Here is a 144179-nt window from a genome sequence, read left to right as displayed (position 1 = left end):
CACATCAGCACACAAGCGACGCAGCTCACATTTTACCCCCAAATCAAAAAAGAAGAAATCAGAGGTTATATTCTGTACAAAATACTTCCAGTCAAACCAAAATTTATTCAGACACCTTGAACATTTCATTCATGTTTGAATAATTTTTGGTTCCAAATCTTTATGAATTTTACTGGTAGTCCACTGTATGAAGAATTTTTGGGTATAATATGTCAGTTTACTTTATTTTGCTATCCTCATTTGCATAGATGAACTATAGTGTCTTGAACCAACTAGTAAAAATCAAATTATATTGCATAGATATGACAGAAACACTGTCGGTATGAAAGACTGCATGTGCCTGCGGTTACAAAAATGCTGCACTACTTTTTATTAGAAAAAAAAAAAAAAAAATAATAATAATTTTATACAAAAACAAAATAAAATAATAAAATGAAATTTAATACAAAAATTTAAAATTAAATAAAAAAATATACACAAATTAAAATGAAAAACTACACGTTTTATAATATATATATATATATATATATATATTATAAAAACGTGTAGTTTTTCATATATATATATATATACACACAGTATATAATTTTTTGTTTGTTTTTTTGGTATAAATTATTTTGTGCTTTTTATTTTATATATATATATATATATATAAAAATAAAAAGCACAAAATAATTTATACCAAAAAAACAAACAAAAAATTATATACTGTGTGTATATATATATATATATGAAAAACTACACGTATAAATTATTTTGTGCTTTTTATTTTTATATATATATATATATATATATATAAAAATAAAAAGCACAAAATAATTTATACCAAAAAAACAAACAAAAAATTTAAAATTACACAAAATAAAATAAAAATTAAATTAAAAAAATATGCAAAACAAAACATAAAAAATATAATAAAAAAAAATTATATATATATATAAAAAAAAAATATTAAAATTTAAAAATATATACAATAATAAAAAATAATTTTATGCAAAACAAAGTAAAATAAGATTATGTAACAAAATATTTTATACAAAATGAAAAAAAAGAATAAAAATAAAAAAACAAAAAAAAAATGTTATACGAAATTTTATACAAAATTAAAATAATAAATTACATTTTTATACAAAAACAATGTTTCATACAAAACAAAAATACAATAAAAAAAAAAAAAAAAAAAAAAAAAAACACCTAAATAATTTTATACAAAAAAAAATATAACACAAACACACTGACCTGGTCTGAGGGTCTGAGTGTAGCCGATCCCGACCAGACTGGAATTATTCACTTTAGCCTGAGAGGAAAACACAGAAAACACGGACGCTGTGAAATTATGCATCTAGGTTTGGGTTTTACATGTTTCACTGTCCTTCTATGGAGAATCCAGGGAATCAAAGGAAAGGGAAACTCACACTAATGGAGGAGCTGGAGTCCAGCATGTACTTGGCGGCGATGCCGAAGCGTGTGCTGCTGTTTCCGGCGGTCCAGGACAGATTCACTGCCGTCTCCAGGTCATCGCTCACTTTCTGATAAATAGAGCCGCCAAACTCCGTCCCATCATTCCTACACCACAGACAGAAGAGTTGAACACACAGTGAAGCATCAGATAAATGAGGACGACACCGGCGGATCTACAGGGAATATCCTGCTCTAGAAACAGAACAGCCATCAATCGACTGCTGCATCATGGGATTGAGTGTTGATACATGTTTCATGTTTTCAATTATATTGATACATAATTAATAAACATTATTATTATTATTATTATTATTATTAATGTTTACTAATTATGAATAATTTATAATTATAATAAGAGGAATAACTAAATAATCATTAAATAATAAATGAAAATGTTTTTTATTACTTAAAATTATATTTAATAAATGCATCAAATAAAAAAAAAATATTAATCATAATTATACATATATAAAATCAACATGATTCTATATAATTATTAATAAGAAATGAGTTATTGTTATCGTTATTTTTACAATTAGAATGATATAGTTTTAAAATAACAATAATAATGTTATTATTTATAAATAATAAAAAATAATTATTAATATAATCACGTTATCAATTATGAATAATTAGAAGTATAATAAGAGGAATAGTTATAATAATCATTAAAATAATAATAAATGATAGTATTTATTACTTAATTATATTTATAAAATACATAAAAAATCTTAATTTTTAATCATAATTATATAAATATATAAAATTAAAATGATTCTATAAGTAATTACCGTAATAATAATTATTATTATTGTTGTTATCAATTTTTACAACTAGAATATTATAATTGTTTACAAATAATAATAATATTGTTATTTATTACTTATAAATAACAACAAATATTTTATTTAATAAATTTAATATCAAATAAAATCATTGTTTTTCTTATTATTGTGTGTATATATTTTTGTTAATCATAATATTATTTGCTATTATTTATTATTAGTTATTCCTAAAATGATTATAAATAATAATAATTATTATTAATTATATAATAATAATAATAGTAGATATGTAATATAAATATTATTAAATAATATTAAATTGCTAAAGCAGAACGTACACATTAGTATGCAGCTGGAAGTCTCCGGTCTTGTATCCGATCGCAAAGTTGCTACGAGTCATTTTGGACTTGGCGCTGTCAAAGGTCATCTGGTAGCCGGCGAGCCAGCCCTCGTATCCCAGCACGGCCGTTCCGTGGACGGCAGGACCGGCAAAGTCGAAATCCACATCACAGCCCACGTTCACGAACTCACGCTTATAGGCCGACTTCACCTTGCCACTCTTCTTGCTATCAAAATAACACAAATAAACGTTAAAATCCCCTCGTCTAAAGCTCACGATGCATGTCTGGATCAACATGCACATTGCCCAATTTCTATATATCCTAATTATTGTTAATATGTAATTCATTTTTCCAGGAGCTCATTGCTTCTACCTTCAGTTAAACTGCTAACAGTGATTGTAAATTAATTGCCTAAATTATTACATTATTTGCTAACTGCATTCTTTAAATTGTAATGTTGACATGCATTCTCTGTAAAGCTGCTTTGAAATGATATGTATCGTGAAATAAACAATATACAAATAAAAAATATACAAATAAATGTGAATTGAATTGAATTGAATTATGACGTCATCATACCCAGTGTTAGGCGAGAAGGTCGTGTCAAAGGTCAGCTTCAGTCCTTTGGTGATCTGTGAAATACAAAATATGGTTTTTAGAGGGGCACAGTATATTATGCACTAATTTTGCCTTTTGTTGCAAAAGTGAACGCCCCCTAACCTCACTGCTGTGACTTCAGTCATTCTGTGTGTGTGTGTGTGTGTGTGTGTGTGTGTGTGTGTGTGTGTGTGTGTACCTGGTCCTCGACGGTGATCTCTGTGCCCAGCGTATTGTCCGTGTTCCACTTCTCCGTGAAGGTCAATCCGTACTCGGCCCATTTATACTTGGTCTCCAGGTTCCCGCTGACCTTGTTTGAGTCCATGTTAGACGTGCCACATGTTTTAAACTCCTAATAAGGGGAAAAAGAGACAATATTGTATTATAAAGCAGCCTGCACAGCCTAGACGACATCTAAGGAAGGTCATTACATGTTTTACTATAGAATATTGTGCACAGGAAGACCAGAAAATACGTACCACTCCGTTCGCAGACTTGGTTTTAACATCGAGCTTCACCATTCCAAAACCTTTTCCGTTTGAAAACACACATGAGAAAATATGATAAAACATATTATGATAAACACAATATGATAAATACGCTTTATGTACAGATGAGGAACATTACCGTAGCCCTTATTGAAGACGTCCTTCGCAGCCTTTCCGAGGTCTGCGTATGCTGGAGGAACAGCCATTATATCTGAAAACACAATGAAAAACTATGATTTTAATCGTGTGTGTTTGAGAGCGGTACTGCAGGTTTAAGATGAGTGACAGTTTTAAAGTGCCACTAATGATAAGGCTGCAAGCACATTATGCAACCACCCAGGTTACCATAGCAACCGCCTAGCAACCGCCCAGAACACCCTAGCAACCGCCTAGCGACACCTTAGCAACCACCCCAAGTACCTTAGCAACTGCCTAGCAACCACCCAGGTTACCATAGCAACCGCCTAGCAATCGCCCAGAACACCCTAGCAACCGCCTAGCAACACCTTAGCAACCACCCCAAGTACCTTAGCAACCACACAGGTTACCCTAGCAACCGAGTGGCGAATTTTGCCACTGCAAGCACCATTCACATTTTCTTCTTCTAGTTCTATTTTCAATGTTGTTTTGGTGTCTCCTACAGCAGGTTTACACTCATCCAAGGTCAAAAACTAGGGGTGGGAATTATGCAAATTAGTAGCAAACCTACAGCAGGAGTGAGACTGAATTACTGACGACTCATTTCAGTTCAGAATCGATTCTTTCTTTTAGGAGACAAAAACTCCATTTATCTTTGATCTTTAAAGCTTTGTAGACCTTTTACATTCACAAACAGCTTTATTATGAAAGGAAATATTCAAATATCCTAATATAAGCACATTAAAGTTCAACATGTACGTTATGTGTGCTCCAGACATGAATGATTCCTCAAATCATGTGTTGTTGAGGAAGTGAAACCGCTAAAAAATCCTGCAGACATTTGTGTGCGTTTTGGATCATGTGATGAGTGTTATTATGAATCCTCCTGCACACACACACACACACACACACACACACACACACACACACACACACACACACACATCAGGTGTGGTCAGAGTAAACAGACACACCTCTCATTTATCCAGGATCAGAACAAACCTCAAACACACTGGATTCACAGAACACCTGCACCTTTACAACGGTATCCCACAATGCAACGAGTCAAATTTTTGGTTTGACTGTGGTTATTTTGCTTCATTTAATGAGATTCACCCAGATATTAATTTCAACGCTCACGTTGCATAGATATGACAGAAACAGTCTGCGGTTACTAAAATGCTGCACAACTTTTTATTAGAAAAAAATAAAATACAAAATTTTATACAAAACAAACAAAATAAATAAAATAATAAAATGAAATTTTTTACAAAAATCTTAAATTAAATTTTATACACACAAAAAATAAAATAAAACAAATTAAAATGAAAAACAAACATATATATATATATATATATAGCACAAAATAATTTATACAAAAAACAATAAAAAATTAAAAATTAAATTAAATTACACAAAATAAAAAAAATAATAAATAACATGCAAAACTACCAAAACAAAAAAAATAATTTTATGTAAGCAAATAAAAGCACAAAATAATTTATACAAAAAACAAAACATAAAAAAAATTTAATTACACAATAAAATAATAAAATAAAAACAAAAACAAAAAATAATTTTATGCAAACAAATAAAAAAAAACAATATAATTTATACCAAAAAAAATTAAAAAATTAAAAATGACACAAAATAAAATTAATAAAATAACAAAAATATGCACAACATAAAAAAAATTATGCAAACAAAAAATAAAGCACAAAATAATTTGATAATAAAATATAAAATTAAAAAATACATACAAAATAAAATGTAAAAAAGATAATTTTATGTAAAAAAAAAAAAAAAAAAAAAAAAAAAAAAAAAAAAGAGTAAAATAAAACAGTCCCTTCCTTTTAAACTTTAATGAATTAATACATTTTATTGACTTATTTTATCAATCATCAGAACATCACATAGAACATTCATAAAACTTCTGCTGTCAATAATTTCCTGGCAATTATATTATATTTTAAATAATAAAAATTATAATAATTCCTTTTAAATTTTGTTCTGACTGTATTATTGTCCATACATATATATATATATATATATATATATATATATATATATATATATGTTTATTTGTTACATGCACAACAATAAAGCAGGTAAAGGTAATTTCTGGTGGTAAAATTTTATTTATATAAACTGAAAGACAAAAAAAAAAAAAATATTAAGAGATTAACTTAATAGCAAAAATGTATTTTATAGAGATAAACATTCGAACCACCCTATACATTCTAAACAAAAGCCTCCAGCTGTTGACCCGCAGCCGCCTGCCTGCCTGTCTGTCTGTCACCGAACCGAACCGAGCCTGGCCCGGAGCAGCGCGCGAGCCTCCTGATCAGCTTCAGTGTTCATTTTAAAGCCCAGAATCACACCAGCAGACACACACACGGAGGAGTTTTAAAGGTTTAAACTGCACTAACCTGAGAATGCAGGTCGAACCTGAGCAGCAGAACCGAGCCGAGCTTCAGATGAAGGAGACTCGCGTCGCGCTACACGCTAATGCTAACACAGCAGCATCAGGACCTCTGAGAGCCGCCTCGCATAACGCCTGACCTAAATTATATATTCAGCAGATCTTCTGCTTTATATAATAATAACTGGACAGAAAATGCACTTTTATGAATTTTACATTTTATTATAATGGCAGACAAACACATCTAGAGCATCTCAAATCTCACAATAATATTCCACTCAGATCTTCAAAAATACATTTCAGCCTTAAAAAAAGTCCTTAAGAGGCTGAATGGCATTTTCAAGCACTTCACAATGAAATTATCTACAGATGATGAGCACAAGCTCTGGTTAGATCGTGTTATGCAGCATATTTTAAAAGGAAGTACATTAATTATTTGGCAGCAAACTAATGTTCCTCATCCCCGAGCTACCTTTCACAATGTTTCTTATTTTAATTACTAATTTTTTTAATGTTTTTGATTCAGTATTATATACTGCAAAAAGGGAAATGTCAGAAGTTTTAAACAAATAACATTATAATACCGGCGTTATAATTCTGTACATCTCATGAGGTCTCTATAAATACACCAAATTAAAATCTAATGACCTACACAGAGAATCTCATCAAAACTATAAAACACCTTCACTCCATTAAACATCCCTTAAGACATGAGATTCCTCTGTTTTACCATCACATACTTCTTTGTAAACATTCAAAAACTAATACCCTCATAATCAGTAAATCTGAAAATAAATCAGAACATCAATGCAAAAACGTCTGTATAAAGTCTAAGACACGAACCATTGGCAACTGGAATGATGCTGTTAAAAAACTCACTAAGTTTGGCGAGATTTGCTTTTCAAAACACTCATTAAATGGGGAAAAGTTACAGTAAAAATGACAAAACTGAGAGTGAATCTCACAAAACCTGTCCGGTTAATAAATAATAATGTAAAATACTTAAACATCACTGCAATCTTTGATGTTTTGGTTTAATTATGCTGTTTAAAATACAAAAAAATAATTGTATTACAGTACTTTTTAAAAGCCTCATTAGAATACCCAGTGAAAATGACAAAATAAAAATAATAAATAAATAATAGTAAAACAATGTTATAATGTAACAACAACAAAAAATGCTAATGATATATTTTATGAAAAAAAATATATAAAATATATAATTTGCATATTATATATGTGTGTGTATACATAAAAATATGTATATATATTTTAGGAAATATATATATTATTCTTGATAAATACACATTTTATATATGTACTCATATATACACACATATATATAAAATATGCAAATTAAATATTTTATGAAAAGTGTATGTAAATTATATATATTTCATAAAACATTTGATATATATATGCATTATATATTTTATGAAAAATAATTTATATATATATATATATATATATATATATATATATATATATATATATATATATATATATATATATATACACACATTATTATTCATTAAATATAATTTGCATATTTTTATATGTGTGTATATATATATGAAATGTGTATATATTATGAACAAATATACACAAAATATAAAATATACACATTTTATATATGTATACACATATAAAAATTATGCAAATGATATATTTAATGAAAAATAATGTATATATATATATATATATATATATATATATATATATATATACACACACACACATTATTTTTCATTATATATATATATATATATATATATATATATATATATATATATATATATATATATATATATATATATATATTGCTATGCAAATATATATTTACGTATTTTTAAATATTTTGTGAGATTCACTGAAATACAGGGGACAATCTGACATCTTAAACACAGAATTTTCATTTTGTCATTCCATATAGATACTAATACTGCCAAAATAAAATCTGCACTATGAAAATAGCAACAATAAATGGCAATAAGACCTACTCAGCGATCATAATTGAATTAAAACCATACGGTTTCACACAAAGATCTTAAAAGAACATTAAGATGTTCTATATTGCTTCAACGGTTGATCATGTGTACGGTGTTGAAATGTCTTTGGGAGAAATGAGGAATTACAACATCAAGTATCTAGTATTATGAAACTAGGCGAAATGAATGTCATGCAAACCATTTCTAGAGGCCTAAAAGTTTCCTGTCAGCAGGAAAAGCAAGACTTCTGTAGTTCCAGTTTAGTAGTTTTAGTGTCTGGCATAAAATAAAGAATAAAATGATTTCTTATTTCCATAAATAAGCTGAAATCCACAGTGATGGGAAGAGAAATCCCTTTAAAGAAACGACAGCTACAGGAGGAAGCGGAGTGCTGTTGATCGAGGGGTCAGATGCGGCGTTTGGCCTCCTCTACATCATGGCAACGCAAGAATCACAGTACAGACGCGTGCGCCGGTCAGCGGATGAGTCGCTTGAGTAGGGTGGGTCGAGCGAAGGGCCAGCAGTACTCGTTCGGCACCGGTCCGTTGACGTTGCACTCGAAGAAGGAGAACATGGGGAACCAGATGCGCGCGCGGCGGCTCTGCTGGTAGGCGCGCGTGTTGGCCAGCGTGTGGTAGTACAGGAAGAGTCTGGTGGTGATGTAGAAGGCGATGAAGACGTCGATGGAGTAATGCTCGTGAGCCGCCAGGATGAAGAAGATCCCGAACAGGTTCAGGACCCACGACAGCGTGTGGATGAAGTTCCAGCTGCGCGGCGTGTCTGTGGACAGAGAGAGATCAAAACTAGGGCTGTCAGGTGATTTTTAATCTAATTACCCCAGAAACCACGTAAACAAAGCAGCGTCCCAATGGACTATGTGTACGGAGCGTTCTTTAGAATAATATAATCCAGCTGGAAAACTCCCGGTGAGAGTCATGTGCTGGTGTGTTGAGCGTCAGTAGTGTAATACTTAGTTTATAATCAGAATATAGTCACTTAAATAGTCAGGCAGAGCATTAATTTAGTAATTCAAACATAAGACAGCATAACAAATAAATAAATAAAGACGTTCCTCAGTGTTCCTCCTCGACTAAATTCAATTCCACCATCAGTTTTCACACTTTTATGTGAAAAAAAGCTTCAGAAATTAAATATTTATTGTGCACTTTAGATTAATTGAATAAAATGTGTGCTGAAATCATTGATCTTGTGCTGCTCTGACTGACAGCTGCTGTGATTATAAAGAGAGAGCGGCGCTCGCTTTCTGTGTCATTCATTCACAAGAAAAGTTATTGTTTTTCATCAGATTTTCTGAGTATTTCATACTTCACATTGACAAAATGTGTTTTTAAACCTAGTTATTTTATAATGTTTAATATTTAGTCAAAAACGAAGTGAAAAACGGCTGATATATGCACAAATAAATGCTACTTTGCCGCCACCTGCTGGTTAAAGTGGTAATTATTGTCTTTTTTATTTTTAAATAAGTGTTTTCTATCAAATGTTGAATTTCCTACATTTTTAAACATTTGGTTTTACAATGGGGACAATCTCAGAAGGATGAACAAATAATGTTTGTGATCATCACATTAAAAATAACATTTGAAGTGCTGGAAAATAATGTGTGTGTGTCTAATTACAGATAACAGCGTTTTTAATAGCTTCGTCTTTATTGCAATCAATAAAACTGCATTATTGGCAAATTAGGTAAATGTGATAACTGCATTAAAATATGAATACAACATTAAAAAGTCAACCATTGATGGTTTTGTGTCGATGTACAGCGACTACAGAATGAACAGCTAACAGTTCACCGGAAATGCCAGAACCGGCTTAACCACAACCAGGAAGTAACCGTGAATATAGTCCATTCATGGAAACTGCCATTTCGAAGGCTCCTCCAAATGTGTCCTTTGAAGGATGCAGCCTCTGAATTGGGACGCAGCTTCTGTTTCTGATCAGTATTTAAATGTTTCGGATTTTTGAACATGCTATGGTGTTCATCACACTCAAATACTGAAATACTTACATTCTGTGACGAAGAAATTGAGCATGGTGAGAACGACGGTGTGTCCGCTGAACATGTAATCTCCACACGTCTGGACGCCGGTGAGGGTCATTCCAAACCCGCTCCATATGGCCACAGCGCGCTGAAGCTTCGCCCACATGTCACCGTATATCTAACACACACACAGAAAAAAACATACTAATAAAGTTTTGGGAAAATGACTTCACTTTCAATAGAGTTTGCATGTTAATAGATAATATTAATTGAATTTTGTTTAATCAATATTTCTCACATCTTGGATGGATTTTTTATCCATTGAGCTTGTCACAATTTACATTAATGCATTTGGTGCTTCTATCCAAAGTGATTTGCATTCAAGGTTCACATGCACTACCAGTCAAAAGTTTGTTCAAAAACATTAAAAATTGTAATGTTTCCAAAGTCTCTTCTGCTCATTAAAGCTGCATTTATTTCATCATAAATACAGAAAAAAGAATAATATTGTGAAATATTATTACAATTTAAAATTATGGTTTTCTATTTTAATATACTTTAAAATATAATTTATTCCTGTGATCAAAAGCTGAATTTTCAGCATCATTACTCCAGTCTTCAGTGTCACATGATCCTTCAGAAATTATTCTAATATTATGATTTATTATCAATGTTGGAAACGGTTGTGCTGCTTAACATTATTTTATAACCTGTGATATTTTTTTAGAATTCTTTGATGAATAAAAAGTTTTAAAAAATATATATCAGCATTTATTTAAAATAGAAATCTTTTGTTAAAAAAAAAAAAAAAAAGTTTGGGGTCAGTAATTTTTTTTTTTATTTTTTTTTTTTTTAAAAGAAATTAATACTTTTATTCAGCACGGATGTGTTAAATTGATAAAAAGTGAGAGTAAAGATTTATATTGTTAGAAAATATTATATTTTGAATAAATGCTGTTCTTTTAAACCGTTTATTCATCAATGAATCCTGATAAAGTATCACAGTTTCCAAAAAATGTTAAGCAGCACAACTGTTTCCAACACTGATAATAAATCATCATATCAGAATGATTTCTGAAGGATCATGTGACACTGAAGACTGGAGTAATGATGCTGAAAATTCAGCTTTGATCACAGACATAAATTATATTTTAAAGTATATCAAAATAGAAAACCATAATTTTAAATTGTAATAATATTTCACAATATTACTGTTTTTTCTGTATTTATGATGAAATAAATGCAGCCTTAATGAGCAGATGTTCAAAAACATTAAAAATAGTAATGTTTCCAAACATTACATGCATGTAATCATGAACGCATGACCTCAGCATTGATGAAAAGCTAATAATGAATTAAATCATAAAACGTCCATACCTTCCCAGTGCACTGCAGGTGTTGACCCGGTACAGAGAGAGACGTCACAAACATAGTGACGCAGCGCAGCATGAAGACCGTCCCCATGAGACTGCACAACCGTCTCAACAGGATCGACCTGGAAGACACACACACGTGTGAAAGTGGGTCAGGGATAAAAGCGTCTTTGATGGACTGACCTTCGGATGTGGAGACGCTGTCATGATTACAGAGAAACGAGCTCATGTCTCTAACGATCTCAACACACATTCCAACGTTTACCGTGTACAAATAATTTTTCACTGAAATATATCATGTGTGTTACCTGTGTTTATGAAGCAGCAGAACCAGCAGCCAAATAGAGCAGAGGATCACGCCACAGGCCTCGGCCATCGCAAAGGCCCAGGGGATTCTGGGTACACTGTAGGGAGAAGAGAACCAGGCGAAAGGTCAAAAAGAGCGTGCAAAACACAATCCTCCTCAAACAGATGGTGATTTATGCTGCTGTTTTGTGTTTTCCTGCTCATCTTCAGCTGTGTCATGTGGTGTTTCAGCATAATGGAGAAAATTATCATCAAACCTCACAGATGTTCTGAGTCTAACGGGTTCAACTGTTTATATTTATTTACGCTGCCATAAACCTCAATCATCATCAGCGAGCGGAAATTAACCATCCAATGAGTTTCGGTCTGTTTCACAGTTCAACATCTGAGATCTGTCACCTATACTGATATTCATCTCAATATCTATGAATTTGCTCTGAATTAGCTTAAAAAAGGGTGATTTGAAGCGGTGGTTGATTATGATTTCACTTCTTTAACTTTAGTTAGTGTGTAATGTTGCTGTTTGATCATAAACAACATCTGCAAAGTTACGACGCTCAAAGTTCAATGCAAAGGAGATATTTTCTTTTACAGAAATCGCTTTTTAAGGACTACAACGAGCTTCTTCCCGGGTTTGTGACATCACAAACCCTAACATTTGCATAAACCCCGCCCCCGAGAACACGCAACAAAGGGGGCGGGGCCATGTTGGGCTGCTTTCGAGAAGAGGAAGAGTAGTTTTTGTAAATGCCGTCATTTTACGCCGGACTGCTTCACAAACGAGGGTCAATTCAACACAAAAGATGAACATGACGGCACATGCTAGTGGATGAGTTGAATCAACTCCACAGCAACTACATAAATTTATCCACTAACCATTCAGAAACGTCTAAAAGTTGTAACTTCTTCCTGAGTCTCTCCATCAGTGTCGACTCCGGTTTGAACAATGTAAGGCTGAACACCGTTACTGACAATCCCCATTTTGTAGCGTCCTATGAAATCAATTTTATTTTTTCCCAAATTCCGTTTTTTCCTTTTTAATTTTTCTGGATTCCGTTTTTTTCTCGATTTTAATGGTTAAATTAAATTTTGATAATAAAAAAGAATGTCTAATTAATTACATTCTTAAAAACAACAAATTTATTCAGTAAAAAATGTAATTTTTATACATTTTGTTTTTTCAGAAATTCTGCGTATTTACATTTTTCTGGCAAATTAATTGAATTTCTTTTAATCATGAAATTAAACTTTTTTCATTAAAAAAAATTGCTGCACAACAGAGCTTTACTGTTAAAATTAAAACATGGAGATTTTTCCTTAAAAATATAGTTTTAATAATTTATTATTATTATTTTTAAGTCTATTAGTGTTAGTATTATTATTACATTGAAACATATCTATATTTTTCTGTACAGAAGTAATATCAAACTTTTATTTTGACGGGTTGCCAAGAGCTTTGAGTTTCTGTGTGTTTATTGTATGACGATATTTATTTTCTCAAATAAAGTGATAAAATGCTGATGAAGTGATTTTTGAAGATGAATTTTGTGCGTTCATGAGATGACAGAGGATGAAAAAAACGCATCTTTTCACGGTTTAATATTCACAGACACTAGTCAATATCACGATTTAATTTAAGTGTACTGACCTGCTTTTTATTCATTCATCAAAAATTTGACAATTTCTGTGAAATTCTGCATTATATAGTAAATTCCATTTTTATGACTGGATTCCGCAATTCCGTCCGCGTTTTCTGCATTGTGGAAATCATAGAGCCCTCATTTTGGCTGCGTGAGATTCTCCAGCTTTGTTGTTGTTGAGCTGTTAAAGCTCCGCCCTCTTCTGGAAAGCTCATTTGCATTTAAAGGGACACACACAAACAACACAGACTCACCTGTCCAGGAAGATGTCAGGTAGCGGTGGGTACGTCCTCATGTCTGGCACGCGCTCGTGGACGATCACCATGACAAACGACGTGAAGCCGAAGACAAAGACTACGTAGACGGAGCTCATGATGGTCTTCCAGTACTCCGGGTCCAGTCTCCGCGGCTGCTGCTTGTATTTGCCGTTGTTGTACTGGTGATACTGGTCGCCGCTCAACGCGTCCAGAACGGCATCGCAATCCCGCACAGATTCACCGTTACACAACCAGTCCACTCCACCTGAACAACACGAGAACTACATGAAACACACAAACTACTACAAAACTTGAGGGGATCGTCATCACCGGAAGCAGCACCTGCACTGTTCTGAGGCGAGTGTCCGTCGTAGGACAGTCCGAGCTCCTCCAACACGTCAGCGTTCTGCTTCTGCAGCTTCCTGAGAGAAACCATCAGCCGTTTGATGTCTCCCAGGACCTTGAGCTCCAGCGGAGGAGAGCGCAGGTCGTACTCGCTCAGGGTCAGCAGGCTGGTTCCGTCCAGACGGTGTTTGTTGCACAGCAGGTCCACGTAATCGCAGAAGCCCTCTTCACGCAGCCAGCGGCCCACGTGCTTCGGGGTCCAGTGACGCACGCCGAGCTGCCCGCCGTTACCGGCCATCTCTCGCTCGCGCATCCTCTCACAGGAACTGGACAGAAGACAGAAACCACAGAGATTGTTGAATAAAGTCGTTATTTTTGTTTTGATTTTTGCTCACATAAAAATTAAGGTTGAACCACTGCAGTCACATGACCGTTTTAATGATGTCTTTAGTACCTTTCTGGACCTTGAAAGTGTTGATTATGTTGCTTTCTATTGGGGGATAAAAAAAAACCTCTCAGATTTCATCAAAAATATCTTAATTTGTGTTCTGAAGATGAACGAAGGTCTTACGGGTGTGGAACGACATGAGGGTGAGTAATTAATGACAGAAATTTCATTTTTGGATGAATTAACCCTTTAACAGTCATTGAGTTTGACGATAAAGACATGATGGTGGTTCTTCTCCTTTCAATATTTGGGTCAATGACATGACGGGTCATTTTTTTGTCCAAAAGCATTAATAATAATAACAAAAAACATAGATATGACATCCAAAGTAGTACAATTAGATCTCTTTTATTGAATCCAAAAGGTTTTAATTATATTTTTCTACATATAAAGGCATTTTAAAGATTTTGAAGTGTCAAAAGGTCATTCGGTTTAACCGTCCAAAGGCCAATACAGACATTTCATTAGTGATTAAAATATCTTAAAATGTAATAAATGTATTATTCTGGCTTGATTTTATAACATCATATATCAACATAGTGCAAAATGGTGTTAAAATTATGTGTAGAAGTCGTTGCTTTGTTATGAGAAACAATGAATTTCATTGATGTCTTTCGGAGTAACCGATATAAAGGGACCATTTTGGATTAAGTCATGTGGTCAATATCATGTGACAGGATGTGACATCACCTGCACAGGATCACATGGTCATGAAGCAAAGTAACTAACTCTCTCTTAACTATTTGATAAATTCATGTTTTCTCTTGATCATACGCATGTCCCGAAACATCAGGTCATTCGGTGCAACCGCTATAAAACATGGAAAATTTGGTTAAATCGAATTACTTTTTTGGTGACAAATTTTGTCCATCTTGTAAAAAATGACAAAATCAGTGTTAATTGATTATAAAAACCACATAATCTCATTGTTACACTTAATAAAACTTCAAAATCAATTATATCTCCATTATGTTTTTTTACACTTTTAAAAACCATATTCATCAGTGACACAAATAAAAGCTTATGTGAATCTTGAATGATCTAAATGGCATCTAGTAAAAACAACTTGATCATACCTAGATGTGAAATGACTAAAGAACCTTAAATTAGGATTTATTTCAGATCACCGTATATTTCCATAACATCCCATTCCCAGAAACATCATCTACATGAAGACAATGACATCTGAAGGCAGTAGGAACAGATTTTGGAAGGAAATATTCTTCATCACATCCAGATGTGGACGTAAACCAGCACATATGTTGATACTGTGGTAAAACTCTGGTAAAACAGGCCACATTCACAGCACAGAGATCTCATGACTGCAATCACCGAATCCCAGCTGCGCTTCTTGGCTTGAGCCTCGAGTATCTGGCTGGTCACCAACTCCTTCATTACGGTCAGTCTGAGTAAGCAGTATCTGGTTGTCCAGAGACGACTGGACGTGAAAAACTGCCTCTTAAATGCATAAGGAGAAAATCTTCAATGCACAAGATGAAAATCAAATCACAAAATGCAGCCACAAGTGCGTGTGGTAAAATCGATGAAAGGCGCCAAATTTAAAAGAGTAGATTGTACTGATGCTGTGCATAAAGTTGATAAATTGCAAATACACAACTATTAGCATTAAAAACGTATTACATTTTGCAAGATTTCTTCATGTTCCTGCTGTTTATTAGTGATGCAGGGCTCCAGACTGCGACCAAACGGTGGCGTTTTGTGACCTTTTTCCCGCCTGTTAGAGGTCGCACTGGTACGACCACCATGTTGCTCAGCTGATGAGCGCTCCCATTTCTGTTGCACGTAATGCATATGAGAGACATCAAACGGCAAACCAAAGCGGAACGAAACCGCGCTACTCATTTGAGCTGAAGCGGTGACCGCTTTTCAGCTCAGAAAATAATAAACAGCGCAACGTTTTTGTTATTCTGTGTTTTTATTATTCATTTCAGGGTTCATGCAAACTTTTGCACAAGCACTTTTTCCAGCACTTCAAATCTCTAAATATGATCCAATTTCAATGTTATTTTTAATGTGATGATTTGTAAAACTAAAAGTTTAAAGATGAAGAAACACTTCATTCGTCAAAGACATGAAATTAGCCATTTATTAGCCACTCCCTAATATAGGGGAAAAGTAGTCTCATGAAAAACAAAAACTTTTCTTCAGATTGTGAATGAATTAAACAAAGCAAGTAAAGAGTGCTCATTTTATAATCTACATTTTTCCCTATAAAAATTAGGTTTTTGCATGTTAATGTTGTCAATAAAAGTTGATCTTTATTTGAATCATTTCATTCATTTTGTGGGAGTTAAATTAAAATCAAATGCGTCCACATACGCAATTCGATCATATTTCTAATTAAGAAAAGCGTTATAATGCAGTTATAATGTCAGATAAATTATGAGAAACATAAATGATCAGACTTTGCATTCACAAATTATATGTAAATTTCTCAGTATGGAAAAAAAATAAAAACAAAAAATGTATTTGCTCATAACTACAAATCACTTCTTAGTTATTAATGATTTAACAGCAATTTAGCACTTTGAAAGCAGTGATTCTTGACCACAGAAATCTCAAGACAGAAAATTATTTAAAGCATTAAATTAAGCTAAAATAAGTTCATTCTTTTTTCTTTTTTTCCAATTCACCAATTCAATATGTTTTTTTTTTTTTCACAGTGAAGTGCAGGATTCCCACGGTCTTAGAAAAATTCACAAAAGTGTGATTTCTACACCTGGAAAAGTCATGCAAATTAATAAAAGATCCTGCGACGCTATGGGCATTTTTCTAGTTATGCCAAGCTCTAAAATATTTATCAGGTAGAAAATTGTGAGTAAAAAACAAATGACTGGAAAAGTTATGCAAATTCATTTGTTTAAAAGAACACAAACTTCTGAAACTCCATGTACAGAAACCAGAAGCATTACTGTTGAGTTCCCGAATCTCGGCTCATTAGCTCTCAGAAAACACTGTCTTTTCCCTGTGGACGACTGCTAATCCTCTTCAGAAGCAACAGATCCTCAATGCTTAGACATTTACAGAACATGACAGCTACATTTTTAACACACAACAGGAAGAGAAACATATGAGTTTGTTTGTTTTTTCTGCTGATGTCTCAGACGTCTCACAAATGAAACAGCACAGAGACGATTGAGCTGGTGAGGAAACATCCTCTTTTCCTGATTAAAACAGCCACAGATCTATGGACACAGCAGTACAGCAGGACACGTGTCGACCGACCGCACCAAAGCGGTCTAGTCCATTTCCAGGGTTGGGGAGTAACGAAATACATGTAACTTAGTTACGTATTTAAAATACAAAATTTACAGTTGCATTTAGGGTTAGGGTTAGGTAATCAAATTACTGTTACATTTGAAAAGTATTCATCTGATACTTTGAATTTCATTTCAAACATTAATGTAAACTGTGACGGTAATTAATGTAGAAATCAATTGGTGATTCTCCGACTCTGACAGAAGCATCAGCTCCATTTCTGCTCATGAGTTTCATTCCTCTTGCAGAATATGCAACATTTGAATCATTTTAACCAAATAAGTTATTTTTATTTAGTACTGTCCTGAATAAGCTATTTCACATCAAATACATATGCTTACATATATTCCATATTCCAGATAAAATTTCTAAAAATTGCCCCATTCAAAAATGTCCATCCCCTTGAATCTGAACTGTCCTGTCATTACCTGATGATCCACGACTGTTTTCATGTTTTGCGATCGTTGTTTGTGAGTCTCTTGTAAATGTAAAAAATGGTAATATTGCAACTTTTTATCTCATAATTTTTTTTCCTTGCAATTGCGCGTTTGCATCTTACAGTTCTGAACTTTCTTCTCAAAATTGCGAGATTAAACTCGTAAATGCAAGTTATAAAGTCAGAATTGCGTGATTAAAAACGTTCTCGCAATTACGAGAAATCTCACAATTCTGACTTCTTTTCTTGCAATTCTGACTTTTTTTTCTGGGAAATTGCGAGTTTATATCTCAGAATTATGACTTTATAACTTGCAATTGCAACTTCATATCATGCAATTCTGAGAAAAACTTTTTTTGTGTGTTACAACTTATTAGTATTCCAAAGTATTCTAAATTATTTAGATTGTTACAAAACTTAATAAAATATGTTAAAAATGACTTTTTAAAGCATGTATTTTGTAATCTGTAGTGAAATACATTTTAAAAGTAACCTACCCAGCACAAGTCCTTTTCTCCAGAAAAAGAAAGCAGTAAACAAACATCACACTTTACTTTGCATATTCTAAACAAATAAGCAAGTCAATAAACAAGATATTTAAATGACCTTCACTGAATAAAGCTGCACTATTGCAACTGCCATTCTGGTATTTTATCAATCAAATTAATTTTGTTTTACATGCTGGACCAGCTAAAGTTACTAATAATGAACAACGGCATCAGAAGAGAAAAAAAAATGATATACTATTAAAATGGGTCGATATTTACAGGAACACTCTACTTTTTTTGAAAATAGGCTCATTTTCTAACTCCCCTAGAGTTAAACAGTTGAGTTTTACCGTTTTCGAAACCATTCAGCCAATTTCCGGGTCTGGCGGTACCACTTTTAGCATAGCTTAGCATAGTTGATTGAATCCGATTAGACCGTTAGCATTTCGCTCAAAAATGACCAGAGTTTCGATATTTTCCTATCGCAACTTTTCATTTTCCGTCAGTCTCAGTACACGATGTAACTACAGAAGATTTAAATAGGAAAAGTCGAAACTCTGGTCATTTTTGAACGAGATGCTAACGGTCTAATCGGATTCAATCAACTATGCTAAGCTATGCCGGTACCGCCAGACCCGGAAATTGGCTGAATGGATTCGAAAACGGTAAAACTCAACTGTTTAACTCTTGAGGAGTTGGAAAATGAGCCTATTTTAAAAAAAAGTGGCGTCTTCCTTTGAAATAAGTGTATTTTCTTCAAAAACATCACAGTGGCGGCCACGCCCAACAGAGTCTAGCCACACCCACGCGTCGCCACGCCCCTCAGCAGCAGAATAAGGCCGTTATCAGAAAACATCAGTGAAGTAATATGAGCCAGTCAGTGAAGTACCTCAGGTATAATTATGTCTCTCAGCTCGTCACACTGAGGACTTTAATCAATACCTGACACGGAGAAGCTAGTTGATAAGGAAAAGGACTGACTTGTGCAGAATAACGTTGATATATCATCATAAACGAGGATTATAATCAGAAAATATGACATAAATATGACACCAGCATGTCTCATTCCCACCACAGCAATAATACTTCACAGATAAAATCAGGAATAAAGCTGAACATGGGTTCACACGCCTATAACAACATCACAGCAGTATTATTATGATATTTCAGTGTGTTAGCATGCTAGCGGCTAGCCTGCTCGCTTAACTTACATTAAACATCAGATTCTTCACTCGGAATCGCGATAAATCTCCTAAATGTCTCTCTATCTGGACATCTGTGGTAAATCATTGCGCCCTGACCCAGCTGGAGTGCACAGTCGATCTGACAGCAGTGTGAGTGTGTGTGTGTAAATACTGCAGATGAGGTCACTTCCGCTGCCACTCACACAGCGGCGCCTGCTGGCCATCATGTGGAATTACAGCGTGCTGCAGCTTTCTAATGCGTTCTTCACAACCTGTTTAGTGAACTGAACTCCTTGATCAGTTTAATTTGACTAAATGTATATATTTATTTCTTCAGAAATAAACACTGTTGTTGGGGATAGCTCACTCTGAAGTGGTTGCTAGGTAGAGAGTGGTTTAATTTTAGATTCCCAGCTGCACCTGCTCCTGTCACTTCAGATTAAATCAGATTTGACAGCAGCAGTATGACATGCTCATATTGTAGTCAAATTCTGAGTCAGTCTAATGGATGATGATGATGAGTGTGAAACTCCCTCCGTTAAAGAACTGGAGAAGATCCTGTTTGGAGGGAAGAGGAGCGGGAATCATGTGGATGAAGTTTGGCCCAACCTTTTCCTGGGAGACATGTGAGTCGCAGGGATGTTATAGATAACTCAAACTAAAACTAAAAACATTCTTGTCACTTGAAATAAAATAAACAAAGTCAAAGCTACTTATTTTCATTTAGTGTAACTTGATGCACTAAAATAACTACAACTGAAATAAAAATGTATATAAACTATATAGTGCATACGTGGTCTATTATGGTCATAAAATCTCAGTGTATATATATATATATATGTGTGTGTGTGTGTGTGTGTGTATACATGTATATGTTTGTTTATGCATGCATCAATGTATATATATACATGATTCATTCCACGAAACCGCTACGATTTGAGTCCCTCTGACTTTTTTCAGTGTATTTTATCTGTTGGGTCACCAAAATATATTTTTAAAAGCTTTTTGTATTAATTGAAATGTCTCCTTTAATTATATTTAAAAACATGACATACATTTTATCTTCATATTAGAAATTATTTAGTTTTTTTTCAGTCGACACCACCTATTTTGTCACGTCCCTCGAGGCCGAAGTGTAGTTGGGATATGAATAATAAAATGAGAAAAAAAGTCCATTTGCCATTCCCATAATATCCATCTGTGCTTTTTTGCTGGTAATGTTTTTTTTCTAAGTAAATTCATGATTATTCATTAAAATCACATCATTTAGTTGCGTATCTCAGTAACCCCTCAACCCCGTTACACAAACCATAATGAACTGATACTTATGTGACATCATTAATAGGAAGTGACATCACAGAAGTCTTCTGAACAACATTGTGAGCAAGTTACCACCTTCTTTAATAATTATAACTAAATTATGTTGTGAAATTGTGTTTGTCGAGCTTAACGACTCAACCCCGTTACATCAATTAAAGATAGAAAACTATTACTTGTGAAAATTATCAACATTATTCATGATTTCTTAATATTGCTCTACATTTATTCACTAGATTTAGAGCAGTGGCCAATTTGGGCAAAAAATAAAAACCCCGTCACACCTACATTTTTATTACTAATTTTATATTAAAAGTTTATGAAAAAGTAATTTAAAGTTAGTTGAACTCTGTGTGAAATGTTCAGAGCAATCATAAGAAAACTGATTTTAGTTCAAATTCTGAAGCCTTTGATCAAAAATGATGAGGTTTCTGTCACAAAAAGTGTCCATTTCAGGCTTTAGTAGCAAAAGTGTGAGATTTTATGTAACTTTTATATTTGCAATGACTGAATTAGTGTGAGGGTCATCTGATTAATAGGCAAATGTTGATTTTATCACAAATACATTTTATAATAATACTCAGAGAGCTCCCATAGTGTCCATAACTTAAAATAATGACCAACAATAACAGGGATTTGATGCCTGAGATGGGAAAATATGTTTTTCTGAAAGTTAAATATGTCATTAATGTGGTGGGGTGTTCAGAAAAGTAATACATTTTGGTAAAAAATCTAAAAATGTGTAAGTCCAGATCGAACCGGTTTCGTGGAATGACTCACATGCATGCATAAACAAATATATTTTTTACAATCTTTCATGTTAGATGCAATAAATTGCGATTAATCGGTTTGTATATCGTGACTGATCGATATATATACATTGCTGTCAAATCGATTAATTTGAATGTGCAAAATTTGCCAAAAATCTCACTTATAGTGCCCAAAAATTATGTCTACACAGCAAAATCTCCAGAGTTAAATCAGCTCTGCTCAGAGTACATATGGTCCCTCTCTAAATAGTGTTAAAATAACACTAAAACAGAGTTAAAGTTAATGAGATAATTAAGCAATTAATGAAGTAATGATTGTGCATTAGTGATGAACGCCTGCTGTTAACAAGCAGAATCACTGAAGAAAAGAGAAACACATGAACTACAACTGACTTCAGCCACAGCCTTATTAATTGCTTAATTATCTCATTAACTTTAACTCTGCTTCAGTGTTACTTTAACACTATTTAGAGAGACCATATGTACTCTGGAGATTTTGCTGTGTAGCTGTAATGCCATAAAATGTAGAAGGTGAAACAATAATGTCTCCTTATTCACAATCACACACCAAATGAACCTCTCAAAGTCAGGTCGGATACTTATTCTCTAGATGAGTTATAAATCTGCGTTCTCTCAGTTCTCTCTGCTGTGTGTTTCTGATCTCAGGTCTGTGGCCAATGATCGCTTCAGTCTGTGGAAGCTGGGCATCACTCACGTCCTGAACGCCGCTCATGGGAAGATGCACTGTCAGGGCAGTCACGAGTTCTACGGGTCAACGGTGGAGTATTACGGAGTCCCTGCGGACGATTCGCCATCGTTCAACCTGTCGGTTTATTTTCACCCCTGCGCTGATTATATCAAAGAGGTTCTCAGTTCTCCAGGAGGTGACAGACTGTGTTTATCTGCACCATGAACATGCATTAGACCCCTAAAGACTACTGAATCACACAATTCTAAATGATCAATGCTTGCTGCATGTGAAAATCTGATTTTTATCAACTAAACGTAATATTTCAAGATGAAGCAGGTTTATTTGATTATTCATACAACATTTTATAGCAAAATCATGAGTATCAGATATGATCATCAGGCTTGAATAGTGATTTACTGTAAACACACACACATCTGGGTTTGTGTTCTGCAGGACGGGTGTTGGTTCACTGTGCGGTGGGAGTGAGTCGCTCAGCGTCTCTGGTTCTGGCGTTTCTCATGATCCACCAGCGGCTTTCTCTTCTGGACGCCGTTAAAACGGTCAAACTGCACCGCTGGATCTTCCCGAACCGCGGCTTCCTCAGACAGCTGCGGGCGCTGGACCTGACGCTCCGCCGTATGAAGAGCACGACATGAACATTCCAACACGAGAGGGGATCATCACTCCTCAGCTCTCAGCTGTAGAAGGAAAATGTAATGATTTACAGTGATATCCAGTTATTTTGTTATAATTTAGATGATGGTACTTTTACTGTGAATTGTTTTTTGTACTGTAATTTATTGTGAAAAACAACAAAAGGTTTCTAAATGTGCCTAATTTTTTTTTTATTATTTAACAGGCGTTAACCAAAATCGTTAGAAGATCAGATTATGTGGTCTCCTGTACTCAATAATAAAATAAAACTAGAGTTTGATGACAAACAGTGATGTTGCATTGAGAAAGCCAGGTCTGAACACTGATTTTAACATTGCTAGCATAATTTAATGCTTTGCTAACATGATTAGCATTTTTGCTAACATGTTGCTAACATGATTTAACACATTGCTAACATTTTGTAACATGTTGCTAGCATGATTAACATGTTGCTAGCATAATTTAATACTTTGTTAGCATTATTAGCATTTTTGCTAACATGTTGCTAACATGATTTAACACATTGCTAACATTTTGTAAAATGTTGCTAACATGATTAACATGTTGCTAGTATAATTTAATACTTTGCTAACATGATTAGCATTTTTGCTAAAATGTTGCTAACATGATTTAACACATTGTTAACATTTTGTAACATGTTGCTAGCATTATTTAATACTTTGCTAACATGATTAGCATGTTTGCTAACATTTTGCTAACATGATTTAACACATTGCTAACATTTTGTAACATGTTGCTAGCATTATTAACATGTTGCTAGCATAATTTAATACTTAGCTCACATGATTAGCATTTTTGCTAACATGTTGCTAACATGATTTAACACATTGTTAAAATTTTGTAACATGTTGCTAGCATAATTTAATACTTTGCTAACATGATTAGCATGTTTGGTAACATGTTGCTAACATGATTAGCATGTTTGCTAACATATTGCTAACATGATTAACATGTTGCTAGTATAATTTAATATTTTGCTAACATGATTAGCATTTTTGCTAACATGTTGCTAACATGATTTTACACATTGCTAACATTTTGTAACTTGTTGCTAGCATGATTAACTTGTTTGCTAGCATAATTTAATACATTGCTAACATGATTAGCATTTTTGCTAACATTTTGCTAACATGATTTAACACATTGCTAACATTTTGTAACATTTTGCTAACATGATTAACATGTTGTTAGTATAATTTAATACTTTGGTAACATGATTAGCATTTTTGCTAAAATGTTGCTAACATGATTTAACACATTGTTAACATTTTGTAACATGCTGCTAGCATTATTTAATACTTTGCTAACATGATTAGCATGTTTGCTAACATTTTGCTAACATGATTTAACACATTGCTAACATTTTGTAACATGTTGCTAGCATTATTAACATGTTGCTAGCATAATTTAATACTTAGCTCACATGATTAGCATTTTAGCTAACATGTTGCTAACATGATTTAACACATTGTTAAAATTTTGTAACATGTTGCTAGCATTATTTAATACTTTGCTAACATGATTAGCATGTTTGCTAACATGTTGCTAACATGATTAGCATGTTTGCTAACATATTGCTAACATGATTAACATGTTGCTAGTATAATTTAATATTTTGCTAACATGATTAGCATTTTTGCTAACATGTTGCTAACATGATTTAACACATTGCTAACATTTTGTAACTTGTTGCTAGCATGATTAACTTGTTTGCTAGCATAATTTAATACATTGCTAACATGATTAGCATGTTTGCTAACATTTTGCTAACATGATTTAACACATTGCTAACATTTTGTAACATGTTGCTAACATGATTAACATGTTGTTAGTATAATTTAATACTTTGGTAACATGATTAGCATTTTTGCTAACATGTTGCTAACATGATTTAACACATTGCTAACATTTTGTAACATGTTGCTAGCATGATTAACATATTTTGCTAGTATGATTTAACACTTTGTTAATGTGTTGTTAGCATGTTGCTAACATTTTGCTAACATGATTTAGCCTGTTGTGGCATTTTTTACCGTTTTGTTAGCACATTTTAACACTTTGCTAGCACATTTTAACATGTTGTTAACATTATTAGCATTTTGGTAGCATATTACTAACATGTTTTAACATTGCTAACATTTTAGCATTTTGTTAATATGCTGCTAGCCTGTTTTTAGCATTTTATTAACATGATTAGCATTTTGCTATCATGTTATTAACATTGTTAGCATGATTTAACACATTGTTAGCATTGCTAACATGTCTTAACATGTTGCTAACATGATTTAGCACATTGTTAAAATTTTTTAACATGTTTGCTAGCATGATTAGCATGTTTCTAGCATAATGTAACAAATTGCTAGCATGATTAACATTTTGCTAACATAATTTAACCTGTTGCTCATGTTTTAACATTTTGCTTGCATGTTTTAACAAATTTCTAGCACATTTTGACGTTGCTAGCATTATTACCATTTTTGTTAACATATTACTTGCAAGTTTTAACATCGTTAACATGATTAGCATGTTGCTAGCAACATGTTAGCATGATTAGCATGTTGTTAACATATTGGTACCATGATTTAACACATTGTTAGAATGTTTTTGCATGTTTACTTACATGATTTAACACATTGCTAGCATGATTTAGCATGTTACTAGCATGTGTTAACATTTTGCTAACATGATTTAGCATTTCGTTAGGATTTTTTAACATGTTACTAGGGTTAGGGTTAGCATGATTTAGCATTTCATTGGGATTTTTAACATGTTGCTAGCATGATTAACGTATTTATTTTGATGTTTTGCATTGAATATCATTTTAGGTGTGGCATCAGTGTGTGAATATATTAAAGATATCTTGTACTAAGCAGAACTTTGTGATTTCCAATAAACCAGTTTTTAAATCTGAATGCAAATGTGAAAAAGATTTCTGACCTTCAGCAAAAGATCATCAGTGAACACTGACTTCTTTATGGCTCTTTAAATGAAGTTTTTAATGCCTTTCTGGAGCAGATGTGGTCAACAAAACAGAACAAAAAAAGGTACAAACATCAGATAATCATGTTCTCCTGATCACCTGTGCAGTGTGTGTACATGCGTGTGTACGTGCCTCTGTGAGTAAGACTATCTGCACACTAAGGCACTAAATTGGGCATCAGCTGTTGTGTTGGATCAGTCAGAGAGCCACGAGTCAAACGCACCGGTCATTATAAACACTCTCTCTTCATCTATTTGGCGGGTAATTCAGGAAAGCAGTGATGGCCCGTAAATACAGCAGGAAAGAGTATCTGTCAGTCAAGGACCTGGAGAAAGTTCTGGACTCGTGTAAGTTAAACTTGCACCAAATCGATGAGGTCTGGCCAAACCTGTACATCGGCAACGTGTGAGTACAAGCTGCTCGACAAATCTGTAGAAATCATATTAATACTGTTAAATGTGACTGTTTTTTCAAGCTGATTTCTTGTGAAACAGAATATTCAACAAGATAAAACAGGGCGGGACTTAAATTTGTTTATCTGAAGTTGATTGGATGGTGGAAAGTGGCCATTTTATAGAATGGAGGTGAATTCTTCCTTATATTCTTAAAAATAAAGATTCTTTATTGGCATCGATGCTTCCATGAGGAACTTTTAACCTTTACGTTCCACAAAAAGTTCTTTAAATTATTTAAATGTTCTTCACACTAAGAAAAAAAATGGTTCTTTTAACCCTTGTGCGGTCTTCATTTGGGGTGTACACTCAGAGTCTCCACAGACCCCAGGCAGCAGAATGTAATTTTGTAACAAAATAATTGGGTTTTTTTTAAACAAATGTAATTTTACTCTGTTTGTTCATGTCTTTACTTGACATTTGTGCAGTTTTTGAGGATGTATCATATTTTTAAAATTTATATAAATTAATTTAAAAAATAATTTTTTAAATAGTTTTTATACAAAAACAGCTTTTTATGTAAAATTCACTTTATAAAAGACCCACATTTCTAACTTTCATTCATGGGGATAACATGGATAATTTGACATGGTTTAGTGTGAGATTTTTGCCCATCTTTTGGAAAATGCAGTTTTAAAAGTAAAAAATGATCACTTTATCCAGTAGATGCTGCAGAGCTCCACTATTTGCTGTTTGACTGACTGAAAGACATCTTTACACAAGTATTTTCAGCTGATTCATATCTAAATATTATCAAATCACAATTATGACAATAAAAGCTACTTTTTGTCAAAGTTTAGCATTTTTTTTGCACAAAACACAATAATGCAGTAAAAAAAAATCTTATAAAAATGTTGATTTTGAGGATACATTTTGTCCATTTTCTTAGTGGGGTCTCATCATAATGTAACAAAACTAATTTTTTTTCATTACAAAAAATACTAAACTTTGACAAAAAGTAATTTTTATTGTTATAATTGTGATTTGATAATATTTAGATCTGAATCCAGCTGAAAACACTTGTGTAAAGATGTCTTTCAGTCAGTCAAACAGCAAATAGTGGAGCTCTGCAGCATCTACTGGATAAAGTGATCATTTTTTACTTTTAAAACTGCATTTTCCAAAAGATGGGCAAAAATCTCACACTAAACCATGTCAAATTATCCATGTTATCCCCATGAATGAAAGTTAGAAATGTGGGTCTTTTATAAAGTGAATTTTACATAAAAAGCTGTTTTTGTATAAAAACTATTTAAATTTTTTTTTTTTAAATTAATTTATATAAATTTAAAAGATATGATAAATCCTCCAAAAACTGCACAAATAAGAAGTAAAAACATTAATAAACAGAGTAAAATTACATTCGTTTTTTAAAAAACAATTATTTTGCGACAAAATTATATTTTGTTGCCTGGGGTCTGTGGCGACCCCAAAGACCCTGAGTGTGACTTTTTTTTTCTACACTAACATTAAAACAAGATATAACTCTAGTTTTTATTTGTAGATCTAGAAAGTGAAAGAGAACATTTTATAATTGTAGCAAACGTCGTTTGGGGTATAAAAAGACCTATAAGGGTTAAGAACTGTTCGCTGAAGGTTCTTTGGGGAACCAAAAATGATTCTTCTACAGCATCGCTGTGAAAACCCCCTTTTGGAACCTTTATTTTTAAGAGTGTAAAGAAAGTAAACCAGGTCAGTTTTGATTTTGATATGTGATCACACAGGCTAAACATCTTCTGTTGATGTACTATTGTTCCCATCAGAGGAATAGCACAGAACCGCAGCGCCCTGCAGAAACTCGGCATCACTCATATTCTGAACGCCGCTCACTCCAAGAGAGGAAGCATTGGGGACCAGAGGTACTACGGCACTAGTTTTGTGTACTGCGGGATCCCCGCTGAAGACTCCACACACTTTGATCTGGATGTTTACTTCAAACCGGCAGCAGATTTCATTCACAAGGCTCTCAACACTCCTGATGGTAAGAAATCATTTTACAACATCAAAGAATTCACTCTTAGAAGTAAAACAGTGTGTGCACTTAAAATCAACATCAAACCTAACTAGACGAGTAAAGTTTGTTGGGACAAACTTTGATGTTGTATGAAAGTTTGAAAGTTTTATAAGCTTTAAATTTAGTGAAGCGGAAGGAGAAAGAAAGATATTGCTAGCATGAATTTGTATGTGTTGCTAGCATGTTTTAGCATTTGTTAGCATAAATTAACATGATTTAGCATTTTGTTAACATGTTTTAACACATTGCTAGCATGAATTAGCATGTTTCTAGCATGAATTAACATGTTATATTCAACAGGTTGCTAGTGTTAGGTTGTATGTTTTAGCATTTGAATTAGCATGTTGTTAACATTATTTAGCATTTTGTTAGCATGATTTAGCATTTTGTTAACATTAATTAGTACTGTGCTATCCTGTTGCTAGCATGATTTAGCATTTCATTAGCATGTTTTATCATGTTGCTAGCATGAATTAACATATTGCAAACTTGATTATGCATGTTGCTAACATTATTTAACATGTTGCTAGCATGTTCTAACACACCGTTAATATGAATTAGCATTTTGCTAACATGTTTTAACATGTTGCTAGTATGAATTAGCATGTTGCTAACATGACTTAACATGTTGCTAGCATTAATTAGCATGTTGTTAACATAATTTATTATGTTGTTAACATTAATTAGCATTTTGCTAACATGATTTACCATGTTGTTATCATTAATTAGCATGTTGCTAACATGATTTAGCATTTTTAGCATTTTATAACATGTTGTTAACATGAATTAGCCTGTTGCTAGCATGATTTAACATGTTGTTAGTATGTTTTAGCATGCTGCTAGCATTACATAACATGTTGCTACCATTTTTACTACACTGCTAGTATGAATTAGCATGTTTTGCTAACATGTTTTAACATGTTGCTAGCATGAATTAGCATGTTGTTAGCATGACTGAACATTTTGCTAGCATTTTTTTTAACATGAATTAGCATTTTGCTAGCATGATTTAGCATGTCATTGGCATGTTTTATCATGCTGTTAGCATGAATTAACATATTGCAAACATGATTATGCATGTTTGTTAGCATTATTTAACATGTTGTTAACATGTTTTAACACACTGCGAACATGTTGCTAGCATTAAATTAGCCTGTTTGCTAGCATTATTTAGCATGCTGATGGCGTGATTTAACATGTTGCTAGCATTTTTTACAACACATCGTTAGCATTATTTAACATTTTGTTAGCATGTTTTAACATGTTAACATGAATTAGCTTGTTGCTAGCATGAAGTAGCCTGTTTACTAGCATGATTTAGCATGTTGCTAGCATGATTTAACATTTTGCTAGCATGTTTTACAACACTGCTAGTATAAGTTAGCATGCTTTGCTAACATGTTTTAACATATCGCTAGCATTATTTAACATTTTGTTAGCATGTTTTAACATGTTAACATGAATTAGCCTGTTGCTAGCATGATTTAGCATGTTGTTAGCATGTTTTAGCATGTTGCTAGTATGTCCTAAGCTAGTTGCTAGGCTTTGTTAGAATGATGAATTGTGGGTGTTATTTTTACCAGCTAGGAACAGGCGAGTATGAGAGGCTGCTTAATCAGATCTGATCTCGTCCTCCTAGGAAAAGTTCTGGTGCACTGCATCATGGGAATGAGCCGGTCCTCGACGCTCGTGCTGGCGTACCTGATGCTGTATCACGACATGCCTCTGCACACGGCCATACGCCGCATCGTCCAGAAACGAGCCATCTATCCCAACAGGAACTTCCTGGCTCTGCTGCTGGATCTGGACCTTCAGAGGAAGAGGAAACACCGGAGATGTGTCCTGCTGTGACTGATCACATGATCACAATAATCATGTCCTGACCAGGTCTCTCTGCACTGAACCAGAACAAATGCAATCGACCTACTTAATATGCAGTAATGAGGAGCTGGAATATGGACCAATGAGATTTGACTGTGGGTGGAGCTACATAATGCAGCACTCCATATATAGATATGTACTACCTCCATGTACAGCAGACTCTGGACCATCACACACACAACAACTACACAACAGGACCAAAACACCTCAGGATCGCAAATGTGACGCATTACTGTTCAAAAGTTCAGGGTCAGCAAGATAATGTTTTTGAAAGAGTCTCTTCTGTTCACCAAAGCTGCATATTTGATCAAAAATACAGTAAAACAGTGAAATATTATTCTATGTGAATGTATAGTAAAGTGTAATTTATTCCTGTGATCAAAGCTGAATTTTCAGCATCATTACTCCAGTCTTCAGTGTCACATGATCCTTCAGAAATCATTTGCTGCTCAAGAAACATTTATGATTATTATCAATGTTGAAAACAGTAATATTTTTGTGATACATTTTATTTTTCAGGATTCTTTGATGAATAAAAAGTTCAAAAGAACAGCATTTATCTGAAATAGAATCTTTTATAACATTATAAAGTGCAGCCTTGCTGAATAAAAGTATTAATTTTCTTTCAAAATCAAACAAATCTTACCGAACTCAATCTTTTGTGTGTATTGTAAATTAAATATGTTGCAAATGTCAAAAGAATTGATATTGCGAGTTGTCTTATCAGTGTAGAATACACTGTGAAAATTAATACACTATATCTGCTCCATAAAAATTTGGCAACAGATTACAAGCAATGTTATTAATTAAATTCAACAAATAGAATTGAGTTCGAATTAATCAAATTAATTCCTTAAATGTCAACCACTTAAAACAAGTCAAATTTAAACAAAAATATCTGAATAACAGACAGACGTCAAAGATGAATTAAGAACTCGTTATTTTTTATTGCCAAAATTGATAATAAACAGAATCTCTGAAGGAAAGAGAAACACGAGAATGAACAGGTTTAATGTTGAAATCAGTTTGACTCTTTTCATGTCAGTTTGTGCACTGTTAGCCCGGATAAGTTGAATTTACTTAAAAAATTTGAGGAAACTGGTTGCCCTAAAAAAATTAAGTAATGATTAAGTAATGTGAACTTAATAATTCGAGTTCATTTAACTTAAAATGTTTTGTAATATTAATTACTTTGTAGTTATTACAACTAGTATATTTAAGTTCAATGTACTAAGCAAGTTAACTTGCCACCAATCAAAATTAATCCATGCCTCCCATCATGCATTGCTGCATGAATAAATTATGAGCTGAATTGTCTTAGTAATTTTCTTTATTCTCACTATTAAAATTTTGCTGTTTTTCTGTGACTTTTTAGTAGCTTGTTTTCTAATGTTCAGAGTTGATCTGTTTATCAGAATATGTTGCTTGTCACCGTCGTTGAGATTCACAGGCTGATTCTTGATGTCTGTGTGTGCCTAAAATATATATATATATATTTTTTTGTGATAAGGACAACTTTAAAAAAAAAAATTGTATTGTAGAAGTTGATCCTCCGCTGTAGAATCACAGTGCTGCTGTAATCAATAATGTAAATCTAACTCAGAGATTGGGCTCTAAATGAGTTTAGTGATTCAGATGAAATAATGATTATGTGAAAACATAACCAACATCACCTGATCATCTTTTAACTTTGCTTGTCTGGTTGGTTTTAATACAGTTAAAACTGCCCAAACAAAATCTAATATTAAAAAGTCAAGGGTCAAGAGCTCAACTAAAACAAACCCTGACCCTCGATGATGGTAACTTAAAAATTGTGATTTTCTCCTTTGGTGAAAAACTATAAGGTAAATGTTAGGAAAAAATGTCTGTAGAACAGCCAAAACAAATGTTCCAACTGCTCATCAACAGCTCCTTGAATTCATACACACCACGACAAAATGGCGTCATTACCTGCCGCAAACCAGTGTGAAGGAGGCGTGGCCAGGAGGAAAACTTCATAATTTAAGTGCATTTAACTTACATTTATTAACACATTCAAATTAGTAGAATATACTTATATTTTATAAGTAATGCAACCAAACTTAAATATTTTAAGTATATTGTAATTATATTTTTTAAGTAAATATAAAATCCGGGCTAAGAGTGTGGTTTTTGTAATGTTGTTTGCTAATTTGACACATTTTTAAATAGTTGACTTTGAAGAAATTAATTTGATTAATTATAACTCAGTTCTTATGTTGAATTTAATATTGCATGTAATCTGTTGCCACAATTTTATTGAGTAGATAAAGCGTATTACATTTTACAGTGCACGTAAAGTCAACAAAAAATGTTTAACTGACTTTAAAATACTGCTTTTTGGCAAACTATTGATGAATATTTTACCATCACATACACACACATTATGAAAACAAACACTTTTGTTCTTTAGAATAACATGCACTCATTAATTGTTCACAATAAAACCAGCAACATTTATTAGGAAAGTAAATAAAGCCAATATTGTTTTCATGTTGACTTTCAGAACTCACTGTACATTTTTGATCATTTACTGTACATTTATTTCTGTAGTTCTGAACATTTTGATACTTTGAATAAATATACATATATATATATATAGAGAGAGAGAGAGAGAGAGAGAAGAGTTTAAAATAAATAAAAAGCAGGTGCGTAGGAAAGCGAATGAACTCACTTGTGTTTTCAGTGTTGACAGATGACGAGGGTGTATTTTTATCTGGCCGCTGTGGGAATGAGGTTGTCTAATTTAAGACGCCGTTACTCGACACAGATGAAGTGTGTGAAAATAAGCTGAATCATTCCTCATTTAGTCAGTGTGATATTATAGAGGATGATCTTATATGATTTCATCTGCTGGAGCTTCTGGATCAGGAACCCTGAAGAAAGAGCCTGAATCACATTCAAGAACGTCCTTACAATCTTATTTTTACTTGATAAAAGTTCTCATAACATTGAGAGAAAACAGAACATCGTTATGGTGTTATTAATATTTGATGAATGTTTTTGGAATGTTTGCATAATGTTTATTTGTCAAAGTAAATTTTTTCACACACACATTGTTTCAAAGCAGCTGAGTTGAGCAGAGTTTTTTAAATGTTTTAAGAACGTTTTGTCCTAACATTTTCATAAGTTTTAAAGAAACGTTCCCGATTGAACTCAATGCATCAGGACTGAGAGCTTCCCCTTCTTCATCTCTGTGCATTCGCTCCGTTCCCAGCGTTACACTCTCAGCCCGAAGCATCACAAACATTCTGTAAAACTCCGTATGAAACAGTTCATTTACTCAGAACGCAGTTTTGTGTTGTTTTGGTGTGCGGTCTAGTTGAGTTTGTGTTCTTTTTTTCCATTGTTTTTTTGGTTTAGAAAATGTAAGCTTCGCTCTTTTTCAGTGAGTCTGCGTGAGCTGATAACACGAGCTCTCGAAACTCCGCCCTCTTCTTGGGAGCAGCAGCTCATTTGCATTTAAAGGGACACACACAAAAACGGCGTGTTTTTGCTCACCCTCAAAAAGTGACAATTTTAACATGCCATAATAAATGATCTGGTCACCGTTAATGTTGACCTGAAAATAAACTTTCAGAGGTAAAATGAGGTAACAAACACTCAGCTGTGAAAAAAAAATGTGTATTTATTAATAAAGTTGTTCAAACGATCTGAAGATGTTCCACTGCAGGCCACACAGATTCTGTCAAAATACACAAAAGTGACAAAAATGATTGACATATGCATTGAAATGTGCATTAGTTATCTAGACGAAATGAGAACATGTAGTCGTGCGTTGATGGGAACATTCATGGAGTTAGTTGGAGGTCAGATGAGAGTTTTAAAGAAAAGAATGAGAATAAACAAGAATCAGAGTCATGATAAAACTATCAGAGTTTGGAGCTGGAGCTGAACGAGTCCTCGGGTGTGTTTAACTTTGTCTCAGATGTTTCTCCTAAAACGGACCCGATCGGTCAATAGTTGTCAGGCTGTAAAATGATTATAAGCTATAAACATTTTTAACGTTCAGAGAACATTCAGAAATAACGTGTTCATTACATTCTCTGAAGATATTTTTGTTAGCTGCTGATTACTGGGGTCTTTTTCTGAGGAGAAACCTCTGAGAAGTGCTTTGTGTTCTTTGGGTTGAAGTGGGAATAACATCCGTCGTTCCTCCGGCGGTTCAATCTCATGCACACATGCAGTCTATATGGTCACATGATTGCATGCACTGAGAGGGTAAAACATGATGTCGTACCTCCCCTAAATCCAAACCTACACTGAGGTGGGACGAAAACTCCCGAAAACATGTCCTTCAGATGATCAACAGATGACAAAACAACACACTTCAGTCGAACATACAGAATGATCCAGCCTTGTTACTGTTGCAGAAAAAACATCTTCAGTGATGATTATCAATGCGGTAAAGTATTTTTTTCTATATTACAACGTAAACATTTATGGAAGCTTGTTTCCACCACGGAATAAAAATAAAGATAATTGCAACTTTTTATATCACAGTTCTTGCGAGTTATAAAGTCACAATTGAATGATAAAATGTTGCATCTCACAATTGTGACTTTTTTCTCATAATTACGACAATTTTTTTTTTTCTCGCAATTCTGACTTTTTTCTTACAATTCTGATTTTTTCTCTCGCACTTCTGACCTTTTGTTCTCGCAATTGCAACTTTTTTCTCACAATTTCAACTTTTTTCTTGTTATTGCAAGTTTTTCCTCGCAGTTCTGACTTTTTCTTGAAATTCAGACTTTTTTCTTATAATTATGACTTTTTTCTCGCAATTCTGATTTTTTCTCATAATAGTTTTTTACTTTTTTCTCGCAATTAAAACTTTTTTCACAATTTTGACTTTTTTCTCATAATTGCAACTTTTTTCTTGCAATTCTGACTTTTTTCTCATAATAATTTTGACTTTTTCTCGTAATTACGACTTTTTTCTTGCAATTTAGACTTTTTTCTTGTAATTGCAACTTTTTTCTCACAATTGACTTTTTCCTCGCAATTCTGCCTTTTCTTACAATTTTGTCTGTTTTCTCTCAATTCTGATTTTTCCTTGAAATTCAGACTTTTATCTTGTAATTACGACTTTTTTCTTGCAATTCTGACTCTTTTCTCACAATTTTGACTTTTTTTCTCGTAATTGTGACTTTTTTCTTGCAATTGCAACTTTTTTTCTTGTAATTCTGACTTTTTTCTCACAATTTTGACTTTTTTCTTATTGCAATTTTTTCCTCGCAGTTCTGACTTTTTCTTGAAATTCAGACTTTTTTCTTATATTTGGGACTTTTTTCTCGCAATTCAGATTTTTCCTTGAAATTCAGACTTTTATCTTGTAATTACGACTTTTTTCTTGCAATTATGACTTTTTTCTCACAATTTTGACTTTTTTTCTCGTAATTGTGACTTTTTTCTTGCAATTCTGATTGTTTCCTTGCAATTTAGACCTTTTTCTTGCAATTGCAACTTTTTTCTTGTAATTCTGACTTTTTTCTCACAATAATTTTAAGTTTCTTCTCACAATTGTGAGTTTATATCCCGCAATTCTGACTTTATAACTCACATTTTTCTCTCAACTCTGTGTTTACATCTAAATTTGCAATTGTGAGGAAAAGTCAGAATTGTGAGAGAACACAGTCGCAATTACCTTTATTTTTTCTGTGGCGGAAACAAGCTTCCATAATAATAAAATTCTTTGATGTATAAATACTGCATATTTTAAATAATATACCGCTGGCGTGTGGATAATGTCACATGAGGAGCATTAAGCAGAATGTGATGATGAGTTACCAGAGTCCAGCAGCTGATGAAGAGGTGAATGATATGTGCTCAAGTAGCGCGCGGGGCTCAACAGCGCCTCCATCTGGACCAGACGACACACTGCGGCCTGAGGAGGAATCACATCTGCTGCGTCCTTCAGAACTTCATCTGGAATCACTTTAGATCCCTGTTCAAACACACAGATCTCCCATAATCCACATCCCAAATCATCACAGGCTCAACTATGTACATGATGATAACGCACACTTAAGCTAATGTTTTGTTTAGGATCAGACGTCACTTTCCCTAGACGATGCGTTCCTTCCGTGATGAAATAACAATGTCATTTGATGTTGAAGTTGACTTTTATAATGAGCCCGCAAGATTACACTTCCATTTTTTAAGGCCAAGAATGATAACTGTAATGTTAACTAAAATAATCTTACCGTCATCTGTTCAGCTGCGTTGAAGAGGTGACGCCCGAGCCGCAGGACCTGACGGAGAGTCTCTCTCACTAGTTCCTCTGAGCTCTGGTCCTCAGAGACGACGGTACGGCGGCCGTCAGACTCGCTCAGCAGCTTGTAGTTCCACTGCTGGAAGAGTCTGCTGTGAAGGTCGTGGGACACCAGCAGGATTCTGGGCTCCAGGATCAGGCCACTGCGGGTCAGAGAGGAACCGTCAACTTCTGCAGCTCCGCTAGAGCAAATTACAGGGACATAACCACATCTCTTCTCTGATGACGAGGGCGGGGCAACCTGTCACTCACATGAGATCCACCAATAGCAAACCACAACACGGACAAAATCAAGCCTCACATTTGTTCTTGTTCGAGAAGAACAGTAGATGTTTGGACACTGGCGTATGGCTGTAAAGATGATCTGCGTTCGCCTCACCTGTGCAGGTTTTCCTCCATGTGTCGCAGGTCTTGCAGAACAGACAGCAGAGCTTCAGTGGAACACTAATGGATGAAAGACATCATGGATTTACATTTTATTATCACTGCTTCTGTTACATGCGAAATGTTCCTGAACTATTCCAGATTTTGGGAATGTAATGCATTCAGCTAAAACCAAATCTCTCATGTCATTGCAAACCTGTAAGACTTTCTTTCTTCTGTGGAAAACAAACACTTGGATATTTTGCACGCTGAAAAGCTTCAGCTGAACCTCATTTTTAGATCTAGACTGAGTTTGTTCACTGTGTGGATAATATCAGCATTAAAGGTGCAGGAAGTGATTTCTGAGAAACGCTGTTGAAAGTGGATCAAATTGAGTGTCAAAACACACTTGTAGCCAATCAGCAGTAAGGGGCGTGTCCACTCATGAGGGGGAGGTGCCTGTGTCGCATAGTGTGTTGGTGAATTTGGGGGCGGAGCTATCAAGATAGGGGTGTGATTCTTTTGGGTTAGGGGTGTGTTTCAAACATCAACAGCGTTTCTCAGAAATTGCTTAATGTACCTTTAAAATAAAAATGAATTAAAGATAGAAATATTGCTAGTAAAAATGACAAAAGCACACATTAGATTTACTAAAACTTAAATTAAAATTGCAACTTTTCTTTCGATTCTGACTTTGTTCTCGTAATTGTGACTTTTTTCTCATAATTCTGACTTTTTTCTCGTAATTGTGACTTTTTTCTTTCAATTCTGACTTTGTTCTCGTAATTGCGACTTTTTTCTCATAATTCTGACTTTTTTCTCGTAATTGCGACTTTTTTCTTTCAATTCTGACTTTTTTCTCGTAATTGATTTTTTTCTTACAATTCGGATATTTTTCTCACAATTACAACTTTTTTTCTCATAATTCTGACTTATTTTCTCGCAATTACGACTTTTTTCTTTCAATTCTGACTTTTTCTCGTAATTGCAACTTTTTTCTCGCAATTATGACTTTTTTCTCGCAATAATTTTGACTTTTTACTCGCAATTCTGACTGCACCTTTAAAATAAAAATGAATTAAAGATAGAAATCAAAGCTAATAAAAATGACTAAAGCACACATTAGATTTACTAAAACTTAAATTAAAATTGCGACTTTTCTTTCGATTCTTGACTTTTTTCTCTTAATTGCAACTTTTTTCTCACAATTATAACTTTTTCTCATAATTCTGACTTTTTTCTCGTAGTTGCGACTTTTTTTGCAATTCTGACTTTTTTCTTGTAATTGCGACTTTTTTCTCACAATTCTGACTTTTTCTCGTAATTGAGACTTTTTTCTTTCAATTCTGACTTTTTTCTCGTAATTGCGACTTTTTTCTCATAATTCTGACGTTTTTCTCGTAATTGCGACTTTTTTTCTTGTAATTCTGACTTATTTTCTCACAATTGCGACTTTTTTCTTTGAATTCTGACTTTTTCTCGTAATTGCAACTTTTTTCTCGCAATTATGACTTTTTTCTTTCAATTCTTACTTTTTTCTCACAATAATTTTTTACTAATAATTTTTACTCGCAATTGTGACTGCACCTTTAAAATAAAAATGAATTAAAGATAGAAATAAAGCTAATAAAAATGACAAAAGCACACATTAGGTTTACTAAAACTTAAATTAAAATTGTGACTTTTCTTTCGATTCTGACTTTTTCTCTTAATTGCAACTTTTTTCTCATAATTCTGACTTTTTTCTCGTAATTGCGACTTCTTTCTTATAATTCTGACTTTTTTCTCGTAATTGCGACTTTTTTAATTCCGACTTCTTTCTTTCAATTCTGACTTTTTCTCGTAATTGCGACTTTTTTCTCATAATTCTGACTTTTTTCTCGTAATTGCAACTTTTTTCTCGTAATTGCGACTTTTTTCTTTCAATTCTGACTTTTTTCTCGTAATTGACTTTTTTCTTACAATTCGGATATTTTTCTCACAATTACAACTTTTTTTCTCGTAATTCTGACTTATTTTCTTGCAATTGCGACTTTTTTCTTTCAATTCTGACTTTTTCCCGTAATTGCAACTTTTTTCTTGCAATTACTTTTTTCTCACAATAATTTTGACTTTTTACTCGCAATTGTGACTGCACCTTTAAAATAAAAATGAATTAAAGATAGAAATCAAGCTAATAAAAAAGACTAAAGCACACATTAGATTTACTAAAACTTAAATTAAAATTGCGACTTTTCTTTCGATTCTGACTTTTTTCTCATAATTCTGACTTTTTTCTCGTAATTGAGACTTTTTTCTTTCAATTCTGACTTTTTTCTCGTACTTGCAACTTTTTTCTCATAATTCTGACTTTTTTCTCGTAATTGCGACTTCTTTCTTATAATTCTGACTTTTTCTCATAATTGCGACTTTTTTCTTTCAATTATGACTTTTTTTCTCACAATAATTTTGACTTTTTACTCGCAATTGTGACTGCACCTTTAAAATAAAAATGAATTAAAGATAGAAATAAAGCTAATAAAAAATGACTAAAGCACACATTAGATTTACTAAAACTTAAATTAAAATTGCGACTTTTCTTTCGATTCTGACTTTTTTCTCTTAATTGCAACTTTTTTCTCACAATTATAACTTTTTTCTCATATTTCTGACTTTTTTCTTATAATTCTGACTTTTTTCTCGTAATTGCGACTTTTTTTTGCAATTCTGATTTTTTTCTCGTAATTAAGACTTTTTTCTTTCAATTCTGACTTTTTTCTCGTAATTGCAACTTTTTCTCATAATTCTGACTTTTTTCTCGTAATTGCAACTTTTTTCTTTCAATTCTGATTTTTTTCTCGTAATTGACTTTTTACTTACAATTCGGATATTTTTCTCACAATTAGAACTTTTTTCTCGTAATTCTGACTTATTTTCTCACAATTGCGACTTTTTTCTTTCAATTCTGACTTTTTCCCGTAATTGCAACTTTTTTCTTGCAATTACTTTTTTCTCACAATAATTTTGACTTTTTACTTGCAATTGTGACTGCACCTTTAAAATAAAAATGAATTAAAGATAGAAATAATGCTAATAAAAATTACAAAAGCACACATTAGATTTACTAAAACTTAAACTAGATAATAACCTAAAATAGTTTTTTTTTTTTTTTTTTTTAAGTTTCAAATGTCATTTCCAATAGTGAACATTCTCCTCTTGTGTTCCTCAGTGTACAGACGGCCACATGAAGACGAGTGTGAGTGAATGATGAAGGTGTCGCACCTCGATGACGTTCAGCGCGTGTTCAGGGTAGAGCAGCAGGACGCCGGTGACCTCTTCTCCCGGACGGCTCCTCTGAACACTGACGTTCAGCCTCTCGAAGTGAACTGAGACACAGAGGAAAACCTCAGAGAGTTTGACACTGATTATGTGCTTGAAGTCCTTTGATAATTCAGGATGTTCACAGCTTCACACACTGACATTCTAAAGCTTTCATCAGAAACAGACTCTTTGGGAAATCTGAGATTGTTCATGTAATCAGATGCTCTCAAACCTCCCACCGTCGTCCGGTCCGCGAGTCCACCGGAGAGACGGCCGACCACGATGAGCCGGTGTAACAGGAACTTCTGCTCGAGAGACACAGACAGGAAGTGATGAAGGACAAACTGACTGACTGTTTCTGAGAGAGTTTGAGTTTATCAGTGAAAACTAACTGAAATAAAAACAAATTCTACATTTATAATAAGATTTTTTTTTAGTTACTATGGAAAGCATTTTTCCAATGTGTAGTAACACTTAGAAAAAATTAATTATATATACATAGAAACACTAAAAATGCAATGTAACAAATGTACATAAACATACAAATCCAAGTTGGGTTGAAAATGGACAAACCCAGTGATTGGGTTGTTTTGAGCCAGTATTTTTCGAGTGATCGACTCATAAACTCTTGTGAAGCTCAGTCTACTCTACTTCTGTTTAGATCTCTAAAACATTCATTAATGTCAGTGAAATCCTGTCCTTCTCGGCACTGACCAGCTCGTTGTCCGGCCGTGTCCGTCTCCGGTGTGTCAGCCGGCGGTGGAACAGACTCCTGCCGTTCTCCTCCTTACTGGAGCTCCGCATGTCTCTGTCTGTCTGGATCTGCTGTAGCCCTGCCTCTGTTTACCGGCTCCTGGAGACGCCAGTTCTGCCCCTGGGGCAATTAAACCTGAATCTTGACAATCCCGTGTGCCTCTGATGCCCATCAGCCTGATCCCGTTTACATACGCCAGGCTGAGTGACCATGACTACAGCTGGACAAACTACAGCTCTTATTTCAATATGAAAGCGTGTGTTTCTACGGCACTTTTCATCCTGAGGATTTCTAGAAAGGAAACTCCTTTAAAACATGTTTTTAAACTCTCAAAGTTTGTCCACTGCAGTATCCATACATGCAGAATTCCTTCATTTTCCCCTGAACCAACATACATGTCATTTCCATCACATAAACAAAAAAAAAAATAAATCAACATTTATTCTGTGATGGAAATGACATTTTAGCATTAAAAAACTTACTAACTAACTTACTAAGGCTCATTCCATGGCTGACATTAATGTATGTAATATTTTCATAATTTATGCATAATTTGGCAAAATTAGAGTTTGATAAGAAATGATGCACAATAAAATATTCTGATATTTTCCTATATTTTTCTTTTATTTCACTCTTTATTTAGATAATCATACATATTTTCTGATTGAAATTTTAAATCTGGTATTTTAGTATTATAGTTTTTATACATATTTTTATTAGATTTTTTTAAAAGTATTTTTAGTTTAAATTTTAGTAATTTTGTCTCTTCTGGCATTTTTATTACAGTGATTTATTAGTCATTTTTATTATGTTTTATGTATTTCTATATAGCTTTAATTTATTTTTATTTCAGTTTTTAGTCATTTTACTTAAATTCAACTTAAACTGTAATTTATTTCAGTATATATTTATATTAAAGTTTTATATATTTATATTTATAATTTCCAAAAAAGTTTTAGTTTTATTTAGTTACCAGTAATGCTGATCTGGGACAAGGATTAAAATTAAAATCTATACTTATACACTGTAAAAAATAATTTTCATGATTTGTTATCACAACATTTTTTCTTTTGTCAAATCAACTTCAATAATTAATGTGTTTCAGACAATATCTTGAGTTTCTGTTGATTAAATCAATCGCCTTCATTGTATTAACTCAAATTTTTTATTTCAATGAACTCAAAATTTTAAGTCAACCAGCTAACTTACTTTTTTAAGTTAAACCAACAATTCTTTTTACAGTGAAGACATTTGAAAAGTAGCAAGGAATAAAGTCTCCAATCCAGAAAGTTCTTTGTAAATCCCTGAGTTTTGACACAAATCGCACACAGAAGTCCTGCGTCTGAACAAGCTCAGGGTTGAAGTGTGCACTGAAGTGTGTACTAAAGTGTGCACCAGCGCTGTGAATGCAGGTGAGGGTGTTGTCGAGGTGTAACCCCGCAGAAATCTGACACGCTCCTCCAGAGAACAGAAGAACATCACAAACCTTCCTGCCAGTCCTGTGTTTCTCCATCAGCCGGCCGAACAGAGACACTCTGTCCTCCAGCGATGATCTGCCCAACTCTGCGTCCAGTTCCCGGGAAGCCATGAGTGGCGTGTGTGTTTGCACTGGTTGCTAAGCAACATCAGTGGAGGGGGCGGGACAATCCTTTAGTTTGCATTGTTCCCGGTTCTCTGGTTTCCTCTGCCATGTTAGTCCCTTTGTTGATCAGTTGTGTCTCTTCAGTCTTGTGTAGCCCCAGTTTATTGTCCTTTCTATGGATGTTGTTCAGTTCTTCTTCAGTTTTGGACTTATGTATACTTTTGCTATTTCTCTATGAAACCACTATCTGCAATCAGATCCTGCTCACCATGATGCAGATATACATTAAACTGATTAGATACACCTTATTTAAATGTTCATATAACTTTTTTTTTTTTTAATGTCAGTATAACTGGTGTCTGTTTGAGTGAACAATATTCAGAACTGCACACTGTAGAAGGACACAGATTTTCACCAAATACATAAATGCTACTTTAAATTCAAATCTCAGCAGAAGCAGGAGACAAATTGATGATAATAAAAGAGCAGAGTTTATTGAATAAAAGTTTGTTGCGTATGATTCAATGCAATTCAATGGAAAATTACTGCTTCACAACATCGATTAAAACCTTGAAATGGAGACAAACATCTCTTTAGACCACACAATCATAAGATTTCACAGCAATAGAAAGGAAATTATAAGTAATATAAAAACATAATAATGATAGTAAAATGATTAATGGATAAATGATGTAAATCAAATGACAATATGAAAAATGATAAATCAATGACAACTACATAAATGGCAAATGATTATAAATGAAATCTTTAAAATAATAAGAAAATAAAACACCAATGTATGGTTGATATCTTAACGTAAAACAGGTTGTTATGGAAAACCCTTCGATTTTTCACATAATACTTCAAGACTTTAAAAAGAAAAAAGGAAAAATTCTTCTCGGTTCTTGGAGTGAAGAAGCTAGAAAACCTGAACTTTCTGAACTGTGGAGACAAATGCAGAAAAAGATTTCAAAGTCAAATCTCTGTAATGTGACGTCATTTTGAGTGAAACAGGATATTAAATAAAAGCTGTAAAGGGTCTTTCACACCAAGAACAATATCAGTGTCCACAATAATGTTCTGTTTCTTCTAACGTTTGATTCTGATTCATCAGCTGGAAAAAGACAACGATATCCTTCCTGTGTGTCATCATCAATGCTTTCCTCATAGAATTAGAATGATTATTTCACCCAAAATTAAAATTCTGTCATTAATTACTCAGATTTCATCAAAAATATCTTAATTTGTGTTCTGAAGATGAACGGGTGTGGAACGACATGAGGGAGAGTAATAAATGACAGAAATGTCATTTTTGGATGAACTAACCCTTTAAGGCGTATCGCTCCTGGTGTGAATGGGCCTTAACAGCTCAACTGATTGTAATGATTTAATGTAAGATTTTGATTCAAACTGTGTCAGTGTGGTCACCTCACCTTCCTCAGACAAGAGTATGCGATTCTCTTCAAGTAAATCCATCATTTTGTCTTTTCTGTCAGAGATTGATTTCCTCACTTGTCCAAATAAGCCGTCACAACTCATATTAATGGGTGAATTTTCACACTTTTGAGGATTTGAGAGAGATCTAAAGCTCTGGCGAACGGCACAACAAAACACAGGATGCATTAATGTTAATAACAGACCCATTTAAAAGCATTGATCTACAGGAAGGAGGACGTTAAAGCAACCTGGAGGATCAGGAAGTCGTCTTCAGAACTCAGAAGCATCTGAATGTTTGCGTCTCTCTGTTGAAGCTCAGAAAGCTCCTGCTGCAGCTGCTCCTGAACCTTCTCAGCCTGACTCACGGCCGTCTCCTCCTGAGCTCTGATCAGATGGATCATCTCACTGCATTGAGCCTTGATGGAGTCCGTCAGATCAGAACAGGCTTTCTCCATGTCGCCCACTGCTTCCTGTGCAGAGCTCTAGCAAAACAAGAGATTCGGTGAGAGCGTCCTGCCTTAATGAATGACTATTAAAATCAACATAAAAAGTTTTTGGTGTTTTATTTGTTTCTCACTGTGCTGATCAGTGCTTTAAACTCCGCTTTTGACCCCAGGTGAAGGAACATTTCATGCAGTAATTTATGCACGTGCTATCGGAAATTTCCTACTTCCCACTTTGTGATTACGAGCTCAAGTGCTTTGTTGTCAGAAGGAACAGGAATCATGGAGGACACCAGCCTAAAATCTTATTAACCCTCAGGGGTCTGAGGATTTTTGGGACCCTGGAGAAGTTTTGACATGCCCTGACATTTGTGCTTTTTTCAGTTGTTCATAAACATATTAATGGAAAAAGTGTCATTACACTGTATTCAGCACAAACTAGGCTACAATAATATGTGAGGAACATGTATGTACATGTTTGTGTTTTTGAAGGAATAACGTTTATGCGTGGTTATTGAAAAAACAAAAAACTTAAGTCACTGAAATAAAGCCAAAAAAAAAATATTAAATCTGTGTTCACAAGACTTCTGGGTATTTGAGGTTGTAGACTAGAGTTTTTACTTCAAAATGAGGTAAAAATTATGCTGCCTGCTTGTTCATATAAAACAATAGAGAGATTTAAATTTTCTAAAACATCTTTGGTCAAGAAACACAGTATGCGTGGAGGCGTGAATCATCATGAATAATGGGTCATTTACACCTGAGAAGACAAAAGAATCACATAATAATGACCTGAAATGACTTGCATATTAATGAGGCCTTTCAGTCAGGTAGGCTGTGAAAAAACCCTCTGTGATCATGATTCAAATCTCATCATGGTGTAAATCAAACATACAGAAAAAACAGCAATACTGTGAAATATGATTACAATTTAAAATAATGGTATTCTATTATATTCTATAAGTGTCTGAACAATTATGTTACCTCTATGGCATTTCATATAGGCTTTTAGCTTAAAAGCATGCACATTTGGAGAAATATTGATGGATTCTCATATGTTTGTCAATTTTCTATACAAAAGAGTAATATTTATTCAGGATTTATTGTCATTACTATGAGCGCTGGATACTGTGTTTTCAATTCATACTTGCAGCCGGAGGGCGCTCTGTACACCTTTAGTCCATAAATGCCTGAGCACTAAAGAAGAATAGGCAATCCAGGAACTAACCGAACTAACAGAGGCCAGAGATCGCTAACTATGGCTATTCAAACACTTTTCAAGACAATAAATACACGATTGAGATGATGAATGCATGTATTGCCTCTGAATTTGCGTCTGAATAGCGCTGGCTCCGTGGGCGTGGCCGCATTAGCGGATAATGAGCTGAATCACGGATTTCTGACATGGCTCTCTTTTCATACAGATTACATAAACACAGAATGTTTGTTTTCGATTTGACTTACACGATTTAAAACCTGACATTTCAACGTTTCTTTAGACATAAGTCACATTTTTTTTGTGATTAGTATTCACTAAGTTACAGTTCATTTTCTGAGAACTATCAGATTGGACTTCGTTCAGAGGGAGACGAGAGATCACGCATCATGTTAGTTTTCTTTATTTTACAAAAAGCACAATATTTTGTTTTTACTCTGAGTGTACACAAATAAAAGAAGATATTCCACAGATTAAAATGGTGTATAACTCTTAATTGTATGTGCAACATTAACTGAGTATTTTGAGTCTCTTTCACACTGGTAAGAAAAAAAACGCAGCTGGCTATCGCCGGCAATACACCTCAGACCATCAGGAGTGTTAAAGCCAAAATGATTGACGACAATATAAACATCTATTCTGAAGATGAGTCCCAAGGTCTTACGGGTGATGGAACTCTGTAATTTTGGTGAAATACAGGCTATTTTCTAATAAATACTGGGTTAAAAACAACCCATGAAAAGGCTTTGGTGTTTTAATATGTGACTAACCCAGTACGATTGGGTTAAATGTTTGATCGACACTGCTGGACAGTTTTGTTTAACTCAACTCGTTGCTTAAAAATGACTATATGACCCTGACTTAAAATGAACATTTCACAAATATGTTGGAAATTTAAAAATCAGATTGCCTTCAAAAAAAAGTGATATTTTTAAATGTATTTGGCCCGGGATTCTGTTTGTCTGAAAGAAGATAGTCATATACGGACTTGACCCAGAGGTTAAATCTTTTAGCAATTTCAAGTGTGAAGAGCCCTTTTGATGAAAAATTACATACGTTATGAACCTTTTATTTCTTTAGAATAGCACACAGTGATGAATCTTTCATAATGACCAGGAGTATGTTTTGGATTTCATTTTGTTTTTTATTAGGAAAAAAGTCCCCCAATCAAAGTTTTCATTAACACTTCAGTATGGGGAACAACTCTCACTTTTAACTACATATTAGCTGTTTATTACTGCTTATAAAGCACATATTAATGCCTTATTCTGCATGATCATTTTCTACATCCCTAAATCCTACTCCTGAACTTAACCTTACTAACTATTAATAAACAGTAAATTAAGAGTTTATTAAGGCAAAAGTCATGGTTAATAGTGAATATGTGCTCCCCATACCAAAGTGTTACTGAATTTTCTTTTAAAATAATGTTCGATTGGTGTAAGCATTGAACAGTATTGCCCAAAACTCACCCTGATTGTCTCCACTGATGTTGTGAGCTCCGTTAACTCGCTCTCTCTTCTCTGAATTCTCTTTTTAAATATCAAAGACTATATATATAGAAAGACGGTTCACTCCTTCCATACCGACTTTCCTTGAAAGGGACTTTGCAAATTTGATAATTTTCACTCCACTACATTTCTATCAAGGTCCTCGAGTAGAAAGTCCACCAGGTGAAAATGGCGTTCGGGTAAAATCCATGTTTTTGGCGGATAAAATTCCCATTCCATGTGGCTTAAATATAATGTTATTTGATATTTGATAATTATCACATGAGTACTGGGATAAAACTTTACATTTCCCGTGTAAACACTGATGTCTGTGATCAAAATAAAACATTTGAAAGTTAAAGCGTTCGTTCACCCAAAAATTTAAATTCTGTCATTTATTACTCTCCCTCATGTCGTTCCACACCCGTAAGACCTTCGTTCATCTTCAGAACACAAATTAAGATATTTTTGATGAAATCCGATTGCATTGACAGCAAGTTAATTTACACTTTCAATGCCCAGAAAGGTAACAAAAGATCACAAGAACAAAAGATTCAAAGCAGCGTTTTAAAATCGGCCATCGCTAGATATTGTCATAAAGTAGTTATTTTTGTTTTTTTGGCACACAAAAAGTATTCTTGTCACTTTATAATATTAAGGTTGAACCATTGTAGGCTACTCACATGAACTGATTTAAATATTTTAGTACCTTTCTGGGTACTAATTTAAATTAACTTGCTGGCAATAGGCCTCACTGAGCCATTAGATTTCATCAAAAATATCTTAATTTGTGTTCTGAAGATGAATGAAGGTCTTATGAGGGAGGGTAATAAATGACATTATTTTCATTTTTGGGTGAACTAACCCTTTAACTTGACGCTTCAAATAATGATTGTACTGATTACATTGTTTCACCACCAGGTGGCGACAAGTGACTGTTAAAAATTGTATTTGTCATTGAATCATTTATTCAAGAGATTTGTTCAAAAAATGCTGATTCATTCAGTAATGAAACAAGTGAAGTATTATGAGTGAGTCATTGAATCATTTGAAAAGATTTTTTAAAACATGTTATAATGTATAATAATAATGTTATTAATATTTTGCAATTAATATTTTGGCAGGACCTTTAGGAATTAAATTTTATTGTGGGGGTGGAGGGTAGGAGTGATATAAAAAAAAATGAAGATGACGATTCAGTTGTTTCATTTCTATTAGAATTGTAACACTGACAGAGACACTCTGATGATCTCACCAACTCCAGGTCCAGTTCCCGGGAAGCCATGAGTGGTTTGTGTTTGCTCTGGTTGCTAAGCAACATCAGTGGAGGGGGCGGGACCGGGGCAACAGTGAAAACAGCCCCACTGGACAGAAGTGACATGAATCTCGTGAATAATTTTATTAATGTCTCATATAACATCTCTTTAAAGTGAAACACTCTTAATAGTCTTAGGTTGCATAGTGACTCAACATGACATTAATCTCAGCAACAGCAAAAACTCATACAAATATATTTATATTAAAGCACTTTGTGCTGTGTATGGCTCAGTTTACATTCGCTGCAAAGCTTAAATGAAAACAGCAAAACAGAACAAAAGAACACAATGTTGCATTGATCAAAATGAGCACAGAAACACTTTAAAGTGAAATTAAACGGTAAACTCACATCACAGTACTGACTTCGTTAACGTTCTCAGAACGTTCTGGCAAAGTTATGAACAAACATTAATAGAATGTTCATTCAAAGTTAGCTGATCTGTAATAATGTTCTCAAACTGTTAGAATAAAAACATTTTTTTATACATCCACGGAATGTTTTGTTTCTGAAATGTTTCAGTTGGACGTTCATGTAACATTTTTTAACTGTAACAATTGTTCAGAGAACATTCAAATATAACATTCTCATGATGTTTGAAGAATGATACAATGGAATGTTCATAAAGAACTTTTTAAAAGCTGGGTGTTTTGAATGTTCAGAAATAACGTATTTATAACTTAAGGGAGCAAAAAATAATTTATTTGGAATCTGAGGGTGGAATATTGAGAAAATCACCTTTAAAGTCGTCCAAATGAAGTCTTTAGTAATGCATATCCACTCACAAAAATACATTTTTGATATATTTATGGTAGGAAATTTACAACATATCTTCATGGAACATGATCTTTACTTAATATCCTAATGATTTTTGGCATAAAAGAAAAATCTATAATTTTGACCCAAACAATGTATTGTTGGTTATTGCTATGACTGGTTTTGTGGTCCAGGGTCACATGTGGGGATGTGCTTCAGCGCTGGTCACTCAGTGAGCTTCTCCACATTCAGAATCAGGCCTCCTTCTGCTCTCAGAACCAGCTGATAGAGACGCCGCACCGGTTTGGGTCCCGGCAGAATCCTGAACCTGGACAGAGTCGAGGCGACAACCACCTTTATCTCTGCCATGGCGAAGTTCTGCCCGATGCAGTTCCTGCAGAAACAAGAGCGAGAGCATGAAAACCATGAAGGTTTCGTTTGTGTTTCTCTGAGTTTTAATAAGGAACGCACCTGGGTCCTGCTGAGAAAGGAATGAAAGCGTGAGGAGAGCGTCCGTGTGAGTTCTCCGGGTCGAAGCGCATGGGGTCGAACACCTGCACAGAGACCGGATGATTTCATGAGATCTCAAGATGGAGTCACGGAGAGCAGAATAAATGAACAGTTCGACTCACCTCTGGATCGGTCCAGACCTCAGGGTTGCGGTGGACACCATAAATACTAATCAAACAGAGGCATCCTGCAGACACACACACATGCCTCAATGTGAAACTTATTCCCCCATGATGCAATGCTGCAGCAGTGTGTGTGTGTGTGTGTGTGTGTGTGTGTGCTGTTACCCTGCGGAATGACACAGTCTCCTGGCGTCTTCATGTCCTGTGAGTAGTATCGTGTCAGCGCCAGAACAGGCGAGTGAAGCCGAAGACTCTCCTTGATGCACATGGTGGTGAACGGCAGCTGACTCAGATCCTCCCTACAGCCAATCACAGCACAGAATCACAGTCAGCAATATATGTGTTCTATGTTACTATTTGCATCTAGTTAGTATGGTTATTTTGAATTTTCAATAATTTTTTATATATATATATATATATATATATATATATATATATATATATACTGTATATACAGTACAGTCCAAAAGTTTGGAACCACTAAGATTTTTAATGTTTTTAAAAGAAGTTTCGTCTGCTCACCAAGGCTACATTTATTTAATTAAAAATACAGTAAAAACAGTAATATTGTGAAATATTATTACAATTTAAAATAACTGTTTTCTATTTGAATATATTTCACAAAGTAATTTATTCCTGTGATCAAAGCTGAATTTTCAGCATCGTTACTGCAGTCTTCAGTGTCACATGATCCTTCAGAAATCATTCTAATATGCTGATCTGCTGCTCAAGAAACATTTAATGTGTACAATTGTACAAAATATTTGTGTACAATATTTTTTTTCAGGATTATTTGATGAATAGAAAGTTCAAAAGAACAGTGTTTATCTGAAATCTAATCTTTTGTAACATTATAAATGTCTTTACTGCCACTTTTGATTGATTTAATGCATCCTTGCTGAATAAAAGTATTCATTTCTTTAATTCCTTTTCAAAAAATAAAAATAAAAATTCTTACTGACCCCAAACTTTTGAACGGTAGTGTATAATGCTACAGAAGCTTTGTATTTCAGATAAATGCTGTTCTTTTGAACTTTCTATTCATCAAGGAATCCTGAAAAAAAAAGTAAACAACTGTTTTCAACATTGAAAATAATCATAAATGTTTATTGAGCAGCAGATCAGCATATTAGAATGATTTCTGAAGGATCATGTGACACTGAAGACTGGAGTAATGATGCTGAAAATTCAGCTTTGATCACAGGAATAAATTACTTTGTCAAATATATTTAAATAGTACACAGTTATTTTAAATTGTAATAATATTTCACAATATTACTGTTTTTTACTGTATTTTTAATTAAATAAATGTAGCCTTGGTGAGCAGACAAAACTTCTTTTAAAAACATTAAAAATCTTAGTGGTTCCAAACTTTTGGACTGTACTGTATATATATATATATTTTATTTTATTTTTATTTAAAAAAAACAAAACAAAAAAACAAAACAAATGCAAAACAACCATATTTATTTCTGAGATTATAACTGGATGCATTTAAAAATGATGTATTACTAGACTATTTTATGGTTTTAATTAACATTTAGTTTTGGGTTTAAATAAAACTGTAGAAATATTAAAAACAAAAAAAAACCTAATAAAACATTAAAATATCTAAAAATGTATATATATAAATTATATATATATAAAATAAAATAATAAATATATATAAAATGTAATATAGATGATGTGCGACATTCGACCTGACCTTCATTTGAACCAAATGAACCATGATTTTTAACATAAATATAATAGTGAAAAATAATAAATCATTTTAAATGCATCCAGTTATAATCTCAGAAATAAATATGAAAATAATATATTATTTATTCTTATTATTATTATTATTAATAAAAAAAGCAAAATAACCATATTTATTATAACTGGATGCATTTAAAAATTCTGTATTATTAGACTATCTTATGGGTTTAGTTAACATTTAGTTTTAGACTGAAATGAAAACTGAAATTTAAAAAAATGTAAAAAAAAAAATATATATATATAGACATATTTTAAAAAACAAAAACTAATAAAAATGACAAAAACTACACATTAAAAAATATGTAATTAAAAAAATTAATAAAAACTATAATAGTAAATTAATTTTAGGATATATATATATATATATATATATACATATATATATATATATTTTTTTTTAATACACACTGTTTTATTTTTTTATATAAACTGCATTTTAAAACTTAAATTTATTAAACAATTTTATGTCTATTTATTTTTCAATTTAAAAATGATTTATTAATTTGTTTTCTTTTAACTACGTTTTATTTTAACTACATTTTAAAACATTAAATAAGTAAATATACATATAAATGATCATTTAAAGAAGTCATTCATATGTCCATTTTTGTGTTTGAATTATTACATTGAAAACTAATTCCTTCATTTTGTTTTTAATTGTCGTCCATATGATGCCACTCACTAAATTAAACATGCGACAACAACACTGTATCAAACTACTATTGATGTTTATGTGTTGCAGAATGCATACTTGTAGCATAACTGTTTCACATACTATTTTTTAAAGTATTCAGCATCGGCTGTTCATCTAAATGAGCTGCACTGACCAGCAGATGTCTTGTGTCTCTCCGTCCCGCAGCAGCGACCTGACCTCAGCACGGCAGCGCTCCTGATGATCCTGATGCATGGCCAGATTGTAGAAGATCCAGGAGAGGGCGCTGGCGGTGGTGTCGTGACCTGATGCAGACGGCAGTGAAGCGTTCATCATCCAAACCGACAGCAAACAAATGAATACATGAACACTGACTCACCTGCAAACATGAACATATCTGCATGTGCCTTGATCTCCTCGTTCGTGAGTCCCTCGCCATTCTCATCCTGAGCAGAAAAACTCATTAAATATAATAACTTAATGAACCTGTCAGTAACACTTCCTTTAGTTTGGGATAAACACCGACCAAAAGATTGGAATAAATACGATTTTTAAATATTTTTGAAAAAAGTTGCATTTATTTGATCAAAAAATACCGTAAAATTGTGAAATATTATTCCAATGTATATCTATCTGAATATATAGTAAAGTGTAATTTATCCCTGTGATCAAAGCTGAATTTTCAGCATCATTACTCCAGTCTTCAGTGTCACATGATCCTTCAGAAATCATTCTGATATGCTGATTTGATGCTCAAGAAACATTTATGATTATTATCAATGTTGAAAACTGTCATATTTTTGTGGAAAATTACTACTTTTATTCATTAAAGACGCATTAAATTGATCACAAGTGACAGTAAAGACATTTATAATGTTACAAAACATTCTATTTCAAATAAATGCTGTTCTTTTAGAACTTTATATTCTATTTCTTTAATCCTGAAAAACAAAAATTAAAAAAATGAAATGTTTCTTGAGCAGCAAATCAGACCTTGATGTTGTCTCGAGAAAGCCAAACCTGAAATTAAAGTAATTTAAAAGCTTGAAATGACTTTAATGAGCTTCAGTGTGTTTAGATTAGAATTTTCGAGAATTGAAAATCAAATAAATGCAGCTTTGGTGAGCATGAGGTACTCATTTCAAAAACATTAAAAAAATCGTAATGATTCCATAGTTTAAAAACAACTCGCTTTTGACAGAAGCAGTAAATCGATGAGGTCCGTGTCCTTCTTCTTGTATCCTCCTGTGTATTCCAGGTTTTCCGTGTGGCTCTTCCCGGATTCCTGCCGTTTGAGTTGGGAACGCCGTTCTTGAACTATTTTAGCGGTGAAGCTGTGTACGATGTCGCAAGCCTTGCGAAAGCGCCGTCCCTGTTCGGAGCGCCAGTACAGCCAGTCCCAGTGATGCGGAAGGTAATGCTGTCTCTGAACGAGCAGCTTAGACAGATCCAGAATAGCTGCGATGTATTCACTGGGTTCCCTGCGAGACACGAGACATGCTGTACGTTCTGCTGTGCGTGCGCATGACGTTCGTATGAAGAACACACACTCACCCCTGACTGTGACTGTCACAGCTGAAGGTGCATTTGAGCAGACTGTCCAGAGTCATGGAGCTCATGTGCTCAAACATGTCCAGGCTCTTCTGTCCCTCAGCCAGCAGGCGGCGCCATTTAGTCTGAAATAAAACATAAAAGCGTGCAACCAAAGGAGGAACCACCAGTCATACAGTTCCTCACGTATCAGTACAATCTTCCGCTGTGAAACAACAACTGATGAGATCGTGCTTAAAACAGGAAGAATACATGCACACAAGTGTACATCTCACAAAAACATTTTCAGATCACTATTTCGCTGTCAGATCACAAGAAATGAGAAATTATATTTCACCTAAAGCTTATTTTTGGAACATTAAAGGTGCAATATGTAAGATTTCTGTCCGCTAGAGGCCTATTCAAAACAATCATGAGTATGAGGTAACGCAGCTCTGTTTATCGTATTAGATAGTGTTGAAAATGATGTTATAACGTTACTCTGTGCGTTCGCTCGGCGGCTGCTGTGAGACACTGTTACACACTGCAGTAAGATAGATCGATTTTACAATATCAGATTAAATGCTGGATGATTGTGTTGATAAATGGCATGCAATTCATTTTAAAACATTGTATGATGGAGAAAATGCTAAAAATACTAAAAATAAAGCTGCATCTGATGATGCTATGTTAGCTACTTCACAAAATAGTGTTTTTCTCTGAGGCATGGTAAAGCATGGTACTCGCAAAAAATCAAGACAATTAGATTTAAACAATAAGACTAAATGTGTTGAGCTATATAACAATAATTCGTTTTCTGTCTATAAATATATCAAAACGGTTGTTCTCTCATCTATTAAAACATGTAAATATTAAAGCGTCTTTGGTGTTTCCATTTTTTTCTACAAAATCAAACCGGAAACCGAGGGTAACGCGGGTATGACGCCATTGACAGGCGACTCCTCACACGTCCCGGAGCCTTGGGTAAAATTGCAATTTTCTCACGATTTACAAATAGTTGCAAACATTTGGGATATTGTAAGTATTCAAGTGAACAAAATATATAACACTGGCCTAGTGGTTTTTGGATATTTTACTGCAAAATTCTTACATATTGCACCTTTAAAACACATTAATGGGAATTTGGGGGAAAATTGTCATTAAAATAATGTCACAATAAGGGTTATAATTGTTAACTAAAAGTAAAACAACAAAAAATGTAATAAAATGAAATAAAATATAAAAAAATGGACTGATTTTAATTCTATTATATTCAACACATTTTATTTCTGTTTAGTTTAAGTAGTAAAAACATATTTAAAAATAACTAAAAAACTAATAAAAAACATCAAAATAACTAATTAAAAATATTAATGAAACTATAATTAATTATACTACAATTGCACAATCTTAATGGCCCTAAAAATTGATTTCTTGGTTATGCTTTCGTAAGATCCTTCTTACCAGATGAATATATTTTTAGGCCTGGTTTCACAGATTAAGATTAAGATTAAGATTAAGCCTTAGTTCAATAAGCATTTATAAACTTGTGCGCATCTCGAGACAAAAGAACGGCACTGACATATTTTTAGATACATGTTGCTAGTTAAAACATGCATTTCAGTCTGGCACAAGATTAAGCTTGTCTGTGAAACCGAGGCTTCATGTTTTATCTGGCAGATGATCTGATGAGATACACGCAGTATCTCATGTGTCTGAGGTCAAACGCTATGAGACGTGCTACAAAGCTCGCAAACATCACCAGAAACGAATCTGTCATCATCAGCAGCGTTTCTGTCAGTTTAACAGCTTCAGTTATGATGTGAATGTTTAGATCTTGTCAAATGTGCGAGTGTTTGACGTACATGCATGATGTTGGTGGACTGGTTGAATATGTGAACATATTTTTTGAGGATGTCGAAGTGGAACGCTGGGGTTAGGAGCCGGCGGTGGCGTGACCATTCCTGACCGTTCTGGAGCAGAAGACAGTGACCTGTGACAAACACGGAAGAGCTTCAGATACGCCGGCATTCATTAAAATAATGTTTTAAAAACAAAAATGAAAATGAAATGTTTCTTGAGCAGCTAATCAGACCTTGATGTTGGCTTGAGAAAGCCAAACCTGAAAGTTCAAAGTAATTTAAAAGCTTGAAATGACTCTAATGAGCTTCAGTGTGTTTAGATTAGAATTTTTGAGAATTGAAAATAGATACTTTTTTAATACAGTTAATACAGTAAAAACAGTGAAATATTATTCTAACGTAAATCAGCTGTTTTCTATGTGAATATATAGTAAAGTGTAATTTATTCCTGTGATCAAAGCTGAATTTATTTGATTAAAAATACAGTAAAAATCACAAAATATTTTTACAGTTTAAAACAGCTGTTTTCTATGTGAATATATAGTAAAGTGTAATTTATTCCTGTGATCAAAGCTGAATTTTCAGCATCGTTACTCCAGTCTTCAGTGTCACATGATCCTTCAGAAATCATTCTGATATGATGATTTGATGCTCAAGAAACATTTATGATTATTATCAAAGTTGAAAACAGCTTCATAATTTAGTGGAAACCGCGATTCTTTTATGAACAGAAAGTTCAAAAGAACAACATTTATTAGAAATAGAATCTTTTGTAACATTATAAATGTTTTTAATGTCACTTTTGATCAATTGAATGCATCCTTAATGAATAAAAGAATTAACTGAATCAATGATTCAATGAAGCATCAGTGAAAACATGAACAAATGTAATGATGTAGAGACACAAATGAAAAATTTGACCTTCTTCAAAATCGCCACATTTAGTCTGGTTTGGGAAAGAGAGAATGTGAATTGAGAAATTTCACATTTCATGGGTGTGTGTGTGTGAGGACATCACTTACCCAACCAGGGTTTCATGAACCCATAAAAGATCTTGTCTTTGAAAGTAATGTTAGCTGCCAGAACAAACATAAAGAGTTTAATGTTATTACACACTTCTGGGAATATTTTGCAAGCAAACTCACTTATTAGGCTCCATTTCAGACAACTATTTTAGAACACAGCAATGGGAATTTAAGGGGAAACTGTCAGTGTTGATGATTTATGGTGTTTAATCTGCGGTGTGTTTTGCAGACTTACCCGAGGCGCTCAGAAGTGATTTGATGTAGTCCGGGTGGAAAAGACGGACCATGTTATAGAAGGGACCCAGATACCAGGCGCAGGAGTGGACGTACCTCCTGACCAAATCATCGACGGCCTGCAGTCCCGCTTCATTATGGCCCATCTGAAACACACAGCAGCTCGTTTAGTGGAGGAAAATCTCTCGCGGGCTTCCGCTGAAAGCACAAACATTATAATTACGGCTCCTGTGGCTTTAACACTCGACATGATGTGTGTGAGGTGTGTGTTTCATGTTCTGAGGAGGAATCGCACTAAAGAGAGTCTGACTTTGAAGTTTACACTATAAAGCAAACGGGGGTCCGGGGAAGAGTTTAAACAAAAATTGTGTTAAAAAGAAATTAAAAAAGAAAGAAATTCATTTGATTAAAAACAAAGGAGAAAATAATATAAATTTAAATAAATGCATTTGATTAAAGGGGGGGTGTAATGCTATTCCATGCATTCTGACTTATTTACACTGTTAAAGAGTTGCATTCTCATGTTAAACATGGTCAAAGTTTCAAAACACAGAGTATTTCTGTGCCAAATACACTACTTCCGGTTTCGGACCAGGTTTCTGAGAGTTTTTGTCAAGTATGGACCTGTATGATGTCATAAAGGGCGGAATTCCATATATGGGCACTTCTCCCTGATAAGCGTGCACACATCACCCAGAGCGAGAGCACGCACATCAACGCGTTTCGTTCGGGATACAGAAGCCGAGAGATTTTTCAACAATGACTGTGTCCCAATTCAGGGGCTGCACCCTTTGAAAAAATGACCGTTAGATTGCAAAGTAAGAAAGAAATGACAGTATTTTACACCTCACAATGAATATCAGTCAATTTTATTACGGTTACTTTTCTTAAATAAGATGAAGTATTCAGCCTTCAAATGCGACCTCCGGAGGACGCAGCCTCTGAATTGAGATGCAGCTCCTGTCAACGAAGGAGTGTGTTTTTGGTTGTGAGGGAAAGATGACCTTTTTCAGCTTCCCAAAGAACCCAGCGTTAAGGGAACAGAGGATGAAGTTTGTTTTTCTGAGGCAGCAACGGAGTTGTGCACGCATGTTTGTTTGTTCCCGGGATTTCAGTGATGAATGCTTTGTAAACAAGTCCCAGTTCAGCGCTAGATTTGCAGATCGCGGGCGGTGAGTAAAGCTGCATCAGATGTCTGTGTTTTGTTGGCAATCGCCGCAAGTGCATATAATGTAAACAACACAAACTTTTTTGTTCCATTTTTATTTATAATGATGTCGCAGCTTGCAGACGATCTCTACACAAAAGCTGCTCGCGCTCGTGACTCTTTAGCTCCACCTATGGCACGCCTCCAGGAGCTCGGCTTTTTCGGAAAAACTCAGTACAGCGTATCTATCTTTTATAAATATGATAAAACTAAAGACTTTACGAAGGATATGAAGGATATGATACGCAACACTGTGTGAGGAAAGCCGTTCTGAAATATGAAGGATGCATTGTTACTCTATACGCACTCAAGATTACATGAGATTGGCAGAAATTGTGTGATACCCCTCCTTTAAAAATAAATATGAAAATGTATTAAAATAATATAAATGTAAATAAATCAATTTGATAAAATTAAGTATGAAAATGTATTAAAATAATATAAATGTAAATAAATAAATTTGATAAAAATAAATATGAAAATGTATTAAAATAATATAAATGTAAATAAATACATTTGATAAAAATAAATATGAAAATGTATTAAAATAATATAAATGTAAATAAATACATTTGATAAAAATAAATATGAAAATGTATTAAAATATAAATGTAAATAAATCAATTTGATAAAAATAAGTATGAAAATGTATTAAAATAATATAAATGTAAATAAATAAATTTGATAAAAATAAATATAAAAATGTATTAAAATATAAATGTAAATAAATCAAATTGATAAAAATAAATATGAAAATGTATTAAAATAATATAAATGTAAATAAATAAATTTGATAAAATAAATATAAAAATGTATTAAAATATAAATGTAAATAAATCAAATTGATAAAATAAATATGAAAATGTATTAAAATAATATAAATGTAAATAAATAAATTTGATAAAATAAATATAAAAATGTATTAAAATATAAATGTAAATAAATCAATTTGATAAAAATAAATATGAAAATGTATTAAAATAATATAAAAGTAAATAAATCAATTTGATAAAAATAAATATGAAAATGTATTAAAATAATATAAATGTAAATAAATCAATTTGATAAAAATAAATAAGAAAATGTATTAAAATAATATAAATGTAAAGAAATCAATTTGATAAAAATAAATTTGAAAATGTATTAAAATAATATAAATGTAAAGAAATCAATTTGATAAAAATAAATATGAAAATGTATTAAAATAATATAAATGTAAATAAATCAAATTGATAAAAATAAATATGAAAATGTATTAAAATAATATAAATGTAAAGAAATAAATTTTATAAAATAAATATAAAAATGTATTAAAATATAAATGTAAATAAATCAATTTGATAAAAATAAATATGAAAATGTATTAAAATAATATAAAAGTAAATAAATCAATTTGATAAAAATAAATATGAAAATGTATTAAAATAATATAAATGTAAATAAATCAATTTGATAAAAATAAATTTGAAAATGTATTAAAATAATATAAATGTAAATAAATCAATTTGATAAAAATAAGTATGAAAATGTATTAAAATAATATAAATGTAAATAAATCAATTTGATAAAAATAAATATGAAAATGTATTAAAATAATATAAAAGTAAATAAATCAATTTGATAAAAATAAATATGAAAATGTATTAAAATAATATAAATGTAAAGAAATCAATTTGATAAAATAAATTTGAAAATGTATTAAAATAATATAAATGTAAAGAAATCAATTTGATAAAAATAAATATGAAAATGTATTAAAATAATATAAATGTAAATAAATCAAATTGATAAAAATAAATATGAAAATGTATTAAAATAATATAAATGTAAATAAATAAATTTTATAAAATAAATATAAAAATGTATTAAAATATAAATGTAAATAAATCAATTTGATAAAAATAAATATGAAAATGTATTAAAATAATATAAAAGTAAATAAATCAATTTGATAAAAATAAATATGAAAATGTATTAAAATAATATAAATGTAAATAAATCAAATTGATAAAAATAAATATGAAAATGTATTAAAATAATATAAATGTAAATAAATCAAATTGATAAAAATAAATAAGAAAATGTATTAAAAAATCAAGAAGGTGTATTAAAATAATGTAATTTGAATATATGCACAGTCACTGCTGCTGGAACAGTAAGAGTATTCAGGTAGAACGACCACGCCCCTCATAACAACATAAAAGATGCAAATATGATCAGCAAAACTGCCTGAGGAAAGCCGTTCTGAAAATCCCTGATCCTCAAATTGAAAACAAACATCAAAGCACGAGCTCTGACATGTTGGATACGGCTGTTTGACAGTAAACACCTGCTCTAGTTCCTGGATCAGATCCAGCAGCGCGTGAATTACTGTTGTTCATCATTTCGACAGAACACGTTTTTCTGCTTTGCCTGCCAAATATATGACATTTCTTACGACACGCGCTTAGTTGTTCAACTTTACAGCAATGCAACATCACTTTGTGACCTTTTCTTTCCTGTTTTCAAAAGACATGTTCCTGTTGTTCTCACTTGAGAAATGGCGTTTCCTCTGACTGACTGAACTGATGCAGAAACACCATCATGAAGATCCACACAAATACACTCCAAAAGTAATAGGACAATAGCAATGCTAAATATGTCAAAAATGCACAAAAATCAGATGTTCATGTGTAATAAACGAGCGCTACATTGGTATTTTTATGGTGAAAAAATGCTCATTTTATAAGAAAATTTCAGATGCAAAAGCCTCTAAGTGCCATCTGAAATTCTTCTAAAATGAGCATTTTTATCAAGCTTGCATGTTTATGTTCAGTTATTTCACTTTAAAGGCAATGAAAAGGAGCTGTTAATTGGCATTAAGGTGAAATGACTGATCTCAGGTGAGCAGATGCAGGTAGACTCACGAGCCCCATGTGTCCCATCAGCCAGTTCCGCTGCGGCGGCTGGTTGAAGCACCTGAGCGCGCGCCGTGAGAAGGTGAGACGCGCCGCGAGCGCGCACAGGAGCGCCGCCGCGGAGAGCGCGAGGATCCCGGGCACCGAGCAGCTGTGGAGCAGCGCGTGCAGAACCCCGATCAGAGACATCGAACCCATCCTCCAGAACCTGAGGAGAAAAACATTGAACTTTATAAGCACGCGCTCTAAACGCTCAAACACACGATAAAGTGTCGCGTTAGACCTTGATGATGAGCGGCTGCAGCGCTGCAGTCAGATGAAGTTCTGCAGTTCCGGATCCTGATCATCACACACACACTCTGAACACCACACACTGTCACAGGATCAATGCACGTGACTGAAGGGTTATGACCCAAGATGTTGGTCATTGAGGTGTAAATATGAACACTGATCATATTCATTTACTGAAAACTACATGCAACACAGTCTCGAATGTTCATCTTCATGACTAATGAAAGTTTATGTTTCAGTGTTTTTACGCGTTTGTTTAGTTTGATATAAACTCTACCGGCAGATGGCGCTGCTGTGATGTGAGTCACAGGATAATAATGACGACAGATTCTGAGCAAAACAATCAATCAATCAATATTATCTTTATTTGTTTATTTATTTTGGTATAAATAACAGACTGTTTGACCATTATTAACACTAAAATATCTTACAAAGTCTATCTATCTATCTATCTATCTATCTATCGTTCTTTCTATTTTTTCTTTTCTATCTGTCTATCGTTCTTTCTTTCTATCTTTCTGACTATCTATTGTTCTTTCTATAGTTTTTTCTATCTATCTATCTATCTATCTATCTATCTATCTATCTATCTATCTATCTATCTATCTATCTATCCATCATTCTTTATTCTTTCTATCTATTATTTCTCTTTCTTTCTATAATTCTTTCTTTCTTTCTAATGTTCCATCTATCTATCGTTCTTTCTTCTATCTATCTATCCATCGTTCTTCTTTCTTTCTATCTATTCTTTCTTTTTCTTTCTTTCTATCTATCATTCTACCTATCTATCATTCTTTCTTTCTATCGTTCTTTTTCTTTCTATCTATCGTTCTATCTATCTATTGTTCTTTCTATCTATCGTTCTATCTATCTATTGTTCCTTCTTTTCTTTCTATCATCTATTTTTCTTTCTTTCTAACCTTCTATCTATCATTCTTTCTATCTATCGTTCTTTCTATCTATCATCATTCTTTCTTTTTATCTATTGTTCTTTCTATCTACAGTATGTATTGTTCTTTCTTTCTTTCTTTCTATCTATCGTTCTTTTTTCTATCTCTATCATTCTTTCTCTTTCTTTCTATCGTTCTATCTATCTATCATTCTTTCTAACCTTCTATCTATCATTGTTTCTATCGTTCTTTCTTTCTATTGTTCCTTCTATCATACTTTTTTCTATCTATCTATCTATCGTTCTTTCTTTTCTTTCTATCTATCGTTCTTTCTATTTCTTTCTTTCTATCTATCATTCTTTCTTTTCTTTCTATCTATTGTTCTTTCTATCTATCGTTCTTTCTTTCTAACCTTCTATCGTTCTTTCTATCTATCGTTCTTTCTTTCTAACCTTCTATCGTTCTTTCTATCATCATTCTTTCTTTTTATCTATTGTTCTTTCTAACCTTCTATCTTTCTTTCTATTGTTCTTTCTTTCTATCGTTCTATCTATTGTTCTTTCTTTCTAATCTTCTATCTATCATTCTTTCTATTGTTCTTTCTATGTATTGTTCTTTCTATCATTCTTTTTTCTATCTATCTATCGTTCTTTCTTTTCTTTCTATCTATCGTTCTTTTTTCTATCTCTATCATTCTTTCTCTTTCTTTCTAACCTTCTATCTATCATTGTTTCTATCGTTCTTTCTTTCTATTGTTCTTTCTATCATACTTTTTTCTATCTATCTATCTATCTATCTATCTATCTATCGTTCTATCGTTCTTTCTATTTCTTTCTTTCTATCTATCGTTCTTTCTTTCTAACCTTCTATCGTTCTTTCTATCATCATTCTTTCTTTTTATCTATTGTTCTTTCTAACCTTCTATCTTTCTTTCTATCGTTCTATCTATCGTTCTTTCTTTCTAATCTTCTATCTACCATTCTTTCTATTGTTGTATGTATTGTTCTTTCTATCATTCTTTTTTTCTATCTATCGTTCTTTCTTTTCTTTCTATCTATCTGTCGTTCTTTCTATTTCTTTCTTTCTATCTATCGTTCTTTCTTTCTAACCTTCTTTCTATCGTTCTTTTTCTTTCTATCTATGTATTGTTCTTTCTTTCTTTCTTTCTAACCTTTTATCATTCTTTCTATCGTTTTCTTTCTATTGTTCTTTCTTTCTATCGTTCCGTCTTTTCTTTCTATGTATTGTTCTTTCTTTCTAACCTTCTATCTATCTATCATTCTTTCTATCGTTTTCTTTCTTTCTATCGTTCTTTCTTTCTCTTTCTTTCTATCGTTCTTTCTTTCTTTCTAACCTTCTATCTATTGTTCTTTCTATCTATCATTCTTTTTTTCTATCTATCTATCTGTATGCTAACAGTAGACTGTGAACTACATTTCCCATGATGCGTCGCAGTGCGCGTGAAAGTCTCTCAGCAGTGGAATGTTTGGAATGTGTTTCCTGTGTTTGGCATCATGAGCGCGAGAGTCGCGGAGCTCCGCACTTCAGCTCAGTCTCTCCGCTTTTCCGTGTGTTTCTCGGAGCTTCAGTCCCGCAGGAGTGTTGCATGAGCGGCTCCGCGGAGCTCCAGTGATGGCCGAGCCGCTGCTCAGACGAACCTTCTCCAAACTCCGGGCGAAAGAGAGATTCCGCCGCAAGACGGACCCCAAACTCACCGGTGAGAGAACAAACCACAGAAACCTGTTTAAATATGCTTCTGTTATTATTACAGTGCAGATGAAGCCTTGATAAAAATGCAAAATAATAATCCTGCTATTATTCTAAAACTAAAATGCTGAAGAACAGATTAGAGGTGAAATAACTAAAAGAAAAATTCATTTGCTGCGTTCAGTTTTAAACAGTTTGTTAGTTTAAAAACATCTCTGCCCATCTATAGGATACTTTATATATGTTTAGCCTCTTATTATAATCTATAGGCTACTTTTTTCTTATATCTAAATCTATCTACCAGAGTTTAGACACATGCACTCATTTTGTTCCACAATAGAATTAGTTGTGAAAACCGATATATTTATCATAGATGTGTGATAAATTATTTACAGCTCACATTCATCAGGTGATTTTAAATATGCATGATCTGCTCCAATTCATCCATTTTATATATATAAGTTTTCTAAATGCACTAATTGTATGTCAAAATGAATAGCCACAATTTATATTTGTCTACAGAACTTTTTTTCCCCTTTAGATGGAAAGTTTTGAAGCTCATGAGCAACAGTGTGTCCAAACCTTTGACTGTTAGTGTAATTGATTTGTTTCTTTTGGAGAAACGCTGGTGTTTTACAGTATATCCAACAAAGAGAGCTCTGTGCTCTGCTGTAAGGAGCGTTAAAGCTTCTCTCTCATGTGATGAGGTGATGTCGATGGACAGCGGCTGACTAATGCTGCTGGATCTCCAGAACACCATTGTGAGCTCGTTACATAATGCGTCGAGGAGCCTGACGTCGCTCGCTTTCTGTGGAGATGCACAACGTCACTGATCCTCCTCTGGAGGAAATATGAATATGCACTCTTAAAGTAAAGTTCTTTATAGTGGAAAAAGATTATTCAAAGGTTCTTTACATTAAGAAATAAGGTCGTTTTTAGAACTGAAAGGTTCTTCTGCGGCGCTGCTGCGAAAAAACCCTTTTATTTTTAAGAGTCTAGTCTGCTATAAACATTATGACTTTCACTTGAACCTGAATGACATTTCTAAACACACACAGAAAGAATCTTTTGTGTATTAATTTCTTGACCTGAACAAACATTACATTCAAACTGAAAGTGACTGTGATGATTGATTGACTCGTGGCTCGTACGCACAGCTCTGGTTTTCAGTTAGTTTGATTGTTTTCATGTGTTTTCTTACTGTACATCACGTTCCCATCGTGTACTGCGCTCTGTAGGATGACGATAATTCAGTGTTTGAGTTCATGAGATAATCTCAGAAGTCTTTCTGTCTCTCTCTCTCATTCTCTTTCCCTGCCTGTTATGTCTAAAATAGGGAAAGCAGTTTGCTGGCTGGCTTGTGTGTGTGTGTGCGAGAGAGTGTGTGTAAACAGTGGCAGTTGCTCTCAGGCTGTGTGTTGTCATCATGCTGATCTACAGTCAGTGTGTCACTATGTGAGGAATGAGACCGAGAAATATTGATAAGATTCAGAGAACAAGATGTAGACACGTGTTACTGTCTACATAGGCAGCTCCCTTCTAAGGCAGCATCTTAACTGAAATGAAAGCTCAAAAAATGCCATATTACATGCAAAAAAAAAGTGCAATATTAGATAAAGGTGGATTTTGCCGATATTTTGGCTGATGTTGATACCGATATGCATATCTTTTTTTGCTTTGCTTGGAAACAACACCAAGTCTCCCCTGTGCATGGATTATGAACAAGTTATTTTTCATTTCAGTTAGTTTTGAGCAAAAACTTTCATTCAGGTCTCCTTACCAACACATCATCTTATCGGCATAATTTTTTTTAATTTTGGCCGATAATATCGGATATCCGACATTACTGTTTTGCATTATTTGTTTTGAATCTGCCAAATGCATACATGTTGGAATGCATTCTGGGATTGCATCATCCACAAAGGATGCATATGATTCTGCCTTAGAAGAATATAGTTATCCATTAGGAATGAGTGAGAAAAACAGCGACGCTGAAAGTATGTGAGAATAAGAGTCGGAGAGAGAGAAGGAATGTGAACTCTGCGCTTGGGAATACTGATCCCAGCTGCAACTTCACGGCTGTTGAGAGCGTATCGCTGCTTCCCAGAGGAAGAGTTCAGCCTTGGAGGAACCTGATGCTGTGTGTGTGTGTGTGTGTTAATCAGTGAGGGTCAATAGACTGCTTCATCACTGTGCATCTGTGAAGCACATGAGAGTCCAAAACAGAAAACTCTTTCTGCTGGATGTGTGTCTGTTTTTCTTGATCTTTGACTCATTGTCACACAGGGTTTGTGCCCGCAGCACTTCGCAAAAAGATCTGCAGTTTCCCAAGAATTGAATTGCCTTCTGTGAATGCGTGTTCATATTTATTTGCCATCATCATGTTCCAAACTCATATGACTTTCTTTCTCTCTTTCTTCCAGTAGTCCGTATGGCTCATGCAATTATTATTGTTATTTTAGTATCATTTATATAATCTTGTAATATTTATTAAAATCTTTTTTTTATATTTTCAGTTTTCATTTTAATTGTAGTTTTAGTAATTTTATCATGTGGTTTTGGTATTTTATTAGTTTTAGTTTTTTTAAAAATATCTATTTTTAGCTTTTATTTATTTTTAGTTTTAGTAAATTTTTTTTGTATTATTTCATTAAGCTGTCAAGGTAACATTTCTAAACTTTTTTTTTTAAACATTTAACATGTTATATAATTTCTTATGCTTTATTTCAATTAGTGAAAACAATTTGAATAGTTTCAGTTAGGGATGCACCGATATACACATTTTGGCTGATAGCGATAACCGATAATTCTTTATATTTGAAAGCGGATAACCGATATATTGGCCGATAGCGATAACCGATAATTCTTTATATTTGAAAGCGGATAACCGATATATTGGCAGATAGCGATAACCAATAATTCTTTATATTTGAAAGCGGATAACCGATATATTGGCAGATAGCGATAACCGATAATTCTTTATATTTGAAAGCGGATAACCGATATATTGGCCGATAGCGATAACCGATAATTCTTTATATTTGAAAGCGGATAACCGATATATTGGCCGATAGCGATAACCGATAATTCTTTATATTTGAAAGCGGATAACCGATATATTGGCAGATAGCGATAACCGATAATTCTTTATATTTGAAAGCCGATAATCGATATATTGGCAGATAGCGATAACCGATAATTCTTTATATTTGAAAGCGGATAACCGATATATTGGCCGATAGCGATAACCGATAATTCTTTATATTTGAAAGCGGATAACCGATATATTGGCCGATAGCGATAACCAATAATTCTTTATATTTGAAAGCGGATAACCGATATATTGGCCGATAGCGATAACCGATAATTCTTTATATTTGAAAGCGGATAACCGATATATTGGCAGATAGCGATAACCAATAATTCTTTATATTTGAAAGCGGATAACCGATATATTGGCCGATAGCGATAACCGATAATTCTTTATATTTGAAAGCGGATAACCGATATATTGGCCGATAGCGATAACCGATAATTCTTTATATTTGAAAGCGGATAACCGATATATTGGCAGATAGCGATAACCGATAATTCTTTATATTTGAAAGCCGATAATCGATATATTGGCAGATAGCGATAACCGATAATTCTTTATATTTGAAAGCGGATAACCGATATATTGGCAGATAGCGATAACCAATAATTCTTTATATTTGAAAGCCAATAACCGATATATTGGCCGATAGCGATAACGGATAATTCTTTATATTTAAAAGCCGATAATCGATATATTGGCCGATAGCGATAACCGATAATTCTTTATATTTGAAAGCCGATAACCGATATATTGGCCGATAGCGATAACGGATAATTCTTTATATTTGAAAGCGGATAACCGATATATTGGCTGATAGCGATAACCGATAATTCTTTATATTTGAAAGCCGATAATCGATATATTGGCAGATAGCGATAACCGATAATTCTTTATATTTGAAAGCCGATAACCGATATATTGGCCGATAGCGATAACCGATAATTCTTTATATTTGAAAGCCAATAACCGATATATTGGCCGATAGCGATAACCGATAATTCTTTATATTTAAAAGCCGATAATCGATATATTGGCCGATAGCGATAACCGATAATTCTTTATATTTGAAAGCCGATAACCGATATATTGGCTGATAGCGATAACGGATAATTCTTTATATTTGAAAGCCGATAACCGATATATTGGCTGATAGCGATAACGGATAATTCTTTATATTTAAAAGCCGATAATCGATATATTGGCCGATAGCGATAACCGATAATTCTTTATATTTGAAAGCCGATAACCGATATATTGGCTGATAGCGATAACGGATAATTCTTTATATTTGAAAGCCGATAACCGATATATTGGCTGATAGCGATATATTGATTTACTTTGAGTCTGATTCAACGCGCTAAAACACGGCTGCACAAAGTATTCTCAACATTCTGCTAGTCATGTTCTTATTATAATTTTATGTATCTTATATGACGGATTTGTGCTGCACATGTTGCACTTAACTGTATTTTCCTTTTCGAAGTGATTCAAAACCATCATGGTGAACAGTGTGAATCTGAAGTGTCTTAGCTGAAGAAAATTACATCGTCTTTAATATATCAGCTAAATTTTCTTATCAAATCGATAACTATAACATTAAAAATTAGCATTTATCGGCAGATACCGATATGGTGGCCGATAAACTGTGCATCCCTATATGTTCAGTTTATTCGTTAATATTTCTATTTAGCTTTAATTAATTTTTGTTCCGTTTTAGTCATTTTTAGTATTTCTGCAGACAGCAGTCTGGACGAGTCAACGCTACAGTTGCCGAAAGTTGATTTTACAGAATTGATGTTCAGATTTAGGGTCGTGTCGTGTATTCCAGCCTTTAGTTAACGATAACAACACCGATTCTGACATCTTAAGGAACGTTGGTTCATCAGAGAAGTACGGCATGTTCTCGCTGCTCCACATTAGAATGTAAACATGCGCACTTCATATGTCTTTTTGCTTCATCATTTCTTTCTCTAGTGGCCGTCTAATGGCTCAGGATCTTGACTGTTTATACAAAAGGATTTAAGTGCAAACTCCAGTCAAAACCAGATCTCTATCATCATCGTGACTCAGTATTTCATTTATTCGTTCATTATCTGTAAGCTTACAGGCTTTGACAAACATGTGGGATGAGTTACATAATGTCGTTTAATACAAATCACCAACCTCCATGAGTGACAGTGATGGATGCTTGATATGTGATACTTAAACATCACTAATGCTGAAAATAATAGAGCTGCAGATAACTATAAATAAAGAGTTTTGTCAACATCTGCGTAGCTTCAGCAGGATTCGTCCAGGTTTGCTGTCTGTTTCTCAAAGCAAAAATATTTATGTTGTTAATTCTATTTTAACGACTTCCTTTTCCTGATGTTCTTCCTGGAAGCGCAGATTCACAGCTTGATCAGAGAACAGCAGTTGGTCAGCTGTCAGAGCTTTTAATAAAGTACTGTGACAATACCATAGTTTATACCATGGTATTTAATATATATTTATTTATTTATTTGTTAGTCTGTTTATTTATTTATACATCAAAATATATACATATTTTTATGAAATTTTTAATATATACACACATATATATATATATATATATATATATATATATATATTTTTTTTTTTTTTTTTAAATACTTTTTGTACATGTATTCATTTCATTAATTGTATTTACTTTAAAGGGGTCATGAACTGCATTGTTTTATAATGTTTCCTGGGGTGTACTAATAATGTTAGTATGCTTTTTATATCCAAAATTGTCATAATTTAGAAGTAAAAGGCATTTTTCCTGCCCTGATTTTAGCCTCTGATTTGAACGCTCTGTTTTAAGGGGCGTGTCTCTGTGAGACTTCAGTGTAAACGCCCACTGCTGTGATTGGCTGACATGTTTGCATATGAAATAGCTCAGTATTACTCTCTCAAAAACTTTTAGCACGTTTTTACTATTACAGCTCTCAAGGTTAACTAATCATGAAAAGTGTTGCATTACATTTAGATCTATGGCATTATATTGAGATCGTGGCATGAAAGGTTGCAGTGATGAACATTGTAGTCGATCACAGACGTGTTGTTGAGCTCATGAAAGCAGTGATCTCGTCATTGCAACTCAATTTCTGCACACTAACGAATGCTTTCATCATAACTAACAGTGCAAATGCGATAACTAGAGATTCATTGAATAAAATGTGAGTTTTGGCGCGAGTCCAGAACTCAGTCACTGATAAACTCGCTCTGTTTGATTGACAGCTCCAGTGATTGTAAAGGGAGCGTTCTTTGATCGCATTCTTTATATAATTGAATCACCATTTAAATAAGATTATTTTCATCCTACTAAGAGAAACAAGGTGAAGTTGAATGTTTAGTCACTGGTTTGATTTACTGATCATCTGACTGTACATGAATCATTAATATCAGATCAGGCATTAGAATGAACACAGTTACTGACATGTTGTTGCATTACTGTCGAGTCCATATCAATGATAAAAGTCTGTTTGCACCAAAATGCGATTGATTTATCAAAGAATCCACAGTGAAATGTACCAAATACAAATCAATAAAGCTCAAACGGAGACATTCACATTGTTGAAAATAAATAATCATATTCCTGCATTAGGATCCTTTGAAAGGTAATGTTATTTTAGTCCTGTATCGCTCTTCTCTCCTCCTCATCTCACTGACACACCAGTGGGCAGGGCTAATGATGCAATGATGAAGTAGGCGTTGATTTCTTCTGCGGAGGCGGAGTTTCACCTATCTATAGACACATTCCAGGATCAGTCATTCTCTGGATCTGGTGTCAATAAAAGCTTTTATTGGACTAACAAGGAAGTTTTCAGTTCTGAAACTTACAGGATATTCTTATAGTACGATGAACTCTTATATATCAAAAGCTCAAGGAAAAGTTCATGACCCCTTTAACTATGTTGCTTACAGCATATACTTACGGTGTTCCAAAAACAAAAAAAAAAAATGTAGTTTGGTCTTATGGGAAAGCATACTGATTTTGTGGGCCTGCTTCCAAACAGAAGTAGAATGTAATGTGCGGTTTGAGGCGCTCTGTGAAAATATGTAAGCAGAAATGCAGCTGTCAGCGTCTGGTCATACTAATAAACTGATAATGCTGTTCTGAGACGTATCTGTCATGTGGCGTCTGGGCCGATGTTTAATTCTATAATCCTGATCTAAACAGAGATGAGACCCACTTCCAATCTGAAAAATAGAGCATTGCACAAAATGTTCCCTCTGCATCACTTGTGATGGACAAACTCAACACGGACTCAAAAATGTGTGGAAAATGGTATTTTCGGCATCAGAGCTAAATGAATGGACCGTGTTTCAGTGGGAGTCCAGCCGCGTGTCCATTGCTTTTCTGTGTGAAACTGAAGCAGTGATAAATCATGTGCAGGAATATGCAGCGCTGATTAATTGTTAAGATAAGGAGCTCATCCTAGAACAGCACAGATTGTTCAAGTTCACACTGAGGCCTTCAGATGAAACATACCGTTTGTTTTTTCTTGAACTCTCACTGGTCTAGTGTTTCTGCTCAAGTCGAAGGATCTGACCGTTAGACAAGAAAAATTACAGAGAACATTGACTGCAGATGTTTAGAAGCGAGTTTCCTCTCAATCTAACGACTGAGGACGTGAGAGACTTTCCTCAGATCTGATCCGATGGTTGGAGCTCTCAGAGGAAACATCTACACGGGGGATCTGAGGCTTGAAAGTATTGTATTTCCCTCTGGATTGGGCCTGTACTCACTCTCAAAAAGCATGCTTAGTTTGATGATCATGCATATTTATTTTGGCTTTATTATTGCTGCTCTATTAGAGGAAACAACTCTTAATGCCTTGAGATATAAATGTTCTGAAACTGAAGCTCTGCTTCCATGTTTTTAGTCTTTCCTGATGCAATTATTAATAGTTTGGCTTGTGTTTTCGGGGCAGAAGAGAGCAGTACAGCGACAGGATGTCTCAAATTATGCTTCAGAGATGTGGGCGACTGAATGGGGGAGGGATCGGCATTCTGGGAAAAACTCTTTAACTGTTACGCCGTGAATATTCTCAGCAAACATTTCCACTAATTACTTCACACTGCCAAACATGCTAAATAAACAAGCATGCAAACAAACCTTTTCAGTTTGGATTATTCATCACATTTTATGTTTCAACAAACTCGTTGACTGCGTGAATCTGTCATGCATTAGAGGTAAATTTGATCTGTGTTTGATGCAAGCTGAGAAGACACCAAAATCTGAAACCCTAAAAAATGGCACACTGATGTTCTTTATATGTATTTTGGTTCTCAACTGACCAACGAAACTAACACTTCTGTTACTTCTCCAATTATTGGTGATGTAAAAATGGACATATCTGCTGAATGATTAATCGACCTACTCGATATACTGAAGTTCTATGTGTGAAGGTTTGTCTGTCTTGGGTTGGGTGCGTGTGGCTATTTACAATCGTAACAAACTAAATAGAGACAGAGCAGTTTATCAATGTGCTGTTTAAACCCAGAAAAGGCTTCATAAACACATACACACACAGACTGGTAGCGTCAGAGGTGAAGGGTGAGTCCAGCGTGCCGCCCGTGAGAGTGTGCTTTGTGTGAGCGTGTGTATTTTGGGGTGTTGTAATGAATAGTGAATAGGGTTAAGTGTGTGTGTCCAGCTGTGAAGGAAAGCCCTCAACACAGACCGCTCATTGAAATCCTCTCAGTGGCCCAACAGCTGTGTGTTTCTCAGTGAAATCGCTCCCTGTTTTGGCTTTCTGTACTTCTGTGTGCATCTTGTTGTCTCTTTTTTTGTACCTTTATTCTTCATCCTAATTTTTGCATCTTTGACTATATGCTTTCCTGTAGCACAAACAGTAGAGCATGGTGCTCGTAATGCCAAAGTCATGGGTTCGATTCCCAGGGAATGCACCTATAATGCTGCTTTCACAAGATGTACTATAAGTCTCTGGTGTCCCCAGAATGAGTCTGTGAAGTTTCAGCTCAAAATCCCCCACAGATCATTTATTATAGCTTGTCAAATTTGCCCCTATTTGGGTGTGAGCAAAAACATGCCGTTTTAATGCTTGTCCCTTTAAATGCAAATGAGCTGCTGCTCCCGCCCCCTTTCCAGAAGAGGGCGGAGCTTTAACAGCTCAACAACAACAAAGCTGGAGAATCTCACGCAGCCAAAATGGCGACGGTGTTCAGCCTTACATTGTTCAAACCGGAGTCGACACTGATGGAGAGACTCAGGAAGAAGTTACAACTTTTAGACGTTTCTGAATGGTTAGTGGATAAATTGATGTAGTTGCTGTGGAGTTGATTCAACTCATCCACTAGCATGTGCCGTCATGTTCATCTTTTGTGTTGAATTGACCCTCGTTTGTGAAGCAGTCCGGCATAAAATGACGGCATGTCAACAACACTCTACTACAACAACTCTTCCTCTTCTCTAAAGCAGCCCAACATGGCCCCGCCCCCTTTGTTGTGTATTCTCGGGGGCGGGGTTTATGCAAATTTTAGAGTTAGGGTCATGTCACTAACCCAGGAAGCTCATTGTAGTCATTTGTTGTAGTCCTTAAACAGCAAATTCTTTAAAAGAAAATATCTCCTTTTGCATTGAACTTCGTAACTTTGCAGATGTTGTTTATGCTCAAACAGCAACTTTACACACTAACTAAAGTTAAAAAAGTGAAATCATGATCAACCACCCCTTTAAATGTAAATCAAATGAATCTCTACTGCGCCTTCCCTCAGTCTTTCTGTGCATTTTTGTCTGCGATATGTCTGACGTCTTGTGTAGCTCTAGCTTGTTGCTTTCTGATTCTCTCTCTCTCTTTTTCTTGGCTGCTTTGGCAAAACAGGAAGTCATCTGCTGGCCCACTTAACGTACTGTAACACTTCCTGCTCAGGGAAGCATAAAGGGGTCTGTGTTTTTCTGTTTTCATCTGAAAGTCAATTTGGCTTCTGTAATGTGACATATTTCAGAGTGAATCAGGATATTGATTGAGAAAGAAAAGTAGGGTGGGAGTTGAATACCGTTAATTGAAAGCTATATGTCAGAGAACACTTCAAATGCATTGGTCTGCAAAAGTCACACTTCATACAAAAATTGAATTTGAACTTTTTCTCTGGTGTAGGCATCAAATGACCAAAGAAATTTTCAGATGAGAGGGTTCAGTTCAGTGCTCGGAAATCCAATTTGCTGTGTTCCCAACTGATCTGGCTCTTTCTGCACGCTTAAAATAGACTTGCACATATCTATCTGTCAAACTTTTCATCAGATCTTTGTGCAGTGTTTAAGCAACATTAGTGGTTCAGGCATTTGGTTGTGGAGTGTTGTTTTGGCCTTGTAAACTAGCAATGGTTTTGACACACTCATGAGCAGTGCTGACTAAAGATTCGATCGACAGAGATGTTTTTATTCAGCACTTCCAGAGTCATGCAAGCCAAGAGAGATAATGTGCAGAGCACACACACAGGAGTTATTCATGGCTTCTGGAACTGGATAAGATATTTGGCTAACTGTGTGTCACAAGCCACGTTCATAATTTCAAGAGGGGAAAGAACAGACGGAGAGAGAGGGGAAAACGGGAGGAGGGCGTTTGGAGAAACTTCCAGATGTGCCAGATGGGAGGGAGAGGGAGCGAGGGGAAAGGAGATGGTAAATATCTTCACCCCTCCTCTTGATGTCTGTTTTTGGTCTTTTTTTAATTCTTTCCAGTCGCCCTCTCTCTTCTCTACTCTTAGTCCGTGTACGTCACTGTAAACTCATCTCAGAAATGTTGTTTTAGGGAGGAATCAAACCCTGTAAAGGTTAATAGCCCCCAGTTTCACTTTTACTTGTGGTATTTGCTGTTTCTGAATGTTGCAAGTCTCCAGTGATCCATTCTTCATGTTAGTCACTCTAATCCAGACAAATATTTCAACACCAAATAAGGTCAAATACTCCTGCTATGGTAATGATTGCTGGTTTCTTTCCTCTGCTTTAGATGTGACAGAAAAGGTGGACCTTTTCCAAAGTTCTCCATCAACTGCATCCACCTCAGGCCACGCTGAGACAGAAAGCTCCACCGCGGAGGAATGTACCAGACGATCCCAGATCACCGTCTCCAAAAAACAGAACTGGGCCAAACTTCCCTCCACGTGCAGAGACCCTGCCAGCACAGATCTGTGTCCTAGTCTGGTCTACGGGCCACAGGACTGGGATTTGAGCTCTGGAAAGGCTGAGGTCTCAAAACAGGCTTGGAGCCAACGGACTTTGAGTGAGGATGGTTTAAAGAGAAATCGGAATGACCTTGAATTGGAGTTTGGATATTCCAGGACACAGTGCAACTCAGTTGACGCCGGTTTACCAGAGTTGACCCCTCCATCTGCAACCTATATGGATGTGTGTGTCTCTTCCAGCTCCGCAAAGATCTCTGGGCAAGGTGCCTACCTCCAGCACCTGGACAGAAGCAGTCGAGCCTGGGTTTTGTCCACAGGAAAGCCCCAGGCATCCGATGAAGCCCAGAATCCAACCAGAATCACAGAGTGGCGACAGGGCCCAGATGGAGATGGAAACATTTGGTACAACCCCATTCCTGAAGAGGACGACTTGAGGGCCAGCGGAGAAGCAGTTCAGGAAAAATACGGAGACCCGTGGAGAAAGAGAGAAAATGAGGGTTTGGCGAAGGAGAAAAGAGACCAGAAACGATCAGGGGGTTTGACCCTCACCGGCGTCCATCAAATGAGAGACATTCAAACTGAAGTCGACGTCATCAGGGCGGATAGTTCGGGTATGGTCAGATTTTCCATTATGTAAGAGTTTGTCACAAACTAAGCTGCATTGCCAGCACATAAATCTGGTCTTAAAATGAGAAGTACTGTTTTGAAATTATATTTATAGTAAGTAGACAGAAATGCTGTCTTATGTTTTGCTGATTGTGCTTGGCGTTCAAAAAAATGGGATGGAAAGCAACCACATTACATGTAATTATAAGTTCTTTTCTAAAACTTAGTGAGCTGCCTACCTAGATAGCATTTTAAGGCATCATATGTGTGCTCCAGAGGTCCTTCCAAAAAGTAGGCAGTTTAATTATAATTGGGCTGCCTTTTAAGATCCTTCTTTTGGCCAAATTCTAAGTCAGCAACAATTGTGGAGAAGGCAATCCCAAAATATGCTGCATCACAAATAGTTCAATATAATTAAAAACTGACTGCTTTACCCAATATTTGTGTGTATTTTTATTTTAAATGATGTTGAGTTCGGGAGGAATACGTTCAAATTGCCTAACCAATTAGCAAGAGATGAGGCCTATATATACATAGCCGACTCGCCTACGTTTTTCAACAGTTTTCTGCATCCTTCCACTACCCTGTCTCCTCACACTCACCTGGTTACTATTCTAACCAGAGAACCTGGGTTCAGGCCAAAATTCTGAGCTCGGAGCCCACCCCTCGGACGGCACGCCAAATACGCATACGTTTTATTATTTGTAAGTGTGAAGTCATGAACCAGTATCACGTCTTTAGCCTAGTGACATACTAATGCCCAACTCTGTTGGAATTTATTGCGGGTGGAGTCTCTGGAGCACTCCACGTAAACCACTGTTTAATGCCTACGTAGAGCAGGAATTGGCACAATTCTGGCCCTCGAGGCCTACTGTCCTGCAGAGTTCAGTTCCAACACTGATCAAACTCACCTGTCTGCAGCTTTCTAGTAATCTTGAAGACCTTAATTAGCATGTTCTGGAGTGTTTGATAAGTGTTTGGGCTGAAGTCTACAGGAAGGTGGATCTCAAGGGCCAGAGTTGCTCATCCATGCAGAGCATTCCAAATCAGTTTATGATGGGCAACCTTCCAGCCGAGTTTAGCACTAGCCCTAATTAAAAACACCTGGACCAGCTAATCAAGGTCTTCAGGATGACTAGAAACTTCAGGCAGGTGTATTGGAGCCAAACAGCAGCAAGGTGGCCTTCCAGGAGCAGGATTGAACTCCCATGGTTCATAAGGTTCCTGGTTTTTGTTGCCCAGTGGGCTGCCTTTGTAGGTAGTAAACATCAAGGCATCTCACTATGTTTTGAAACTGACTAGTACAACTTCTGCTTGCCTGTCAGGGTTTAGGACCATCTTAAAAGTTGTAATTCCCTGTAAGTCTCTAACAGTGTGTTTCTTTGGGTTCAGATCTGGTTATACTACAGTCGGACTGTATTAGCTCTTCTAGTGGTGTGAACTCTGACAGTTCGGGGGCACCAAAGAGAAGCCCAGGAGAGGGTGGCAATGGCAGCAGTGTGATCGACAAGATCAAGTCTCCAGGAACGGTTCGGCGGCTCTCTATGAAGATGCGGAAACTCCCAGAACTAAGGCGTAAGCTTAGTCTGCGCTCGTCCCGTAATCAGCGTCATGGACAGGGCCAAGGAAATGCCAGCAGTGCCCCGGGAGTGTCAGATGAGGCTTCACCACCAAATGCACGCAAAGAATCATCCAACATCATCAGCAAGTATCACCTGGACTCCAGTGCACCTGCAAGGCCAAGACGTCGATCCTCTCGAACACGCTCTGCTAGTAAAGGAGGGTATCTTAGCGACGGAGACTCACCTGAACTCCTGCCGAAGGGTCAGGTGTCGAAAGGGTTGCCTACACCACCACCACACCGTGGACCACAGGATTCACTCGCTGTGGCAGACGCAGAGTCATTCCGCTTGTACTCGCTGACGGATCAGCCTCGCTGCCCTCAGAGACTTTCAGGGCTGCTCACGGTGCATCTGCTGGGAGTCGAAGAGCTACTGCGACCCCCTCGGAACGACGCTACTAAAGAAGTCTTCTGTGCCATTCAAGTGGACGGGGTGACCCGGGCACGAACGTCCCTGCTCACCTGTCGAGGGGCGTGTCTCCCACTAAACCACACCTTTAACCTGGAGCTCGAGAGGGCACGGCTGCTCAAACTGGTCATCTTGACGCCAACGACACCCAGCGCAAACAACGGGTCTTCTGCACCTGCCGCTCCCGCGCGTAACCGGGTGTGCTGTCTGGGTGCTGTGGCTATACCACCCCTCTTCAAGGGTAAGAGAACAACTCCTCATTTGCAAATCAAGTCACAAAATTGATAGTTCTCTAAATTCTGATTGGATGAGCCATTTTTGAAACAAAAATGTAAGTTCTGTCTTCACTTACTCATGTTGTTCCAAAACCATACGATTTTCATTTTCATTTATTTACAATCATTTAAAACTGTTTATCAGAGTTTTGGGTGAACAGACTTTCAGTGGAGGAACAGAAATTCTCTCAATTTCATAAAGTATCTTCATTTGTGTTTCGAAGATGAACGAAAGTCTTATGGGTTTGGAACAACATACGGGTGATTAAATGATGATGGAATTTTCATTTTTGGGTGACCTATCCCTTTAAGATCGCAAGTATCAGTTCAATTCTGTAGTAACTCATCACATTGCAAGCCATAAGCCATAATACGGAAGAAATTATAGCAAATATATCTACCGTTATTACAAATTTTACCCTAGCACTGTGTATATACACAACCATACCACCCAGCCGTACCATTCATTGGCTTTGATCTTGCACTGAGCTTCTTATCTGTTTATCTTTTCTCTTTCTCTCTATCCTGCAGCTTCTCGCAGTCAGCAGTTGTGTGTTCGTCTGGAGCCTCGTGGTTTGCTGTATGTGAAGTTGACCCTTTTGGAGCAGTTTGTGACCCCGTTCCCCCGCCTCAGTGACCTGCCTCCCCCTACGGTGTTCGGGGTGGAGCTGCGCCACCTGGTGGAGAAGGAGACGTCCGCACTCAAAGTGCCTCTGATCATTCAGAAGTGTGTTTCTGAGATCGAGAGGAGAGGATTGAGGGTGAGACTAACTCAGACAGTGTTGTCTCTGAGTCTCAAAGCAATGATAAATGATCCTCAGTTTGGCCCACATAGACTGCTGTCCTAGTGATTAATGTCTGATCCAAGAGACTGAATGTGTTTCTGTGTGTCTGTAGGTGGTGGGATTATATCGTCTTTGTGGTTCCGCAGCAGTGAAGAAGGAATTGCGCGATGCGTTTGAGAAGGACAGTGCAGCAGTTACCTTAAACGACGAGCTCTATCCTGACGTCAACGTCATTACCGGTCAGTCAACCTGATATATTCATGTAGCATGCTTTTTACTTAGTACTTCAAGGTATTGGTTTGAATGTATGGATTTTTGTAGATGAAAATCTGGATTGTTTTTTAATTTTATGGTCAGGCATTCTGAAGGACTACCTGCGTGAGCTGCCGTCTCCTCTCATCACGAGGACCCTGTATGAAGTGGTATTAGAGGCCATGATAGTTCGACCGGCCTGTAGAAACGACAGCGACGCTCAGCGATCACAAAACACCGTGGCACTGCTGCAGTGTCTTCCTGAACCAGAGAGGGTAATTACTCCAGTCTGAGTCTGAGTGTCTGCGAAGCTTTAAGATGTATGCATGACATGAAAGTTCTGTTTGCACTATCATTCAAAAGTTTTGGGTTACTCTGAGCAAACAAATCTAATAAGAAATGCAAACATTTAGATTTTTTGTCATTTATTTCTTAAGTGGTTTATCACTATTTCATTGTGTTTTCTTATATGCATGGCTGTCCGTGCTTTTGCCAGACGTGAGTCTGAGCTTCTTCCTGAGGAAGAGAGGATGTGATTTTATGTAAGAGCCCTGAAGTATTTGTGCGAGAGGGAGTGTGTGTGTGTGTGTGTGTGTGTGTGTGTGTCTGGCTCTGTGCCGCTGTACATGGTTTTGTTTGTCTCTTGTGAGCAACAGAACCAGCGGCCTGAGGGTTTCCAGCATTGTCCAAAACAAACTAATTGGGAATGAGAACCTTCCACCCCTCCTGCTCTCATACATTTATACTCTTTCTTTTCTCATCTCTTGTTCTTCATTTAGCAATGCATGGGTCACTTTTAGGAGTGTGCATAAATTTATCATGTTTGAGCATCCTTGAAATCAAAATGGGCTTGATTTGCTTTCTTAAAGGGATTATATGTGAGAATTTTCATATATTAAAGGGGTGGTTGATTATGATTTCACTTTTTTAACTTTAGTTAGTGTGTAACGTTGCTGTTTGATCATAAACAACATCTGCAAAGTTACGATGCTCAAAGTTCAATGCAAAGGGAGATATTTTCTTTTACAGAAATCACTTTTTAAGGACTACAAAAAATGGCTGGTAGGGACTACAATGAGCTTCTTCCTGGGTTGGTGACATCACAAACCCCAAAATTTACAGAGAGTACACAACAAAGGGGGCGGGGCCATGTTGAGCTGCTTTAGAGAAGAGGAAGAGTTGTTGTAGTAGAGTGTTGTTGACATGCCGTCATTTTACGCCGGACTGCTTCACAAACGAGGGTCAATTCAACACAAAAGATGAACATGACGGCACATGCTAGTGGATGAGTTGAATCAACTCCACAGCAACTACATCAATTTATCCACTAACCATTCAGAAACGTCTAAAAGTTGTAACTTCTTCCTGAGTCTCTCCATCAGTGTCGACTCCGGTTTGAACAATGTAAGGCTGAACAAAATCCTCATTTTGGCTGCGTGAGATTCTCCAGCTTTGTTGTTGTTGAGCTGTTAAAGCTCCGCCCTCTTCTGGAAAGGGGCAGGGAGCAGCAGCTCATTTGCATTTAAAGGGACACACACAAAAACGGTGTGTTTTTGCTCACACCCAAATAGAGGCAAATTTGACAAGCTATAATAAATGATCTTTACGTGCTTCTGTTCAATGACACATGAAACAAATGCTTATACAATGTTCAGGATAATTCCAAAAGAGCCATTTTTATTGTGTGTTTTAGTCATTGAGAGGAAAGCGCAGAGAACATATATACATATTCATCTAACCATCGCTCTCAGCAGAGTAGACGGCGTAGAGAAGTTCATTAACAGTATTTTGCAGCAAATTAAGGTATTTCTAATTACTTATTACTTCTAAGCAAAGAATGAACAAGAACTTTGGCGTAAGTATATCAGGCATTGAATCAAGTACATTATATGTGCACGAGTGCGAGCTCGAGCAATAAGTCGCTGGCTGCAGTTCACTTTACGGCCACCGGTGTTGATAATAACAAGGCTTTTAGAATTCTACATATAGCCCCCATTGCGAACGATTCATCAATGCACGTTATTCTAAAGGAAAATCCCTTGATGCATAAAATCAAATCCTGTCTTGTTGAATATCTCACAGAAGTAACTTTAGAACTTCCTGTTTGATTTTGTGTGTCTTCTAAAGGCAACTTTGTCCTTCTTGCTGGATCATCTGAGTCTGGTGGCATCTTACAGCGACAGCAACCGAATGACGTGCCAGAACCTGGCTGTATGCTTTGGGCCGGTCCTCCTGACGCCCACCCAGGAGTCTTGGCAGGCCGGGCTGACGGCACCCGGCTCAGGGGCCCTGATGGGGTCCGGGGCCGGTCGAGGAGGGCGTAGCTTTGCACACAGTGAAGAGATCGCCAGCGCCGTGGACTTTAAACGACACATAGAGGCTTTGCACTACCTCCTGCAGCTCTGGCCTGGTGAGTTTGTATGTCCCAAAAAATGATCAATTACTCTCTTAAATGTCATTTCGAACCTGTTTGACTTATTTCTTCTTTCACTGCAAAAAATAATTTTCCACATGAAAAACACAGTCATGTGTGGGAGATTTTATCCATGCTTTTTTCTCTGAATGTCCTCTGGTTTTGATTATCATTCCAACACCGCTCATGCAATGAAATGTCATGCATATAATCTGATAATCGTCGGCTGCGTCTCGAAAGGTCATTTTTGAGCATCATGTTACGACCCTTGACTTGCGTGTGGTAGCTGAAGCATGTTCTCATGACGCAGCACATGTGCAACATGCAGGAGGAATTTCAGTAACCTGTGACAGCTGTTGGCGATTTGCATGCCACATCAGTATAAATATGTGCCACATGTTTAGAGTTTGATGCATGAACGCACTATTGTCTTCTGTAGAACTGCTTTAAGAGTGATTCAATTTAGTTTTATAATTGACAAATTTCGCAACATCAACACTATCATTGAACTGATTTGAAGCAACACTAATCAGAATTGAACCAACAATGAACTGAATTGAATGAGCAATTAACTGAATTGAATCAACAGTGAACTGAATTGAATCAACATTTAACTGAATTGAATCATCATTGAACTGAATCGAATCAGCAGTTAACTGAATTGAATCAACACTAAACAGAATTGAATCAATGCTGAACTAAATCTATATTGAATTGAATCAACAATGAACTGAATTAAATCAACATTGAACTGAACTGAATCAACAATTAACTGAATTGAATAAACAATGAACCATACTGAATTGAATTGACTGAAACTGAATTGAATCAACAATTAATTAATTGAATCGAAAATGAATTAGAACTGCTTTAACTGATTCAAATTCGTTTCATAATTGACAAATTTTTAACATTGACACTATCGTTGAACTGAATTGAATCAACATTGAACTGAATTTAATCAACACTGAACAATTGAATCAATGCTGAACTGAATCTATATTGAACTGAATTGAATCAGCAATTAACTGAATTGAATAAACAATGAACCAAACTGAATTATGATTGAACTGAATTGAATCAGCAATTAATGAATTGAATCAACAATTAATTAGAACTGCTTTATAACTGATTCAAATTAGTTTTTATAATTGACAAATTTTGTAACATTGACACTATCGTTGAACTGAATTGAATCAACACTGAACTGAATCAACACTGAACAACTGAATCAATGTTGAACTAAATCTATATTGAACTGAATCAGCAATTAACTGAATTGAATCAACACTAAATAGAATTGAATCAACATTGAACTGAATCTATACTGAACTGAATCAACATTAAACTGAACTGAATGACACTATTGTCTTCTGTAGAACTACTAATAAATTGATCACATTTGTTTCATAATTGACATTTTGCAACATCGACACAATCACTGAACTGAAGCAATGTTGAACTAAACTGAATCAGCAATGAACTGAATTGAATCAACACTAAACAGAATTGAATCATTGCTGAACTGAATCTATATTGAACTGAATTGAATCACCAATGAACTGAATTGAATCAACATTGAACTGAACTGAATCAGCAATGAACTAAATTGAATCAACATTGAACTGAACTGAATCAGCAATGAACTAAATTGAATCAGCATTGAACAGAATTGAATCATCGCTGAATTGAATCTATATTGAACTGAATTGAATCACCAATGAACTGAATTGAATCAACATTGAACTGAATTGAATCAACATTGAACATAATTGAATCATTGCTGAACTGAATCTATTTTGAACTGAATTGAATCACCAACAAACTGAATTGAATCAACATTGAACTAAATTGAATCAACACTGAACATAATTGAATCAACGCTGAACTGAATTTATATTGAACTGAATAATGACACTTGTCTTCTGTAGAACTGCTTTGTAAATGAATCAGATTATTTTCATAATTGACAAATTTTGCAACATCGACAGTCATTGAACTGAATTGAATCAAAACTGAACTCTATTGTCTTTTTAGAGCTTCTTTACGGCAGAATTTGAATTAGTCTCATATTTGCTGAAGTTTGCCTCATTGATTCTGTTAATTTCCTGTTTATTACGCAGAAGCTGATTTTGAATCGATCTGTCTTGTATAAAGCGCTGTAGAAATAAAGCTGACTTGACTTGCACATCTGCCACACGTCAAGCATATAACGCTGTTTCATGTCCTTTTCTTCACAGTACCCAGAGGACGAGTGACGGATGACTCTGACCAATCACATCCCGTCATCCCGTCTCTAGCATCCCAGAGTTCCTCACTGCGGCGAGCTCAGCGCGTGCCACTGCGAGTCGAGCTTCCCTCGGTTCAGGATGTGGTGGTTGTTTCCCGTAGGGGGCGTGGCCGCCTGGAAAGCCCGCCCTGCAACCGTTACGCTGGTGACTGGAGCGTCTGTGGGCGGGACTTCCTGTCGAACGACGAGGCAGATTATGACGAGGTGGCGGGCAGCGAGAGTGACGACGACATGGAGAAGAAGCGGGACGTGTGGGCGTCACCTGACGGTTTGTATGTGGATGACTTTGCTCTGGACTTCGACGCGCCGTTCACGTGCCGACTGAGTCTGAAGGACTTCGACACTCTGATTTCAGACTTGGAGAGAGAGTTAGCCAAACAAATCAACATCTGCCTCTGAACCAGGACTCCAAGGTCATTTTGAGCACTTGTCTTCCAGAACAAACACAAATGCATGCTTGACGTCGCTTAGGAATATCGCAGATGATAAAAAATGCGACTTGTATTCCGGAAAATTCAAGCAAGAAATGTATTTTCATTGTTGGGGTATTTGTGCCCATCCTAGTGTATGACGCAGTTTCATAGCAGCTACTGTAACGTAATATTCAACAAGCACAAAAACTATGATTTTTTTATTTTTATTCATCGTTCTTCTGAAGGGGAGACGCGTATCGATTATTATAACGAGCTGTAAATGCATTATAACGCAATATAAACACTAGTTCTTAATGATGCTGAAGGATGACGGCAGGCAGTACGTCTGCGTTACGTTTGTGTGAAGTTTATTTTATTTAAAGCTCTGTGTACGACTCTTATTCCAGAAGGCTGGTTTGTGTCTCCGTGTGAGAAACCAGCAGCGTTCGGGCCAAGATTTCATCATTCTTTCCACCGGGACATTCCGTTACGCGCGTTTCACTGCCAGACTCTCTTTGGCAACAGCTTTTCTGACCAGCCTTATTTTCTATTCCTGCGTAATGCTTAATGGTGGACGTATTTATTACATTCCCTCAAGGTCACATTAAAGGAACGTTCTGGGTTCAGTACAACTTTACAGCATTTGTGACGTAATGTTGGTTTGAGTTTGAGAACGAGAAGCCAAAATCAATATTTGGTGCAATGGCGGTTAATTGATGTTATGACATAAATGCTGTCATTAAAAGTGAAAGGTTAAGCATGTCATTTGTAACGCAAACAGAAAAGCAATGACTCTTTTGGTCAAAACACTCATTGGTCAGTCAGACAGATGCAAACGTCATTGGTTGAGTCAAAGTTGGCATGCAACTGTAACACGATACAATAATGTCCCACTAAAATTGCAATGAGCAATACATTTGTTTCAGTATTTATTAATTTTTAGCATTAGTTATCCCCGGAGGACACCAGCTCTGTTAGCTCAGGTTCATTAAATAATAAAATATATTTTTTTACATGCTTTAGAATTATTAGTTTATGTGAACTGATGTAATTAACAAATGGCTCCAGTATGAAATTGTATTGAACTCAGAACATTCGTTTAACACCAAATTTATGTTTGACAATCAGCAAAAGGAAAGCGAATATAATATAGTGTTAATTTTGACTGAATTTGCACAGTTTATTATGCCAAAATAAATGATTCAGGTTTAGTTTTTTTAGACGACATAAATGCTAAACGATGAATCAGGACATGCCATGCCAAAGACTGTTGTGATGGATTATTGCACTTCTGTGTATAGTTTTATAGGCTGTGCTTTAGCTGATCTGAGGTCAGTCCGTTACTGAGAGCAGCTTTATCCTTCATATCTGCACGCGGTACAAATAATCTCAACTGTGATTTGATTCTAAAAGCCACAAATGGAATATAAAGGCCATGACTGAGCCCACGGGCTCCCTATATGCAAACTGTTTTACATGCTTTATTTGAATACAAATTTTGTTTAGTTGTATAAACAGTATTATTATATTCTATTATTGCACCTGTAACATTAAGCACTTCTGTCTGTGCTCATGCATAGCCACAGCCCAGCGATACACACATCTACTGTGTGTGTGTGTGGATAATGTACCATTCAGTGTTATGTTCAAGAAATAAAGCAGTGTTACGTTTCTACAATGAATCCGAGTGTGTTTTCTCTGGATTAAACCATCCTAAATGACACTTTAAAGGGATTAACAATGTTGTTCCAAGCTGATGATGATGATGTCTGCCATGGGGAAGGAAGGGAGAAAAATATTCACTGCATTTGCATTTTTATGTCTTGTTTTCTATTACAAATATCTAAACATTCTTAAAGGGTTAGTTCACCCAAAAATGAAAAATGTCATTAATTACTCACCCTCATGTCGTTCCACACCTGCAAGACCTTCGTTCATCTTCAGAACACAAATTAAGATATTTTTGATGAAATCCGATGGCTCAGTGAGGCCTGCATAGCCAGCAATGACATTTCCTCTCTCAAGATCCATTAATGTACTAAACACATATTTAAATCAGTTCATGTGAGTACAGTGGTTCAATATTAATATTATAAAGTAATGAGAATATTTATTTGTGCACCAAAATAACGACTTTTTAACAATATCTAGTGATGGCCGATTTCAAAACACTGCTTCATGAAGCTTCACAAATCTTTTGTTTTGAATTAGTGGTTCGGAGCGCCAAAGTCACGTGATTTCAGCAGTTTGGCGGTTTGATACATGATCCGAATCATTGATTCGACACAAAAGATTTGTAACGCTCCGAAGCAGTTTTTAAATCGGCCATCACTAGATATTTTTAAAAAGTTATTTTGTTTTTTTGGTGCACCAAAAATATTCTCGTGGCTTTATAATATTAATATTGAACCACTGTACTCACATGAACTGATTTAAATATGTTTTTAGTACATTAATGGATCTTGAGAGAGGAAATGTCATTGCTGGCTAATGCAGGCCTCACCGAGCCATCGGATTTCATCAAAAATATCTTAGTTTGTGTGAGAACAAAGATCTTACAGGTGTGGAACGGCATGAGGGTGAGTAATTAATGACATTATTTTCATTTTTGGGTGAACTAACCCTTTAACATGCTTTACATCAACATGCATTTACTTGAGATGCAAAATTGCATTAGATATTAAGTATTGTTTTCTAAAAAAAATTATGCTTAAAACAAGAAATATTAGTAACACTTTATTTCAGGGTCCATTTTAGACATTCTGTTGAGTTGACTATAAGTAACTTTGCAACTATGTTATGTCATCTAGCAGTCATTAGAGTATTAGTAGACTGTCTGCTTAATATCTGCTAACAATTTATTTTGATGCTCGACATTCTACTGACTTTGCAACTCAACTTATTCCACTAACCCGAACGCTAACCTAATCCTTTAACCCTCTGGAGTCTGAGGCTGATTTGGGGCCTGGAGAAGTTTTGACATGCCCTGACATTTATGCTTTTTTCAGTTGTTCATAAACATATAAATGACAAAAGTGTCATTACACTGTATTCAGCACAAACTAGGTTACAATAATATGTGAGGAACATGTATGTACATGTATGTGTTTTTGAAGGAATAACGTTTATGCGTGGTTATTGAAAAAAACAAAAAAATTAAGTCACTGAAATAAGGCCAAAAATATATATTAAATCTGTGTTTACAAGACTTCTGGGTATTGGAGGTTGTAGACTAGAGTTTTTGCTTCAAAATTATGTAAAAATTATAATGCCTACTTGTTCATATAAAACAATATATTGATTTAGTTTTTGTAAGACACTTTTTGTCAAGAAACATTATGTGTGGAGGCGTGAATCATCATGAATAATGGGTCATTTACACCTGAGAAGACAAAAGAATCGCATAAAGAACCTCTAATGGTGCTGCATAATAATGAGGCCTTTCAGTCAGGTAGGCTGTGAAAAAAACCTTTGTAATCATGTCTCAGCTCAATTTAAAATAATGGTATTCTATTATATTCTTTAAAATATAATGTATTTCTGTGATGCAAAGAGTCTGACTATAGGTTTTTAGTTTAAAAGGATGCACATTTGGATAAATATTGATGGATTCTCATATGTTTATGTCAATTTTCTATACAGAGGAGTTATATTTATTCTATATTCATTGTCATAACTATGAGCGCTGGTGTTTTCAATTCATACTTGCAGTCGGAGGGCGCTCTGTACACCTTTAGTCCACAAATTATTCTAAAGAAGAAGTGGACATTTCAGGAATGGTGTTTTCAATTTATACTTGCAGCCAGAGGGCGCTCTGTGTGCACATTTAGTCCACAAATTATTCTAAAGAAGAAGAGGACATATCAGGAACTAACGGCATGTCTTCCAGAGGTCGCTAACCATGGCTTTTACATCCAGATAAACACTTTTCAAGACAATAAATACACAATTGAGACGATGAATGCATGTATTGCCTCTGAATTTGCATCTGAATAGCGCTGGCTCCGTGGGCGTGGCCGCATTAGCGGATAATGAGCTGAATCACGGACTTTTGACATGGCTCTCTTTTCATACAGATTACATAAACACAGAATTTTTGTTTTCGATTTGACTTGCATGATTTAAAACCTGACATTTCAACATGTCTTTACACATAAGTCTAATTTTTTTGTGATTAGTATTCACTAAGTTATAGTTCTTTTTCTGAGAACTATCAGATTAAACTTTGCTCAGAGGGAGAGAACAGATCATGCATCATTTTAGTTTTCTTTATTTTGCAAAAAGCACAACAATTTGTTTTTACTCTGAGTGTATACAAATAAAAGAAGATATTCTATAGTTTCAATTGATATATTACTTATGTCTCGGAGTATTTTAAGTCTGTTTTGCTGCAATGTGAAAAAAACCCTGCAAAACGCGCCGGCGCGTTTTCAGACCTCAGGGACTTAATGACTGCTAGTTGACATGTAGTTGCAAGTAGAATGTCTAAAGTGGACCATCGAAATAAAGTGAAACCCAAATATCTGCCAGTAGGGTCCGAAAAAACTTGTTTTCCCTTTGAATTGAGTTTATTGAATTGAGATATTTAAGACTGCAGATTTATGAACGTTTACATATTTGTACTGGAAAAGTAGACAGAAATACTGAGAAAAAGAACATCCATTTTTGCAGAGTTCATTTTTGGCTGCCGTTCCTTAAATGAGTCAAACTCTGAAACCTCTGATAGTTTGTTTAATCTGTGTGTGTGTTTGTGCATGTGTGTGTTTGTTTGTGCGAGTGTGTGTGTGTATGTTTGTTTTGTGTTTGTGTGAGTTTGTGTGCATGTGTGTTTATATATGTGTGTGTGCGAGTTTGTCTGTGTGTGTGTGTGTGTGTGTGTTCGCTGAGGTTTGGACTGAAGACTGTAATGTTTTTGAATGAGTCAAACTCATTTCTGCACACGTGAATCATCACACGGCTCATGTTTCTCCTGTAGAGTTTAACTGTGTATGCAATAGAATACTAGTGTACTTCTCACTGCATACTGACATCAGTACACTGCATACAATCATATGCATTTCTAATTATATTAATTTCTGAATGTGCAATTCTTTTTGCATTAGAAATAATGTTAGTATTCAGTGTGTAATCAGTAACGCTTCATATCAAAAAAGTTTATTATATATTTTTTTCATTCTTATAATTTTAAAGCATAGTGAACTACTGAAACTGTTCATCAGTGTGAAGTGAGCGATTACAGTGATGTGTGAACGTGTTTCACCGCTGTATTCATCCGTACGAGTGTGTGTTTATCCCAGAGACAGACACTTCCTCTGAAGCGAGCGCGGTCTCACTCCCAAACACCCGTCTCTCTTCTTCACCGCACTCCTGCAGAGAGACAGACGTCATGATGAATCTGAACAAGCTTAAGGTCCGTTCACACCAAGAACGAGCGTCCAAACCAACGCACAATATCATTCTGTTTATCATCTGTCGCTTTAAATGCTCACACTCATTAAAGCAGGATGGATTCTGATTGGCTGTCAATGTTTTCATTCGGAAAGTAATTACAATGAGATCGTTATTGTTATAGTTGTGGTTTGGACTCTGATATTCTTTTATAATAACTATATCGTTAGAGTTATTGTCGTTGGTGTGAACTGTGCTCTTGATTAATATGCAGCATAATGTTCACATCTGAAGACATTTTTAGTTGATTTTTTATAATCTTTCGGTGATGAAGTGTTGAGACTCACTGAGAGGAACAGACTGTGTTCTGACTGAGACGAGGCCGCAGGATCCTACAGGAGAGACACAGAGAGCAGGTCAATCATGTGCCGGAGAATTGAAGTTCAATTCTGATCGTGTTTCATACCTCGACGCTGAGCTCTTGGGAGTCACATTCATTGTTTTTGCGTGCCTGATAAGAAATGAAAAGCAGCATGAGTGTGATTATGTTCATGTGTCTGACACATTACTGGGATCATCTAGTTTCCTTCTGAACTCTGAACTCAAAACAAAATTAGACGCTCCCGTTATAATAAAGAAATGTTTATGAAGAACTTTATTTTATTTAATAGACGCCACTAGGGCTGGGTGATTTCTCGATTTTAATCGATTCTCATTTTTACGAACCGATATTGATTCTTAAATCCCAAGAATCGATTAGTCTAGTCTGTTTTCAGTTGATGAATGAGCAGAATATGTAGCTCCTCCCATCCAATAAATCACAATAATCTTTGTTACTTTTGATATGAAGCAAAGTCTCAGATTTCAAATGACGTCCATCTTATTATGAGATTCAAAAATAAATACGCTGTTTAATGTGGCGTGACAGATCGCTTTAGCACCTCAGTTAAAGAGAAGCATGTGATCATCCTCTCCTCCGCTTAAATACCAGTTACAGCGAAATAAACATGAACATCTGAAGGTATATTAAAATATACAGTACAACTTACTGAAATCCGTATCATGTCTCGTGTAATCGCTCAATCAGTGCTTCAACCTCAATAAAACAGCTTCAATGTCACGTGACGTCACATTTACCTCAGAAAAACATATTCAGTGACCATAAACTCATTAGTCAGCTAGAAAAGTGCTCTAGAAAGCATCATTCTGATAAATATAGCTATGCACCGTTACATATTCATTATAATGTTACGGAAATATTTAATGCATGTTTGAATAAATCAGTTATGACAGCCGCGATTTAAATGTTTATATTAAAAAAAAAAAAGAATTGGAGTAGAAATATGATTATGTAATTCTAAACTTTATTTATAATAAAAACATCATTGAGTGTAATTTAAGTGTTTGTATATAAATAAGTTAATTTAACCTTCAGTATTATTATAGTAGCACCAGCTGACTCTCATGTGTAGTTTACAGCATTAGTGGAGAGATTTTTCCTCTAGAAAATTTGCCATGTACTGAAACTGAAATACTACATCCAAAATAATCGATATCGAATCAAATCGAAAGCATGTGAGTAGTAATCGAACTGAAGCATGAATATTGTGTAAATACCCAGCCCTAGCCACTATATTTTCTCCAATTAAATTATTTTATTAACTAATCACGTGCGGCCCAAACATTTGAGAACATCAGGATTCAAAATGTATGACTGCAAATAGGAATTTAGTTTTTTCATTTTTGATGATAATATCAATTGAAAACTATGTTTTAACTTATTAAAAATTATGGTGATGCTTTACATTAAAAGGTTTAGTTCGCCCAAAAATGAAATCTGCTTCCATGTTCTACTTCAGAACACCGACTCTGTATTGGCCGGCTAATACACACATACTGAGCCGGCATTCAGACGTAGAACACGGAAGCAAATTTCATTTTGGGCTGAAATATCCCTTTAAATGAGTTTTTAAAGCGAGTTCGTAAATCAAATCCTGTAAAACTTTGTCAGTTTGTCATCAGAAGCTGATTCTCACCTCTGAGCCTTCCTGTCCAGCGTCTTCTGAGTGGCCGAGGACAGAGTCCGTGTGTTTCCAGGACTGTCTTTCTCCTGGTCAGAAGGAAGTGATGTCAGTTTGTGTGCAGGACGCTGTGAGAGAATGTGTGTGTGTGTGTGTGTACCATCTCTCTGAGTGTCCTCTCTCTGCGTATCTCTCTGTCCTGCTGAAGAAGACGCAGTCTGTCTCTCAAAGGCCACACAAAGAAGATCTGATGGACGTCATGCAGCGCTGCCCGCAGCTGTGACACACACCAGACGAGTGAAGAGAAAAACAATCACAGATGAATAGAGTAAAGCTGTGCGTTACACAGATTTGTGCGTTACCTGCGCTGTAACTCGCTGCTGTAGTGTCAGATCCTGATGGGAGACGGAGGCTCTCTTCTGCTGGGAATCCGTCTGGAACGAGCGGATGAACGCTCTGGAGTCCTGCAGCACATTCACACTCTGACTGACAGCGGCTGGTATGTTTAGGAAGTACTAGTGTGTGTCTTTACCTGTACGGTTTTGCGCAGGTGTGTGATTTTGTCCGTCTGTAAGAGTCTGCGTGTAAGAAAACCTCGAGCCGCGGCAGTGAGACGACAGACAGGCTTCATCTGCTCCACACACACGTCCTGTACAACGACTGGGTGAGTGACTCGCGAGTAAAAATTCAAATATAAAAAACACGTATTTATGAAATACCCGGCAAAGTTTGCAAACATCAACATTTTTTTAATATTTTCAAATTCTGCTCACCAAAGCTGCATTTATTTGATCAAAAATACTGTAAAATAGTGAAATATTATTCCAGTGTAAATCAGCTGTTTTCTATGTGAATATATAGTAAAGTGTAATTTATTCCTGTGATCAAAGCTGAATTTTCAGCATCATTACTCCAGTCTTCAGTGTCACATGATCCTTCAGAAATCATTCTGATATGATGATTTGATGATCAAGAAACATTTACAGTATGATTAAAACAGTTGTTCTGCTTCATATTTTTGCTATAATATTACTATTTTTACAGTATTTTTGATCAAATAAATGCATCGGTGAGCAGAAGAGACTTATTTATATATAATATCAGTGTTACTGATACGATACACATTTTTATTTAGTCTATTATGTTTTTATGGGGCTTTTAAATGTCTCTCTCTCTCTCTATATATATATATAAATATATTAGTTTATTTAGTTGTAGTTATTTTAGTACTTCAACTAAGATGAGAAATGTTGGCAACAAGTTTAAGTTTTTATTTCAGTTAATGTTTATTTTATTTCAAGTAATGAAAACTATCATATTTTTAGAACTTTTTACTATTGTTTTGAAGCCCTTTAAAGGAAGTTGACCCTCACCTGTGTGTGTGAAGTGTGTCTCGTCTTCCGGCTGAGCTCAGGCGTTGATGACATCATGCTCTTCCTGCTCTGTTCGTTCAGCTTCCTCTGGAGCTGCTGCACACACTCCAACATCAGCTGTCATTATCTCTCTCAGTTTACAGAAATTCATTCTGTTAATGTTTATAATACTGCAGGTGTGTGTGTTGATACCTGTGTTTGTCTCTCCTGCGCTGCGAGGAGATCAGAGATCTGATGAGCGTGTTCTCTCTCTAAACGCTCACGCATCGTGTCTAAAGATTGAATCTGCTGCTCCACTGCGAATGCACACACACACACACACACACACACACACCATTTTATTTAACCATTTCTATCTGATTGTTTATATCTGATGTGCAGTGGATACATCAGTCATGAACAAGAAATGTGTTTTGTTTAGCTTTAAGCCATGTAAACCTTCAGGTTCATGTTTGATGTCCCACTAACCTCCTGTCTCATCCTGCTGCTGTGAGTGTCGGATCGGCCTGACGGAGCCCGGTGAGGGAGCGGACGACACATGCGGTCTGTTCAGAGATGGCGAGGGGCTTTCCACATCATAGGACCGGTTGAGGGGCGCCGGAGGTGAACGACGGGCCGGTCTGGTGTTCTCAGGGCTCACATCTTGTGTTGAGTCCAACCTGGTCGTTTCCTTCTGGCTGCTGGGTGTGGAGGTAATGATTGACAGCTGTCTGTCACTGAACTCTGAACAGCTGCAGTTCCATTCTGCACCAGAGGGGGCAGGAGAAGATGCTGTGAAAACCGATCGCGCTATTGGACGTTGTTCGTTATGACCGCTTCCGGACAGATATTCAGATCCGTTCGTGCTGAGCTCAGACTCACTGACGGGATGAGAAATGAGGATGTTTCCGGTGGCGTGCGGTCGCGGTCTCTGTGCTCGGTGTGTGAGAGGGCTGCGGCTGGGCTGAGGACCGGGTAACTGAGCGTAAGAACCCGTCAGACTGAGAGAGAGACCGGACAGGGTGGAGTCAGGGGACTCTGGGTCAGAACCGTCACTGGACTCGTCAGACAGCAGCTTCTCCATGCGCTGGTTCAGCAGTCGAAGGGTCTCTCTCTTCAGAGAGCTGCTGGGACTGAGGTTCCGGTTCTGAGCCGGGGCCGTGAACGGTCTGATGGAGCGGATCGGGCTGGTTTTGGACTCATGAGATGAGATGATGCTGTATGACTCGTTCTGCGTCTTTTTCAGCTGCAGGAACAGAAAAGCGGTTACACATTTCTACAGAACTAGTTCTTCATTATAAAAGCTACATGTAAACGGGATCTCCACCAGCAGATACTGATCATATCTATGAATTAAAATATAAAAAACATTAACTTATTTTATTTCTGCTAGTTGCCAAGGCAACATTCATAATTTTAGTTTAACTTGATGTACTAAAATGACTAAAACTAAACCTGAAATAAAATTGAATATTTAAAAAAAACTAATACTAATAATTAATAAAAAAATGACCAAAGCACACAACAACATGACAAACTTCAACTAAAATTGAAATGAAATGAAAACAGAAAATATAAAAATACAAACTAATTCAAAATCTGAATAAAAACTATGGAAAGTCTCCATAAAAAATGAAAACTCAATGTGTGTGTGTGTATGTGTGTGTGTTTGAGAGTGTGCACTGCACGCATGTGTGTGTGTGCACGTGTGTGTGTGAGAGTGTGCACGCATGTGTGTGTACGCATGTGTGTGTGTTTGCACGCGTGTGTGTGTTTGCATGTGTGTGTGAGTGCACGCATGTGTGTGTGTTTGCATGTGTGTGTGTGTGTGTGTTTGCACGTGTGTGTGTTTGCACGTGTGTGTGTGTGCACGCATGTGTGTGTGTGTGTGTGTGTGTTTGCATGTGTGTTTGAGAGTGTGCACGCATGTGTGTTTGCATGCGTGTGTGTGTGCACGCATGTGTGTGTGTTTGCATGCGTGTGTGTGTGTGCACGCATGTGTGTGTGTGTTTGCATGTGTTTGAGAGTGTGCACGCATGTGTGTGTTTGCATGCGTGTGTGCACGCATGTGTGTGTGTTTGCACGTGTGTGTGTGTGTGTGTGTGTGTGTGTTTGCATGTGTGTTTGAGAGTGTGCACGCATGTGTGTTTGCATGCGTGTGTGTGTGCACGCATGTGTGTGTGTTTGCATGCGTGTGTGTGTGTGCACGCATGTGTGTGTGTTTGCACGTGTGTGTGTGTGAGTGTGCATGCATGTGTTTGCACGTGTGTGTGTGTGAGTGTGCACGCATGTGTGTGTGTGTTTGCACGTGTGTGTGAGAGTGTGCACGCATGTGTGTACGCATGTGTGTGTGTTTGCATGCGTGTGTGTGTTTGCATGTGTGTGTGAGTGTGCACGCATGTGTGTACGCATGTGTGTGTGTGTTTGCATGTGTGTTTGAGAGTGTGCACGCATGTGTGTGTGTTTGAGAGTGTGCACGCATGTGTGTGTTTGCATGCGTGTGTGTGTTTGAGAGTGTGCACGCATGTGTGTGTTTGCATGCGTGTGTGTGTGCACGCATGTGTGTGTGTTTGCACGTGTGTGTGTGTGAGAGTGTGTACGCATGTGTGTGTGTTTGCACGCGTGTGTGTGTTTGCGTGTGTGTTTGCGTGTGTGCATGCATGTGTTTGCACGTGTGTGAGTGTGCACGCATGTGTGTGTGTGTTTGCACGTGTGTGTGTGTGTGTGTGTGTGTGTGTTTGAGAGTGTGCACGCATGTGTGTGTTTGCACGTGTGTGTGTGTGTGTGCACGCATGTGTGTGTGTTTGCATGTGTGTTTGAGAGTGTGCACGCATGTGTGTGTGTTTGCATGCGTGTGTGTGTGAGTGTGCATGCATGTGTTTGCACGTGTGTGTGTGTGTGTGTGAGAGTGTGCACGCATGTGTGTGTGTGTGTTTGCACACGTGTGTGTGTGCACGCATGTATGCGTGTTTGCATGTGTGTGTGTCAGTGTGTGCACGCGTGTGTTTGCACGTGCGTGTGTGTGTGACTGAGTGTGTGCACGCGTGTGTGTTTTTGCACGTGTGTGTGTGCGAGTGTGTGTTTGTGTGAGTGCGTGCATGCCTGCGCATGTATGTGTGTTTGCACATGTGTGTGTGTGTGTGTGTGTGTGTGTGTGTGTGTGTGTGTGTGTGTGTGTGTGTGTGAGTGTGTGTGTGAGAGTGTAATCTCTCTGTTGAGGCTCGTGTTCAATCACGCTTATAATCTAAACTATATCTCCAGGGTAACAAGTGTCTGTGTTCACAGAGCTGTAATATTTCCACAAAATAAGCTTTATAATCCTAATAATACTACATCTGCAGTTTAGTATTAGTTTCAGCTGGACTGTTTCTGACCATTTTGCATCTTACACAAAACACCTATTCCCTATAAAGATTAAGATATACATACATAACAACATAAGACTGATAATATCTCACAACCCTGTTTTTTGTTTAGCAGACGTTAGAGATGCTCAGTTCAGTGTTGATCGGTGTGATCTAGAGCTGAATGTGTGTAAACTCACATGGATGTTGTTGAGAACGTGCTGCACTCGCTGCAGAAGAGCGTCCGTCTGTCTCTTCCTGTCTCTCTCCACGGCCGTCTGTCTGTCGTCAGCCATCTGAACACGCAGCTCTTCACTCAACTACACAAACACAAAACCAGACAAGCTCTATTCTCTAAACTAAATACTAGCAAATGAAAAACCCAGATGCACATTCAGGTGTTTTTTTACTGTCTCTATCATCACTCTGTTTGGAACATATTATAACTATAATCCTACCGAGAGCTCGTCTGTGTAGCTTTCAGCTGGTCAGAGTTACTACTGTGACTGATACTCACTGATTCACTGTCTCTATGAAACCATGGCATTACATTACACAACACAGATGAGCACTTCATAACAACACACACACACACACACACACACACACACACACAGCTGAGACTCGACTGGTTTCATTTCTCAAATCTTTTAAATCGACCCCCAAAAGGCATCTATAGAATTTGAAAATGAATATTATAAATATGTCTAAAATATTATTTGGAAAACATGTTGTTTATTAAGTCACATTATTATGTTTTTCCCCTTGTCATTATAATTCTGTGCTGTTAGATTTATTATGTATTCATTTATTTTATCACTTCTTTATTTTTTTAATTACTTTAACTTTCACCTTATTTACTTTAATTTGTATTTTTTTATTAACTCATTATAGTTCTGTACTGTTAGATTTATTATTTAATCATTTATTTATTATGTACTTTTATTTATTTTAATATAATTTTTATTTATTTTAATAATTTTTAGTTACTCATATTTCTGTACTGTTAGATTATTTAATATTTAATCATGTATTACTATTTAGTTATTTATTTTGTCTAATTTTATTTATTTACTTTAATATAAATTTTTATTTATTTATTTTTATATGTACTGTTATATGTAATCATTACTTAATCATGTGTTTAGTTATTTATTTAATCTGTTTTTATGTATTTACTTTAAGATAAATTTTACTTAATTTAAAAATTATTTTTATTTACTCATTATGGTTCTGTACTGTTAGATGCATTATTTAATTATTTAATCATGTATTTAGTTATATATTTGATCTATTTATTTTTATTTATTTATTTCAATATAATTTTAATTTATTTGAATCTTATTTTTATTTACTCATAGTTCTGTACGATTATATTTATTATTCAATTATTTAATCATTTATTTACTTATCTATTTTTACTTTAATATTTATTTGAACATTAATTTTTATTTTTTACTTTTTTATATTGTTTTTCTCTAAACTTTTTCCCGAACGCCAGTTTGAAAACCCCTGATCTAGCGTGTTAGATCTAGATCTATCTGTTTGTTGTAGTCCATGTTAACCAGTGGTCATCTGTTTATTAATATATGCATTATTATTTAACACAATTTCAGTGTTATTCTCACCACAGGCTCCAGCAGTCTCCTGCCGTGGAAGTGTATGTCGGACAGCGCCCTCTGCCGCTCAGGCGCGGTACTGCAGTCAGGCGGCAGCAGCGTGTTCAGTGTCCTGCTGCAGAACTGCTCATAACTCTCCATTTCTCTCAATATGAGACACTAAACACAGCTAAAAAGAGGCATTCGGGTACTGAAGCTGAATTAAATGATCTTAAATATAAAAATATTTAAACTACTCGTCTTGACATCAAATGTTTCGTCATGTTTTCATACCATGAGGAAGAATTTAATCACTCACCGCTGTTCAGCTGGATTCTCTGTCGGATAATACAGTATCTCACACATACAGAAACAAAAAATGAGAGTTTATTTGGTATTCTGTTCGTTTTTTCTCTTTCATTCGCCTCGCGCTCTTCTTAAGCGCTCATCACGGCGGTTATAGATAGACGCGTTGCATAGCAACCACGGGAAGCCCCGCCCCTACGCCGCGCTCGCGCAGATCATGAAGGAAAATCTATTCATAAATGAATAATAAACCTTTTTTTTTTGTTTTGTTTTATAAATACGAATAATTAAATTTCAATATTATGTACACGCAAACAGCCCTTAAAATGTAAAGAACACTGAATGTAATTATTTGGTCACGTGTGCAGCCGGTGGGCGGTGACGTCACGGGTGCCGTTATCTCGGGCAGATGAGGAGAGAGTGACCGACCGCAGACACACCGCAGGACCGGAGAGAGAGAGACGCCGCTGCCGCTCGAGGACGATGGAGATGCAGTATAATAATAATAATAACGGATATGGTCTGGAGGAGTACATGATCCAGGAGGATGATTGGGACAGAGACCTGCTGCTCGACCCCGCGTGGGAGAAACAGCAGAGGAAGGTCAGAGGTCACACTGTTACTAAAATAATTAGTATAACATAAAATAACCAATAGCGCAAAATACAGTTCACAAATTCAACACAAGCAGTGAATTAGTTAATTGACAATAAGCTATTAAATTACAAATTAACTAATAATGAAGTCAAATAAGATCAAATCTGTTATAAAATACAAGCTTAAGATAAAATCATTCTAAATGGTTCTGAATAATCAGTAGTGCAGAATAAACTAATAATTCAAATTAAATTAAACAAGTAAATTAAAAACAGTAAGCAAGTTTGTTTATACAAAATTATTCATATGCAAAATTAATTTAAACTAAAAAAGAGAATTAAAAGCAAATTAAAGTGTGAGTGTGACTGAGTGTGTGTGTGAGAGAGTGTGTGATTGTGCGTCTGTGTGAGTGTGTGTGTGACTGTTTTCATGTTTTATGAGGACATTTCATGAGTCCTCATATTTAAAATAGCTTTAAAAACTCACTAAATGTTTTATTAAAAATGTAAAAGTGCACAGTTTCCTGTGATGGTTAGGTTTAGGGGGAGAGAAAACACAGTTTGTACAGTATAAAAACCATTACGCCTGTGGAATGACCCACAATTCACAAAAACAAACGTGTGTGTGTGTGTATCCTCTAACAATAGCTTTGTGTGTGTGTGTGTGTGTGTGTGTGTGTGTGTATCCTCTAACAATAGCTCTGTGTCTGTGTGTGTGTGTGTGTGTGTGTGTGTGTGTGTGTGTGTGTGACACCTGAGGACAGATGCGCAGTAACACATGATGATGAAGCTCTAATTTTATCTGTGGAACGGTCGGTCAGTGCGGGTCACTAATCCTGTCCTTGATGCCAGATTCATGTGTGTCACTCCTAAACTCTTTCACCTTCCCTTTTAAGATGAACCTCCAGAGCTGCACACACACATCAGTACCAATAACTGCTTCATTCAGTCCTTCAGTGTGAACTCAACTCTGCTATTCTTTCACATTTAAAACGTTTTTATTCTATTTATATTCTCGAGAGCCAGTTTTTCCACAATGAAAATCCTCGGAGCGCTTGTAAAGTGCTCTGCCTTTCCCAGGGTACAAAATATCCGTCTGACAACACCGAGAAAACATGCCGAACTAAAGGAGTGTGTCGAGCTGACAGATAGATGGAGTGTGTGAAGAACAGCTGATGAAATGTGACTCCTGCTTCTCTATTGTTGTGTCTGTGTTGATGTAGGTGAATCTGAGGAGCATCGTCCGTCCACCACCTCCTTCAGTCTCAGAGCTCTAGATCTTCACCCAAACTCAGAATAGCACTGGATGATCTAATTTTGTCATGCATATTCTGAGTTGAGTTCATTTTAAACAGACGAATCGTTTGGTTTCAGCATAGATGTGAGTTCTGTCCGGCGTGAATGTGACGAAGCGCGTCAGGAGCGTGTGCACTTCACAGGTTCACTCGTATTTTAGAACACGTGTGATTTATGAGGGAACAGACCTCGCTGTCATTGACCGGACGGACATTGTGTGCTCGGACATGACGCACATGCTTTTGTTTTGATGTTAAGCGTTCGCCAAATAGTTGTTACTCGTTGTTTTAGGGTTCTGCTTTTTGCTTTTGTTTAAAGTAGATCCTCCATTAAAACACTAAAAAACTCACAATCACATAAAGTCATCATGAAAGGGAAGTTGCATTTGTCTTTTCTTCCTGAGTGTGACGTCTATCCGAGTCAAACAAATCGGGTCCCCCCTCAAAATCGGGTCATTAATTTATTTTATTTTATAAGTGAAATATGTAACGCACATAATTACATTCACCCTTATAGGGTCTTTTTAGACCCCAAACGACGTTTGCTAAAATTAAAAAAATGTTCTCTTCGTCCAAATGACATGAAACTTTGTACAGTGGTTAACGCTTTCTAGATCTACAAATAATAAAATAATTGGAGTGATATCTTGTTTTTATGTTAGTGTAGAAAAAAAAGTCACACTCAGGGTCTTTGGGGTCTCCAGGCAACAAAATGTAATTTTGTAACAAAATAATTGTTTTTTAAAAAACAAATGTAATTTTACTCTCTTTATTAATGTTTTTACTTCATATTTGTGCAGTTTTTGGAGGATTTATAATATCTTTTAAATTTATATAAATAAATAAATAAATATTTTGTTGAATAGGTTTTTATACAAAAACAGCTTTTTATGTAAAATTCACTTTATAAAAGACCCACATTTCTAACTTTCATTCATGGGGATAACATGGATAATTTGACATGGTTTAGTGTGAGATTTTTGCCCATCTTTTGGAAAATGCAGTTTTAAAAGTAAAAAATGATCACTTTATCCAGTAGATGCTGCAGAGCTCCACTATTTGCTGTTTGACTGACTGAAAGACATCTTTACACAAGTGTTTTCAGCTGATTCATGTCTAAATATTATCAAATCACAATTATGACAATAAAAGCTACTTTTTGTCAAAGTTTAGCTTTTTTTTTTTGTACTTGAAAAAATAAGTTTTTAAAAAAATGTTGATTTTGAGGATGAATTTTGTCCATTTTCTAAGCGGGGTCTCATCATAATGTAACAATATATGAAAAACTGATTTTTTTTCATTACAAAAAAATGCTAAAACTTTGACAAAAAGTCAGCTTTTATTGTTCATAATTGTGAATTTGATAATATTTAGATATGAATCCAGCTGAAAATACTTGTGTAAGATGTCTTTCAGTCAGTCAAACAGCAAATAGTGGAGCTCTGCAGCATCTACTGGATAAAGTGATCATTTTTTACTTTTAAAACTGCATTTTCAAAAGATGGGCAAAAATCTCACACTAACGCAAATTATCCATGTTATCCCCATGAATGAAAGTAGAAATGTGGGTCTTTTGTAAAGTAATTTTACATAAAAAGCTGTTTTTGTATAAAAACCTTTGAAATAGATAAATCCTCAAAAATGAAAATTGGAGTAAAAACATTAATAAACAGAGTAAAATTACATTTGTTTAAAAAAAAATTATTTTGCTATAAAATTACATTTTTTTGCCAGGTGTCCTGGAGACTTTGAGTGTACTTCCTAAACAAAGACTGCAAAGGGTTAAAGATGATTGTGAATACATGAAGTAAGTGCAAATGCGTGTATAAACTAAGCTATCAGGCTATCGGTGTCTTATGTGGTTAGTACATTAATTCAGACATATAACGCAGAATTTATCATAACATGATTTTGTAGGAATTGTAATCTAAAGAGAGATCCTATTAAAAGCAATCTGAACCAATAGGATCGCTTGTGGTCCTAATAGAGACCCGATTTGTAACTACAGCTGCTTCGCAAACAAGAACAAATGTAGGGCGGGGGCTTGATTTTGTCTGTGGGGAATTGATTGGATGGTTGTGGTTTGCCTATTGGTGGATCTCATGTGAGTGACAGGTTGCCCCGCCCTCATCATCAGAGAAGAGATTCTGATTCAAGATTATGAGGAACATGAATGTAAAACAATAATAAATCATTTAGAATAAATACTGCAATATTCCATAAAACAAACACAAGAATTGTCCATTTTGATTTCATGGTGAATGTTTCAGATCGAAATGCTTAATAAATGAACAGATGTGTAATAAATAATAAACTGAACACCTGTCGTCTCTCAGACGTTCACCGCCTGGTGTAACTCTCACCTGCGTAAAGCGGGAACTCAGATCGAGAACATCGAGGAGGATTTCAGGAACGGACTGAAGCTGATGTTGCTGTTGGAGGTCATCTCAGGTACATCACCGATCATCAGCGCTCGGAAGAAGATGTTTGCAGGTCTGTCTCTGTAACATGTCTTCTGCTCCAGGTGAAAGGCTTCCCAAACCAGACCGAGGAAAGATGCGCTTTCACAAAATAGCCAATGTGAACAAAGCTCTGGAGTACATCACCAGTAAAGGTGTGAAGCTGGTGTCCATCGGCGCTGAGGGTGAGAGACGCTCTGATCATAGATCTTCTAGTTCATGAACGGACTCTTTATAGACACTCGGAAAAACACTAAACACTTCAAAATATTAAAGTGTAAAAAAAGTTATAGAAGTTTAATTTTACTGTAAATCAAATGTACTGAACTAAACATTTTTTATTTAATACAAAATATGTTTTACAACATAATTTGGACTCGAAATCAAACCAGGTTGTGTTCCAAATTTGAAGTTGATATCACAAAAATTGAGCCACTAAAAGGTTTTAAAAATTGAAACTCAATGTCCAGTTTCAAAGTGTTGTTTCACAGGATGAATTTTTAAGCTTTCAAATGATGCCTAATTTATGAATGATTACTAAAATATATGACTGTTAACAGGCCCATTCACATAATTATAACAATAACTACATAAACAAATTCATGATATCGTTCTGTTTATTATCAGTTTGGTCGTCTGTCGCTTTAAATGCATTCTGATTGGCTGTCAAAGTTTTTATCCTTCATCAACTACAAAAAAAATCTGTGTCGTTATCGTTATAGTTAATAGAATGATTATTAAAACTTTCCCAGCTAATAGGAAACGTTCTCAGAATGTTCTGGCAAAGTTATGAACAAACGTTCTTCCAATAGAACGTTCGTTCAGAGTTATCTGGTCTTTAATAATGTTCTCAAAACGTTAGCACAAAAACATTATTCATACATCGTTCATGGAGCGTTTTTTCTGAAACATTTGAGTTTACATTTTTTAAAATGTAACTTGTTTCAGAACGTTCAGAGAACATTATAAGTAACGTTCACATAATGTTTAAGAAATGAAAAAATTTAATGTTTCCTTATCGTTCGCAATAACCAAGAAAAAACGTTTTTTAACGTTCAGAGAACATTCAGAAATAACGTTTTCATAACTTAATGGGAACATTAGCAAAACGTTCCTAGAACATGTTTTTGTCAGCTGGGTTATAGTTATTATTTTAATGATCATCTTTAGCAATTATGCAACGAACCACTGAAGAAAATAATGAGAATTTGACTGCTTTGAACTCATTTTTTTTTGTTGCTAATAGACTTTCTAAATGTATTAAAATTTCAGTCAACAGTTTCATTGTGATAATTTGATTATACTTATATGAAATAATAACTGTGATCATTAAACTGCACTTTAAATCAGATATTGGTGTCCAAATAAAGATATTTTAAGTGAATATAGAAATGCATAGAGTTCAAAACATTCCAGATTCACTGTATTTTAATCTTCACATAATTCAGAGTATTTCAAAAACTCCAATATATTTTTTCAAAAAATAAAAAAAAATCCAAATATATATATAAAATTATATAAATATATAAATTATATATATATATATATATATATATATATATATATATATATATATATATATATATAAATTCTAAATTATTTATATAATTTTATATATATTATATATATATATATATATATATATATATATATATATATATAGCCAAACAAAATAGAAATTTTTAAATATTATTTAAAACATTTTAATATGTTTAATATTTATTTGCATGACTTTTGCATTAGTAAAAATGTTCAGATCCTGAGAGGCTGAGAGATCAAACTCAAGTGATTCGTCTGTTCGATCCTCAGAGATTGTTGATGGAAATGTGAAGATGACTCTGGGAATGATCTGGACCATCATCCTCCGCTTCGCCATCCAGGACATCTCGGTGGAGGGTATGTGTCTCTCACACACACACACACACACACACACACACACACACACACTTACAGACTCAATCTAATGAACTCATGCTGCTCACATCGATTCTCCGTCAGAAACCTCGGCTAAAGAAGGGCTCCTGCTGTGGTGTCAGAGGAAAACGGCCCCATACAGGAACGTCAATGTGCAAAACTTCCACTGCAGGTAAAAACACAGAATTTCACATGGTTTATTTTCTTATATGCCAGAGAGACGTCCTCCTAATGCATTTACTGAAATAGTTCAAAATCATTTGATCTGTGTTAGTTCAGACTGTGCCAAAGAAATATTCAGTTTTCTTACGTCCTGCTAACGTCTGATATCCTCACTCAGCTGGAAGGACGGTCTGGCGTTCTGTGCGCTCATTCACAGACACAGACCTGACCTGATCGACTACTCCAAACTCAACAAGGTCTCTGTTAGTGCATGCCGCTCACTGACTCACGCGCATGCAGGGGTTAACTAACAGATAACTCGTTTAAATGAAGAATTACTGTAATGAAGGAAAGTTGATCCAACATTTATTTAAACAAACACAGCTAAAGTGAATCAGAATATTCCAGACGTGGGTTTGCCGAGACTGATATCAGTTTCTCTTACAGCTTAGAATGATGTGAGTAATTCGAGTCTGAGGTGAAGGGCTTTACTCGAGCTTTAGCAGCTGATGTCTGACGGTCCGGACGGATTTACAGAGAGAAATCCTCCGATAATCCCGTCTGAAACCAGAACGCTTTAACAAACCTGTGTGAATCTGTGTCGTGATCTATAACCTCAGCATCACTGAGCTACTAGATTGTGTAGTAATGTTTTTATTTTCATCTTCGTTAAAGTTTTACTCATTTTGTTGTGTGTTTTTGTCATTTTTGTGGTACACACTTTACAATAAGATTGCATTAGTTAACATAAGTTAATCTTTCAATTTCAACATTTACAAATACATTATTAAAAAGAGTCACAGAGTGTTTTGTTTTAGTTTTTCGAGTACATTAAGTTAAATGAAATGAAATTAGTTTTAGAATTTTATTTCAGTTAACTTTTTTTAATGGTTGTAGATTTATTTTTATTTTTAGTTCATGTTAATAATCCTGTTTGGAGCTTTTGCTAATCACTTAAATGAGGATTTTGTACAAACGTGTTGCTGTAATTAAAACAAACGCATCATTAATTTCTCTGTGCAGGACGATCCTCTTGGAAATCTCAATCTGGCTTTAGAAATTGCGGAGAAACACTTGGACATCCCTAAAATGTTGGACCCAGAAGGTAAACGAGGACAGATCACCTTCATATGTGTTACATCAGTATCTAATTAAAGCATTTATAATGAAGCATTAATGTTTAATAAATAGTTAAAAAATATTTTTTTGCATTTTTCGTTGCCAGTGTTGCAGCTTTATGCATTAAGGTCGGCATTAAAAATAATAGTTCCCTATTGTGTCGTATATCCGAGTTAAACGCTTCGCAAACAAGAACAAATGTAGGGCGGGGCTTGATTTGATCTGTAGGGAATTGATTGGATGGTTGTGGTTTGCCATTGGTGGATCTCATGTGAGTGACAGGTTGCCCCGCCCTCATCATCAGAGAAGAGGGAGGGGAAGTTATTCTGATTCAAGATTACCAGGAACATGAATTTAAAATTCTAAATGAAGAGCCCATAACACAACACAGGAAAGTGCACAAGTCATGTGACCTTGTTAATATACAACAATGCTCTCCTGCTGAACTCAGTAACAGATTTAGCGAACACAGCTGTCTGTGGTGGACGCTCTTTATGACCCGCGTGTCATGTTACTATCATGCACCTCATGACCCAGAAGGTGACGGCCTTGAACAATCCATCCCAGAATGCAATGCACATATTCCCCTCTGAGTAATCGATGCATTAGGCATAATTTGCAGTGTTTATTCTCATAATTCTTCATTTGTTGTGTCTCTGTGCTCCAGACATCATTAACACCCCGAAGCCGGACGAGCGAGCCATCATGACCTATGTGTCCTGTTTCTATCATGCCTTTGCTGGGGCAGAACAGGTACTTTTGCACTAAATGTGAGCCACACATGGATGCATCATGGGTACTTTAAAGATAAATCGCAGTAAGTCGAGTCTGTCATGTGACATCTGTGTGTTTAAAGGCAGAAACTGCGGCTAACAGGATCTGTAAAGTGCTTGGAGTGAATCAGGAAAATGAGAAACTGATGGAGGAATATGAACGACTGGCCAGTGAGGTACAACACACACACACACACACACACACACTCACAAACCCACACACTCAAACACACACCGACCCCAACTCTTGCCTGTTTCAGTTGCTGGAGTGGATCCGTCGCACCACGCCGTGGCTTGAGAAGCGAGTCCCTGAGAGCACGATGACCGCCATGAGATGCAAGCTGGAGGATTTCAGAGACTATCGCCGCATGCACAAACCTCCCAAAGTCCAGGAGAAATGCCAGCTGGAGATCAGCTTCAACACGCTACAGACCAAACTCAACATCAGCAACAGACCCGCCTTCATGCCCTCAGAGGGGAAGATGGTGTCTGTAAGACACACACACACACAGTGCTTGTTTGAGGTGTGTTATTATTGAAGTGAGTTGACCTCTAACCCTGAGACCCGTGTGCAGGACATCACCAGCGCGTGGCAGGGTCTGGAGCACGCCGAGAAGGGTTACGAGGAGTGGCTGCTCAGCGAGATCAGACGTCTGGAGCGTGTGGAACATTTGGCTGAGAAGTTCCAGCAGAAAGTCGCTACACACGAGAGCTGGGCGCAGGGTGAGATGACATCACTTCCTGTTGTGTCCTTCAAGTTGACCATGAGTCACAACAAATGTTTTACATAAAGGCTTTAAAGGAATAGTTCATGCAAAAATGAAAATTCTGGAGCATTCAAGAAGGTGTTTGGCATCTTCACACCTGCTGCTGCTTCTTAATGCAAAATTTTGGGGAACTATTGTAAAGTAATGCATTACAAGTAATGCATAACGATCAGATTACTTTCAATCAGATTACTTTTGAAGTTACAAGTAACATGCATAACGCAATCAGATTACATTTGAAGTTACAAGTAACGTGCATTATGTAATCAGATTACTTTTTGATGTTACAAGTAACATGCATAACGCAATCAGATTACTTTTGAAGTTACAAGCGACACATTACAAGTAATCTGCAATATGTAATCAGATTACTTTTTTGATGTTAAAAGTAATGCATTACAATTAATGCATAATGCAGTCAGATTACTTTTGAAGAGACAAGTAACGTGCATTATGTAATCAGATTACTTTTTTATGTTAAAAGTAAAGTAATGCATTACAAGTAATGCATAATGCAATCAGATTACTTTTGAAGTTACAAGCGACACATTACAAGTAATCTGCAATATGTAATCAGATTACTTTTTTGATGTTAAAAGTAAAGTAATGCATTACAATTAATGCATAATGCAGTCAGATTACTTTTGAAGTTACAAGTAACGTGCATTATGTAATCAGATTACTTTTTTATGTTAAAAGTAATGCATTACAAGTAATGCATAACGCAATCAGATTACTTTTGAAGTTACAAGCGACACATTACAAGTAATCTGCAATATGTAATCAGATTACTTTTTTGATGTTAAAAGTAAAGTAATGCATTACAATTAATGCATAATGCAGTCAGATTACTTTTGAAATTACAAGCGACATTACAAGTAATCTGCAATATGTAATCAGATTACTTTTTTGATATTAAAAGTAAAGTAATGCATTACAATTAATGCATAATGCAGTCAGATTACTTTTGAAATTACAAGCGACATTACAAGTAATCTGTAATATGTAATCAGATTACTTTTTTGATGTTAAAAGTAAAGTAATGCATTACAATTAATGCATAATGCAGTCAGATTACTTTTGAAGTTACAAGTAACATGCATTATGTAATCAGATTACTTTTTTATGTTAAAAGTAAAGTAATGCATTACAAGTAATGCATAAGGCAATCAGATTACTTTTGAAGTTACAAGTAACGTGCATTATGTAATCAGGTTACTTTTTGATGTTGCAAGTAACATGCATAACGCAATCAGATTACTTTTGAAGTTACAAGCGACACATTACAAGTAATCTGCAATATGTAATCAGATTACTTTTTGATGTTACAAGTAACATGCATAAGGCAATCAGATTACTTTTGAAGTTACAAGTAACATCCATTACGTAATCAGATTACTTTTTGATCTAACGAGTAAAGTAATGCATTACAAGTACTGTGCAATATGTAATCAGATTACTTTTTGACATTAAAAGTAAAGTAATACATTACAAGTAATGCATAACACAATCAGATTACTTTTGAAGTTAAAAGCAACACATTACAAGTAATGTGCAATATGTAATCAGATTACTTTTTGATGTTAAAAGTAAAGTAATGCATTACAAGTAATACATAACGCAATCAGATTACTTTTGAAGTTACAAGTAACGTGCATTATGTAATCAGATTACTTTAAGTAAAGTAATGCATTATAAATAATGTGTATGTGTGTGTGTGTGTGTGCTGCAGGAAAGGATCAGCTGTTGACTCTGAAGGATTACGAAAGTGCATCCCTAACGGAGGTGAGAGCGTTGCTACGGAAACACGAGGCTTTTGAGAGCGACCTGGCTGCTCATCAGGACCGAGTGGAGCAGATCGCTGCCATAGCACAGGAACTCAAGTATGACCACTTCCTGTTTCCTCCTCATGACCTCACACTGAGGGTTTTCTTTATGTGGGGTCACATGAACGCCAGCCTTGTTTCTACCATAGTTTTGTGTGTGTGTGTGTGTGTGTGTGTGTGTGTGTACTCTGTTCACCTGTGGTGTCTTGCGTTAAGGTTCATTTACGTAAACGACTCAAACATGTTCTCAATGGTTTTCTTGAGATGTTTGTATGTGTGAAGCAGTGTTTCAGATGAGGTAAGGCTGTGGCAGCAGTGTTGGGTTTCTATTGTTCTAAATGTAATCGCAGCACCTGTCAGAGTCCCTCTGTGACAATGAGTCAATGTCGTACCCAGAAACACACACACACACACACACACCTCAGTATATATTCAACGCTCTATTTGTAGAAGCTGCATTCGGTGCGTCAAAGTGACAGAGGCATCTGAACACTCTCTGATCTGAAACGCTGTCAACACCTCCATCAGGACAGCTGCTGCTGGGAACGTCATGACGTCTAATCTTTAGAGCCACATTTTTAAGGATCTTTTTAAATGTATGATAAGGGCATTTCCACCCACAGTAAATCATCCTGTACTCAGCTGGTCTGACTGCAGTCTGTTTGTGGTCCTTTTGTGGTTCGATTGACTCATGTGATTCAGTCTGGTTAAAAATTTAGAAGTACCTAAAAAAAATGTTCTTCCTCATTTTCTTCCGCCTTATGTAATCAGATGACTTTTTTGATATTACAAGTAATGCATTACAAATAATGTGCATCATGTAATCAGATTACTTTTTGATGTTGCAAGTAATGCATTACAAGTAACATTCATAATGCAGATTACTTTTGAAGTTACAAGTAACATGCATTATTTAATCAGATTACTTTTTTGATGTTACAAGTAATGTGCATTATGTAATCAGATTACTTTTTTGATGTTACAAGAAACGCATTAAAAGTAACATGCATAACACAATCAATTGTTTTTTGATGTTACAAGTAAAGCATTACAAGTAACATGCGTAACAATCAGATTACTTTGATGTTACAAGTAATGTATTAAAAGTAACATGCATGATGTAATCAGATTACTTTTTGATGTTAAAAGTAAAGTAATGCATTACAAGTAACATGCATAACACAATCAGATTACTTTTGAAGTTACAAGTAACGTGCATTATGTAATCAGATTACTTTTTGATGTTACAAGTAATGCATTACAAGTAATGTGCATTACGTAATCGGATTACTTTTTGATGTTACAAGTAATGCATTACAAGTAATGTGCATTACGTAATCAGATTACTTTTTTGATGTAACGAGTAAAGCAATGCATTACAAGTCACATACATAATGTAATCACATTACTTTTTTGATGTTAAAGCAAATTGCATTCTAATAACACAAATGTATTTATTTACAGTCAAAAAAAGTAACTGCAGATGAAGTATTTTCAAAAACAGTCACAGTAACAGTATGAATTGTAGCTGAAATATAGCTATTGATGCATGATGCCCACTATAGCGGACAGATGATTAATCAGAACTCTCTCCCAATCTAAAATCAATGTAAACATGTGCAAAATATAATTGATTATAAGAGCTTACTGTATCTATTTGGACTGTTCTTCACTCGTCATGAGCCTGAGCTGATGCTGCCCTCCAGTGGAAACATGATGTACTGTAAGAGAACTTGCATTGATTGAAAAGGACAATGCTGTGAGGAGGCTTCAACTGTCCACAGAATTTAGCTTAATAAACACTAAAGTATGTTTTCATGAAAAAATTAAAATGCAGAAAAGTGTGTGACAGTTAGTTTTGGGTGTAAACATCATTCTCTCAGTATAAAAATGTTAGAGGTCAATGGAAAGTCCTTGTCATGATATTAATGTGTGTGTGTGTGTGTGTGTGTGTGTGTGTGTGTGTGTGTGTGTCCACAGTGAACTGGACTATCATGCTGCTGGTGTCATTAATGAGCGCTGTCAGACGATCTGTGATCAGTGGGATCAGCTGGGAACTTTGACCCAGAAGCGCAGAGAAGCTCTGGAGGTGATTCACACACACATGAACATCAATCATATTAACAAACCTGCTGTTTTTACTGATTATTGGAGAGTTTATGTATGTTAGTATATAAAATTACATGGTATATATGTAATCACATATACACACACATATATACACTATAAATGTAAAATAAACTGCAGGTCAAAAGTTTGGAATAATTACATGTTTTAAAATGTTTTTAATGTGATCTTATTGCTCACCAAGGCTGCATTTATTTGATTAAAAATACAGTAAATATACAAATATTGTGAAATATTACTTAATAATCTTGAGCATCAAATCATCATATTAGAATGATTTCTGAAGGATCATGTGACACTGAAGACTGGAGTAATGATGCTGAAAATTCAGCTTTGATCAAAGGAATAAATTACACTTTACTATATATTCACAAAGAAAACAGCTGATTTACATTGTAAACATATTTTGTGATTTTTACTGTATTTTTAATCAAATAAATTCAGCTTTGATTAAAGGAATAAATTACATTTTACTGTATATTCACATAGAAAACATCTGATTTACATTGGAATAATATTTCACTATTTTTACTGTATTTTTGATCAAATAAATTCAGCTTTGATCAAAGGAATAAATTACATTTTACTGTATATTCACATAGAAAACATCTGATTTACATTGGAATAATATTTCACTATTTTTACTGTATTTTTGATCAAATAAATTCAGCTTTGATCAAAGGAATAAATTACACTTTACTATATATTCACATAGAACACAGCTGATTTACATTGTAAAAATATTTTCTGATTTTTACTGTATTTTTAATCAAATAAATTCAGCTTTGATTAAAGGAATAAATTACATTTTACTGTATATTCACATAGAAAATATCTGATTTACATTGGAATAATATTTCACTATTTTTACTGTATTTTTGATCAAATAAATTCAGCTTTGATCAAAGGAATAAATTACACTTTACTATATATTCACATAGAAAACAGCTGAATTACATTGTAAAAATATTTTGTGATTTTTACTGTATTTTTAATCAAATAAATTCAGCTTTGATCAAAGGAATAAATTACATTTTACTGTATATTCACACAGAAAACAGCTGATTTACATTGTAAAAATATATCACATTTTTTACTGTATTTTTGATCAAATAAATGCATATTTGGTGAGCAGAAGAGACTTTAAAACATGTTAATGGTTACAAACTTTTGATCTGTAGTGTATGCATACATAAAATATATATATATATATATATATATATATATATATATATATATATATATATATATATATATATATATATATGATGTTGGCTTTCTGCTTCTCTTGTAAAGTTGTATGAAACGTGTGTGTGTGTGTGTGTGTGTTTATAAGAGGACAGAGAAACTCCTGGAGACGATTGATCAGCTGTTTCTGGAGTTTGCTAAGAGATCGGCTCCATTCAATAACTGGATGGAAGGAGCCATGGAAGATCTGCAGGACATGTTCTTGGTTCACTCCGTGGACGAGGTTCAGGTCAGTCAGAACTTACTCTCTTTACTTAGTTAATACCATGATGGAAAATTCATCATTTGTTTCTGAAGACAAAAACTGTTCGTCTTCATAAGCTTTCATTCATTTGCAAACTCATGCCAGTCAGTTCCTGATGACCAACATATTTGGTCAGTGATTTTCTTGATTCATTCACATTATGTGCGTCACGCTTGATTGATGTCGACTGTCTCTCTGTAGAATCTGATCTCGGCTCACGATCAGTTTAAGACGACGCTGCCCGAGGCCGACAGCGAGCGACAGGCCATTCTGAGCATTTACAACGAGGTGCAGAAGATCGCGCAGAGTTACGGGATCTCCAGCAAACTCACCAACATCTACTGCGACATCACACCTGCCCACATCAACCAGACGTGGGAGAAGGTGTGTGAGTGTGTGTGTCCACAGTGAACTAGACCATGTATATGCACATATTTGTGTATATATATGTGTGTGTGTGTGTGTGTTTGTGCAGGTGAAGAGGCTGGTTCCTCAGAGAGACAGCGCTCTGCGGGAGGAAATGTCCAGACAGAATGTGAACGAGAGACTCAGACGACAGTTTGCAGCTCAAGCCAATGCCATCGGACCCTGGATACAGACACGCATGGAGGTCTCGCACACAAACACGCCATTATACGTCTTCTCTTGTAAAAATGCATGAATTTACCAGTTATTTTCCTGTGCATTACTGTGCAGCTGCTTTCGTATTGTATAAAGCGAATAGAAATGAATGTGGCTCGTGCAGGAAATCGCTCGCAGCTCGGTGGATCTGGCCGGAACGCTGGAAGATCAGATGAACCAGCTGAAACAATTCGAGCATGACATCATCAAATACAAACCGAACATCGACAAACTGGAGGGAGACCATCAGCTCATCCAGGAGACGCTCATATTCGACAACAAACACACCAACTACACTATGGAGGTACAGAGATGTGTGTGTATACCGTAACATCACTCCTTCAGCGTCTAACGCGTGTCTCTCCGCAGCACATCCGCGTGGGATGGGAGTCGCTGCTCACCACCATCGCTCGCACCATCAACGAGATCGAGACTCAGATTCTGATGCGCGACGCCAAGGGAATCAGCCAACAGCAGCTGAACGAGTTCAGATCCTCCTTCACACACTTTGACCGGGTAACAAACATACAGCTGTAACATCATTTCTGACTAAAGCTTTTCATACTTCAGTATAGACATGTGACGGTATCACATTTTCACGTTGCGATTAATTGCTGAAGCTTTTATCACGGTATTATCACGAAACTGAAATAAGTCGCAAAAAAAGAGTGTCATCATAGTATAACAGGTTTTTGTAATAACAAAAAGAACGCTGAATGTTTAAATACAATAATACAATACACCAAAAATATATAAAATAAAATTTTCAAACAGATTAAAGTGCAAAAGAATTAGGCTATAAAGAACAACAGGAAACACTTTACAATAAGGTCTCATTATTTAATGCATTAACTCAGATTGAGCAACAGCTACATTTGTTACAGAAAGTATTAGTTTTTGTTAATGTTAGTTAAGAAACACAACTGATCATTGTTAGTTTGATCTCAGCTCCATTAAATAAGTTCTTTTGATTTTAGTAATGTTATTAAACAGTAACTAAGAATAATTAATGCTTTATAAGTATTTTTCATTGTCAGTTTGATAATAATGACGCCGTATGTCTCAGTTTTACTGAACAATAAAAAATAATCAGAACATTTCTAATCATTGGGGCATGTTGTAGTCCAGATTAAAATATAAAAATGTGTAAGCTTGAAAATAAATAGCCTATTAAGTCATTAAGTATGAAGTATTTGGTGCTGTGATGAACAACATTGAGATTACAAAAAAAATTAATGGCTGTTTGAAGCATTTTAAAAACTTGCAGCTGCTTTTTTTGCGGTGTTTCCGGGGTAACCGCTGCATTTCTGCTGTTGTGAACGTGCACTTTCATTCAGCGCGTCTCCTTCACTCGTTCCGTCATGTGCTTCTCATGCAGGTTGGGCTTGTTTACATCTGAGCATGTGTCCCTTTGACGCAGAATACAGCGGTGTTGTGCATTTTATACGGTTGATGGGGAAAATGAAGATTTTCGTTGCAAAACGAGATAACTCCGTTTTTTTTAATTTTTCAAAAATCTTGTTTTTTGGTTGTGCATTCCAATTAATATCAATTCAACTGCAGTTGGTTTGTTTTGATTTAAACCTTCATAACTTAAAAAAATACAGCTAAGTAGCACCATAAAACAAAATAATAACATGATAACATAATAATAAACATGTTTTGACAAAAATGTTAAAAACGGAGTTCTCTCGTTTTTCAACTAAACTCTTCAAATATTCTTAAATGCATTATAAAAATTAATAATTGGTAATAAATTATTATTTACAGTATTTTGAAGTGCCCACGATAACAGTATCATGCATATTCATTATCATGATATATCGCATTACCGAATATCGGCACATGTCTAGTTCAGTATAAGAAGGTTGACTTCCATTCATACTTAAAGTCGGCATGAAACTGAAGTCACACTAGAATTTAATTCCCATATATCCGAGTGAAACGCTTCTCAAACAAGAACAAATGTAGGGCGGGGCTTGATTTTGTCTATGGGGAATTGATTGGATGGTTGTGGTTTGCTGTCTGGCCTTTTGCATACCTTTCTTTCTCGATTTTTGCAGAAGAAGAAGGGCGGCATGGAGACGGATGACTTCAGAGCCTGTCTGATCTCTATGGGTTATGATCTGGTAAAATAACTACAACATCATCAAACATGTTCAAGCGTTCCTGCACGAATTCTCATGTTGAATATGGTTTCTGTTACACAACATTCTGTAACTGGGCTTAAATATCCGTAAATACATGATTGATTATATGAACATCTCACGTGACACCAGCAGATATTCACATATGCATTTCATTTCTGTGTTGGAAATGGATGAAAACGCATTAATGTTCTCTGATGTTTCTCTGCGTCTGCAGGGTGAAGCCGAGTTTGCGCGGATCATGTCTTTGGTGGATCCCAACAGTTCCGGACGGGTCACGTTTCAGGCCTTTGTGGACTTCATGACCCGTGAGACCGGAGACACGGACACCTCGGAGCAGGTCGTCGCCTCCTTCAGGATCCTGGCTGCGGATAAGGTAAATAAACACACTCGGAATGAATTTGAATTGCATATAAATTTTGGATTTCAGTTTTAAAATAAACAAACTAATAAACTTATTGTGTGTTATATGAAATTCAAATATGTAAATCTTAAATATTTTTTGAGTGCTAGTTAATCCACATTTAAATACCTTACATAATCCATACGCAACTTTATCCGTTCATTCCAGCCGTATATTCTGGTGGATGAACTCCGTCGGGAATTGCCACCGGAGCAGGCGGAATACTGCATCTCCAGGATGCCTCCATATAAAGGACCTGATGGAGTCCCAGGGGCTTTGGACTACACTGCGTTCTCTACGGCCCTGTATGGAGAGAGCGACCTCTAGCTGTCTGGAGCCCAAAATAAGACAAGACTGCATGTGTGCCGTTTCTCTCCTACTCTTTCTTGATTCTTTGTCTCTGAATATCAGCCATGATAATCTTTCATGTGTGTAATATCCAAGAACAGTTACTGAAAATGAAAAGTGTGTTTCATTTCAAAATAAAGGGTTTTAGGCATTGCATTTTGATCCATCAGGCATAGATTTCTATGAATTATACTGTTGGGTCGAAAAGTCTGAGACCATTCAAAATCATATATATATACAGTACAGTCCAAAAGTTTGGAACCACTAAGATTTTTAATGTTTTTAAAAGAAGTTTCGTCTGCTCACCAAGGCTACATTTATTTAATTAAAAATACAGTAAAAAACAGTAATATTGTGAAATATTATTACAATTTAAAATAACCGTTTTCTATTTGAATATATTTCACAAAGTAATTTATTCCTGTGATGCAAAGCTGAATTTTCAGCATCGTTACTCCAGTCTTCAGTGTCACATGATCCTTCAGAAATCATTCTAATATGCTGATCTTGCTGCTCAAGAAACATTTATGATTATTTTCAATGTTGAAAACAGTTGTGTACTTTTTTTTTTTCAGGATTCCTTGATGAATAGAAAGTTCAAAAGAACAGCATTTATCTGAAATACAAAGCTTCTGTAGCATTATACACTACCGTTCAAAAGTTTGGGGTCAGTAAGAATTTTTATTTTTATTTTTTTGAAAAGAAATGAAAGAAATGAATACTTTTATTCAGCAAGGATGCATTAAATCAATCAAAAGTGGCAGTAAAGACATTTATAATGTTACAAAAGATTAGATTTCAGATAAACACTGTTCTTTTGAACTTTCTATTCATCAAATAATCCTGAAAAAAAATATTGTACACAAATATTTTGTACAATTGTACACATTAAATGTTTCTTGAGCAGCAGATCAGCATATTAGAATGATTTCTGAAGGATCATGTGACACTTTTTATCCTTGGTTTAAATATTTTAAAATCCAACTACCATTGTTAAAATCAAATAATAATGGTTCTCAAAATCATATTTAAATTTCATTTATAAAATCAAAAAAGATATAATTTGTAATGACTTTTGCATGCAGCATGGAACCAATAATTAGTGCTCTCAGACTTCTGGACTCACGATCATCTCTTCAGACGGATGGATCTGTCATTGACTTACAGCTCGTATCAATGGAAGAAAATCTATAATGCTGAACGATGAAACGCTTTATTTAGCAATGGCTTGTTATGGCCAGTCCACTGCAAACAAATAAAACATACTATAAAGCTTTTTGCTTTGTTCAAGTAAAAATAGCTAACCTTCATAAAACAAGATAAATTAGTTTATACCCGTTTTAAATAAGTTTTACCCGTTTTTCACTGTGTTTCAAACAAGTGAAAAAATGTGCCAATGCAACTGAAACATTAAAGATTTATCACAATCAAATCTCACTGCGTGTTGCTTTTCAGGGAGGGTATTTGATTGAACAGATAAATAATGAAGCATCATCTGTTGTCATGGCTCATATTCATCCGAAGCCGAAGCACAACCAAAACAAAGTTCTTCCGCAAAATGCATGTGTTTTGTTTTTAAACCGATAGACGGTCAACACATAATGTACCTTTAAATAAACCCCAATTAAAACAGTCAATCCAAATGAGAACATTTCAACATTTATCACTACTAATAATCCCAGCGGATCAGTCAGTAATTGATGAAGTTTGCAAAAGATATTTCAAGATGATTAGCAAATTATAAAGTACAACCAGCCAATATTTAAAGTGAAATTTGTGGTGAAAATCAAGTTTTTGATGTTGTTTATGTGGTGTTTTAAGACAAGCCATGTGCAAATTCATAAGTCAACACCATTGCTGAGTATTTTCTTTTTAAAAAGATAGTTTCAAAAACGCGGTTTGAAATCGCTGGTGTTTCTGACGTCACAAACTACCTTGTAAAGCTTTTGCATATCATTAACTATGACGCTCTGAAGCAAGGGAGTTGTGTAACATTAGTAACACATTATTAGCTGTTTGATAAAGGCTAATTATATTAATTACTGTCATGTGTCTGACTTGACCAAGTGGATCTCTGAGCTCGTGCGAGTAAGTGGAGGCGGGGCTAATTAGCATATTCATACACAGCAAAATCCCCAGAGTTTAAATCAGTACATATGGTCCGTCTCTAAATAGTGTTAAAGTAACACTGAAGCAGAGTTAAAGTTAATGAGATAATTAAGCAATTAATAAGGCTGTGACTGAAGTCAGTTGTAGTTCTTGTGTTTCTCTTCAGTGATTCTGCTTGTTAACAGCAGGTGTTCATCACTAATGCGCAATCATTACTTCATTAATTGCTTAATTATCGCATTAATTTAACTCTGCTTTAGTGTTATTTTAACACTATTTAGAGAGCAGAGTTGATTTAACTCTGGAGATTTTACTGTATAGATCCACTTATACTAGATGAAGCAATGGTGTCGTTACATTCAAGCTATTTTAAAGCACAAAGACATTTTTTTTTTCACAGGAAAACATTTCAAAATGTAATTTTGTTTTTTAAGGGATAAAATTGACTCAGCAAATGAATGCACTTTCAGAACAAAAGCATGCATGACCGGCATTAATATTCCAGTTATTGATGTAACGAAAACAGTTTTGAACCTGCATGTTTTATTTGATCTGTACTGATGCTAAATGTTCACCTTGTACAAGGAACAAATACAAATAATCACAATAAAACAAACAACCTCCCACTTTTGCTCATGTGAGAATCAGGTCTCGCTTTTTCTGACAAACACCCTTCGTTAGAACAAACCAAATAAAAGAGACACGACATGGGAGGGTCACACTCGACTATGATTACAGGAACACTGATCTAGGCAATAGAAACCTACCAGAGTTGGACATTTTTTTCTTAAATTCTCAGTTTTGGAAACGTCGTAACCATGAGATGTCACTTTATAAAAATACTAACATGAGCGAAACGGCGAAGAGAAAATATGCAGATCATCTGTATTAAGATTTGGTGGAGAAAAATGAAAAATTGTGATTTTCCTGAGTCGTATAGCGGAATGAAGCCGATGTGAACCAGCAGCAGAGGCCGAAACCAAAAACTCACCGAATATATAAAATACGAAATGACCTTCATCTAAACATCATCATCATCATCATCATCTGAACCAGAACGAGAAACTCTTAATAGAGATCACAGTTTGATGAACAGATACACAAAACACACATGAGAAATATTCTGAGGTTACACTCCTTGGCTAAAGTCTGAGAGCCCAGGCCAATCAGAGCAGAGCACTGAGCTGTCAATCATCCAGTGGGCGTGGCTTTGACTTGAGTTCTATCGCCTGCTTCATTTAAATTAAATTATTCACACTTAAGAGATGAAAAACGGGCAGGATTGTAAAAAGAAACACGTCAAACTAACAAACTCCATTGCGTTTCTGTTGATGGATGATGTAAAAGTGTCCAATAAAAGAGCGTGCTGCAGTCACATGACCAAAACATCCTCCAAAACAGTATAAAGAAACGTTAAGAGGTGGAGATATCAGTCTGTAAAGTTCCTCTTACGTGGCGTAACAGTCTGTGTGTGTGTGTGTGTGTGTGTGTGTGTGTGTGTGTGTGTGTGTGTGTGTGTGTGTGTGTGTGTGTGTGTGATGCTAATGCTATTGCTCGGTCAGGTGTTCTCTGCTCTCTCCGTGTTTGGAGGGCTGCTTTGGGGACGGCGTCTGTGACGGGTGGTTCCCCGCGGGCAGTGAGTGGGTCACTGACACCAGACCTTCCAAACCCGTCGGGACGCCCCCTGCCGCCACTCCGACCATACCTGATGGGAACCTGCGGGAGAGGGCAAAGGTCACCGTGCGGAAATATAACATGCACGAGAATGATAATCAGCATGAAACGCAGGGTTATGAACAGGGAAAAAGCTCAAATTAAATAAAATACGAAAACTTCCATTTGTATGATCCTTGGAATTAATCATTTTATGTGCTATTTAGTGTCCAAGAACAGTGAAAGTGTCCTGAGACTTCAGAAAACAGGCGTAAGAGAGTAAAGTTTACAGAAACAGAAACAGGATCTATTAAATCAAGCGCTGAGGGAGGGTTTGTCCGTCGGAGATCTTCAGCGTTTACCTGCTCTTGGTTTAGGCATTGATTTTGTCTTGGGGGACGGAGCCGGTCGTGATGGCGTGCAGTGATTGGTTGACTTGGCTGCGTGAGAGAAGCAGATGGGGGCGGGGCTCAGAGTTAAACTCATGTCATGTGACTGTTTAGGGGTGGGGCTTACAGGGTTTTAAAGTGGGTTAGTTCACCCCAAAATTAAATTCTGTCATATTAGTTACTCACCCTCATGTCGTTAAGATCTTCGTTCATCTTCAGAACACAAATTAAGATATTTTTAGTTATCCTCCATTGAAAGCAATGAAATTACCACATTTAAGGTCCAGAAAGGAACTAAAAACATCATTAAAACAGTCATGTGACTGCAGTGGTTCAACCTTAAATGTAATGAAGCGATGAGAATACTTTTTGTGCACAAAAACAAAAAAATAATGACTTTATTCAACGTCATTCTGCTACATTATTTACGTTGCAGCGCTTCCCGGCTCTTTATTGGCTGGATCTGGTCATGTGAGTGAATAATGAGCTGGCGTTCGGACGTAAACACAGAAACGTAGCACTGCGCCAACAGCGTAACAAACTGACAGGAGAGAGATGAGATTGTTGAATAAAGTGGTTATTTTTGTTTTGTTTTTGCACAAAAAAGTATTCTCGTCTCTTCATAACATTAAGGTTGATCCACTGCAGTCACATGACTGTTTTAACGATGTCTTTAGTTCCTTTCTGGACCTTAAATGTGGTAATAATTTAGTTTCTTTTAATGGAGGATAAAAAAACCTTGGATTTCATCAAAAATATCCTAATTTGTGTTCTTATGGGTGAGGAACGACATTAGAGTGAGAAATTAATGACAGAAATTTCATTTTTGGCTGAACTAACCCTTTAAGCGCTAATTATTCATGATGATCATGTTATTTGGATTGCAGTAAAACACAATGAATGAAAATCAAATGAATAATGTGATGAATGAAGGTTAAGCAGCAGCACAGGATGACTGCAGATGTGTGTCGTACCTGTATGTGGCGCCGTTGAGCTCAGGATGAACTTGTTGCTCCATCATTCCCCAAGAACCCGAGGACACGAAGAACTCCTTATTAACGCAGTTCCTCAGACTGTCTGGAATACGACCTGAGACGAACAGAGACATCTCCGTCAAATCATCACAACTCAATTATATTTCGTTCGCAAAAAACATTATGCATGAAAACGCCAAGATGCGCATAAACACTCAATTGAGGTGGATAATATTTATATCCAGTAAGTAGACATGTGCATGATCTAAGATGCAAACACATAAATCCCTCGATGTTTCTCAGCTGTGATTGGATAACTGCACTAACCACATCACATTTTGTTCTCTTAAACACATGGGATGAAAATGATGCTTTATATGCAAATGTTTGATATGATAATCCAATTTTGCATACAAGTTAAATTTGGATGGAAACATGATTAAGATCAGCTCATAAATGACAGACGTCCCGCTGATGACCGTACCTGTGATGGCTCTGCGTATCTCTGTGGCGGCGGCTTCTCTCATCTCTAGAGATGCTTGTTCGCTGTACCAGGCCGTGTGAGGCGTACAGATCAGATTAGGGGCGTCTTTCAAAGGACCCTGCGCAAAACTACACAAAATAGACTTTTGTTAGAAGAAATCAGTGCAACATACATATAAACTGCTCTGTGCACCGCATGTGTGTTTCTGTCACAGAAAAGATTCTCTCAGCTGGTGTAAATAAAGCAAATAATAAGCAGGGCTGGGTTTGTTAATATAAAAATGTATTTCACTACAGATTACAAAATACATGCTTTAAAAAGTCATTTGTAACACATTTCGTTTTATTAAGTTTTGTAACTTAATTTAAATACTTTGGAATACTAATAAGTTGTAACACACAAAAAAAGTTTTTCTCAGAATTGCATGATATGAAGTTGCAATTGCAAGTTATAAAGTCATAATTCTGAGATATAAACTCGCAATTTCCCAGAAAAGAAGTCAGAATTGCAAGAAAAGAAGTCAGAATTGTGAGATTTCTTGTAATTGCGAAAAAAAAGTCTGAATTGCAAGTTTTTAATCACGCAATTCTGACTTTATAACTTGCATTTATGAGTTTAATCTCGCAATTCTGAGAAGAAAGTTCAGAACTGTAAGATGCAAACTCACAATTGCAAGGAAAAAAGAATTGTGAGATAAAAAGTTGCAATATTACCATTTTTTACATTTACAAGAGACTCACAAACAACGATCGCAAAACATGAAAACAGTCGTGGATCATCAGGTAATGACAGGACAGCTAAAGTTACTAATAATGAACAACGGCATCAGAAAAAAAAATTATATACTATTAAAATGGGTCGATATTTACAGGAACACTCTACTTTTTTGAAAATAGGCTCATTTTCTAACTCCCCTAGAGTTAAACAGTTGAGTTTTACCGTTTTCGAATCCATTCAGCCAATTTCCGGGTCTGGCGGTACCGGCATAGCTTAGCATAGTTGATTGAATCCGATTAGACCGTTAGCATCTCGTTCAAAAATGACCAGAGTTTCGATTTTTTTTCTATTTAAATCTTCTGTAGTTACATCGTGTACTGAGACTGACGGAAAATGAAAAGTTGCGATAGGAAAATATCTAAACTCTGGTCATTTTTGAGCGAGATGCTAACGGTCTAATCAGATTCAATCAACTATGCTAAGCTATGCTAAAAGTGGTACCGCCAGACCCGGAGATCGGCTGAATGGATTCAAAAACGGTAAAACTCAACTGTTTAACTCTAGGGGAGTTAGAAAATGAGCCTATTTTCCAAAAAAGTAGAGTGTTCCTGCAAATATCGACCCATTTTAATAGTATATCATTTTTTTTTTCTGATGCCGTTGTTCATTATTAGTAACTTTAGCTGGTCCAGCATGTAAAACAAAATTAATTTGATAAAATACCAGAATGGCAGTTGCAATAGTGCAGCTTTATTCAGTGAAGGTCATTAAAATATCTTGTTTATTGACTTGCTTATTTGTTTAGAATATGCAAAGTAAAGTGTGATGTTTGTTTACTGCTTTCTTTTTCTGGAGAAAAGGGCTTGTGCTGGGTAGGTTACTTTTAAAATGTATTTCACTGCAGGTTACAAAATACATGCTTTAAAAAGTCATTTGTAACATATTTTATTAAGTTTTGTAACTTAATTTAAATACTTTGGAATACTAATAAGTTGTAACACACAAAAAAAGTTTTTCTCAGAATTGCATGATATGAAGTTGCAATTGCAAGTTATAAAGTCATAATTCTGAGATATAAACTCGCAATTTCCCAGAAAAGAAGTCAGAATTGCAAGAAAAGAAGTCAGAATTGTGAGATTTCTTGTAATTGTGAAAAAAAAGTCTGAATTGCAAGTTTTTAATCACGCAATTCTGACTTTATAACTTGCATTTATGAGTTTAATCTCGCAATTCTGAGAAGAAAGTTCAGAACTGTAAGATGCAAACTCACAATTGCAAGGAAAAAAGAATTGTGAGATAAAAAGTTGCAATATTACCATTTTTTACATTTACAAGAGACTCACAAACAACGATCGCAAAACATGAAAACAGTCGTGGATCATCAGGTAATGACAGGACAGCTAAAGTTACTAATAATGAACAACGGCATCAGAAAAAAAAAATTATATACTATTAAAATGGGTCGATATTTACAGGAACACTCTACTTTTTTTGAAAATAGGCTCATTTTCCAACTCCCCCAGAGTTAAACAGTTGAGTTTTACCGTTTTTGAATCCATTCAGCCAATTTCCGGGTCTGGCGGTACCGGCATAGCTTAGCATAGTTGATTGAATCCGATTAGACCGTTAGCATCTCGCTCAAAAATGACCAGAGTTTCGATTTTTCCTATTTAAATCTTCTGTAGTTACATCGTGTACTGAGACTGACGGAAAATGAAAAGTTGCGATAGGAAAATATCTAAACTCTGGTCATTTTTGAGCGAGATGCTAACGGTCTAATCAGATTCAATCAACTATGCTAAGCTATGCTAAAAGTGGTACCGCCAGACCCGGAGATCGGCTGAATGGATTCAAAAACGGTAAAACTCAACTGTTTAACTCTAGGGGAGTTAGAAAATGAGCCTATTTTCAAAAAAAGTAGAGTGTTCCTGTAAATATCGACCCATTTTAATAGTATATCATTTTTTTTTTCTGATGCCGTTGTTCATTATTAGTAACTTTAGCTGGTCCAGCATGTAAAACAAAATTAATTTGATTGATAAAATACCAGAATGGCAGTTGCAATAGTGCAGCTTTATTCAGTGAAGGTCATTTAAATATCTTGTTTATTGACTTGCTTATTTGTTTAGAATATGCAAAGTAAAGTGTGATGTTTGTTTACTGCTTTCTTTTTCTGGAGAAAAGGACTTGTGCTGGGTAGGTTACTTTTAAAATGTATTTCACTGCAGGTTACAAAATACATGCTTTAAAAAGTCATTTGTAACATATTTTATTAAGTTTTGTAACTTAATTTAAATACTTTGGAATACTAATAAGTTGTAACACACAAAAAAAGTTTTTCTCAGAATTGCATGATATGAAGTTGCAATTGCAAGTTATAAAGTCATAATTCTGAGATATAAACTCGCAATTTCCCAGAAAAAAAAGTCAGAATTGCAAGAAAAGAAGTCAGAATTGTGAGATTTCTCGTAATTGCGAGAAAAAAGTCAGAAATGCAAGTTTTTAATCACGCAATTCTTACTTTATAACTTGCATTTACGAGTTTAATCTCGCAATTCTGAGAAGAAAGTTCAGAACTGTAAGATGCAAACGCGCAATTGCAAGGAAAAAAGAATTGTGAGATAAAAAGTTGCAATATTACCATTTTTTACATTTACAAGAGACTCACAAACAACGATCGCAAAACATGAAAACAGTCGTGGATCATCAGGTAATGACAGGACAGTTCAGATTCAAGGGGATGGACATTTTTGAATGGGGCAATTTTTAGAAATTTCATCTGGAATATGGAATATATGTAAGCATATGTATTTGATGTGAAATAGCTTATTCAGGACAGTACTAAATAAAAATAACTTATTTGGTTAAAATGATTCAAATGTTGCATATTCTGCAAGAGGAATGAAACTCATGAGCAGAAATGGAGCTGATGCTTCTGTCAGAGTCGGAGAATCACCAATTGATTTTTACATTAATTACCGTCACAGTTTACATTAATGTTGAAATGAAATTCAAAGTATCACTTTAGTAATCTAAAATACTTTTCAAATGTAACCCTGATAATAAGTTACGCAACCGATCAAAAGTTTGGAATCATTAAGATTTATAATGTTCTTGAAAGAGTGATCACAAAAGCTGCATTTATACAGTAAAACAGTGAAATATTATTATTCCAGTGTAAATCAGCTGTTTTCTATGTGAATATATAGTAAAGTGTAATTTATTCCTGAATTTTCAGCATCATTACTCCAGTCTTCAGTGTCACATGATCCTTCAGAAATCATTCTGATATGATGATTTGCTGCTTGTTTTGTACAAAAATGTTTCTTGTTCAAGTTGAAATGATTGGATGTCACAGAAATGTAAATGTCACCTGAAGGGTTCGGTCTCGTGAACGTCGAGAGCCGCTCCGCGTATCCTGCCCTCCTTCAGCGCCTGAGAGAGAGCTTTCTCATCCACCAGACCTCCTCGCGCCGTGTTCACCAGGAACGCACCCTGACGCATCTGACACACACACACACACACACAGAGATGAGTGTAATGATCCTGTTTCTCCAGAGGGAGGCAGTAGCAGCCTGTGGTATCATTGGCTAGACTGATTCTTGAACGAATCGTTCTTTTAAGCCATGAGTCATGAGAAATCGAGTCCCACCATTAATCGGGTCTCCTTTAGGACCCATGCGATAATGCCTGATCAAGAGACGTTATCATGATGTCTTGACTAATTATAACCTGTTTCACTATAGTATGATGTTTATTACATTAAGTCCACAAACAACATGTTTGAAACATGAAAATAATGTCATTAATTACTCACCCTCATGTCGTTCCACACCCGTAAGACCTTCGTTCATCTTCAGAACACAAATTAAGATATTTTTGATGAGATCCGATGGCTCAGTGAGGCCTGCATAGCCAGCAGTGACATTTCCTCTCTCAAGATCCATTAATGTACTAAAAACATATTTAAATCAGGTCATGTGAGTACAGTGGTTCAATATTAATATTATAAAGCCATGAGAATATTTTTGGAGCGCCAAAAAAACAAAATAACGACTTATATAGTGATGGCCGATTTCAAAACACTGCTTCAGGAAGCTTCGGAGCGTTATGAATCTTTTGTGTCGAATCAGCGGTTCGGAGCGCCAAAGTCACATGATTTCAGCAGTTTGGCTCTTTGACACAATCCGAACTGCTGATTCGACACAAAAGATTCATAACGCTCCGAAGCTTCCTGAAGCAGTGTTTTGAAATCGGCCATCACTATATAAGTCGTTATTTTGTTTTTTTGGCGCACCAAAAATATTCTCATGGCTTTATAATATTAATATTGAACCACTGTACTCACATGACCTGATTTAAATATGTTTTTAGTACATTAATGGATCTTGAGAGAGGAAATGTCATTGCTCAGGCCTCACTGAGCCATCGGATTTCAACAAAAATATCTTAATTTGTGTTCTGAAGATGAACGAAGGTCTTACAGGTGTGGAACGACATGAGGGAGAGTAATTAATGACATTATTTTCATTTTTGGGTGAACTAACCCTTTAACTTCAACAGCTAGAAGTGACTCAATTGGTTCATTTTGAGTCAGTTCTTTTTGATTCGTTCATTTCAGCACAGAATGAGCCAATGAGCATGTCCAGATGGGTTAGTGAATCAAAGAACCGGTTCATAATAAACGAATCAAACCTACAGGTAAGAGTTGAAAGTGAGTTTTTCAGTCATGACCGACTCGACAAGAACCGAACGAGTCATTTCTAACACATCAAGCCGACTGTCGGCCGACTAAGTTTTCCCGCCGTCAGCTGAAGCTGGTCCTTGTCGCCCTTTTTTGGGCATTGGAGCTCGTCGGTCAGTCAGGCCATCTGATCATAAATGTCAGTAATTCTCATTTAATGGCTTTGATGTGACTGTAAAACTGGGTTTTCATTTCATTTTCCACTGCAACTGGTCATTTTTAAATACAAATGATGAATAATAACGGCAGTGAATGTAAATCTCAGGGCCGTCTGCAATCATCTTCTGAAGTTTATCACATTATAACAAAGATCTAACTTTGACAGAAGCGACTCGTTTGTTTTGATCCGGTTCAGTTTGATTCTGTGAACCAGCTTGAGCTGTTGAAGGTTCGGACATCACTGCACCTGTTTAATGGTGAAGTCATTGATGAGGTGATGGTTGTGTTCGTTCAGGTTGCAGTGCAGCGACACACAGTCGCTCTGGTACAGCAGGTCCTGTAGTGTGTAAACCCGCTGAACGCCCAGCGATCGCTCCAGCCCGTCCTGCAGGTACGGGTCGTAAAAGATCACGTTGAAGCCGAAGACTTTCGCCCTGACGGCGACGGCCTGCCCCGAGCGACCTGCAGAGACACAAACACAGCTCCTTACTGTAAATGAGATGTGAGAGGTCAAGGTCACTCCTGTGTGACATATGCAAGTAAATAACGAGACAATCAGCCTCTAGTTTCTAACCGAAGCCGATGAGTCCGAGTGTTTCCCCGCGGATGCGCGCGGCTCCGGACGCCACCTCCCGGATCTGCTCCACGCTCTGAACACGCGTCCCCTCCCGCAGCGCCTGATACAGCCACGTGTTCCTCCGGTACAGATTCAACACGTGACACAGCGTCGAGTCGGCCGTTTCCTCCACCGCTGCCGACGGGATGTTACACACTGCGATACCTGCACACACACACACACACACACACAAACACACACACACACACACACACGTTTAACCCTTATAGGGTCTTTTAGACCTCAAACGACGTTTGCTCAAATGTAAAAAAAAAATTCTCTTTTTCCAAATGACATGAAACTTTGTACAGTTGTGTAGAAAAAAAGAGTCACACTCAGGGTCTTTGGGGTCTCCAGGCAACAAAATGTAATTTTGTAACAAAATAATTGTTTTTTAAAAAACAAATGTAATTTTACTCTCTTTATTAATGTTTTTACTTCATATTTGTGCAGTTTTTGGAGGATTTGTCATATTTTTTAAATTTATATAAATACATTAAAAAATATATTTTTTAAATATTTTTTTATACAAAAACAGCTTTTTATGTAAAATTCACTTTATAAAAGACCCACATTTCTAACTTTCATTCATGGGGATAACATGGATAATTTGACATGGTTTAGTGTGAGATTTTTGCCCATCTTTTGGAAAATGCAGTTTTAAAAGTAAAAAATGATCACTTTATCCAGTAGATGCTGCAGAGCTCCACTATTTGCTGTTTGACTGACTGAAAGACATCTTTACACAAGTATTTTCAGCTGGATTCAGATCTAAATATTATCAAATCACAATTATGACAATAAAAATTACTTTTTGTCAAAGTTTAGCATTTTTTTGTACTGAAAAAAAAATAAGTTTTTCAATAATGTTGATTTCAGGATGAATTTTGTCCATTTTCTAAGCGGGTCTCATCTAAACTTTGACTAAAAGTAGCTTTTATTGTCATAATTGTGATTTGATAATATTTAGATATGAATCAGCTGAAAACACTTGTGTAAAGATGTCTTTCAGTCAGTCAAACAGCAAATAGTGGAGCTCTGCAGCATCTACTGGATAAAGTGATCATTTTTTACTTTTAAAACTGCATTTTCCAAAAGATGGGCAAAAATCTCACACTAAACCATGTCAAATTATCCATGTTATCCCCATGAATGAAAGTTAGAAATGTGGGTCTTTTATAAAGTGAATTTTACATAAAAAGCTGTTTTTGTATAAAAACTTATTTAAAAAATATTTTTTCATTTATTTATATAAATTTTAAAAAAACTGCACAAATGTCGAGTGAAAACATTAATAAACAGAGTAAAATTACATTTGTTTTAAGAAAAACGATAATTTTGTTATAAAATTACATTTTGTTGCCTGGTGTCTCTGGAGACTCTGAGTCTCAAATGAAGACGGCTCAAGGGTTAAATGTGAGTATCAGATATGATTCAGGAGGATTTATGGGGTTGTTCAGTACCCAGCTCTCCGGCTGCTTTAATGTCAATGTTGTCGTATCCGCTGCCGATGCGGATGATGATTCGGAGGGCTTTGAACTTCTCCAGATCTTCTCGTGTCAGTGTGATGGTGTGATACATCAGAGCGCCGACCGCCTCGTTCAACACCTGAAACAAACAGCTTGTTCTTAGAGTCGCTCTACAACCTGTGTGTGTGTGTGTGTGTGTGTGCGTGTGTGCGTGTGTGTGTGCGCACCTTCTCGTGGATCTCTTGTGTGGACTGGGCGTCACAGAAGGCTACGGTGGCCAGGTCTTTGAGGATGGGCATCTCCACCGTACAGTCGCGGCCGTCCAGCAGAGCCACCAGAGGACGAGGATGCATCGGCCCGTTCACCATCTGAGGCCTGATACCTGCGCAAACACACACACTTTAATCAGACCGTAATATTAATAACTGCATCATTTTATGAGGGCAAATATGAAGCATTCAAAGTTTTATAAAGGTGTGAAAATCTCACGGATGAAAGTGTTTTACTTTGAGGACAGATTTACCTCCAGAAATACACTATATCTGAACAAACCAAAATAAAGTTTGAGAAATCACACACACACACATGCACGCACACACACACACACCTCATCCTCCAAAAGTACTTAACAAGATTTCAGAGCATCTGATTTCAATCCACTGACATCATACAGGAAGTACAGATTATGATGGGAACCAATCAGAGGCTGAATTATAAATAGCATACTATACTATTCCTGCAATATATATGCTAATCCAAACACTGTGTGTGTGTGTGTGTGTGTGTGTGTGTGTGTGTGTGTGTGTGTGTGTGTGTGTGTGTGTGTGTGTGTGTGTGTGTGTGTGTGTGTGTGTGTGTTACTAGCACATGTTTTTGTTAGTAGAGCAACAGTGATTCCTCATTTTTCAGCACCTCAAAACAAACTTTGATTTAAAACAAGATAATTTAGAGATAGTGTGAATGAAACATCGAATGACGTAATCGACCAACATGTACAGTTTTTACCCTCACATCAAACGTCTTTCTATTAAAACACACTTTTATGGTCTTACATGAATTCTCTTGACAGAAACACAATTAAATCTAACATAATTCGATAGCAAACACATAACGGCATCAAACTCATTTATAAGATTATAGACAGTGAAAACCTCTTCAGAATTCTGTGGTCGTGACTAATAAGAGACTGAATAGATAAGAGCATCTTTAATACATTATAACATCAGTAATTCTCATTTAAATGGCTTTGATGTGACTGTAAAACTGGGTTTTCATTTCATTTTCTATTGCAACTGGTCATTTTTAAATATAAATGATGAATAATAATGGCAGTGAATGTAAATCTCTGAAGTTTATCACATTATTCAAGCAAAGAACGACAAAAGACAGGCAATCAGTAAACATACAGAAAATATGGATATAACAAAAAATAAATAAAAGTAATAAAAGTAGTCATTCACAATGCTTCATGAGAGCGGATGATCATTCTGAGCACAGCTTCTGCTTCCAAAGTAAAGGTTGTGGATATATAATTTATATATAATATGATAATATATTATAATTTAAACTCCTCAGAGCTCACGAAGGTTATATCCGTAAGATGTACACATTATTTATGAAATTAATGGGATTTTTACTTTTACGAGTCTGATGTCGTTTTAATAAGATGTGATGAAAAATGATTCTGGAATCTGTAAATCGCTCTGGATGTGAAAACATGATGATGTTCAAACTGCAGACGGTTTGATCAAGAACCTGTTGATTCAGGAGCGACGCACACACGAGGAAAACACCAACAAACACGAATCAAGACAAATACAGCATCACATCATCAGATCAAGTGTCTCAAATCATCTTTCTTCTGATGTTTTGGTGATTTTTAGTAGATGTATGAAGTCAGAATCACATGAACGATCAACATGATTCCACAATCTTCATCTTATAATCTTCATCTCCAACACTTCAACTTTTGACATTTTAGCATCTCAAACCCAACAAACATCTGCCTGTAAGATGATCAGACTGTACAGTGTGTTTGAGCGTCACAATAAATGACACTTGATTTGAACTTGATCTGATGCTATTGGATGAGAGCTGGACGATGACATCACTGTTTTATATTGAAATTAACTAATTTAATAATTGATGATCATGTTTCAGCTGAACAATGACACTGTTTTCTTTTAGAGCTGCTGTACAGATGAATTTCTCTCTGTTATAAAGCTGCTTTGCAAAAAATGCTGTTCTTAGAGTTTTTATCTTGTTTCCAGTCCAAATATCTAAAAATTCTTAGATCAAGAAGCATTTTCTTGACAAGTAAAAATTATTTTATTGTTTTTAGGAACAATAAGTCAAAATTAATTGAGTTTTTCCTTAAAACAAGCAAAATAATCTTATTTCAAACCAAAAATAAGGTATAATCTTATCTTCAGTTTTTTTTTTTTGTTGTTTTTTTGCTTGTTTTAAGGAAAAACTCACTTAATTTTGACTTATTTTTCCTAAAAACAAGAAAATAAGAAGCATTTTCTTAAAAAATAAAAATTATTTTCTTGTTTTCAGGAAAAACTCACTTAATTTTGACTTATTTTTCCTAAAAACAAGAAAATAAGAAGCATTTTCTTGACAAATAAAAATTATTTTCTTGTTTTCAGGAAAAATAAGTCAAAATTAAGTGAGTTTTTCCTTAAAACAAGCAAAATAATCTTATTTCAAACCAAAATAAGGTATAATCTTATCTTCAGTTTTTTTTTTTTTTTTTTTTTTTTGCTTGTTTTAAGGAAAAACTCACTTAATTTTGACTTATTTTTCCTAAAAACAAGAAAATAAGAAGCATTTTCTTGACAAATAAAAATTATTTTCTTGTTTTCAGGAAAAACTCACTTAATTTTGACTTATTTTTCCTAAAAACAAGAAAATAAGAAGCATTTTCTTGACAAATAAAAATTATTTTCTTGTTTTCAGGAAAAATAAGTCAAAATTAAGTGAGTTTTTCCTTAAAACAAGCAAAATAATCTTATTTCAAACCAAAAATAAGGTATAATCTTATCTTCAGTTTTTTTTTTTTTTTTTTTTTTTTGCTTGTTTTCAGGAAAAACTCACTTAATTTTGACTTATTTTTCCTAAAAACAAGAAAATAAGAAGCATTTTCTTGACAAATAAAAATTATTTTCTTGTTTTCAGGAAAAATAAGTCAAAATTAAGTGAGTTTTTCCTTAAAACAAGCAAAATAATCTTAATCCAAACTAAAAAAAAACAAGATTATATAGCCTATTTTTGGTTTGAAATAAGATTATTTTGCTTGTTTTAAGGAAAAACTCAATTTTGATTTTTAATTTTTACTTGTCAAGAAAATGCTTCTTGATTTAAGAACTTTAAGATATTTTGACTAGAAACAAGACAAAAACTCTAAGTAAGAACAGCATTTGTTGCAGTGATAAAGCGCTATATAAATAAATTTGACTAATAAATGACATTATAAGTAACATTTTGGGGTCACTGAAAAGAAAAATATGAAAGCTTGTTTCTGCCAGAGAATAATAACAACAAAAAAGGTAATTACAACTTTTTATCTTTATTTCTTGCAATTGCAAGTTTATGTTTTTATTCTGTGGTGGAAACAAGCTTCTGTACAAAAACAGACAGAGGCAAAAAAACTCATGATTTAAAAAATAAAATGAAAACAAAAGAGGGTGACACACAGTGTGTGAGCGGATATTCAATATCCAGGAGCCGTTCCATTTACAACCCATGAATTATTCACACTGACCTCCATCCAGAGACGGAGACGCACGCTTCATATCCAAACTCAACACTGACGCTGCTGAAATCATCATTAAACGCTCTCAAACGTGTATTTAAAGCGTGAAAACAATTATTATTCTCAAACACGGCCTGGAAAGAGTGTTGAGGAATCCTGTGTGATCTAAACTCAAGATTGCATAACCACACACACACACACACACACACACACACACACACACACACACACACACACACACACACACACACACACGTCTTTAATCTTTTTGTCTTTCTACAGGACACACGATGAATATAAACAGACTCTTCCTGCTGCACGCCTAAGCTAATTAACCCTTCACTACCCACAATGCACTGCAGCCACAGGTGTCCTCTGCGTAAACAGGATCGGGTCACGTGTCTCGCACGCACACGCACGTGTCACTGACCTGCGGCGTGATCCATCCGGGCGGCAGGACGTGCTGCGGTCAGATTGGTCGGTGTGTGTCTGCCGGTGAGCTGCAGGCGCTGCTCTGTTTAACGCCACCGTTAATAAACTACTTATGAAACCAACCAACCGAGAGAGTTTAAGACGAGCGACAGCCGCACAGAGCACCTCCCACTCTCACACACACACACACACACACACACACACACTGACTTTTATGAAAGGAGTTTAACATGCATTCATTATGATGGTCATGCACACAAATCTATGGCAGTTTCCTTTTCACAACCATTTATCATTAAACATTGAAACAACAACATATAATAATTCAACCACATTTAAGCACTGAAGGTCAGTCAGAACTCATTTACACAACAGATCTGCCACCAGCGTCCTGAACACCACCTTCAGCCTGACAAAGTTTAAAAGCGTCAAAGAAACATCATGAATCATCAGTTTATCAGCGTTTTTTTCAAACTAGCCTGAAGCATTTCACTTGTAAATTCTTGCCCAAACCCTAAAAAGTCAAGCGAGTTTTCTAGAGACTCTCCAGTCGAGAGACTAACACTCTTCCAGAGGACCGTGTCTCTGCATATCCTATTAACCCTAATGAGATTTTAGGCTCTAAGACTCTGATTAGGCCTGCAGTGAGGTACAGTGCTCAGCTGAAACTGTAAAACACACACACACACACACACACACAGTTAAATAAACAGAGGAAAAACACTTGCTGAATGTCAGAAAGACTATGTGAGACATAATTGCAAGTTTTTGCTCAAAAAAGGCCCAGATGTCTCATATTTGATTAATTTGATGGAATTTTCCGAAACATTATGGGTTAAAAATAACCCAAGTTGGGTTAAAAATGGACAAACCCAGCAATTGGTTTTGACCCAGCAGTTGGGTTAAATGTAACTCAACTATTGTTTAAAAATTACTATATTACTCGCTTATGAACCCAAAATAGATTGGAAATACTAAATTAATTAAGATTTATTAATACGTTTAATAAATAATAATTAAATAATACACATTTATTAATAAATGTTCACCTTTTGATTATTATTGTTGCCTCTAGTAATTATGTGTCTGATTTTTAATTTCCAACCTATTTTGGATTCATTTTAAGCCAGTCATATAGTCATTTTTACACAATAGTTGAGTTAAATAAAACTGTCCAGCAGGCTGATCAAACATTTAACCCAACCACTGGGTTTATCCATATTTAACCCAACTTGGGTTGTTTTAACCCAGCATTTCTTAGAGTGCATGATTCATTTGGCAGTGCTTCTTGAAAATATGAATATGTGACATAAATTTAGGCTTATAACTAACTCTTAAAATTATAAAACGCACAAATGCATCATGCATCAGCAGTGAGCAACAAGCACAGACTCAAGGGCAGTTAAAAAACGTCTATATTCCTTAAGCTGCGGCAAAGAGTTTCCAACATGTTTATGGAGACGAGTCTATTCAGGAAGTTCAGCTGGGATCACAAACACTGAATCCCACTAGAAAGGGCATATAAATAGTCTCCTAGTCTAAAAACAGAGCTCTTATCCAAATCTGCTTTGCATGTCCAATGTCTACTGCTTGAAACTGTATATTTCAGAAAGCCTGAAAATAAGCATTTTAACAGCCAATATTTCAGATAAAGAGAGCTGGAAACTATAGAGTGCATCAGAACAAGAACCAAAGAATAAACAACACCTAAATATCAACAAGCACAACTGTGACATGAAGGTGAAACTAGACAGAAGGTCATTACTTGTGTCAGGAGAAGCCATGGTGGATACGATGACCGGCGGTCCGGTTCGGCGGGTCAGCTTGTTGTTAGGATTAACGGTCTGATGCTGGAGGGTCGAAGATGCCGGAAGGACGGCGCTCTCCACCGGAGCCGCTCCCTTCCGCAGTAGCTGCGGGCTGTGATGTGGGCTGTGAGCAGGAGAGAGAGGAGGAAGGTTCGGTGGACGCTTCATCAGCTCCATGGGAGAGTAAGTACTGGAGAAGGTCTTGGGTGCCACTCCTGGAGTGTTCATTGGGTGTTGCTGAGCAGACATGGCCAGTCCGGTGTGGGCGTTGTACATCGATAGCGGCCGCGGTTGAGGTAGCGCAGTGCTGTAGCCGCCCGGACTGACCGGAAGACCTCCGATCGGGCGAACCGCTGGGTAGGTTGTGGTTTCGAGTAGATGCTGAGAGGGAGCGCTGCTTGGCCGGCGACCCAAAAACTCTCCCATTCTAGGGGAAACGGATTGGAGGGCGCTGGGAGGCGGTTGGATGAGGTGAGAGTCCATGTTGAGAGCCTGAGGCTGCATGTAGAGATCACTGCGGTGGCTGAAGCTGTTGGAACGACCCCGCATCCCTGCGGCACCGGTCGCGCCCGTCTTGCAATTGAGAACCACTCTGGACAGCACGCGTACCTGGCCTAAATTGGGAGCCACGGAGCGGATATCGTGGTCTTCCATCATGCTCAGCATGGCGGTAGAGTCAAACCCCTGCTGGAGAAGAAGAGTTATGGTGCTTTCAGACAGACCCTCGGAACGCAGGAGAGACAGAAACCCCGGATCCACGTTCCTCTTGGGGTCGGCCACCGAAGGGTGGTGGCCGGACATCCCGGAGGTAAGGGGAGCTGGTGCGGCGCCTGGATCGTAAGCAGGGTCATAGGGCATCCTTTGAGTGGCTACGGAGCCATAAGCCTGGTTCCCTCGAGTCCCATCCATGCCCGAAGCTGTGGGGTCCACCACTATGCAGGTGGAGGCCGGCTGACAGGACTCAAGAGGGAAGCCGTTGACGTCACCGTAAACGGAGTGTTCGCCCGGGAACCTGGAGTCGATGCCGAAGCAAGCGGGTGAAGCGGCTCTACTGCGAATACGCTGACTGTCTGGGATCATCTTGATGGCCAGAGAATCCCTGTACAAGCGGCTGATCTCATGAGCCGAGGGTGGGGAGGAGGGGGTGGAGGTGGAGGGGGTGGAGGAGGAGGAGGAGGACCGGGCGTAGGACCAGGAGTAGCCGCTCTACCTTGCCCTTGATCCCAAGCGGTCCTGACCCCTCCTGCCAGGCCATAATGCGAGCCTGATCTGCTCAGCATGTGTTGGTTTCCCTTGTAAAAGCCCTGGAGATCTTCAGGTGGCTGGGCCGATAGAGCGATATCAAAGGGGTAGTAATCCGGAGGAGGAACGGTGCCTCGGACAGCCATCAAGTTCCTGCAGAGTTTGCTAGTTTCAGTGGAAGCAAGCCATTCGTTTCCAGCAGAAACGAGCGCAGTTTCCTCGTACAGCACAGACTAACAGCCAAATGGTTAGTGAACGCAGGCACGGGTAAGGAAAGAGGAGAGGACGGTTGTGAGAAGGGGGAAAAAAGCAGGTGTTTGATTTCACTTCTCATGTTTCCCTGCGAAGGTGTGCGAGGGAAGGTAACATTTCACCTGATCACTAGCCGACATTTCTTTTTTGCCTCACTTGAGGTCATGCTATCATGTGACTGGCAGGTAATCGCTGAATTATTTATCCCTGGAAACATAAGCAAGTCAGACAGAAGAAGAATAGGACAACACAACAGCTCAGTAACACAAACTTACCAACTGAACCACACAGGACGGATTCTGGATGCTCACAGCTATCGGGATTTGATTCGGAGACAAATATAACGGTGGAAAGATGCAAAAAGAGAGAAAACAGAAGGACAATGCATTGGCGGAGGGCTCATGCTAATCCAGTGGGGTTTATCCGTCCCTACTGGCCCCACTACAGCAATGAGAGATTAGTCCAAATAAAACCAACTTAATACCACTGTCCCCATGATAAACACTCAAATTGTCGTCTCATCCCATGTCTCGCTGTCTGCAGAACATGAACGAACTGATGTCTTTTTATAGATACCAAAACAAACGGGCGATTGTCCGCCATACTTAGTTCGGTGTTAATCCTCACACACAGATCTGAGCAGAACTCACTAATGCTGAACGCTTTACTTATAATGACTCACATAAGATCATGATGATGTTTAGTTTAGAGTTATATTGGGCGATTTTGTTTGAAATATTTTTTGTTTGATATTCATTTATTAGTTAAAGGATTAGTTGACTTCAGAATTTCTTGATAATTTACTCACCCCCATGTCATCCAAGATGTTCTTGTCTTTCTTTCTTCAGTGGAAAAGAAATGAAGGTTTTTGAGGAAATAATAAATGCCAAATTACTGTTGTTTACAGTAAGTGATGGACTATATTACTTTCAGGAAGAATTGTTTATTCCAATTATTATTAATAAATGTAACTATTTATTGAAAATGTGTCTTTTTCACCATGATTTCCTAAAGGGTGATGTAAGGCACAATGTGAAGTGTAAAATAACTCAGTGACAGATGAGTAGTCTAACGCTGACGGCAAATACGACACTCTCTCAAAGTCTTACACATCCAGCTGCCCTGTAGTCCATTTCTCACTGAGTGTCTCCGTCCGTCCGCCGAATGAACATTCACAAGCACTGACGGGTCAGTTCAGCAGCGTCATGATAAATAGTTCACAATCCTTCTAGAGTCCAGAAGTATCTGCAATAACGGCCCAACAAACATGAACACATCTGACAGCACTTCCCTGAAAATAGAGACGATCCTATTTTTCCCGAAGGCTTAAAATAAACACATGCAGACAAAAACAATGCAAAAACGCATCTCCAGTGATTGTTCTAGTGAGTGAGTGTAACGGTATTACCATCTGATACAATCACAGTGCATTTCTGCAAATGCTGCATAAACAGATTTCCAAAATATTCATGCAACTTTTATGTCTGAAATCAGAATTTCTCATTGTTAATTAGCAGCATTTGCTAAAACTTTTCTATGGAAGCTTATTAATAAAAAAAATTAAAAAGTTAATCGTGACTTTTTATCTCACAATTCTGACTTTTTTTCTCAGAACTGCGAGTTATAAAGTCAGAATCGCATGATAAAAACTTGCAATTGCGAGAAAAAAAACTCTCGCAATTCCGACTTTATATCTCGCAATTCCGACTTTATAACTCGCAATTCTGACTTTATATCTTGCAATTCCGACTTTATATCTCACAATTCCGACTTTATAACTCAATTCTGAATTTATATCTCGCAAATTCTGACTTTTTAACTCAATTCCAACTTTATACCTCGCAATTCCGACTTTATATCTCGCAATTCCGACTTTATATCTCGCAATTCTGACTTTATAACTCAATTCTGACTTTATATCTCGCAATTCTGACTTTACATCACGCAATTCTGACTTTACATCACGCAATTCTGACTTTATATCTCACAATTCCGACTTTATAACTCAATTCCGACTTTATACCTCGCAATTCTGACTTTATATCTCGCAATTCTGATTTTATAACTCAATTCTGACTTTATAACTCACAATTCTGACTTTATATCTCGCAATTCTGACTTTATAACTCAATTCTGACTTTATATCTCGCAATTCTGACTTTACATCACGCAATTCTGACTTTATATCTCACAATTCCGACTTTATAACTCAATTCCGACTTTATACCTCGCAATTCTGACTTTATATCTCGCAATTCTGATTTTATAACTCAATTCTGACTTTATAACTCACAATTCTGACTTTATATCTCGCAATTCTGACTTTATAACTCAATTCTGACTTTATATCTCGCAATTCTGACTTTACATCACGCAATTCTGACTTTATATCTCGCAATTCCGACTTTATAACTCAATTCCGACTTTATACCTCGCAATTCTGACTTTATATCTCGCAATTCTGATTTTATAACTCAATTCTGACTTTATAACTCACAATTCCGACTTTATACCTCGCAATTCTGACTTTATATCTCGCAATTCAGACTTTATATCTCACAATTCCGACTTTATAACTCACAATTCCGACTTTATAACTCAATTCTGACTTTATAACTCGCAATTCTGACTTTATAACTCACAATTCCGACTTTATAACTCAATTCTGACTTTATAACTCAATTTTGACTTTATAACTCGCAATTCAGACTTTATATCTCACAATTCTGACTTTATAACTCAATTCTGACTTTATATCTCGCAATTCTGACTTTATATCTCGCAATTCTGACTTTATAACTCAATTCTGACTTTATAACTCAATTCTGACTTTATAACTCGCAATTCAGACTTTATATCTCACAATTCAGACATTATAAGTCAATTCTGACTTTATATCTCGCAATTCTGACTTTATATCTCACAATTCAGACTTTATATCTCACAATTCAGACTTTATAACTCAATTCTGACTTTATAACTCACAATTCCGACTTTATATCTCACAATTCCGACTTTATAACTCAATTCTGACTTTATATCTCACAATTCCGACTTTATAACTCAATTCTGACTTTATATCTCAATTCTGACTTTATATCTCACAATTCCGACTTTATAACTCAATTCTGACTTTATATCACGCAATTCCGACTTTATATCTCACAATTCTGACTTTATATCTCACAATTCCGACTTTATAACTCAATTCTGACTTTATATCACGCAATTCTGACTTTATAACTCACAATTCTGACTTTATATCTCGCAATTCTGACTTTATAACTCAATTCTGACTTTATATCTCGCAATTCTGACTTTACATCACGCAATTCTGACTTTATATCTCGCAATTCCGACTTTATAACTCAATTCCGACTTTATACCTCGCAATTCTGACTTTATATCTCGCAATTCTGATTTTATAACTCAATTCTGACTTTATAACTCACAATTCCGACTTTATACCTCGCAATTCTGACTTTATATCTCGCAATTCAGACTTTATATCTCACAATTCCGACTTTATAACTCACAATTCCGACTTTATAACTCAATTCTGACTTTATAACTCGCAATTCTGACTTTATAACTCACAATTCCGACTTTATAACTCAATTCTGACTTTATAACTCAATTTTGACTTTATAACTCGCAATTCAGACTTTATATCTCACAATTCCGACTTTATAACTCAATTCTGACTTTATATCTCGCAATTCTGACTTTATATCTCGCAATTCTGACTTTATAACTCAATTCTGACTTTATAACTCAATTCTGACTTTATAACTCGCAATTCAGACTTTATATCTCGCAATTCTGACTTTATAACTCAATTCTGACTTTATATCTCAATTCTGACTTTATATCTCACAATTCCGACTTTATAACTCAATTCTGACTTTATATCTCTAAATTCTGACTTTATATCTCGCAATTCCGACTTTATAACTTGCAATTCAGGAGAAAGGCACTCTATATACCAAGGACATTTTTTGCCTCATAAATCTTTATATTTTTATTAATTTTGGTGGCATTTTTGCCCCAAGCCCCTGTTAATTTCCTCTTTTCTGTGCACACGTGGACAGAGGCTCTTTCTGTAGCAAGGCCTGTTTAAAGTGAAACGGATGAAACACGGCAAACGCCACTGCTGACTGTGACTGCAGTGTATAAATGAAGGCTTAAACTGCTGCTGGGCCTTTTAACTCTCTAACAAGAGCCTGGAGAGGAAAACACATGTTAGAGATTCACAGCTGCAGAGTAACATCTGCCGACGGGCCGAACGCCTGCTTTAACCACAGCAGCATGTGATTGTGCTCTTCTATCCTCACATCGCCTGCCGCTCAAACCCTCCTCGCAGGCAACCTGCCACAAGCAGCCCATGCTGAAGCCAGATGGAGCAACAGACGGGACGGGCAAAGACACCATGAGACGAGAGGAGACTAAAACTCACTTCATCTAGACCCCTCAGGCCTGTAATAACGGGGCCACAGTGAGGTTTTCTCTCCAAAAACCCATCCGAGCCGTTGGTAGCGTGTGCAACAGACGTGCCAGATTGGCGTTTTCCCCGCAGCGCTGCTCTCCATCGGATCGTTCCCTGTAGTTCCTCTGATTAAACTATCTGTGCTCCATCTCCATACCGCAGGCAGGCAAGATTATGCAAATACATCTCAACCAGTGTAATGATTTAATCATGAGTGTCATCCAGCCCGAGGGTTTCCATAGACACCGCCGGATCTCGTTTGTGTTTGTGCCACTGGTTTAATAACCGATTTGCTAAATGACACGGCATGCTTCATGTAAAACCAGATCACAGAGACTTTGATATTATCCATCAACAGATTTCATAGAGTCAGAGACCAATGTGAGTTTGCAGTGGATTGTGGGAGATCTACATTGACTAAAATAAATTGGTTAAAAATGTGGATGAAGTGATTAATGGAGCTTATCTGTAAAATAAAATAAAAACCAGGGCTGTGCACGGTCCAGAATTAACCTGAGGATTCTGAATTTGAGTTTAATAGAATTCAGAATTGTAATTTAAATCCAATTCGAATTTAAATATAAGAAAGTTAATTAGTGAACTGAAATTAAAAGTCTTTAAAAACATTTTTCTTCTTTATATTTTTACCAAGAAAAAGTTTCAAAAACCCTTGAAGTACAACAGAATGAATGATGAAAGCAAATTCAGTAATTGCTCGTCCTGTCAATCTGATTCAAACGGCAATCAGGGTTATTATCGTTAACTAAAACTATTAAAATCATTTATTCATTGAAATGAAGCTTAAATAAAATATTATCTATATAATATAAAAACTATAACTGCTGACAATGTGACAAAATGCACATAATAAAATAAGAAAAATTAAACAAAAATTAAAAGATATCTAATTCAAAACTATAACAGAATATCGAAATTAAAACAACTGATTCCACACACACACACACGCTCACTCTCACATACATACACACACACTTTCACACACACTTTCTCTCTCACACACACACTCACTCTCACATACACACTCACACGCACACACACACACACACTTTCTCACACTCACACACACTTACTCTCTCTCTCTCGCACACACACTCTCACTCTCTCACACACACTCACACACACGCGCTCACGCTCACTCTCGCACATACACACACACTTTCTCATACACTCTCACACACACTTTCTCTCGCACACACACACACTCTCTCAGATACACACTCACACACACACACTCACTCTTACACTCTCATTCACACACACTCAGACTCTCACACACACACACTCACTCACTCTCACACTCTCATGCACGCACACACACACACACACTCACACACTCACACACTCTCACACACTCTCACACACTCTCACACACTCTCACACACACACACATTGAGATTATTATCAGAATAAACAAGCCTCACCTTCACAGATTCTGTCGAGTCGTTGTCTCTTGACTTTGTGTTTGTCGGTCAGAGCCATGCTGACACACACACACACACACACTCACACACACACACACACACGTGTCTGTCTCTCTGACGTGAGCCGCGCCGTCTAACACACCGATGACGCTCTGCCTGTAGGGGGCATCACCCCTCAGAACACCTGCAGCGACACACACAAACACACTCGATTAGAGGAGCAGACAAACATAAACACAACAGGAAACACTGCGGGTCGAGTCGCTTTTTACAGCACAGACAGCGGCGAGGATCCCGAACTCCATCAGGTGACAAAATGGAGGAAAAAACCTTGGGAGAAACCAGGCTCAGTCGGGGGGAATCAAACACACATGAGTGTTCTTCTGAAAGCACAAACTGTCCGGAGTGTAATGACACACACTGACCAGCAGAGGACAGTGAGACTCACATGACTCTACAGCAGATGAGCAGATCTCAGGTCAAACTAAACTCAGACGTTCAGAACAACAGCTTCTGGGTGACCACAGCAGATCTGACTCTCTTCGCTTCAGGACACGTGAGGAACACGAGGATGTTCAGGAGCAAACGCACATTCATTTGGAGAGACTGTGTGTCAGAAGAATAGTTGATGTGTGTGAATAATTTAAAAGGTCAAACCACCTGCAGACCGAAATCCTCTTCA

General features: G+C 35.8%; 10 protein-coding genes across 21 annotated transcripts in view; 4 read left to right on the top strand and 6 right to left on the bottom strand.

Moving 5' to 3' along the window:
- Positions 1-6385, bottom strand: part of LOC125255500 (voltage-dependent anion-selective channel protein 2-like) — a 7401-nt gene extending 1016 nt beyond the window's left edge. The window contains exons 1-8 of the mRNA XM_048170796.1: positions 6240-6385; positions 3812-3883; positions 3664-3713; positions 3384-3536; positions 3167-3219; positions 2585-2812; positions 1416-1566; positions 1240-1297 (exon numbers count right to left, since the gene is read on the bottom strand). Of these exons, the coding sequence (XP_048026753.1) occupies positions 1240-1297; positions 1416-1566; positions 2585-2812; positions 3167-3219; positions 3384-3536; positions 3664-3713; positions 3812-3878 (760 nt within the window). The 5' untranslated portion in view covers positions 3879-3883; positions 6240-6385. The remainder of the gene's footprint in view (positions 1-1239; positions 1298-1415; positions 1567-2584; positions 2813-3166; positions 3220-3383; positions 3537-3663; positions 3714-3811; positions 3884-6239) is intronic.
- A 2226-nt stretch (positions 6386-8611) lies between these two features.
- Positions 8612-20156, bottom strand: LOC125255431 (sphingomyelin synthase-related protein 1-like). 2 transcript variants are annotated; one of them, XM_048170656.1, is made up of 8 exons: positions 20006-20139; positions 14598-14633; positions 14141-14469; positions 13796-14063; positions 11904-11999; positions 11600-11717; positions 10250-10400; positions 8612-9000 (listed from the first exon to the last, which is right to left on the bottom strand). In XM_048170656.1, the coding sequence occupies exons 3-8, from the start codon at positions 14454-14456 to the stop codon at positions 8696-8698; spliced, it is 1254 nt and encodes a 417-aa protein (XP_048026613.1). In that variant the 5' UTR covers positions 14457-14469; positions 14598-14633; positions 20006-20139; the 3' UTR covers positions 8612-8695. The 2 variants fall into 2 exon arrangements, with proteins under 2 accessions (XP_048026613.1, XP_048026612.1); XM_048170655.1 differs by lacking the exon at positions 14598-14633 and having other exon boundaries at positions 20006-20156.
- A 105-nt stretch (positions 20157-20261) lies between these two features.
- On the top strand, positions 20262-23869 carry LOC125255433 (dual specificity protein phosphatase 13-like). Its single transcript, XM_048170658.1, has 3 exons — positions 20262-20604; positions 22732-22949; positions 23210-23869. The coding sequence occupies exons 1-3, from the start codon at positions 20483-20485 to the stop codon at positions 23410-23412; spliced, it is 543 nt and encodes a 180-aa protein (XP_048026615.1). The 5' UTR covers positions 20262-20482; the 3' UTR covers positions 23413-23869.
- Positions 23870-26333: 2464 nt separating this feature from the next.
- Positions 26334-31112, top strand: LOC125255432 (dual specificity protein phosphatase 13-like). The gene is made up of 4 exons (XM_048170657.1): positions 26334-26475; positions 26682-26816; positions 28627-28844; positions 30517-31112. Exons 1-4 carry the CDS (start codon positions 26447-26449, stop codon positions 30726-30728), a joined length of 594 nt encoding a protein of 197 aa, XP_048026614.1. The 5' UTR covers positions 26334-26446; the 3' UTR covers positions 30729-31112.
- A 1860-nt stretch (positions 31113-32972) lies between these two features.
- LOC125255746 (testis-expressed protein 47) lies at positions 32973-47682 on the bottom strand. Of its 6 annotated transcripts, none has more exons than XM_048171212.1 (10): positions 47618-47682; positions 44735-44968; positions 44483-44639; positions 42954-43991; positions 40946-41018; positions 40675-40778; positions 37430-37494; positions 36983-37193; positions 36567-36723; positions 32973-33652 (listed from the first exon to the last, which is right to left on the bottom strand). In XM_048171212.1, the coding sequence occupies exons 4-10, from the start codon at positions 43053-43055 to the stop codon at positions 33579-33581; spliced, it is 786 nt and encodes a 261-aa protein (XP_048027169.1). In that variant the 5' UTR covers positions 43056-43991; positions 44483-44639; positions 44735-44968; positions 47618-47682; the 3' UTR covers positions 32973-33578. The 6 variants fall into 6 exon arrangements, with proteins under 6 accessions (XP_048027169.1, XP_048027170.1, XP_048027173.1 ...); XM_048171216.1 differs by lacking the exons at positions 32973-33652; positions 47618-47682 and adding exons at positions 34385-34461; positions 35017-35071 and having other exon boundaries at positions 44735-45362; XM_048171215.1 differs by lacking the exons at positions 32973-33652; positions 47618-47682 and adding an exon at positions 34385-35071 and having other exon boundaries at positions 44735-45362.
- Positions 47683-49019: 1337 nt separating this feature from the next.
- Positions 49020-61944, bottom strand: LOC125255629 (cytochrome P450 4F3). Of its 2 annotated transcripts, XM_048171014.1 has the most exons (13): positions 61787-61944; positions 61513-61711; positions 57401-57545; positions 57163-57216; positions 56144-56271; positions 54303-54424; positions 53941-54229; positions 53128-53194; positions 52924-53053; positions 50504-50637; positions 50339-50403; positions 50178-50260; positions 49020-50100 (listed from the first exon to the last, which is right to left on the bottom strand). In XM_048171014.1, exons 2-13 carry the CDS (start codon positions 61699-61701, stop codon positions 49932-49934), a joined length of 1575 nt encoding a protein of 524 aa, XP_048026971.1. In that variant the 5' UTR covers positions 61702-61711; positions 61787-61944; the 3' UTR covers positions 49020-49931. The 2 variants fall into 2 exon arrangements, with proteins under 2 accessions (XP_048026971.1, XP_048026972.1); XM_048171015.1 differs by having other exon boundaries at positions 61513-61829.
- A 2200-nt stretch (positions 61945-64144) lies between these two features.
- LOC125255211 (rho GTPase-activating protein SYDE1) lies at positions 64145-86388 on the top strand. Its single transcript, XM_048170249.1, has 8 exons — positions 64145-64401; positions 75468-76253; positions 77641-78519; positions 79085-79314; positions 79451-79577; positions 79696-79865; positions 81718-82000; positions 84244-86388. Exons 1-8 carry the CDS (start codon positions 64317-64319, stop codon positions 84690-84692), a joined length of 3009 nt encoding a protein of 1002 aa, XP_048026206.1. The 5' UTR covers positions 64145-64316; the 3' UTR covers positions 84693-86388.
- A 3441-nt stretch (positions 86389-89829) lies between these two features.
- LOC125255567 (centriolar coiled-coil protein of 110 kDa) lies at positions 89830-98886 on the bottom strand. 4 transcript variants are annotated; one of them, XM_048170887.1, is made up of 13 exons: positions 98729-98886; positions 98440-98599; positions 97012-97131; positions 93957-94713; positions 93681-93784; positions 93489-93605; positions 92648-92764; positions 92478-92579; positions 92276-92392; positions 92131-92204; positions 90561-90605; positions 90442-90486; positions 89830-90073 (listed from the first exon to the last, which is right to left on the bottom strand). In XM_048170887.1, exons 2-13 carry the CDS (start codon positions 98569-98571, stop codon positions 89995-89997), a joined length of 1809 nt encoding a protein of 602 aa, XP_048026844.1. In that variant the 5' UTR covers positions 98572-98599; positions 98729-98886; the 3' UTR covers positions 89830-89994. The 4 variants fall into 4 exon arrangements, with proteins under 4 accessions (XP_048026844.1, XP_048026845.1, XP_048026847.1 ...); XM_048170888.1 differs by having other exon boundaries at positions 93489-93593; XM_048170890.1 differs by having other exon boundaries at positions 93489-93584.
- Positions 98887-99124: 238 nt separating this feature from the next.
- On the top strand, positions 99125-116920 carry LOC125255566 (alpha-actinin-2-like). 2 transcript variants are annotated; one of them, XM_048170885.1, is made up of 21 exons: positions 99125-99318; positions 102943-103057; positions 103131-103250; positions 104875-104961; positions 105064-105151; positions 105320-105398; positions 106165-106246; positions 106928-107013; positions 107117-107209; positions 107294-107524; positions 107609-107756; positions 109533-109683; positions 111607-111715; positions 113090-113230; positions 113447-113629; positions 113721-113855; positions 113991-114170; positions 114236-114382; positions 115930-115995; positions 116231-116389; positions 116585-116920. In XM_048170885.1, exons 1-21 carry the CDS (start codon positions 99199-99201, stop codon positions 116741-116743), a joined length of 2679 nt encoding a protein of 892 aa, XP_048026842.1. In that variant the 5' UTR covers positions 99125-99198; the 3' UTR covers positions 116744-116920. The 2 variants fall into 2 exon arrangements, with proteins under 2 accessions (XP_048026842.1, XP_048026843.1); XM_048170886.1 differs by lacking the exons at positions 99125-99318; positions 102943-103057; positions 103131-103250; positions 104875-104961; positions 105320-105398.
- A 2476-nt stretch (positions 116921-119396) lies between these two features.
- Positions 119397-138283, bottom strand: ctbp2l (C-terminal binding protein 2, like). The gene is given in 10 exon segments (XM_048170329.1): positions 119397-120589; positions 121890-122004; positions 122374-122501; positions 126464-126594; positions 128241-128455; positions 128568-128774; positions 130073-130217; positions 130306-130460; positions 136033-137209; positions 137212-138283. Coding segments are annotated over 10 exon segments (2694 nt in total). The 5' UTR covers positions 137464-138283; the 3' UTR covers positions 119397-120420.
- Positions 138284-144179: the final 5896 nt, after the last annotated feature.

This window comes from Megalobrama amblycephala, linkage group LG20, assembly GCF_018812025.1.
Source record: "Megalobrama amblycephala isolate DHTTF-2021 linkage group LG20, ASM1881202v1, whole genome shotgun sequence".
Lineage (NCBI taxonomy): Eukaryota > Metazoa > Chordata > Actinopteri > Cypriniformes > Xenocyprididae > Megalobrama > Megalobrama amblycephala.
This window is presented reverse-complemented; position numbering and strand designations above follow the sequence as displayed.

What these genes read in the sequence shown, in the direction of transcription:
- LOC125255746 (XM_048171212.1), bottom strand. Translation starts at nt 43,055, where the DNA reads ATGGCTTCCCGGGAACTGGACGCAGAGTTGGGCAGATCATCGCTGGAG. An exon ending in ACGCGCTGAACGTCATCGAG is followed by an intron (nt 37,495 to 40,674) that starts GTGCGACACCTT and finishes TTCATCCATTAG; the next exon opens with TGTTCCACTGAAGCTCTGCT. An exon ending in TCATCAGCTGCTGGACTCTG is followed by an intron (nt 33,653 to 36,566) that starts GTAACTCATCAT and finishes CTCTTTCTTCAG; the next exon opens with GGTTCCTGATCCAGAAGCTC.
- LOC125255431 (XM_048170655.1), bottom strand. Translation starts at nt 14,456, where the DNA reads ATGCGCGAGCGAGAGATGGCCGGTAACGGCGGGCAGCTCGGCGTGCGT. An exon ending in CCTGACATCTTCCTGGACAG is followed by an intron (nt 12,000 to 13,795) that starts GTGAGTCTGTGT and finishes TTCTCCCTACAG; the next exon opens with TGTACCCAGAATCCCCTGGG. An exon ending in CAATTTCTTCGTCACAGAAT is followed by an intron (nt 9,001 to 10,249) that starts GTAAGTATTTCA and finishes CTCTGTCCACAG; the next exon opens with ACACGCCGCGCAGCTGGAAC.
- LOC125255432 (XM_048170657.1), top strand. Translation starts at nt 26,447, where the DNA reads ATGTGGTCAACAAAACAGAACAAAAAAAG. An exon ending in ACAAAACAGAACAAAAAAAG is followed by an intron (nt 26,476 to 26,681) that starts GTACAAACATCA and finishes CGGGTAATTCAG; the next exon opens with GAAAGCAGTGATGGCCCGTA. An exon ending in GGCTCTCAACACTCCTGATG is followed by an intron (nt 28,845 to 30,516) that starts GTAAGAAATCAT and finishes TCGTCCTCCTAG; the next exon opens with GAAAAGTTCTGGTGCACTGC.
- LOC125255629 (XM_048171014.1), bottom strand. Translation starts at nt 61,701, where the DNA reads ATGGGTTCGATGTCTCTGATCGGGGTTCTGCACGCGCTGCTCCACAGC. An exon ending in AGACTGTGTCATTCCGCAGG is followed by an intron (nt 50,404 to 50,503) that starts GTAACAGCACAC and finishes GTGTGTCTGCAG; the next exon opens with GATGCCTCTGTTTGATTAGT. An exon ending in AGGTCTGGACCGATCCAGAG is followed by an intron (nt 50,261 to 50,338) that starts GTGAGTCGAACT and finishes GTCTCTGTGCAG; the next exon opens with GTGTTCGACCCCATGCGCTT.
- LOC125255567 (XM_048170887.1), bottom strand. Translation starts at nt 98,571, where the DNA reads ATGGAGAGTTATGAGCAGTTCTGCAGCAGGACACTGAACACGCTGCTG. An exon ending in ACGTTCTCAACAACATCCAT is followed by an intron (nt 94,714 to 97,011) that starts GTGAGTTTACAC and finishes CTGTTCCTGCAG; the next exon opens with CTGAAAAAGACGCAGAACGA. An exon ending in AGCAGCGAGTTACAGCGCAG is followed by an intron (nt 92,393 to 92,477) that starts GTAACGCACAAA and finishes TGTGTGTCACAG; the next exon opens with CTGCGGGCAGCGCTGCATGA.
- LOC125255566 (XM_048170885.1), top strand. Translation starts at nt 99,199, where the DNA reads ATGGAGATGCAGTATAATAATAATAATAACGGATATGGTCTGGAGGAG. An exon ending in GCTGTTGGAGGTCATCTCAG is followed by an intron (nt 103,058 to 103,130) that starts GTACATCACCGA and finishes CTTCTGCTCCAG; the next exon opens with GTGAAAGGCTTCCCAAACCA. An exon ending in ATGAACGACTGGCCAGTGAG is followed by an intron (nt 107,210 to 107,293) that starts GTACAACACACA and finishes TGCCTGTTTCAG; the next exon opens with TTGCTGGAGTGGATCCGTCG.
- LOC125255433 (XM_048170658.1), top strand. Translation starts at nt 20,483, where the DNA reads ATGGATGATGATGATGAGTGTGAAACTCCCTCCGTTAAAGAACTGGAG. An exon ending in AACCTTTTCCTGGGAGACAT is followed by an intron (nt 20,605 to 22,731) that starts GTGAGTCGCAGG and finishes TTCTGATCTCAG; the next exon opens with GTCTGTGGCCAATGATCGCT. An exon ending in GGTTCTCAGTTCTCCAGGAG is followed by an intron (nt 22,950 to 23,209) that starts GTGACAGACTGT and finishes TGTGTTCTGCAG; the next exon opens with GACGGGTGTTGGTTCACTGT.
- LOC125255211 (XM_048170249.1), top strand. Translation starts at nt 64,317, where the DNA reads ATGGCCGAGCCGCTGCTCAGACGAACCTTCTCCAAACTCCGGGCGAAA. An exon ending in GACGGACCCCAAACTCACCG is followed by an intron (nt 64,402 to 75,467) that starts GTGAGAGAACAA and finishes CCTCTGCTTTAG; the next exon opens with ATGTGACAGAAAAGGTGGAC. An exon ending in CATCAGGGCGGATAGTTCGG is followed by an intron (nt 76,254 to 77,640) that starts GTATGGTCAGAT and finishes CTTTGGGTTCAG; the next exon opens with ATCTGGTTATACTACAGTCG.